Source organism: Poeciliopsis prolifica, unplaced genomic scaffold (genome assembly GCF_027474105.1).
Source record: "Poeciliopsis prolifica strain line A6 unplaced genomic scaffold, Auburn_PproV2 SCAFFOLD227, whole genome shotgun sequence".
Lineage (NCBI taxonomy): Eukaryota > Metazoa > Chordata > Actinopteri > Cyprinodontiformes > Poeciliidae > Poeciliopsis > Poeciliopsis prolifica.
This window is the reverse complement of record NW_026562602.1, coordinates 2,501-135,679: the sequence shown is the minus strand read 5'-3', so window position 1 is coordinate 135,679 and position 133,179 is coordinate 2,501. Positions and strand designations below refer to the sequence as shown.

The following is a 133,179-nucleotide window of genomic DNA, read 5'->3' as shown; positions in this document are numbered from 1 at the left end:
ATGGTCCTTTTCCAAATAAGGTATGAGACGGACAGTGGTCCGTTTCCGCCCTTCCTGTTTGCTGCAGTCGGGTGTTTCTCGTATTGTAAACAAAAAGTCCCAAAATGCATTTCTTGCCCAGTCTTGGAAAACAGTAGTCAATTTTCAGTGGTGCCGTCTGGTGAACAAAATATGCTATAACAGTGTGGCGTTGATGAAAGGTGGTGTTTCATTGGCAGCTTAAAATCTGACAAACGGCATCCTAACCCTAAATGAGCTGCATAGATATTGCCTTTCCATCCAAAAACTCCTAATATGGTGCCATATTCCCAGCATTCTCTGAATACGTGTTTAATAGTCGATTTTTCTCATGTCCTTGAATTTAACCAATCATGTACGACTTTCATTGGCCTTAGGTCCAATAGTATTTTATCAGTTTCCATCTGAAGTGCAGTGATTGCAGAGGTTCTAAGAGAACCACAACATATCCGGAGTGCTTTAGCTTAGATCCTGACTAACTCTTATAAAAATGAATTAGCAACTAATTGCATCCATAATCCAACCAGATCTATGAAACATTATATACTGCGTTTATCAATGTTCTTCTGTACATGTACTTAAATGAGAGTTTTACATCAAACCATACACCTAAGTACCTTATTGTATTGTTATGTGCAAAACAATTGAAAGAGATTTGTGATTGATGCCACAACATTTAATTGAAAGTCTGTCACACAAAATAACTATTAGAAGTGTTGTCACTGCACAGTGCTCATACAGAATCATCTTATTTATCCAAGAAAATTAACAGAGTCAACATAGCAGAGATTCCTGATATTTTACATATCGCTGTTGGATTCAGAAGGGAGCGGGTTTCTCCATCTAAACACAAACTCCTTTACTATTTTTACAACCAAAGTTATCAAATCTTTCTGATCTAACCCCAAGAGCATAACGAGTGAATACACAGAAATCTATATTAATTTACATCTACTATTACACCAACATGGCCTATGTGCCTCATAACCACCTGCTTCAGTTTTGTCCATTTAAACTAAGATCCACTGGAGCATATTCACTAGACATGAAGCAATGTTGTGTTTTTCAACAGACAAATGAGACTCCATTCATGTGTCCATCTATCAACTTTATTATTGCTAATTGCATTCTATTTTAAAGATGTTAATATTACCACCTCTCATCCATAATGACTCATCTGAATAGTGCTTTGTTGATGCTGAAATCTATATTATTAAAGATTTCATTAATTATTGTATTAAAAAGCATGGTCTATCTATATACACTTCCTTGTGGAGTTCCATTTTGAATAGTTCTCTCCTTTCTTCATCTGATTCAGTTACTTTTCTTATTTCATTGATTCATCGTTTGGCAAAATGTTTCCACTTCTTTTACAATAGTCACCATTCATGCTACAATTATCTAAATCATCTTATACTTTGCATTTTTCTATCTCACTTTATTGTTTGATTTATCTGTACTGAAATCTGGTCACAAGTTTGTCACTTATAACTTTAATAAATCATCTGTGTCCATCCCTGTGCCGATCATACTTCTTTTCTTCCCATCAACCTCTGTCCAACAATAAGACCAATTACATGGACGTATTTAAGTGTGCAACACATGCAGAAAGAATAAAAATGCAGCAGCAAAGAAAGTCACTCTGTGGCGTTGTTGCTGTAACATAAAAAGTAAAGGCTGAGTTTGCTATTTTTGAAAGTTTGCATTAAGCACATGCTAGAGAATATAGCAATGCTCATGGTTAACGTGTAAGTTGGAGTTGTATTCTCAGAAAATGAGCCTTCATAGAAGGTTTGTATAAATGCTAATGCAAGAGGACCTGCTCTGCAAGAGCACATTCAAAATCGTCCATGTGAGCAGTGATTTTTTCCACAGAGCACTGTAACTTGTAGATGAATAAGGTCAATTCAATTCCAATTCAAAGACTTCATTGATCCCAAAGGGAAATTAAATGTTGTTGTAACTCATTGATTCAAAGTTTTTCAAACAGTTATTTTAAATAGTGATGACTGCTGGCAGGAAAGATCACTATCTGTATAAAGAGGATGGACAGGATTGTCCATAATTTTCTTCTTGCATCGTTATTTCCAGACATTACTTTGCTTTCTTTACATTAAAGATGAAATGATTGTGTATTATGTCAATTTTACATACCACTGCTGGAGATGGAAATGGAGTGCATTCATCAAAACCTTCTAGCATATTTAACAAGAAAAGTAATATGTGAAACAAAATGTAGACAGACGATGAAGAGATCAACTTGGAACAGAGGTGAAGTGTTTTCCCCATCTTTGACAATTTTGCTATTTTTTGGAGAGATCACACATACCAAACAAAGAAAAATGTTGGTTTAACAAATTGATAACACATGACTGATGTGTTAGCATGTTTTGCTCTAGTTCTCTATAAATAATACAGATTTGTGTTTTCCAAATATTTGTGAAGCTTTGTCTTTCCATTTGGCAGATCAGTCAGTGGATAAATGTGCACAACAATAACCAGACAATGGGTCTGGAAGCCTGCACAAATCTATGCCAACTTAGTAGAGTTTGCTATTTTTCCCCCAAAATTAAAAAGCTTAGCAGTTCTAGTGTCAAACAGGCCCACACACTGCACACACGCTATGGCAGCTTTGTCTTTCAGAACATGTTGTTTTGAGTTTACTGCAACTGTCAGGATAACCAGCCGTCTTATCTGCACTTGCCACTAACACAGCAAATGCATGTCCACACACAACACACAGGAAGACAATGTCCAATTGATTTACTACAAGACATGCTGGGAGACTGACATCCAGCTAGATATTAATCAACTGGGGAAAGTCGGGACCATTAGTGTTCATGCTTTGTCTTTCAACAATTCTCAGTTTGTTTTTTTGCAATCAGGATTTTTATGAAATTGAAAAAAGATTCAACATTTACAGAACTAAGAAGAATTAGTAAATTATGATTGTAACAATATGGTCCATAAATGTATTTTTCCACTCACAGAAACAACAGTGAAAACCTTAGCAGAATATATTTGAAGCCATGAAGAATCACTTGCCTCGTCTTTGTTGTACATTTGTCTGACTTCTCAGTCCAAATCTGTGCAACTCTCAACTCATTCAGAAAACACTTGCCTTCTCACTGCAAATACACACTTGTGGCTGTACGCTGACTGACAGGCGTGGCAGGTGGGCTCCTCAGTAGCAGCGTCCACCTGTGATCCACACACATTGTGGCTGTACGCTTCAGGCGTGGCAGGTCCCTCAGTTCCACGCCCCCCCCCTCCCCCCCAGCTCCTCACAAACTGCTTTCCCGCCCCTCGACTTCTGACCCATGACCAACTTCCTATCCCCATGAGCAAGGTAAAGGCCCTCCTGTCTGTACCAGCAACCAGCATCCCAGCTTCATAAATAAAACCTGATCTGCCCCTGCCTGGTGAAGCCCACCGCTGCTGTTCACAGGAACTCCTGCCACTTGGGGTCCCCTCCATCCCTCCCTCCCACCTACTGACACTTCTGCTGAAGAACAAAACTGATAAGTTTACACAAACACCGTCTTAACTTCCTGTTAATATTAAACCTTAAAGTAGAGAATAACAGACTGATGATAGAAATGGCTGATGCTTAAATGTCAAACTTTGTTTTATTTTGTTTCACAAGAAAAGACAAACATAAGAAGAAAGAAGTGGACAAGGAGACTGAATATATTTACTGATAGGATTAAAACTTTCTCCTTGATAAGTGATGAACTGTACGCGCCGTAGAGCCTCTCATAACTGAATTTGTCAGCTTGGTTGGCTTAAAAAGTGTAAATACTGAGCTGTTTTTTCAGAACATTTTTATTTTGACAGAGCAATGGCATGGAGGCCACCAATTTTTTCCCAATTATTTTTCATGTGTGGTGTTATTGTGAGTGAGTGTGGCATTCATCTCCTCTTATCTTTTTTTATTTTTACCATGATATTACAACCTGCCAACCTTTCATATTCTCATTTTTTTTTCTTCTTCTGACTACAGTACAATGAGTGGAAAGGTTAGATTCCTGTCCTGGAATGTGAACGGCCTAAGCTGTCCAGTGAAAAGATTTCAGATTTTTAACCATTTAAAACATTTAGTCATGTCAATGTCATTTTTTTCCCCAAGAAACTCATCTGTGGATCTGAGACCAAAACAGACTAAAACCTCCATGCATATATCACATATTGGATTCAAAATTTGATTCTAGAGCCAAAGGCATGGCAATTTTAAATAAGAATATTGTACATCTTTTTTTAATAAGATAATCTCAGGCAAGAATGGGAGATACTTATTTGCTGTGGGAACCCGGATGAACAATCCAGTGAATGTTTATGCTCCAAATTTTGACAATCTTCTATGTGTAAAAAACCTTTTATCAAATAGAACATTTGTTGAACTATATCATTTTTTTATATCCAAACATTCGTGGGAGGATCTTTTTGAGTTTACTTTTATTGCTGCTTGGGGAAATCATTCAACAAAAAACATTTCTTCTAAATGGGAGCAGGAATTGGATTTTAAAATTAGCGAAGATTATTGGGACAAAATGACTGACCAGATTCATACATCATCTTGTGGTGGGCGTTCCCTTATTCAATTTAAGACAGTATACAACCTTCATTATCAAAATCAAGACCATCAGAAATATATCCCAGTGTGTGTGATGTGTGCAGCAGATGCAACGCCTCCCCTTGTGATTTAACTCGTATCTTTTTCAGTTGGTCAATCACTTTTTTTTTGTTATTTTGTGGTGCTCTCTATGGTTTGAATGTTACACTAAAACCCTGCCCAGTAGTGGTGATTTTTGGTTTTCCTGAGAATTCCAGAATCAACCTTGATCAAAAGGAAATGTTATCACCTTTACCGCATTATTGGCACAACACAGAATTTTATTGACTTGAAAAGCTGTTCATCCCCTGGTGGCAAGACTCTGAATGAAGGACGTCGTGTCTTTCTTAAAACTAGAAAACCTTTTTGTTTGTACCGTTTGTATATGTGATAAGTTCTAAATATTGATGATGGCATATAAAGACCATCATCAATATCTCTATTTATCAGGACATATATTTAGATACACATATGGAGATGTATGTGTATAGACATTAGATTTCCCTAGCTGTCTTCGTCATATTCCAGATTAAAATGTCAAACATATCTCCTAGGAGATTACAACAGCAACATTCTTTGGAACAGAGGCTACTCCTCACCCTGCTGACCCTTCACCCTGAGCCAGAGCCTGGAGAGCAGCGACGTCACAACAGGACTCAGCAGAAAACGAGCAAACATGGAACTCAACATAGCGATGAGGATCCAGGGCTTTTGTAGACTCCAAGACAGTCCAATAATTGCATGTGATATTATAGTGGCTTGTGTAACTTTACACTGATAGCCACTATTAGAGGTGAGAATTGTCCAGGCCCTGATGAAGTTGTTCTGGATGAGGACCTGTTCCACGCCAAGTTGTTAAAATGCAAAATGCCTCAACATTTTCAAATTTTACCCGTCACTCCCCAAATAACAGAATTTTATGTGATGTATTTTTTTAAGACCTGCAAGTGAAAGAAACGCAGTTGTGTTTCAACTCTTTAATGAGGATAGTTGTTCTTGACAAGTGGACAGACCCTCAATGGATCGTCCTTCATTGATCTTTTGGGGAGAAATGTCCAACTGTCATTCTGCTACACACTTAAAGGTTAGATCTACTTTCTTGGAGCAAACCTCGTTGTGCACCGGGCTCTGCTGCCCCTCTGGCAGCACACCTTCATCATCATCACTGTAAAACCATGTTTAAAGTATGAGCAATACTTACAAATATATCGATAACACAGTATGTATGTGTGTATATATATATATTGCAATAGTATTGAAAATGTATGCAGTTGTTTTGGATCAGATTTAATTCATGAGCCGTTTGAGGAAGCTGAAGTACTTGAAGAAAACCCATCAGAGCGCAGGCAGATTATGCAAATTCACGGATCCTAACCCAGGACCTTCTTGCTGTAATGCTATAGGGTTAAATAGCGCAGTTTGTTCTTAAGTATGTGAAAAGGACAGGGAAGAGCCAAATGAATCATCAAGCACAGAGGTGTTGGGTGTTCCATGAAACCCATCAGCCTCTTACCCTCGATGGAAAAAGACGTGTGAAATTGTAAGGAACATGAAAATAAACTGCCATACTTCTCGAGACTGTGGGGAGAGGAGTGTGTTAGCTGTTGGCATGCATGCCACTGTGTAAGCTGATACGTTCGACTGTGTGTGAGTGTGCTCTGTTGGTAGTCAGGCCAACTGTGAGCCCACTTTGAGTCGGTGGATTTTCAGCAGGCTGCGGGTTCAGAGAGTTGTGATCACGACAATAACAGGTGCTGGGAGATGGAAACACGATCAGTTGGACACATAGCAGATGTATGCGGTAATTGATTAGAATGAGTTTTATGACAGTCAGGCCTTAGACATCCAACAACAGCTCATGCCTCATGGTGGTTCTTTATACCAGGAGTTCTTTTCAGAAAGCTGTGAATCTTTTTTAAACTTATTATGAAATAAAAACAATGACAAATGTATTTTCTTTGTCGCATTGAGATCCAAACTTACATTTACAAGAGATGATTGTGAATCTTCCTGACTGAACTATCGTCATCTACTGGAATAACTGTACCCTGATATAAACTATCTCCTTGTTCTGTGCTTCAGAGTCTGGGCTCACAGTTGTTAAGGAACAGTTGCTTCCTGCAGGCGTGGACTCTGTTAAAGTTTAACAAACTGTATACAAGTGACAGTTTGATGCGAAGAAGCATCATGGAAATTTCCTGTGCTTTAAACATCCGTCCTCCACTGCAAACATAGAAGTGTGGAGTTGAGCTAGATGGCAAGTAATCTTAATTCAATATTTGGGAGGTTTAGAATTGAGTGGTATAGCACATGAAGGCAATGTCTGGGCAAGCCAAACTTAATTGTGTTTGAGAAATTACTATGGGTGCAATTTTAAAGTACATTTTTAAGATTAAATGTCATTGCTAGAAATAAAATCAGATTGAGAAACCCTTCAACTTGCAAGTATTTTTGAGGATTAATGAACACTTTTAGTACCTACGTATTTCACTGGAAATCCAGAAAACACTGGAAATCCAGATACTTTCAAAAATAAGGGTTTGCAAAAGATGAACAGACAGTGAAATTATGTAAGTGTGTTTTTTGTGCATCAGTATGCCTTAAAAGAGTCCCGTTTTTTAAAGCTATAGATTACCACCACAGTGTTGACATGAGAACTGCTGTATATTTTCTTACTGGTCTTAAATAGGAAGTTATTTTTGTATTTTGATAAAGTTGTACGGGCAAGATAGTCTGCAGCAAGGTTTTTAGCCAAATGGGAATCTCCTCCTTCTCTTAACCCTCTGAAGAATTGTTTTTCCTTTCAGCAAGCCAATTAGAGGAACTGATGAGAACAAACTGCGCATTGGGACTTTGCTGGATGTGTCAACAGGTCTGTTTTGATCAGGGGATGAGAGTGTCTTGGTTGCAAAGCTTAAAGGATTGGTGAAGAATGTAAATTCAGGCCTGCTGTTGTGAGGGGTCAACATGGATGGAAGGGGAGGAGCTGACCTCAGTTAGATTACTGAGAGGCAAAACACTCAATGTCAAGGGCAGAGTGTGATGGCACAGAACATAAGCAACCAATGTTTTGGACTGGAACAGGAGCTACAAACTGCAGTCAACATTCCTTTGTAACAATGTGCAAGAATGATGAAATCCTTGCTGCTAATCTGTGTAGAAACAGTTTCAGGAGTGACGTAAACTTCTTTGGTGAACTTTGAATTTAAGAGTGGTCCCTAGTAGCATAAAAACTAGCGCTGTATGACTAGTGACATTTTCTCTTAAAGGTGAGAGTTTTGTGACTGCTGTATGTTTTATTTAGTTAAAAAAAAAACATAACGAATGAATTGAGAATTATTTGGACTTGTACTGCAAGTATGAATTTTAATGACAAATATGAAGTAATTTAGTTTTAAACTGTGAATGAAGTGATTCTTGGCAAAAGTGAAATGTTCATCATCACTGTTGATGCTGAAGGTTCTTCTACAGTGATAGTTTACACCTGTCCTGTTTGACTTCACTGGGCTTTTGTTAAAGTAACTCACACTGTCTAGGGGAAGTGTGCTCTCATTCGGGCCAGTCGTGCATATCCACAGTTTTTTTCTTACTTTCCCGTAACACTCTTACTGTTAATCCTTATTTTCTTTCATTTCTGAAGACGCTACTGACTTTTAGACATAAGAAGCTGGACAGGAACAAAGGCAAAAATAGAAGAAATGCGGCAAATGGCCCACTGCCAGGAATCGAACCCGTTGTTTATGTTTGAGTAAAATGAGACATATTCTTTTATTCTCCAAACTTCGAAACAAAAATGTTTATTATTTTTGATTGTTTGCTAGTTTGAACTACACTGCTGTGTGGATCTGTTCCATCAATGCCGACTGATGTGTGTTCCAGCAGTGCTGATATCACACAGCAGAGTTGCCGGCCCCTCTCATTATCCTGTGCAGATGTTTTGTCGGAGGTGTCAGGTGGCAACAAATCTAATTCATATCAAGACTCTGTTGTGGGAAAACCTAAGTCCCTTTGTGATCTCTCAGGTTACAGCCCATTATAAGTCTGATCTGACTTTTGGTAGCCACTTCCAGCATGAAACTTGGCTGTCTTCACGTCAAAAGAGCTAGAAATGAGAAATTCCAACACCTACAAAAAGACATACGGCAACTTTGTTGAGTGAATTTTCAAAGCTTCCAGACCAGTTTGTGACATAATTTCAATGAATCAAGCTCATCAATCTTGCATGCGTGAGTAGAGGCTTTTCTCTGTCCCTGCAGAGAAAAGCTACGGCATTAATAAGCAAACAGTGAGTTTAAAATGGGAAAATGATCCATGGTAGGGTATTACAATGCAGCTGAGGGGAATTGGAAGCTTAAGGAAAGGATGTGAAGGTAATGACTTTAAACCAGCATAATCCTTCCCATCTGGGTCTATAAATTGTTTGATATTTATGGCTGAAGTTCAGCACTAATAGGTCTTTATTTTCTTATGAGCATATATAAATGAAAAAGAAAACTGGGAGAAGCCTGTGATTTGTTTAGTTTTCATTTTGTTTTCAGTTCAAACAACAGATCCCTTTCAGCGCTCTGGCTAATCTTCGTCTGTGTAGGTCGGATGGAATCAGAATCTCAGTGTTGTGCATACACAATCTGCATGTCTGAGGTCAGATTAGAGTGGATGACGGGGCCAGTTCTCCTCTACAGCTTGTTTCAGTGGAAAAGGATGAGATTTCTTAATATCACTCTTTAAAAAATTATATATATGCAGCTCTAGAAAACATTAAGAAACCCCTTTAAGTTATCAGATTGGGCCTGCCAGGTCTGACCGGCATCCTCCCCCACCATCAGAACCAACTCACCACCAGGCAGTGGTCAGTGTGGACAACTCCACACCTCTCTTCACCCGAGTGTCCAAGGCATGCGGCCACAGATCCAAAGAAACGATGAAAAAGTCGATCATCAAACTGCGGCCTCGGGTGTCCTGGTATTTCATTCAGAAATAACTTAAATGTAATAGAAATCAACCAATCAACCTAACAATCAGATATGAGTCGTGCTACCTTGTCTTGCATTAAACAGAGAAATTATTGGATGAAGGAGTTCTTGTACCAATTAAGTCTGAGCTGAAGGCCAGAAGGCAGAACCTGGCCTCAGCCTTTAGGCTGAGAGGCATCAGCGCTTTCAGTCCTCACTACGTGATGTCACTACGTATGTCACTATGTGATGTCACTACGTGATGTCACTACGTGATGTCACTATGTGATGTCACTACGTGATGTCACTACGTGATGTCACTATGTGATGTCACTATGTGATGTCACTACGTGATGTCACTACGTGATGTCACTACGTGATGTCACTACGTGATGCACAGATGCCTGATATTTTAGGGTTTTGATTTGTTGTAAAAGACAACCATGTATCACTACAAGACAAATACATAGAAAAATACAAACAGTTGTGACAATTTGACTTGAACTTTTATTGAGCTACTGATAATGACAGCAATGTTATTCTGTTCCCTGACTGTATGGCTACAACCATTGTGTAATCTCATTTTGCTCTTTGAAGCGAGCACAGGTCATTCTTTATTAAATGGCATACTAAGTACTAACCTATTTTAATTGTCGTGCATTTTGATAAACTGTTTTTATAGAGTTGGAAATAAAACATGAGAAAGAAAATCATTTAACCATTTTTTAGAAGTAATGAATCTGCAGAAACTGTAGTAAAGTATTACTTTGGGATACATATGCTCCATGCTAGCTGCTGGGACTGTAGTTTTCTACATAGAATCAGCCATCAACTGAAAACAGATTTGAATGAAACTGATGTGGAATAAAGAGTTTGCTGCCAATTACAGGATGACCTTAGCACATGCTGTGTTTGGTCTGAAAGCCACATAATGTTGCTTCATTCAGCCTGTGGTATGTGCATGTTCATGCTGCACATGTGTCAGTGTCTGTGTGGTTCATAACTATTTGAAGTATTGAGGTTCCGGAGTCCGGCTTGGTTCTTGCTTTCTTTGGTTCGAGACATTTGTTCCTGCAGCTGTACATTTTCTCACTTCTTCCACCAGTGAACAGCTGCATTGTGAATTGCACTAAACTGCAGTTTTTACAGGGATTAAGCTGTGCACTATTTCCATTGTGTGTGTTTCCCTAGAGATGTCAAAACTCTGCATACAGAGCTCTTTAAGTTCTGGTATCAAGGCTCGGCTTCAAACTAATACTATTTCTTTAGAGGACATCGTCAAGAGCTTTTTATACCTTTTCTTCCCTAAAAAGGCCCTAAATGACCAAAAGCAAGATTTTCTCCTCTCTAAATCAATTTTCATGTCACAATATGTCACAATTTTTTTTTTTACCTTTTCTTGCTCTTTAGTTGGATGGCTGCAAAAATTCAAGAAATTTGTTTTTGCATTTCCGTATCAGGAGTAAAACAACTGATTTTATCACAATTAACATCTGAATGTATGGCTTGAGTTTTTTTACATAGTACTATGGGAACAAAGAATTGTTCCCTGGACTCTGAGGTTTGAAATTTTACATAATTGATAACGTTGCCTGGCACATATGCAGTGTGCCAGTTTGACACTATGAAGTTTATTGGAAATTGCCTGAACTGTAAACAACCATCCTCCACTGCAAGTGAGAAGCATCAATTTGAACAAGGCGACTTTAAATGTTAGTTCAATATTTGGAAGCATGACCAACACGGACTGAACAGTTTTGTTCACTTCCTTTACTGTTATTGCTAAAGCCACAGACAGGCTACTATTGTAAAACAGTGCAGAAAATCAACATTGTCATTCACAACGTCTCCTTCTATTCACTGATTGGTCCAGTAGAAATCTCCTGGGGATGCAAGTAAATGAGAGAAAGCCCAGACTGTCTGTAAAGAGAGATTTTAACCACACAGGAAGGCAATGTCCAGCCTAACCTGACGAAAGTCTTCAGTTGTTTTTCCACATTATATGAGTTGACTGGTTTTGACGTTTCTGCTGCTTGTTGTAGCAGGCCTATTCTGAGTTGTTGGTGTTTTTTTTTTTTTTTCCATCCAACCTTGTCTTGTTTTCAGTCTTGATTGGAAATCTGTTAGCGCAGCTGGAGACTTGGTCAGAGGTTCATCTCCCAAAAGAACAAGCAGAAACTGAGTGGCAGGACATGAGAATAATTGGACATCTTGAAGCCAGCAGAGGTACGTCCTTACTTCAGCGATAACAACTTCCACCAAAAAGATTCCAGTGAAAAGAAATCACTCCAGGCCTGCTTATATGATCAGAGGAATTTGTGTCTGCAGGAATACGTTTCAATTTCCGGGTGAGTTTCAGATGTTTCACCGTTTTTAGAATACGATTACCGTACACACCAATACCTGCATGTAGAGCTGATCCTGCACTGCTGCAGTTGTATGGATGCACTACAACAATGACCACATTGGTGAGCTGTGGTGTAACCTGCGCTGACTTACTGCATCGCGTAACTATAACACCTAAAATAAAATGAATGTTTGTGTCTGACGTTCTTCATGATGAAAGCAAACATTATCTGACATGTTGTATTCATCCTCCAAAGTTCAACATTGACTCCATGACAAAGGCTCACAAAACAGAAACTGACAGCATTATTAGAAAACGGGAGAAGAGCTGAAAAAAATGTCTAATTACATAAACATAAACCAGGCAAAAGCTGACTTTTGTCAGTCATACCTGTTGACAGTCAAAGCTGAGGGATAAAATAGAGTTAATGCAAAATAATAATGGACAGCCTTTTTTGAAAAGTTGCTTAAAAAAGGTGTTTTTTGGATTTTTTTATACATATCTGTTAAAACTGTTGCTAAGATGTGACAGATAATCTGTGAAGAGATGGCTCCCCTCCATCTCCACCCGAGCTGCTATTACAGGCTGGAGAAATGCACCGCACCCGACCAAAAACAACCAGCTGGGTCTGAACGCTGTCAATCACCCTCATGTACTCACAGCTAAGTGTGCTAATGGTGGAGAAACGACTCACCATTACTGGAAAGCAGTTTATCCACTGTGATCAGAGCATTCACAACAGGCAGTGCCAGCTGCAGCAGCAGAGTGCTGGGGAGAGAGAAGGAGGGATGAGCAGCGCCACCACTCCAAAAAATGAACTTCAGAGGTTATTACATTCACAAAAGAATATCATGTACTTTTAATACAATAATTTTATGTTTCAAATGAAAATGTGATAAAATAACATTGGATAAACAAGAAATTCAATTTTATGTTTATGAAGTTTGATCATATATCAAATCTTTAGAAATCTTCAAATCCACACTTTCAGTGCGTAAATAACTCAAAATGTTATTCCTGGTTTTGTTGCTGCTTATCTGTGATCAGCTCCAGCTATGGAGGACAAAAAATATACTATACACATAAAGTTTTTATCCATGACTTTAGGCTCAAAACTTTAAGGTTTAAGGAAAAAACCTCAAATCCTCCTCAGCTTATTTCTTATTTTAAGCTGTTTTACAACATGGGTTTTGTTTCCTGTTCCGTAAAAAACACTACGGAGTCCCCCAGGGGGCATGGGGATTTTTTTCTTTTGCTTTCCTCGCAATACTGTGCTGATCAGTTTATGCAGCATAATTGAACACTGTAAGCCTTTCTTATGGTGGCTGCCGTACTTTCTGCTTTAATAAAAATGGATGTGAGGTTTTTTCATGAATGTTAATATCTTGTAAAATAGCTGAAGTTTTGTGTCTTATCATTTCCTGTAATGATAAGTCGTTTTTCCACCATTGGCACATTTAGCAGAGTGAATGAGTTGATTGACAACGCTAAGACCCTCCCACTGGTTCCCCATCAAACCTACCCCCATCAATCTCCTGCCCCATTTTACCCTTTGATTGTAAAGAAGACCCCATCCAATGGATCAATCCATGACATTTGATGCTTTTCTGTCTGAGGTCAAATGGTCTGTGGTCTGTTTTTCTGAGAGTGGAGGATGCCCCCAAAAATATGCATATTTCAAGCTCAGCTTTGTGTTAAGCATATAAACACCCCAACACTCAAAGCATGGCACGATTCACCATGAAGGGCAATAAAAGCAGAAGCCACTGGGTGATCTGAAGCTCAGAAGTCTAACAGGAGGAGCCTAAGCTCAGGAGACGCTGTCCACTGGTCTACTACCCGTTGCACCTCTCCAGATGCCCAGCGATGACAGAGACCCCCACTATTGGCCACAGCAGGATGCTTGGAACTGATGTGAGCTGTCTGTTCTCTCTAAGGCCGGAGTGTGCCAGGCAACAGCTGCAGGGCTCAAGGTCTGTCCCCTCCTCCACAAAATCTTCAACATAATTCCGAAACACTTACATAAAACTCTGACCATGCCAAGCCACGTGGGGGAAAAGGTCCATCAATACAGCCATTGTTGTGTTCCAAGCCAGCTAAGCCTGGGATAGAAGAGGGATGAACCCACCTTTTGACACCCCCCCACTCCACACACACAACCACACACACACACACACCACACACAACACACAACACACAACCACACACACACACACACACACAACCACACACACACACACAACCACACACACACACACACAACCACACACACACACACACACAACCACACACAACACACAAACACACACACACAACCACACACACACACACACACACAACCACACACACACAACCACACACACACACAACACACACACACACACAACACACACACACACACAACACACACACACACAGCAACAGTCATTAATGTGGCGATATGTTTTGAAGACTCTGCAGCTGTTTGCTGTATGAGACCAGAGAAAGTCCACTGCTCAACATATTCAACATTCTCTACAGACAAGAACAGAACAAGGAAGCATTTTATATTTTACAGATCAATCTTCAATATGTGTAAATAGTCCAATGCACTCTTTGCTTGGAAAGAATGCTAAATGTGACCTCGAATAGATATTTATCAAAGCTCTTCACACTACATTCAGTTAATCACCCATTCAACTATCTAATGGTGAGCTACTGGATAGTAGCCACAGTGGCTAGTCTGACATAGGCTGACATGCATTGGCACCACCAGTGGACATGTCTGACCACCACCAGAAGGCATGTTGGGTGAAGTGAATTACCAAAGGACACAACAGAGATAAATGAAGGAGAAAACACCCAACAACCCACCAATTGCGGGACAATCTCCTACCACCATTGTTGCACGAAAAGTTGCATTAAAAGTCCATTAAAATGGTCAACTTTGCATGAAAAGCGTCAATATTTACCAAATGATACTTCATGACAACAGTCAAACATTCATGAAGACTTCTTTATGTGCATAACAGTTATATCATGATGGTGTCATATCCATTTTATGCACAACCCTTCAAATAAAGTGTTACCCAAAAAACTCTGAGTCTCAAAAAAACTTGCTGTTCAACACTTTGAATAAATCAAAGTTGACTTCAACTTTTGTCTCCAGCGCTACAGGATGGAAGTGAACAAACAGCAGTGTGCCAGCGCATGACTGTAGGTGCATTTCACACATTTGGTCACCAGAGGGCAGTACTGACTCATCATTTGGAGAGAACATGAATGTCTGAAAAAGCCAAGAATACATACTTTGAAGAGTTGCTACAATGGAGAAAATCTTTTATGGGATACCGAAGAGAATTGTAGTCCTTTTGCATGTTGGCATTTCCCAATGTAACGTAAAACCCCTGTCAGCCTGTGAGGTTGTTAGCAGTAATTTAGGATTTTCTCTGTAGAACTTTTGAGAATGTCAGGACATCATAGATTGTATCTTGATATAAAACGGTCAGTCATAGCAGGCCTCTGCCTTCAAATCAGATCTTATCTGACACTTTGCTCTATTGATTAATTTGTGGTTATTCTAGTGGCTGTGATAAATTATTCATGGGAATCTTTGATTTTCTGCCATTAGATCTGTACATATCGCTCTGGGGCATTTCAACGTCTGAACATCAGACCCTTTTCTGTGAGAATATTTAGATATGAAATGTTGCTTAAGTGACAGTCTTCTGAAAATAAACTTGAATTTCTGAATTTGACAGATAAATTCTAATGGAAGAGAAATATATGTTCATATGAAATATATAGTACAGTCTTCATTTGGTTAACATTATGGACTGTGCTTTATGATTATCATATGATGTGACTGGTTCAGTTTGTAGATTTTACAAAATGCAGGTAAGTCAAACTGTTGCAAGCACAGTTCTTAAAGATTGTTTGAATAAATACAAGAGTAGTACTCATGCTTCTTGTAAAGACATTTTCTTTATGCTATTACTTTCTCACCTTTAATAGCTTTTTTTTGCAAAACATTTACAAAAGTGTAAATATCCTTTTCCAAAAACCTCCCCAAGAGGTTTTACATAATGTATCTTTATAATGAACAGCTGAAACCAAACATTGTGTGAAACAATGTTGTTTTCTCTTTTAATAAGTGGGAATAAGAAAGACAAAAAAAGAAAGATCAGCAAAACATTTCTCGGCTTTGAATTCAGAAGTGTAATGGGATCTCCTGTCTTTCTTCAGAGCTTAAGAAAGTCCTGATCCAAGGTTGTATCTGTTACTTTTAGGGTGTTGTTAAGAGGGTGTACAGTTATCGCTGATGTTCTTCATTTTGTGAAGCATCCATCTTTTGCACAATCACCTCCAGAAAATCAAGAGCAGTCCTCAGAACTTTTGCAGCTTGTTTCTCCAAAATGACTTACTTGTATCTGTACTCTAGTACCAAGTGAATAATCAATTAGTTTCGATTAACTGTAGCTGTAAGTGAAAATTAATGCAAAGTACTATTTCTATTTATCATATGCAAAGGTTTTGTTTGACGTGTTCTTGAAGAACCTGCTCCACATCCTGATCATCCTCTGAAGAAGCATGAGTGATGTGAAGAAGTTTTATTCGTATTAAATGATGTTCCTTTCTGTATCATATAAATGTAATGTTTTTTGAATCATAGTCAAGGTTTTTCTGTGCAGCTGGGAAAGGTGTACAAACTAATGAACCAAGATGTGTCTACTGCAGCAAGTTTCCAGGGTTGCTGAACTTCCCCAGACAGTTATTTGGGAACTCGCTGTTTGACCTTCCCTCTATGGAGATAGAGTGTTTAGTTTTCACATCCCATAGACATTACAGTGAATGAGCATACAAGGTTCCGTATGTTTTCCTTTGTCTCCTTTGTTTGGTCTTAGAAGATTGAGTCTCCGCCTCGGTAGTAAAGAGAGATGAATAAAGTAACTATGCAACTCTGGGTTCCTCAGAGCGGATCCTAATTTGTGCCTAATGCAGTGTATGTTTGCTCTCCGTCTGCAGATGTATTAAAGATTGTTTTGCTCCCTGACTTTTGTCTGGATCTCAGTCTCAGTCAGACATTTTGAGACCATGTCTGAGGTCTCCTTCCTCATGTCTCTCGTCCACTTGATTATTGACCTCAACAAATCATTCTCATCGTGCGGCATGTGTGTTGAGGCAGGTCGTCTGGCTTTGAAGGGGAATCCACATGGAATACTCCTCCTTACTACAGCTGTAGTGAGGAGCATATTGTCTTTAGTTTGGCATGCTTGTCTGTTTACTTGTCTCTTTTGGTTATGTTTTTCCTTTGGATCTTTAGCCCTTAGTTCAGTTTTTCTCAGTTCTGGTGCTCAGGGGCCACCGTCCCGCATGCTGCAGGTGGTTCCCTTCCGTCACAAGCTTGACTTAAATATATGGGGGATTCTTGGTGACATGCAAAGGAGATCATCTAATCATTTTGTCAACACCATCAGCAACATGACAGGATAGTGAGATATTCCTATGAATGATTATTTTACTCCATTCACCATCTAATAATGTCACAACATAAACTGGACTGTTTTCTTCTCTGCTTTCTTTCACAATATGTTTTGTGGTTTCCCAGGAAGCACATGTTTGTCTAGATGAGTTTTGGACAGTCTCCAGGTTGAAGTTCTGCACTCCAGGATTTTTGGTTCTAATATTTTTGTACTCTTACTTGTTTTTCTCATGTCTGCTTGTGGAATATTGTATAATCTTCGTCAGACTGCGACTGCTTTTGCTCTCTTGGACGATAGGCCAATAGGAAATAGTAAAAGACGATAGGAAAGTGTCTGCTCTGCTCCAAATAAAAGACATAAAAGTGAAAAGCCAGTCAATTAATGAACTGTCGGGTTCTACAGCCAAAATCTATACAGACAATATGCAGCAGAAGAAAGATGTCTGGAGAGATATTTCTAATGTACTTTGGAGGCCAGGAGATTGTTACAAATATAGCATCATTTAAAGATTTGAACTACATGCAAAGGTATTTTTCTTGCATTTTAATTCTTCATACATAGAATAGTAATAAAGTATTAAGAAAAAGCCAAAAACAAACACTAAATATGTGTTACATTTGGTTTGTGTTGAGAACTTTTTGATAACATTACAGGCTCACAGAGTTATGAAAGAAGGAGAATTCCTGCGATGTTGAGCTGTGTTTTTTTACTTCTCAACCAACAAAGATATTTCATACCTACATGTCAGACCAACAACAACTTAGTTAGGTCCAGGAAGTCTTAAGGTGTGTGTGATCATAATCGGATAATTGCATGGGTGTGTCAGTGTGTTAGGGCACTGTGCTGCTGCTCCTCTCTGGCAGCTGATTGGTTGCTGGAAAGATTGTCTCCAGCAATCGCTTTAATCCTCTTAGATAAAACAGAGCCTTCATCCAATCCCTTTCACCAATCCTTTTCCCTCCTCCTTCTTTTCTCTCTCTCTCTCCCTTTGTCTGGATTGTGCAGCGAATTTGGCAACCATGGAGAGGAGCTGAAACCATTGGAGGAAAAAGAAAATAAACAAACAAAAAAAAAAAAACAGAAGAAGCCAAAGACAGATAAAACTGATGTTTCTCCGCAGTGTGTGCTACATCCTGGCATTTCCTTTTCCATTCAGTTCATTGCAGATGGCTCTGAGATCTGCAAGAACTGCTTCTTTCCCTGACAAGGAGCAGAGCTAACAGAAGATGCCACTTAAAGAACACGTTTACCAAGATAGTACGGAAGCCATAAAAGGTCAAAAGTCAATCTGCAGAAACCTTGGCACCCTCTATTTGCAAGCATGAGGAAAACATTTTCTTCAAACTCCTGATTATTCCTTTGAACTTTATTTTGAATCTTAATTCAATGAGACATATGAACTGGGAATAACTTTGGGAGCACAGAATGGAAATAGGAACATTGGGAATAAGGAGCCTACTGAGGATTCTGGGATGTTTCTGCTTGTGGATTCTGGCTGATGCTCAAATGAAGATCCCACCAGAGACGTAAGTTCCCCCTTGTATTGTTTCTCATGGATGTTAATTCTCTCGTCTCAGTCACACAAAATGGAGCACCATAAAGTACAGCGTTTTTCATCAAATGAATTAACTTCTCTTGAACAAGTTTAAAAGTTTCTTAGCAAACAAGTTTCTTTTGTCTAGAGTAATATTGCTGACTCTAAATTTGTGGAAGGAGGTCCAGATTAAGGTGATGGTACAGAGGCATTTCAACCTCAAAGAGTCATCATTAAATTTGAAACAATGTGAAATGACTGATTTCTGTCCATTAAACAAATGATTTGCAGTTGTGCAGTAGTAGAAGTATTTGATAACTTTGACTAAAAAAGGCCAATAGTTTCCCAAGTACCAAATAAGTTGAGAAAACTACTCATAAGTCTATTCAATAACTTTTGTATCTTGCAATAGATGTCAGTTCATTTTTCAAACTAGTTTAAAAAGTTTTCTATTAAAGGAAATCCAGGAGGCTGCATTGAGTGTTGAGCACATAGCAACAGCAGACAATTGCTTGCATTGTGTTGTTGACTTTGCAACAATCCTTCATACTGAGCATGTACCGTAAGTATCGACAGCAGGAAGAAACCTCCAACAGGACCGGAACCGAGCCCAGTACAAGCGACCAGCTGCCATGACTGGCTGGAGGTTTGAGAAGACAGAGCAGGATGCACAAGAAGAAACAGAAGATCTGATGTGCGAGTACTTTTATGATAAGGAAAAGTATAAAGTTAATAGAAGGAGAGGGAAAATATAAAGTTGTTGGCAGCATTATATCGGTTGATGACCGCTTCCAGGAAGGTATCACAGCCAAAGAGAACACCAGCCCAGATGTAGACTCGACGAGAGAAAAGAAACTCAGAGAAAACATACAGACAGCTGTTGACTAACAGCAAATAATCCAAATACCAAGGAAGAAAGAAAGTATTAGAGTAACAAAGTGGTCAGTTTGTCTTCCATCAGCAGAAACCCATAACAGCATAACTACAGAAAAGGCTTTCTATTTAGTTTCAAAGTCATAGCGCAAAAGCCAATGTAAAAGGAAACTCCATGAAGTTGTTATTGGCTCCTGATAAAGCAGAATCACAAATAAGAGGGTCATAAATTACAGTGATGTAGTAGACATGGTCCAGATTCTGTTGCATAGCAATGCTATCCTTCTGTCTGCATGTCTACCTTCTGTCCAGGGTGCAGCAGTGGGCATCGGTGTTCTTTTCAGCTCCGAGACTTTTCAACCAAATTCTCTGGCTCTCTGCTACTTCAGAAGGTAAAATAGAATAGAATAGAATTCAACTTGATTGTCATTGCACTGTCACATGTACAAGCAACAAAATGTAGTTTGCATCTATCCAGAAGTGCTATATTGGATATAAATATTTATAAACAGTTGTACAGGATTTAAACAGAGAATAATGACGTGCTATAAATCTCACAGATGGATATGATTTGATGTTTCACTAAATTTGCTTCATTAGCTCACCCTTAGACAAACATAAAATCCCTTTTTGAATGATCCAATACAGGAGTTGAGAATCATCCATCCATTTTCTACACACCTTTGGGGGTGCATATCTCCAGCGAGCATTTTGGGCGAGAAGCGGGGTGCACCCTGGACAGGTTGCCAGTCTGTCACAGGGCAGAGTTAAGAATTATCTTGAGGGAATCAGCTGAACACCCAACAAGTGTAAATGAAACCCAGTGGCAGAAAAATAACAAAATGCATTATTAAATACATTTAAAAAGGTGGAAAAAAGTGGTTTAAATGACAGTAAGGTGTCACATTTTAGAAGGCCAGGTGTTACTAGATTTTTACACTCACAAACACACATGTAGATTGTGATGGAGGACCTGGTCTATTTTTAGACAAAACCTGTTTATCTTTCAAGTTTAAAATAGTCACCTCCAATCAGTTAGAATAGAATAGAACAATTGTTGCTCCATGGCTAAATTTGAGTGTGACAGCAAGAAGTTGAGGTAAGTGGAGACTAGTAATATAAGTAATGAAGGTAATGTCATGCTGTGTTTGTTAATCCAAAGCAATATGTCACTTTAAGCTTGTTAACAAGTTTAGGCAACTAGTTCTGTTGTTGCTCAGTGGTGGGTAGTTCTGGTTACATTTACTTGACGAACGTTTTGGAGCTATAGTGTACTTATAAGTGGTTTTACTGCACTGTACTTTTTAATTTTACTTGACTAATATTCTGTGCTTACTTGAGTAAATTGATTTTGCATTTGAAGAAGAAGACTTGTGCAACATATGAACTGATGTTTATGTGAATAAAAGCATGAATGTTCAGCATTTTCTTGTCACTGTTTACGCTGTTTTTTTTTTATTAGTAAACATGGATATTTATTTGGAATGTTACATAAACTTCAGTTTATCCATCCATCCATTTTCTGATCACCCTTCTCCCTAATGGGGTCGGGAGTTGCTGGTTCCTCTCCAGCTGTGTTCCAGGCGAGAGGCGGGGTCACCTGGACAGGTCACCAGGATGCAGGACAACACAGAGAGACAAACAAGACAAACAACCATGCACACACACACACACACACACACACCTAGGGAGAATTTAGAGAGACCAATTAACCTGACAGTCATGTTTTTGGACTGTGGGAGGAAGCCGGAGAACCCGGAGAGAACCCAGCATGCACAGGGAGAACATGCAAACTCCGTGCAGAAAGACCCCGGGCCGGGAATCGAACCCAGGACCTTCTTACTGCAAGGCAACAGCACTACCCACTGCACCACTGTGCAGCCTAACTTCAGTTTATGTATTTGATGAATTAAATGTTTACTTAATGTAAACAATGCAGTCTGTAGCGCTCTTCTAACTGTTCAGTGTGGACAAGATAAAAAAAATATGAATTAAAAGCAAGAGTTCCAAGATATCGTTCACAAAGTGGTGCAAAGCATTTATCATTTTAACTCTATATATCCTTACATAACTGATTTTCTGCTAGAAGTTAATTAGATTCAGTTATTTTAATGTGAGAAGGCAGTGAGACTGGACAAATCATTTATTTTCAATTACTTAAATCTGTGCAGCGTAGATGTGGTGTAGTGTAAAACCCACAAAATCAAATCACTGGTTTGGGTTTTAGAAGCTACAGAATTGAGAAAGACACAAAAATCACAAGCCTAAAATTTCAACAACAAAAAAAAATGAAGGCAGGAGTTTGCACTTCTAATTTATTTACCTTCTATGTGCTTCAAAGGCTAATTTGTGTGGACTTAGTCTAGAGTGAATGAAGAAACTGCATTTTTTTCTCAACATCTTAATCACCTTGAAGTTCTTTCATCAAACTATTTGTACTATTTTAATCGCTGAGCATATCTTCCTTATAGTTTGAACCAGAGTTCTTTGGGATTACTTGTTGGGTCTTCTACAAATAGTCCAGGTAGCAAGATTATGGTACAGGTGGATAATTTGACACCAAACATAACTTAACGTATTTTGAACTTATCTTCTGTTGTTTCTGCTCAAACTGAAACCAGATCTTTTCTTTTCAGAAACTTAAGGATGTAGAATCCATTATCAAGATTACGGAGCTGAATGGAGATGACTTACTGAGGGACTACTCTGAGGAAATCGAACGAATGTTGGGAAGTAAGATGAAGTCTGTAAAGGTAAAATGAAAACTGCTCCTTGGTTATAATAGAGTCTTTAAGCACAGTGTTTGAAAGACCTAGTTGTTCTTGTTAATGGCAGAACAAGTTAAATTTAGCTGAATGTTTGATCAAAGTCTCAAGTTTACTATCAAAACCCAGTTGCTGGGTTTCTGTAAGGCTGTTTCAAAGTTCTATATTTGCATTATGAGTATCAATTCTCAATGTAGGTTTTCATTCTTATGTTGGGTATTTTAAATTCAGAGGCATATGGGAAGCCTGCCAATTAAAATCACATACCATAAATCAAATAAATCAATTCTGAACTGTACATGTAGCAAATGCAGTAAATTAAAATTTGGTTTCATATGAGTTTACTTTATTGCCTGTGTCTGTCCAGCTCATTTTTGGAACAGGGGCAGCAGAGTTCCATTCTCTGTGGGAAGGCCAGTGCTGCATTAATCTATCAATTACAAATTAATTGGAGTTTCTGCATTTAATTAACAGAAGAAGTCAAACTCTTCAAAGGTTCATGCAGTCGCTGGGTTTCAGATGACGTAGCACTGAGGTCACTCAATGCAGATGGAAGGCAGGAAGTAAATGCAGCCCATTTATTTCTGTTGATTCAGCATCAAAATGTCTAAAGTCTGTATCCTGTATAGTTGTTCCAATCATTCTAATAGCGAGAAAGATAAACTTTATTTTTGTGTTTTGAAGGTAGTTGGTCACAAGAGAATTAATTTAAAAAGAAAAACTTCCCAAAGTAAGAGGAGAAAAGTGGATCAACAAACAAACAGAAGTCATTTTGGTCTGACAGACCAAGATAAACACAAGAGTTAATGCATCTATTTGCAGACGGGCTTTATGTTACAACTATATGTGGGTTGTGGTCTTTGTTATGAGCAGATTGTATCAGGCCACTTAAAAGGTTTAGAAAAGGTTAAGGGTCTCAGTCATCATGCTGTTTCACAATAACTTCAGCTGTATGAATAAATCAAAGTAACTGTTGGGAGTTAGAAACTGAAGGTGGTTTGTATCTGGGAAACAGTTCCAGACCACTGGAGAGTTAAAGTGAAACAGGGTTCTCCAGGTGAGACCAGCACAAACTACATAGAAACCAGCAGTGGTGCAAAACCAAATCTTTTGTTCTAGTCTCTGTCCACAAAAGTTCTAGAGCAGTGGTTCTTAACCTTTTCTGAGGTACCAAATCCACCAGTTTCAAGTCATGAACTCACAACAAATTACGCTATTAGTTTCTTCTGGCCCCAAAACAATATTTTGGCCTCATAAAAGAATTTCAGCCCACAAAAAAAAACTAAATAAATAAATAAATAAAAATAATAATAATAATAATAATTATATATATATATGTAAAAAATAATTATATATTCATTTTTTATTTTTTTAGCTATTTTACGAATTAAAAGTACATTTGGATTTTTTAAAAGAATTTAATATTTTTTAACAACAAAATTTTTTTCAATTTGAAATTGTATTTGTTTTTTGTTGTTTTGAATCCACAAAATACTTTTTTACTTTTCCCATCTCCATCAAGAAGTGTTCCCTTAGTTTTGCTGGTGCGAGACTAGAGTTGCTCAACTTGGCATTGCATATCATGCAGATGGGACGCCGACTCCCATCCTGTTCTGTTATATACAGAATGGGATCTATGTTGCATGTGAATCCACGTTGTACATATTCGTGCGATCACTTTCCTTTTTTGCTCGACATGTTAGTATGATAAAAGATCGAGAAAGAAACCACACGACATCCAACTACGACAGCCGTTGAATACTGAGTGGACTAAATTCCCCGCAGTTCTGATTGGCCAAGGAATGTCACGTGATCCTCTGCAGCAAGTGACGGCCAAGCGGGGCGTGTCATCACGACTTTACACAATGTGTCATTACCTCCACGGCAGAGGCTCCGCCGAACCCCTGAGACCGACTCATAGAACTCCTAGGGCTCCATGGAACCCAGGTTAAGAACCACTGGTCTAGACATTGTTCATCCAATGTCTAGTTTTAATTTAATATTATTTTGTCTGGTCTATTTCTTGCTAGAGGTTAGCAGAGTCTGCAGAAGATGCTGACCTGTACCATGAATACAACAGTTCACTGCAGGTCAGTATATCCTCCTTTTCGTTATCACACACATCTGTCTGTCTAAAAACCTTGTTTTTCAGGCAAGTTAGTTGCTGCTCTCCACACCATCTATTCTTTCATCCATTTTCACCTCGCTGGTCGAAGGGGGCAGCAGCTTCAGGAAGGATGCCCAGACTTCCTTCTCCCCAGCCACTTCTTCCAGCTCCTCCAGGGGAATCCTAAGGCATTCCCAAGCCAGCTGAGAAACATAGTCCCGCCAGCGTGTCCTAGGTCTTCCCGGCGCCCTCCTCCCAGTGGAACGTGCCCCAAAACACCTCACCAGGGAGGCGTCCTGACCAGATGCCCGAGCCTCAACTGGCTTCTCTGAACATGAAAGAGCAGCAGCTCTACTCTGAGATGTCAGAGCTTCTCACCCTATCTCTAAGGGAGTGCTGAGACTCTCTACACTGACAACCCATTTTGGCCGCTAGTATCCACCACCATTTGATTGGCCAAGGAATGTCACGTGATCCTCTGCAGCAAGTGACGGCCAAGCGGGGTGTGTCATCATGACTGTATAGTTGTTCCAACCATTCTAATAGCAGCTTCACTTGTGTGAAGACCTCTGCCGAACCCCTGAGATCGACTCATAGAACTCCTAGGGCTTGATATGGTGATGACCCAAAGCTCATCACCATAGATGAGGGTAGAAACGTAGCTCAACCAGTAAATCAAGAGCTTCGCTTTTTGACTCGGCTCTCTCTTCACCATGACAGACCAGAGTCTGTTCCACTGCAGACACTGTACCAATATGCCTGTCGAACGCCTTCTCCAAGCCCACAAAGCACATATAGATCGGTTGGGCAAACACCCATGCACCCTCCAGGACCCTGCTCTACAGCCTCCAGGGTGTAGAGCAGGTCCAGTGTTCCGCAACCAGGACGAAAACTACACTGCTCTTCCTGAATCTGAGGTTCGACTATCCGACGGACCCTTCTCTCCAGGACCCCTGAATAGGTCTTGCCAGGGAGGCTTAAGCATGCAACCCCCCTGTAATTGGAACATACCATCCTGTTCCCCTTTTTGAACCGGAGGACCACCACCCCACTCTGCCAATCCAGGGCAACTGTCAGGCAATACTGCAGAGTTGCATCAGCCAACACAACCCTACAACATCCAGAGCCTTAAGGAACTCAGGACAAGTCACATCCACCCCTGTGGAGCTTTTTAACCACCTCGGCAATCTCGCCCCCAGAGATTGGACAGCCCGACCCAGAATCCCCAGGCCCCGATTCCTCAATGGAAGGCATGTTTGTGGGATTGAGGAGGCCTTTAAAGTATTCTTCCCACTGGCCCACAATATCCCAAGTTGAGGTCAGAGCACACCTACCCCACCATAAACAGGGTTGATGCTGTACTGCTTCTCTCTCCTGAGACACCGAATGGTAGACCAGAATCGCCTTGGAGCCATGCGAAAATCTTTCTCCATGGCCTCTCCGACTCCCATGCCTGAGTTTTGCCTCAGCAACCACCCACGCCGCTTTGACCGCCGGTACCCATCAGCTGCTTCTGCAGTCCTACAGGCCAAAAAGAGCCAATAGGACTCCTTCTTCAGCCTGACAGTATCCCTCGCCTGAAGTGTTCACCAACAGGTTCAAGAGTTGCCATCACAACAGGCACCAACAACATTGTGGCCACAGCTCCGATAAGGTGCCTTGAAAATGGAGGCTTGGAATACAACCCACTCAGACTCAATGTCCCCCTCCTGGCCTGGAACATGTTCAAAGTTCTGCTGGAGATGGGAGTTAAAGCTCTATCTCACAGGAGACTCTGCCAGATGTTCCCAGCAGACCTTCACAACATCTTGGGGCCTGCCAGGTCTGACCAGCATCCTCCCCCACTACTGGAGCCAACTCAGCACAAAGTAGTGGTCAGTGGACAGTTCCGCACCTCACTTCTCCTGGATAAAATTCCAGCCTGAGGCACTCGCCATGGTGCTCCACCTCCAGGCCTGGCTCCAGAGTGGGTCCCTGGTGACCGGCCAAGGGAATTCTAGATCTATTGTTATTGTTCATCATCAGGGGTAATCGGGCTGCGCTTGGTCTGGTTCCTCACCTAGGACCTGTCTGCCTTGGGTGACCCTACCAGGAGCATGAAGTCCCAGTCAGCATAGCTTTTAGGATCATGGGACAATTAAACCCCTCGACCATGATAAGGTGGCAGGAGAGGAGAGGCTGTACTTGACAGAATCAACTTGGAAAATTTTTGATGTAAACAAAAACCTATTTACTACTCAACCCACAAAAGCATTTTCCTTTAAAATGTGGTGCCATTTAAATGGTAAAAGTGACCCGTGTGTGGGTGTGTGGATGAAAAGGGCATGTGTGAGTGTGTGTCTATCGAATTTGTTACTCAGAGGTATAATTAGCCTGCACTGTTAGATAATGAATAACACTGACTGTGAGTGAACTGGAGGTAACAACACGTTGGTTCAGAGCTGGGGCTGCGACACACAAGAGCTTTACAACTTCAGCTCACACCGGAAATTAGATTACATCAGCTGTAGCTCACTGCGAGGAAAATAGGTCAAAACCAATGCAAGAAGTCCAAACAAAAATCCTACGTGAATCCACTAACATAACCAATTTCTGCTGGTTGCAACAAAAATAGCAACAAATAGAATCTATAGAATCTTTTTCTGTATAGAAGAACTAGAGTCTCAATGCCCTTTGTGTTTTTGAGCTGGTATTCATCTTATCTAAAGTTTCCCATCTGACTTTTGTAATGTAATGTTATTCTAATTAGGCCCAACCTGAAGAAGTAATCGGCCCATAAACCTATAAGCTGGTTGTGCTACCTTTGCCTTTAACACATATCATGCAGTGATTGACATCAGGTTTTTCTATCTTTTTTTGGAGTAGCATAGGGCTTCTCTTCTAAATAAAATTGTTTTATATCTGGCATAGCAGAAGGTTTTAAAGAATGTTTGTAGAGTTGAAAGTCGTGTCACAGAATTAAGTTCAGAGGTTCACTAAACATCTCCAAAACCAAAATGTATTTTTTCCCCGTCAGTTCTTATGAAGACGTCCCAGTACATAGCACCATAGCTATCCTAGACCCATCTATGTTGCATGCCTTTGTGTTTTGTGTTTATGATGTAAAGCACTTTGAAATGCCTTATAGCTGAAATGTGCTATACAAATAAAATTTGATTGATTGATCAAACTAGCAACCCCTTGTTTGAGAGCATAATGCTATCTTTGTCTGTTTGATGACAAGTAATATTAAAGTGTGATAAAAAAGCAAAAAAACTCTGTAGGAGGAAAATGGCACTCTATCTACAACAGTGTCTTTGGTGATATGGCTATTCTTTTGTCATTTAACCAAAAGATGAACTACATCTTATTCTTCTGGGAAACCCTTCACATTTTTTTTTAATTTGTAGTAGTGATTGGTAAAGAAGAGTTGAATTTTCTTTTGCTGTGTCTCTCAGTTTGATTATTACAACTCCATGCTGATCAACACAATGGATGAAGACGGGAACTATGTGGACTTGGGTGGAGAGTTTCCGCTTGAAGAAAACGAACATTTTAACAACTTGCCTGTGAATACTCAACTGAGCAACATCCAGGTTCCCACCAATGTCTACAATAAAGGTCGTTAGGAGGATCACATCACACAACTGCTTGTGGAAGGAAAATTGTCCAAATCTTTCTCACAATTTTGTCATTTTCCCAAGCAGATCCCAAACTGCTTAATGCCATCTACAACTCAGAGGCTTTGAATGATGTCTACATTAACAACTTTCTGAGAGATCCCACACTTACTTGGCAGTACTTTGGCAGTTCCTATGGCTTCTTTAGAATCTACCCTGGTAAGTTTATCTTAACCTTTATGTTCCTGGTTCTAAGTATAATGAACTGCAAATTTATTTCAATAAGTTTCTTTTATGTTTGTTTGAGCCTGTTTCAGATGTGGGATTATCACATCAGGTTCAAAGAAGCTCTTTCTGAAACATATGTTTGTTTAAAGGTTTTCCAAATGTATCTTTTTAGCACTTTTTAAAACATCAGCATTTGACCACAGTGCTCCGCAACCACCATGACAACCGTAAAACAGTACATAGAATGAAACTAGAATAATGTGGGGAAAAAAACACAGAAGACTTCTAGGAACTATTAAGTATCTCATACTGAGAACATGTAGAGGAATGTTTAATTACTTGTATGTTTTAATTTTGATCTTGGGATATGAAGGAGAAGCAGGTGGTTTACCAAAGTCTTCCCTAAGGAAGATCCCAAAACATTGAGGGAGCTTTTCTAGATGACAATGTCCACAAAAGCATTGCTAGCGGTAATTTCATATGGGCAGGAAATAAACTAAATTTTGAAGGATGCCACATATGAGATGAATGAATGCTACAAGCAAACACCACAACAATCATGATTAACTTAAAAATGTCAGTAAAGCTCCTGTATCTGCAACAGAGAAGTACTAAATCTCCCTGGTGACATGTTAATGTTACTAGTGTAAGTACTAGTTTCATGGTCACAGCCAGCCCAGTCATATTTGAGTTCTCCAATTTCCAGATGCCAACTTTCAAATGCTTAACTTTTCATTCTAACTATACAATTCTCTGTTTTTATCATTCAAACCTCCACTCCGTTCTGGAACGAATTAACGCAGAAAATGTTCATGTGCTACTAAATTTGTGATGCTACAAAAGAAACTAGTGTGCCCCTCTCTATAATTCTTGAGTTTTAAACTTTAGTTGTAACGGCATTGGAGTGAACCTGGCAAATAGAGCAGAAAAATTAGGAAAATGTTTACCAAAATTTCTAGAATCACAGAAACTGTACAGGCCAGCAGCTGAATGCATCAACATATTTGCTCTTCTAAAACTATACTCTATTTGCACCCTTATATGCACCAGATGCATGTTTGTTTTGAAAAGTGGTTATGTCACAGAATAATTCATTGTTTCCCTCAGTAGTAATGTTTGTATTATTGAAAGGAAAATGGAAGTGCACATTAAAACAATTAGCAGCTAGCACTTATTTATACCGTTATGTTGTTTCCCATTTTACAAAAAAAAAGACACATTTAAGTAATTTATTTTCTTTAGAAAATATATTAATTAAGACAGAACTGTGCCTTACTGTTTTTGCCCTAATTAAGGAAGTTAAAATATTTTCACCCCATATTTTAACCTCATGTTGCAGAGGATTTCAGTGATATGAGTCTCAAGTGATTATTTTAGTATTGGTATCAAATTACTACTTTTTTATTGTCCCAACCTTCATCACTGTAAACTACCTTTGCCAGGTATTAAATGGACTCCTGATAACAACGGTGTGGTAGCCTTCGACAGCAGAAACAGAAACTGGTGAGTTCTATGAAGTTCTCAGAGCACACGGACGTCAATATTAGATGTGTATTTTCACATTTTTTGGATTTCTTATTATCTTTCGTGCCCTGGTGTCTCTGGAGGGCACCAGGGCACGAGAATGAATTTTGGCTTTTGAATGGTTCTTAGGCAATAGATTCTCTGGTTTAACAAGCAGGAATAACTGCTCTGTAGAGTTCTGGTCAGACCGAGACCTGGTTCCCCTGAATGTGAGAAGTCTGAACGGCGACCTGGACCTGTGATCCTCTCTAAAAGACGTTAAGCCGTTTCCTCAGCCAGGTCACCGCAGCCCTCATGGCACCATATGTGACTGTTCATGCGCTCCAAATAAGACCAGAGAACTGTATGTCCCTGAACATTTCGCTACAAAGCGACTTTTCACCTGAGACCCAGGACACTGCTAGATCTATGAAAATGTGTCATGAAAAAAAATGTGACAATACTTTTTTATTTAAATAATCAATTCTAGTTGATCTAAAAGTGTCTTTTGCTCCAATGTTTCACAGGTATATCCAGGCAGCTACATCTCCCAAGGATATTATCATCATGGTGGATATCAGCGGCAGCATGAAGGGACTAAAGATGACCATAGCCAAACACACCATTAACACTATCCTGGACACACTGGGAGAGAATGATTTTGTCAACGTCATTGCAGTGAGATGCACTTTTAACAAGTCTGCTTATTCACAAATACAAAGCTACTTTGCAAGTGATTGCTTAAATGTTCTTACTCAGTTGCACTCGTTTTCTTTATTTATGTCACACCCTGTTAGTTTAGGGTGTAACATAACTGTTAAATCTCCACAGTTCATAAATGGGGACTTGTCTGGGATCTTTTAGTTGAACATGATGAAGTTTAATTTTGAAAATTTTGTGGCAGACCCTACTATTGAACAAGTGATTGACTGTAGAAGGGGTGATCTGTTTGACATTACTCATTATGAAATACCTCTGTTGAAATCATTACTGAAGAAAGACCTTAAGTCTGTTATTTAAAATGGACAGCATGACAAAGGTTTGCCATTTCTAATGCAAAAAGCTAGAAATTTTAATCTTTTCTAGCGCCGACATCAAATTAAATTTGTGTCTCTAATCTAGATAGTATTAGTTAGAAGGGGTGGGAAAATTTGATCCTTCAATTTTGTGCTGATACACCATGATGTTGGACTTTGGAAAATCGGCCGACAATCCTTAAATGGTGCCGAGTGAACCAGACGCACAAGCTCTACTCCTCTCGGCTCTACTCTTCTCTGCCTCTCTCTGACTCGGTCACCATGGTAACATTATATATATATCCCTTCAAAATAAGATACAGATGCGCCACAACGAACATTTTACTTTGGTGAAAATTTTAACTCACGATAACGACTAATGGGAGCCCTGAGCTTGTTTCTCCCATCTGGGAGTGATGAGAGACAAAGACACCCGAAGTGTTGCTGATGCTCAGGGAGCTTCTTGGTCTCTACGTGGAGAAGCAGTTTGAAGCTTCATTGCTTCATTAACATCCATCCGGTCACCATATCATGCAGAGTGAGCTTGGAATGTGGGAATACCTACCGGGATGAATCCATTCTCCTGTCTTTTCTCTGGGCCAAAGAAACTTTCCAAAGAATCTGATCTGATTTCTGACTCATTTTGCTGCTTGTGGCTCAATGTTGGCGGCAAGACATAACCGAGAGAATCCAGTTAAAGGATTTTCAAAATAAAAGATCCTCCAGACTCACATAATACATATCATGGAAATATATTTCATTATTTCTTGCGCGGCCCGGTACCATTTGGTCCATGAACCGGTACCGGGCCGTGGCATGGGGTTTGGGGTCCATTGCTATAGAGCATTAAAATGAAATTTCCAGACAATCAACCCTTCCTTTATACTTCTGATATCATATGTGTGACGGTAGCGGCATGATTCAAAATAACTGTAATCAAGATAAAATTGTAATAATTCTTCTTAAAAAGTTACCTTTAAGGCACACAGGCCGCTACAGATGAGGCTTGAGACAATCTCACCAAATTCAATAATTTTATTACACCATTTAATTCTAATCAATAAAATATAGTATGTTAAAAACACTTGCATTTAAATAATAGTGATGGCTCAAGTCAAAGATGGCAGTGCAGTTCAGGGTCGTGACCTAAATAAAAAAGAAACAGAAAACAAAGCAGCAAAACTAAAGAAAATTGTGCAACAAATCAAAAAACAACCACCACCCGGAAAGTCCACCACCAACACAACTGGCCTTTCCTGTCAAGATAAAACAGATATTCAAATTACATGCCTCGTTTCATATTTATCGTTCAGTCCACAACCAATCAAGCAGTAATCGTTCAATTAAGGATCGGTCCTGCCGCAGCAGACACCACACAGAGTGGCACCAGCAGAATCCGTCCAAACTGGTCACCAGTCCGAACCAGCCACACTGGACAAGGGGCAGGAATCAGGTTCACGCTGACCAGGAATCAGGTTCACGCTGACCAGGAATCAGGTTCACGCTGACCAGGAATCAGGTTCACGCTGACCAGGAATCAGGTTCAAGCTGACCAGGAATCAGGTTCAAGCTGACCAGGACGGCAGGCAGAAAGCCAGCAACCAGAGCGACAGGTGGGCTGCCGACGACGGATAACCACAGTAACAGCGGACCACCAGCCAGGAACCACAGGGCAACAGGGCAACAGGGCAACAGCGCCCAAGGACAAACAGCAGCGTCTAGCAAACGTAAATGTCAAACATCGAATCTAAAAGCATGCAGATAAAAAGCTTTTCACTTACCAAGTGCTCTATGTGTTGTGCCTCTGGCTGGGAGGAGGATCAGGCAGTTTGCATGGGCCGCTTGGATCTACAGTTAAAGCTGAGCTAAGGCTAGGCTAGGCTAAGGCTAGGCTAACAAACAGTAAGTATGTGAGAAGCATCTTACCAGAAGAAGCATTGATCAGCGTGCATCAGTCAAGCGCACATCAGTGCGCGGCTGACGTTGCACAGCAACAGAGGTCTAAACCGGAAACACATGTTGGCAGGTGAGGGAGGGCCCTTTATATACAAAGAGCGCCACAACCAATTAAATGCCAGCACTTGTGTGGTGCGTTCAAAGCCCCCAGGGCATACTGCCACATGTGCATATTATATGCTGGTGGACTAAGAAAGTTGGTGGTGGACAGAAATGGACCAGAAAGTAGACTGGTCAAAGGATGGAGAGACCATAATGTGTACAGACCACCCAGAAATAAGAAACAGTTAATTCATTAGGAATATTTTTGACATGATTGCAACAGACGTATCTGGGATATTGATATGCAGGAGAGCCTAGAATATTCACGTAAATCCTTTTCTGGACTCATCCAGCAAAATTACAAAGGCTCAGACAAAAGCAATATGGGCTACATTAAAAGAATGCTTAAAGTTGGTAGATGTATGGAGGAACTTACACCCTCAAGATAAAAACAATACTCCTTTTTCTCTCATTCTTGTCAGATGCATTCAAGATTAGATTCATTTTTATTGAACCTCCAGCACAGGCCATCAGAGACACAAGAATATTATGGGTGTAACCATTAAAGGCACAGTGCATAAGATACGCCTCTAACGCTAACTTACTCAGAAGTCAGCCGACCTAATCTTCTTCCCTTACTCAAGACAAGGCACTTATTCAGGGTATAAATCAAATCTACAGAAAACACAAGTTCTCATTTAACTATCAACCATCATCATGAATTCAGAAAACATCCAGGTTTAACCAGCACAATAAATCTCTAAAATATCTGGGAGTTAAAATTCCTGCAGTTAGCCAACCTTTTTGAATGCAATTACATTCCACTGACAACAAAGATTAAGTTGGAGCGACAGCATTGGTCTTTGTTACCTATGAACTTACACAATCGAATAGATATAATAAAGATGAACCCTTTACCAAGGATTCTTTATCTTTTTCAGGCTCTGCCCATAAAGGTACCTGACAAACAATGACAACAATGGGACAGAATAATCTCAAACTTTATCTGAACTATACAAAAACCGAGAGTAAAATTCAATATTACAACTATCAAGAGAAAGTGGTGGATGGGTTTTACCACATCTAGAGGATTATTATAGAGCAGCACAGATGAAAGTATTAGTTGGTTGGTGTGACCCAACATGTGAAGCTAAATGGAAAGAGACAGACCTGTCCTACAGTGACATACCTCTACAATTCTGGCTCTGAGATCATTTCTTTATTAAAAAACATGTAGATTCTGACCTAATTCCATTATGGCTGAAAGTACCGTTGGACATATGGCATAAAATATTAAGGCAAGTAAAGATTGAAAGAAGTGCTCAAATTTTAAGATGGCCTGCTTATGACAGAGATTTTCTCTTTGCAAGAATGGATAAGAGATTTACACAGTGGTCACAAAAAGGCTTAACAAGTTACTGGGAAATTACAAGCAAAAGTGAATTAAAAAGTTTTAACTTGAAGTTAAGTTTAACAAACTTCAAGATAACTATAACCTGGAAAAATTAGACTTTTTTAAAATTATCTTCATCTAAGACATCAGTACAATAAAAGTGTAAAACTTTTGGAGGAGGGCGAGACGGGTATACTTAAATCCTATTAAATTCAAGCAACGGAAAACCACTCAAAGAAATAAAATCCAGACTATACACATGTCTACAAACGGAGAGGAAATGTAATACAACATATCTTAAGGTTAAATGGGAAAAAGAAGCCAAAATATTGATAACTGATAATGTTTAGTTAAATATATGCAATTCTGTAATTCACACATCCAGTTCCGTCCTGTGGAAGGAATTTTTCTGGAAATGTATGATGCGTTTTTTTTTTTTTGTTACCTAACATTAAAAACAAACATTGTAAGGATGCTGAAAAGGCAAAATGCTGGAGGAACTGAGGGAATGTGTCTGCAGGACATTTTTATGTTTTTTGGGAATGTATTAAGATCGCACCCTATTGGTTGGAAGTCATAAAATAAATCAATACTAAAATGGATTTAAATTTATTCTGTGTTTTTCCTGTGGTTTTCCTTGGTAATTTACCCCAAGAACTGAAGATGTCTGATAGATATCTTCTGTTAATACTATTATCAGCTGCAAAGAAAGCTATAACTCGCAGGTGGCTTGTTGTGGAACCACCATCATGTTCGGGATGGAAAGACATAATTGAGGAAATTCATGCAATGCAGAGACTGACCTTTTCATTAAGTCTTGCCACTTTAAATATAACAGGTACTGGAAGAAATACAGCAGTCACCGGAGCCTGACACCAACTGTATGATTTCATTTTAATTTAATTTAAAATGAAATCATACAAGGACAGTGCACATTAATGAACAATCAATACTTCTGTACAGACTGTAAATGAGCCAGATTACAGCATAATTGCTAATTTCCATCTGTAGTCCTAGACAAGGAGACCCAAACAACATAAAGACATTATAAACATACAATCAAGAATTAACAAACATTTAACAAACATTCACTAAAAACACAGTAAAAAGTTAGTTAAAATGAAGACATGTCTGGGAAGTTTTAATAAACATTTTCAGGTGTTTTTTAAAAATGCTATAGGTGGAAGACTCTCTGTTCCAGAAGTGACTCCCTCTGACTGACAGAACCATTTGGCCAAATGTTGTTTTTCTGTGAGGGATCTCCAGGTCTCCTCTGGAAGACGCCCTGGTGTGTGATTGATGTAACTGCCTTTTCTTTTCTTTTTTGTTTTCGTTGAGTATCACTCAACTACTTCTTGTCAAACTAGTTGCTCTGTAATTTTTGTTAGAGGGGGGTCTAACTGTTCAACATATGTATGTGTACTTGGAAAACTACTAAAATGATTTTAAAAAATAAAGTATATATAAAAAAGAAAGTAGTCTCTGAATGTAAGAGACTATTTTCTTACCTTCAGAAAGTAGTCTCACACATGCTTTCTGAATGTACTTTTTCTTGTGTCTGTCTCTCTGTAGTACTGACTATGTTCGATACGTGGAGCCATGTTTCAGAGGAACATTGGTGCAGGCTGACTTGGACAACAGGGAGGTAAGATCATTATCTTCTTTAGAGAGTTTAAAGAGCTGAGCATGGATGTCAGCTGACATTTAACAAACACACACAAGTGTGCGCACACACAACTTCTAAGATCAGTTTCATGGACTGTTTCTAATGCCAGGTCAAGCTCTAGGCTCTAGGTTAGAGTGTTATCTGACCTCCAGGGGATGGGGCATTCCCAGTGGTAATAGGTGGAAGGTAGGGTACACCTAGATAGCTCATCAGTCCATCTAATGGCAACTCAGAGACACACGGGACAAACATCCAGGCTTACAGAAACCATCAGTCATTTGGACACTTTGAGAGACAAATTGAGCTGATATGTCTATATATAGATTATAGGAGGAAACTGGAATAGCTGAAGAGAATCCACTCACTCCCTTTTCTGGAAGCCTGTTACTATGGTTAGTAGCCTCTTAGCCTCGTTCCCACAGAGCATTATGGTTCAGGTTAGTGCTATATGCTATTTTGTCTATTTCTATTGTAAAAGTGGTTCATATACAATTGACCCATACTCATATGATGTCACATTGGATGGTTTTTTTTAACCCGGTTTGATACCAACTGGTGGCGGAATTGATTTTGTGATTATAAAATAGCATCAGAATAGCAGTGACCCATGGAGCTGTTCAGTGCAATCAGAGTAATACTGTAATATTATAAAGATTATCATACAAAATGTCTTCATCTCTAAATGTCAGACTGAATGAAACAGAAGAGCACAAGTTAGAACAGTAGTGACAAATGTGTTTTACCATCACAACTGAAACTCAGTTTCTGCCATGTGGCCAGAATTCTGTAAGTATTGCATATGGTGTCATTTCTCTTTCAGCACTTTAAGCTGCTGGTGGAGGAGCTGCATGTTAAAGGAGAAGCAAAAATAAAGAATGCTATGAAGGAGTCCTTTAAGATCCTAAATGAGGTTTGTTTATTTTTGGAACAATGGGTTGGAAGTCAGTTTAGCTGTTTTTCAATAATCATTCAGAAAGGAATGCCTTGAATATGGGGAGGAGTTTTACTGATCATCTTTTTTTGCTATCTGTATGTTTGCCCACAGGCGAGGATGAATGGTCAGGGCAGCATGTGTAACCAGGCCATCATGCTAATCACAGATGGAGCCATGGAGGACTTTGAGTCTGTGTTTGAAGAATTTAACTGGCCAGAGCGCAGGGTAAGAAATAAGAAGGAATTCAATAATGTTCTTACCAATATGATTTTAGCATCAAGGTTTCCTTCTTTCCCTAGTGACTGATGTTCATGAGCCTGGTACAAACCAGCCTCTTGTTCTCCTCTTCACTGGACCTTAGGCTTTGGAGAAACTATTGAGGCCTGAATTCTGTTAAAGTTTTAAACGATTGAATCTGATTTTACCCAATCGCTAATGTTTGGCTATGACCTATGTATTGCGGCAACTCAAATCATGATGGAAGCTACACTATGAAACTTGATGAAAATTGAAATGATGTAAACAACCCCCCCCCAAGCTGAGCAACATCTTTGCATTGTCATCTAAAATTTCTTCAAGATTCTTGTTGCGCTGACTTTAATTGCCCATTATTTGGAACACAGATTGCATGACTTCATTCTTTTCCTCTGCTGCCTCTGCCAAACTAGGCTGACGACATTTTTAAAACAGAATTGTCTGCACATCTTCCCAGTTTTGAGGTCAGGACCATTCCATAAACTTGATGGTCAGGATTGGGGTTAGGGCTTTATCTATTCCAAGATCTGTTTTGGTATGTACTGCACATGGAATCAGTGTCACCACTGTCCAAGTTCATCCAGTAACCCACACTGAAACCTCCAGTAAAAGGGTCATGCATGGCAGGCTCTATATTTGCCCTTGTCTCCACTCTTGCTGAAAGTTGGTAATAGGGCAATGACCGTGACCCCCTAACCCTAACCCCCTCTGGATGCATGGCGTTTTCTTAATGCTGTGCCTAAAGCGCTGTTTCAGTATGATGTCTGAAATAACTAATGTTTTACCTTTTCAGAACATCAATGAATGGATTTTCAGATTTCTTTTTTAGACGTTAGATGATGTATTTTCTTTTCTACTTTACAATTATTCACAACTTCTGTTGATCTTTCACATAAATGCATCTAACTTCATGTTGATAATGTGCAAAATAGGAAAATGTTTATCATGTTTATGAAGTTCTACGTTTGTGACAATAAAAGGTACACTCATGGTTTCCAACTCATCCAGCAGAGCAAAAACATTGTTGGCATTTAGAAAAGCTCACTGACCTGGATTTTTATGGATGAAGTGTTTTCCCTAAACCTTCTCGTTTTATGTACTTTTATGTATATAAAAAGTATATAAAAACTGTACTTTTTATGTGAGCATGATTCTATATCAAAGTTGAAAACATCTTCAGCACAACATAATTTATGAACGTTGTATAAAACACACCTTTCCATAAACATTATCTTTGTTTAGGTCAGAGTGTTCACTTACCTGATTGGTAGAGAGATGACATTTGCTCAAAAAACCAAGTGGATTGCTTGCAACAACAAGGGTCAGTCCAGTGTGTGTGTGCATGTGTGTGTATGTGTGTATGGCTGTTAGATCTTAGCACTCTGTGAGTGTGTACAGTCACAGAGACTATGATCTTGTGATTTTGTCAGGTTACTACACACACATCTCAACTCTGGCTGACGTTCAGGAGAATGTCATGGAGTACTTGCATGTGCTCAGTCGACCAATGGTTATCAACCATGACCATGACATCATCTGGACAGAAGCCTATATGGACACGGTGGTAAGCTGAGCCGTCCACAGTGTCCTTTCCCCAAACATGTTGCACATTGCTCATCATCTTCATTTTCATCTTCCTCATGTCCATCTGTCTGCTTCCTTAACTGTAATTGGACTCATTCTCCCATGAACCTGCTGGCAGCTTCCCAACACAGAGGAGAAAAATTAATAAATAAAAAAAACGATAAAGGCTTTTTCCTGAGATGAATGTTGAGCATTTCTGTCATATTGATTTCTTCAAGTTGTTTTTCTCAGTTCTGGCCAAATATTTTATACTATTGCAAACTTTGTGCTCATAGTTAATTTCTTCCATTATGGTAGAAGCCAAATATTTATCAACATGCTTATTATGTTAAAAGTTACTGTCCGCTTGTAAAGTTCCCACAATCTGAATTCTAAGCATTCAGTCAAACCTCTGTTGAAAAGAACTTATTTACTTTCCACTTATCTGGGAATGCAGAAAATATTGACGCTCTGGATTGTCTTCTACCACAACTCACAGTTTAAGAAGAAACTGTGAATTAAACAGGACATTAAACTGTCAAATCATCAGTTTGACAGTATCTCAAGTATTTACAGCAAAACACTGATACATACTTATATTGAGTTTCTATGCCATATTGTCCACCTCTCTATATATACTGGACTATACCTTTTAGAATAATTAAAATTGTTTCAAATAGTTACGCCACCAACTGTGTATATTAAAATGCATTTTTTAGTTTGTTTCCCCTCTCAGGTTAAAATAACCAGAATAACAGACGTGACATAAGGACACTACTGGCTGGGATGGGCAGAGTTGTCATCATGTATTTAAAATGTCCTTTATTAAAAAGAAATCAGCTTCATGATGCTATCTGGTCAATCAGTTTTCTGCTCTCTGAAATAATATTTTTTTGTAAACGCCTTGTTGCGAAAATGCACATATATAAACTCAGTTGAATTAATCAGGAATCATGTTGTGTTGTCTTGTAGCTTTTCTACACCAAAGCTCAGAGTCTGCTGCTGATGACTTCGGTGGCCATGCCGGTTTTCAGCAAGAAGAAGGAAACGGTCAGTTCAACAACTCGCCCTATGACTTTCTCTGTAAAAATCAGATTCATATTTATTTGATCAGCGGTTCAATATTTAATCCATATTTCTGTGTAAACTATAATGGATCACCCTTCTGAACAATTGATAAATGAACTTTAACACCATTATTGCATGGCTGAAAAAAATAGCTTTTTTGTCATGTTTAACATAAAAAACATAAAAGACACAAAAACAATATGTGGACATTAGAAATCATGTAAAGTAGGTTTAAAACTGTCAGCGAATAAAATAAATAAGAAAGGTAATGTTACAAATTGTTAAAAGATGTTTAACTTATTGCTTTGCACACATTGAAATTTATAGCAACATCCGATCCAGAATAGAAACAAATAATCAGCTTTGATCTTGTTAATAGTTTTCTTAGTTGAAAATATTCATATATTGACAGAAGACATTTAAACACTGACATTACCAGAGAAAGAAATAACTGAATCACTGAAACATAATGTTTAAGTGTAAACTCTCCTGTCTTCAGCTGTCGCATGGCATCCTGCTGGGTGTGGTTGGCACTGATGTTCCCCTCATGGAGGTGATGAAACTGGCGCCGAGATACATAGTGAGGCTGAGTATTCTGCATTTCTCCAGCTTTTCAAGACTTTTATTCACACACTTGTGAATAAAGCTGAAAGCAGTGTTCTGTGTTATTAGCTGGGACCGCATGGCTATGCCTTCCTCCTCAACAACAATGGTTACATCCTTGCTCATCCTGACCTCCGACCTCTGGTGAGTTCAGCTTCATAACACTTTGTTTTCTGACACAGTGATGGATAAAGCAGTGCTGCCGAGCATCAAACTAAATCCAAACTTAGTGCCCAGAAATAGAAAGATGTAAGAAACTGTCACTCACTGCTTAGCAACAGAACAGACTTTAAGGCAACCTTAAAATGCTCTCCAGTTAGTGGCCAAAGACCACAACAGGTCAGACAAAGTCTTTATTTTATTTTTCTAAAAGCAGATCATTTATGCCTTCCTTTCTTACTTTATGCTGACAAAGCACATTCATGACAACAAACTCCAACACTCAATACAGTCAGAACATGAGGAGACGCATTTATCCAGAAGGATCCTAACCCTAACCCATCCTAGAAGGATGTAAAATGATTATATTAACTTATAGTCAATGGAAACAAAAGTATGCCTGTATATCATTCACTAGATCAATTTTATGATGGAAAATACCTATCATAAACATGATAGGTATTTATGAATCTAAATAAAAGAACAAACAGACAACATAAGTGAATTTTATGAAAGCTTTTGCAAAAGGAGAGAACCCAGCAAACTGAACGCTCTGAAGATCCCTTGTTACGCTTTCTCTTTTATTACAAAGTACCAAACAAATGTTCTGTACTGCTATTACTGAAGAGCAATATTGTGTACTGCTCTTCAATAACACAATATTTCAGAAGGAAAAAGTTCAAGAATTCACAAAGCATTTTTAAAAAGTAGAAGAAATTCTACAGAAGAAGGAAATGAAAAGGAATGTGTGAACTCATATGCCACACATTAACATAACCCAATAACATATACATACACATATGTAGTTATCACAAGAGTAGAGTAATTTATGTTTGGTCTGTCACTTTTATATATCAATTCTTCATAATAAATCTTTACACAATCAACAGGTGCCATAGACGAGGTTCCTCAGTCCATGTCAGGCAGTTTATTATGTAATTGACCCTGATTTTCTGTCCTGGGTGAATAAAGTCTGGCCAGCCCTTTGAATATTTTAGCAGGGACTCCAGCTCAGATACACAGTAACAGTGATCCTCTGTCCTACAGTATAAAGATGGCAAGAAGCTGAAGCCAAAGCCAAACTATAACAGTGTGGATCTGTCAGAGGTGGAGTGGGAGGACACAGAGGAGACGGTAAACACACACACGCACGCACACACGCATGCACACACACACGCACACACACACACCCAGGATTAAGACTAAAATGGCTGCAATTTAAATCTGAATGTATTCAACAAGAAAGACCTGACAGACTGTGTCTGTGGACCTGATTTAGTTATGTGAAGAATATTTTTGCACTATTATTGCAATTTTAAAGTGTTATATGTTTGTATAATATGTGAAGTGAAGAGATGTTGTTGAGTCACTGACTGACAGACAGATATTTGCTTAGTAATTGTTCATGTGGATGCAGATGTCGTGCTTTGGTAACGTTCACTTCTATTTAGTCTAATCTGTATTTCTATTTCTACAGCTGAGGACGCCGATGGTGAAAGGACAGACAGGCAGCATGACCCTGAACATCAGAGCCTCTGTGGATAAAGGGGTGAGAAAGTTCTGTACAACAAAAGCTTTTTAAACCATCCTGCTTAGAGATGACAGTAGTCAATTAAAATGTGTTCTATTGATAACTGTAGGTGATTCCTGCTCACCCACAATGACTGTTTTACCAGTTCTGTTGTTGTAACTCTGCTCACGTTGGAAAAACTGGAGCTAAAAACGAGAAGCAGTGACATTATTCTGACTGGGAAATCACCAGAAACTGGAAGATTAATAAACAGGTTTCTTTTACATTAGCAATTCTAATCATGTTGACTTAACCCACAATTCAGTTTATCGTAAAATTCAATATTAAATTGGATCAATAAGAAATGATTTTTAACACTGAAATGTATGTTCACTGTACATCTCTGGAATCAGTTCTTCATCAGGGCTGCTTCTGCTTCAATCGTTGCTTGTCAGTTTTTGTTTCGTTGCTTTTATGCCAGTTTCTTGTCCTCGCTTTTTTTTCTACCACGCAACCGTCACACTTTGGACGGTTATCTATAACATTACATATATATATATATATATAAAGATAAAAAATTTCCTTCTCACCCACCGCGGGTGGTTCTTATCCTCTGAACTCGGGTCCTCTACCAGAGGCCTGGGAGCTTGAGGGTCCTGCAGTATCTTGGCTGTGCCAAGGACTGCTGCACATTTCTGGACTGAGATGTCTGATGTTGTTCCTGGGATCTGTTGTAGCCACTGCTCCAGTTTGGGGGTTACTGCCCCGAGGGCCCCGATGACCACAGGCACCACTGTGGTCTTCACCTTCCAGGCCCTCTCCAGTTCTTCCCTGAGGCCCTGGTATTTCTCCAGTTTCTCGTGCTCCTTTTTCCTGATGTTGCAGTCACTTGGTATTGCTACATCTACCACAACGGCTTTCCTCTGTTGTTTATCCACTACGACAATGTCTGGTTGGTTCGCCATTACCATTCTGTCTGTCTGGATCTGGAAGTCCCACAGGATCTTAGCTCTGGCGTTCTCCACCACCTTTGGGGGTGTTTCCCACTTTGATCTCAGGGTTTCCAGTATATATATATATATATATATATATATAAAAAAATTCCCTTCTCACCCACCGCGGGTGGTTCTTATCCTCTGAGCTCGGGTCCTCTACCAGAGGCCTGGGAGCTTGAGGGTTCTGCGCAGTATCTTGGCTGTGCCAAGGACTGCACATTTCTGGACTGAGATGTCTGATGTTGTTCCTGGGATCTGTTGTAGCCACTGCTCCAGTTTGGGGGTTACTGCCCCGAGGGCACCGATGACCACAGGCACCACTGTGGTCTTCACCTTCCAGGCCCTCTCCAGTTCTTCCCTGAGGCCCTGGTATTTCTCTAGTTTCTCGTGCTCCTTTTTCCTGATGTTGCAATCACTTGGTATTGCTACATCTACCACAACGGCTTTCCTCTGATGTTTATCCACTACGACAATGTCTGGTTGGTTCGCCATTACCATTTTGTCTGTCTGGATCTGGAAGTCCCACAGGATCTTAGCTCTGGCGTTCTCCACCACCTTTGGGGGTGTTTCCCACTTTGATCTTGGGGTTTCCAGTCCATATTCTGCACAGATGTTTCTGTACACTATGCCTGCCACTTGGTTATGTCGCTCCATGTACGCTTTCCCTGCCAGTATCTTGCACCCTGCTGTGATGTGCTGGACTGTCTCAGGGGCCTCCTTGCACAACCTACACCTTGGGTCTTGTCTGGTGTGGTAGATCTGGGCCTCTATTGCTCTGGTGTTTAGGGCCTGTTCCTGGGCTGCCAGGATGAGGGCCTCTGTGCTGTCCTTGAGTCCAGCTTTTTCCAGCCATTGGTAGGATTTACTGATATCAGCCACTTGGGTTATTTGCTGGTGGTACATCCCATGTAGGGGTTTGTCCTCCCATGATGGTATCTCTGGCACCTCAACCTCCGTTCCCTGTTGTCTGAGACATTCACTGAGCACATTGTCTGTTGAGGCTTTGTCCCTGATGTATTTATGGATCTTAGTTGTTTCGTCCTGGACAGTGGTTCTCACACTCACTAGTCCTCTGCCTCCTTCCTTGCGGCTCGTGTACAGTCTCAGGGTGCTGGATTTGGGATGGAACCCTCCATGCATTGTTAGTAGCTTTCTGGTCTTAATATCTGTGGCTTTTATCTCCTCCTTTGGCCAGCTAATTATTCCAGCAGGGTATCTGATTACTGGCAAGGCATAGCTGTTTATCGCACAGATTTTGTTCTTGCCATTGAGCTGGCTTTTCAGGACTTGCCTTATTCGTTGGAGGTATTTAGCTGTGGCTCCTTTCCTTGTGACCTCATCGAGGTTGCCATTTGCTTGTGGTATACCTAGGTACTTGTAACTGTCCTCTATGTCTGCTATTGTTCCTTCTGGGAGTGAGACCCCTTCTGTGTGGATGACCTTCCCCCTCTTTGTGACCAGCCGACCACATTTCTCTAGTCCGAATGACATCCCAATGTCAGTGCTGTAGATCCTGGTGGTGTGGATCAGTGAGTCGATGTCTCGCTCACACTTGGCGTACAGCTTGATGTCATCCATGTAGAGTAGGTGACTGATATTGGCCCCATTTTTGAGTCTGTATCCGTAGCCAGTCTTGTTGATAACTTGGCTGAGGGGGTTCAGGCCTATGCAGAACAGTAGCGGGGACAGAGCATCTCCTTGGTATATGCCACATTTGATGGACACTTGTGCAAGTGGTTTGCAGTTGGCTTCAAGGGTGGTTTTCCACAGCCTCATCGAGTTTGCAATGAAGGCTCTCAGAGTCCTGTTGATGTTATACATCTCTAAGCATTCAATGATCCAAGTATGCGGCTTTCTTGTAATCAATCCAAGCCATGCACAGGTTGGTGTGTCGGGTTTTGCAGTCTCGGGCAACTGTGCGGTCTACGAGGAGTTGGTGTTTGGCTCCTCTGGTATTTACACCGATACCCTTCTGTGCCGTGCTCATGTGTTTATCCATGTGTTTGCTTATCTTGGCCGCTATGATGCCTGACATGAGCTTCCAGGTTGTGGAGAGGCAGGTTATTGGTCGGTAGTTGGGTGGGACTGGACCCTTTGATGGATCCTTCTGGATTAGGATTGTCCGCCCTTCAGTTAACCATTCAGGGTGAGTCCCACTTTGTAGCAGCTGGTTCATTTGGGCTGCCATTCGCTCATGGAGAGCAGTGAGTTTCTTTAGCCAGTAGGCATGGATCATGTCAGGCCCTGGTGCTGTCCAGTTTTTCATACCTGAGACTCTTTCTTGGACATCTGTCACAGTGATGGTTACCGGGGCTTGCTCAGGGAGGTTGCTGTGGTCCTCTCGTAGAGAGATCAGCCACTGTGCATTGCTGTTGTGGGATGCCTCCCTTTCCCATATGCCTTTCCAGTATTGTTCCGTCTCCAGCCTTGGTGGGTCTGCTCTGTTGTTATTGTTACCCTGCCATTGAGAGTACACCTTAGCTGGTTGAGTGGAGAAGAGCCGGTTAATCCTTCTGGATTCATTCTCCCTTGTGTATCTCTTTAGGCGGCTGGACAAGGCTTGGAGCCTCTGTTTGGCAGTCTCGAGTGCTTCAGGTATGGGCATCTGCCTGTACTTTCTGGGTACTGGTCTTTTCATTGCACCCTTGTGGAGCTCTGACAGTTGGCTCACTTCCCTCCTTGTTACCTTGATTTTAGCCTCTAACCGTCTTTTCCATGGTGGGTATTGGGTCTCATGGTTGCTCTTATAGCCAAGTATCTCAAGGATCACTGATGCTGAGTTGTAGATCAGCTCATTGGTTTCTGTTATGGTGTTGGTAGGGATCGTTCTCAATGCTGCATTCACATTCTCAATGAGACTTTCAGATGGTACTTCACTCAGCCGTTGTAATTGGCGCCGGGGAGGCCTGGTTGTCATTCGGGTCATGATTCTCTCTCTCAGGTCAGCAGCTGTCTCATTCAGCTCTGTTTCGCTCATTGGGGCCGTGTATCCCCTCACTGGGTGGGGACTTGTAGTTAAGTCCCCACAGTCCTGACATCCGGGTTCCTCCCTTTTGCCGTAGCATTTGTGTTGTATCTCGTCAATCTCAAGTTGTGATAGCAGTTGCCGTTTGCGGATGTTGGAACACTGAGCTACTAGTTGTTTAGCGCTTAGTGTTGACTGGGGATGTCGAAGTAACCATTCCTTCCCCAGTCTTTGCATGTAACCTCTCTCACTAGGGTTACTTGAGTAGTAGCATTCCAACAGATCCACATTTTCATCTCTCGCCCATTTCCGTCTTGTTCCAGTAGCCCATTTGTCATCAAGGTGCTCTGGTTCCCCAACACCTGACGCAGACCTTGTTTGGCCGGGCGACGTCTGAGCCGGCATGTTATGCAACTTAGTATCTCTCATGGTATGAGGTAGGCAGTAGCTTGAAGGGTCTTGCCTAAGGACCCAGACTGGATTCGAACCCTGCCCTCTCGGGTGATATACTGATGCCTTATGTATTGAGCTATCCAGTCAGCTTATATATATATATATATATATATATATATATATATATATATATATATATATATATATATATATAATATATATATATATATATATATATGAATTGATCTTAAAAAAGTTTAAGGCCATCTTCCCCATAAGATGACCTTAAAATAAAATATATAGATTTCAAACCTCAGATTTTTAGAGCTGCCAACCAGGAGAAAAGAAAAACAGAAATATATTAAGTTAAAGCGTGAAAACCTTTTATTTCTTCACTTATATGTTTTATTGTATTGTATTGATCTTATGCAATATTATAATATTCTGAGAAACTGAATTTTGGGGTTTCATATTTTTCAAAGCTAACAGAACTAACTACTTGACATACACACAATATCTGTGTGTGTAATGAATTTATACAAGTGCGAGTTTGAATTGAATTCCTGAAATAATGTTTTGATGTTATTCTGGTTTATTGACATGATTCATGTTCTAAACATGCTATGGGCAATTTAATTACAATTTCTGTTTTGAATATTGCATGATCAGATGTGTTTTATCCAACAGAAAAGACCAATGTACCTCATCAACAATTACTTCTACACAGACATTGCTGAAACGCCTTTCAGGTATAACACAGTTCATCTTTTCATTTTGTCATGCTGCAGAGAAGTTTTATATTTATGGTGGATTCAAATCCACCATAAATATGAGATGAATATCCTATTTGTGGCTTGTGTTCTTCAATAACTTGAGTGGAATCTAGTGGTTGTTTGTTTGATATAAAGTTTACTTTTGTCCGTTTTACCCATTAGTTTTGGCCTGGTGCTGACCAAGGGTCACGGCAGTCTGATGTTTACAGGAAATGTATCAGTGGAAGAAGGTAGGATTTTTGGTTATGTTCTGCACACCAGCAATATTGTAAATTGTCATTATAAGAAATGAAACAATATGTTGAACTCAGTTGAATTATCTGACACTTTTCTTGAATGCTGTCATAAATGCAGAGTGAATGAACATCAACACATAACAATATGATTTTCAACTGATATCATTTCCTGTGATTTATTTTTCTGACTTACATATTTTTACTTTCCGATACAGGTCTGCATGACATGACCTCCCCTGACCTCAACATCGCCTCTGAGTGGTAAGTCTGAAATGTGAACTGACATTTAGGAACTCGGCTGTTATATATAACATGACACATATATATATATATATATATATATATATATATATATATATATATATATATATATATATATATATTAATATATATATATATATATATATATATATATATATATATATATATATATATATGCTTTGGATATCTATATCCAATAGATATAGATATCTATATAGAAATAGATATCTATATCTATATATAGATATAGATATATATAAGATGACCTTAAAATAAAATATATAGATTTCAAACCTCAGATTTTTAGAGCTGCCAACCAGGAGAAAAGAAAAACAGAAATATATTAAAGCGTGAAAACCTTTTATTTCTTCACTTATATGTTTTATTGTATTGTATTGATCTTATGCAATATTATAATATTCTGAGAAACTGAATTTTGGGGTTTCATATTTTTCAAAGCTAACAGAACTAACTACTTGACATACACACAATATCTGTGTGTGTAATGAATTTATACAAGTGCGAGTTTGAATTGAATTTCTCTAGATTTAGAGCAAATCTCAAGAATTTATAGACCTTTTAACCCTTTTAGTGACAGACAAACAGCTATTAAAATTACTCCCAAAACAACTCCAAATTACATTTTACAGCAATGGCACAACATAGGTGTTTACATTTATATATTTGAAACAAAATTACTGAAAATATGGAATGAATGTTTTTCAGTCCCAGTTATCATGTCAGTGTTGAATGGTTTTCATGAATCTGACCACTTTAGGCTGCTTATATTCAATACATAATGTGCATGTTAAAGTTGGAAATGATTTTGCATTACAGTTGTTTAAGAACTTTTGGCATTAAGTGAGCTGCTACAATAGCAATTTAAACAAATTACTTTCCTAACATTAAAACGTAAACATAGTTTAAGAAATGATTATAATGTGCACTGAATTGTTCTCAGTGCCCATGCTCTTTTCTCTATATCGTCTTGTTTACTGCATGTTGACTGTCCGGCTGCTGTGCGTTCTGCAAATGTGTGTTAAAGCACCAGCGGCGCACACACTTACACTGTAACTGTCATGTCCTCAACCTCCAACGCCTTGCCGGAGTCGACACTCAGCTAAACTCCTCTCCAAAGGAATCACACAGACTGGAGCGCTTGCGTTGAGTCTTTAATGAAGCCAGATCGATGGAGTAGGTGTAAAACTATGAAATAAACATACAAACTTTGAATAATACACAGCAGTGGCCAATACAGCACTCACAAGTACACTCGGTCGCCACAACGAATATTAACATAACTCTTATACATACCGACAGTGCTTTCTTGGACCAGCTGTATAACAGTAGCCGTGTTACTGCGAAAACCATGCGTTGCCTTGTCCTGACCTGTCTGCTTTCTAATGACGTCATTAACGCTCGACTCTTAAAGTGATGTACATAAATTTCACCACTAGATGGCGACATTGAACGCTTAAATCTTATAACCTGTAGAATGTCAACTGATAACATCACAGTAACACTCTGTGGGGAGTGTTACAGAAAATTCCATTGTGAGAGCTGCTTTCAAAGAATGATCTCTGGTGACGTATTAACAAACAGCTGGATCTCAACAAAAAATGTTCCGATCTCACTGAAAATCCGTCCTGCATGAACAGAACCTGAGCTACATGAGCTCAGACCTGGGGTGCGGTATTGAGCATAGCCATCCAAAGTGAGTGTAGAAGCATTCTGCTTCTCATTCGCCAGTGGTAGCTGTAGGTATCAACAAATACGGCCTGCTTTGTTTATCCAATTGACAGTCGTTTTTCTACAGGACTTACTGTGAGACAGACATCGACCCAGATCACCGAAAATACACCCAGCATCAAGCAGTCATCAGGTACCTGCAGGGGAAGGAGCCTGACCTGGAGTGTAGGTTTGACCTTTTCACAAAAACATCTTAACATTATTTGAGGAAATGCTTTCCGTTTGCCGAATGGCGTTCTTGTATTTGATTCCGTCTGTGTTTTGGCTTTAGGTGATGAATTGTTGCTCCAGCAGATATTGTTTGATGCTGTAGTAACAGCCCCACTGGAGGCTTATTGGAACTCAGTGATGCTTAATGACAGGTGAGACCACTGGAACTGAACCATGTGTGAGTTCACAACTGGACTATAATCTCAGACCTGGGGTGAGATTATGATAATCTGCTGCTGTAACAGTAATTTAAGTTCTCTGATAGAAATATGTACGTGTCATTCCTGTCTAATGTATTGCAGGGTGGAGTCGGGGGTGGAGACAGCTTTTCTTGGGACTCGCTCGGGTCTGATGAGGTTAATGAGATATGCAGGAACAGAGACCAGAGTGGCAAAGTAAGGATGAGAACAGTCTGTCTCTGTAGCAGAAAGTAAATCTCACTTACATAACAGAACAAGTAGGTGATACATCATACTGGTGGCTCTCAAAAAATTAGAATATTATCAAAAAATGTGTTTACTTCAGTAGTTCAGCTCAATAAATAAAACACCATATACATTGAACTAATTTCAGTTAATTATAAGGATTTTCCTCTAAAAACTACTGAAACATGACATTTCATTTCTTAAAGTATGCTTAATGCCAAGTGAAAGGTTGTTTTTAATATGCACTTTCAATGTAGTAAAGATTAGAAATACATGGTTTTTATTCTGATGTACTTTTATCTGAGTTACAAATCTGATGTTCAGTGATGTTGAAAGTGATATTGAACAAAATCATTTTTTTCTATGTCGTTCAAAACAAAGTAAAATTTGATCTAAAGTTAAATTTATCACTTACAGAAAATTCCTGACTCCATCAGACAAAGACAATCTGTTCACCATCGATCATTTCCCCCTCTGGTACCGCCTGGCGGTGGAAAACACTCCTGGGAGATTTTTATACTACGCTGTTCATGACAAAGGTCTACACTCATATCCCCTAACCACACATATTTGGTTTCTATTCTTTGAAATGAACCAGTCAGTAAATCTGAGTTTATTGAAAATGATTGTTCTCCTGACAGGAGTGAAGTATGTTATTGCAACAACAGCTGTCACCGTGTCATCTGGAGAAAACGGCCATGGCTGGAGGTCAGTGCCACTGCTGTAGTCCTGATCACCTTTCTGGAGAATGTTGTGTCAAATACATTTTCTCTATTACATCTCCATCTTCCTGGTGTTGCCTGGTTTGTGTTGACCACTAACAATATGGACTGATCAGGCTAAAGGAAATAAAAAACATTTGATGTTAATATCTATTAATGCTTTTTAAAATTCAGAAACAATTAGCTGTTATCTGAAGTGGACCTGCTGGAAAAAAAAAACATTTGGCCACTGTCATAAAAAAAAGTCCTGACTCAATTTTTTTTTGCCAAAAGTATTCATTCATTTATTTATTATCGCCTAAAAAAAACACTTTTGACAAAAAATGTCTTATTTTAATAAAAATGTCAAATTGAACAGTTTCACTGTATAATTTTTTGATAACACTGTTTGAGGGGGTTGTGCATAAGACTGACATGACAATGTCATAAACGTGACATAACATCTGTTATGTACATAAAGGAGTCTTCATGAATGTTTGACTGTTGTCAGGAAGTGTCATTTGGTAAATAATAACACTTTTCATGCATTCAATTTTGCATTAAAAGTTCATTAAATGTGTCAATTTTGCATGAATTGAAATGACTGAATGACAAGTCATGACAACAGTCGTAAACATTGATGAAGGTGCCATCATCTTCTTGTCACATGTTTCTGACAGTGTCAAGTCAGTCTTTTGCACAAACTGCCAAATAAATTGTAGTCATTTTTCTAATTAATTAAAGTGAATGAATTCATGCTAATACTCATCAATTGAACATGTTCACCAAGTCACCAGCTTCAGTTTTGAACCACTGTGACCTTTGTGTGTGTTCCGCTTATAATGGTGGCGGTTTTCCATTTGAGATGCCATCCAAGTAGACATCACACAGTTGTCACAGGAAGGATTTACCACTGACTTTTATCCACAGATTTCAGGTGTGAATTTATTTTCTAACATAAGTTTACTTTTAAAAAACAGGATAACCTTAAGAAATATTGCATTTTGGTAATAAAAACTGAGTTTGAGGTGATGTTTCAAACAAATTCATTCCTCAAAATAGAAAAACTTCCAGAGAAATCCTTGATTATTAAGGATTCGTCATGTGGCATCCTCACATGTTTATGCAACAGTTAATACTTAAAGAGTTGCCATAAATGTACCTTGACAGAAGGGGTTTGTAATTCAGAAGTTCTCCTCTAGGTGACAGCAAAAGTCTTTTAATTATTTACACGCAGTTGATAAGTTAAAGCTTAAAGCTGTATTCACTCATATATCATTGTCTGTGCTGAGAAGGAATGATAGAAAAATTAACAGAATTTTACCAGTTGTCAAATACTAAACGGACACAACTGGTGGGAAACTAATTTAATTTGTATTGTTGTGCATTTCAATCTTGTCCTGAGATACTTTGAAAGAGAAAGGAAAACACACAAAAAAAGAAACTAGAATGCCAAGATGTGCCAATCAGTACATATGAAATGTTTCATATGAAAAACACCAATGCATTTGAAATGTGCTACAGTTTTTAAACTTCACCTAGTCTAACTTGTTAAAGTAGTTGCACAATCAATCCATGCCCAAAGAGTTTTAGCTCAGTGGCAGAATTTGCAGAGTTTCTCCGTGCAGACACTGTTTGAGAACTGAAGAGCAAAGATGCCATAACAATTGGATCTCAGCATGTCAGAAGCTGCTGATTCGATATCCATACGCAAAGTCACAGCCATCTTTGGGTGTGTCAGTAGATAAAGCTGGGCCGTCATCCAGGTCAGTCTCAGTTCCAGACTTGGCTATCAGAGGCTGCCCGCGGCTCTTCATCTTTCTCTGGTACCGAGCAATGAGTGAGGCATAGACACAGCCGTAAGTTGCTGCAACAACCATCATGATGCACACTGTGCAACACACCACTCCCGCCACTATTTGTGTGCCATGTGCTCTGCGTACGCTGACTGGCCTATGTCGCTGCCGAACACACTCCTCCGTGCTGCTGAGCCGCCCTGGCGGGCAGGGAGGCTTAGTGCCCTGATTAAATGCAACATCATTGGTTGGACTTGCACAGTAAGTGAACATCTCTGCTGGAATGCTACGGATGTCCCTGCCCTTCAGGTTCCTGGGGAGATTGCACTGCATCACGTCTACCTTCCCATCTGCAAAACAAAAGGGACAGGTACGTGACTGTTGTGGACAGGAGCAGCGCTGGATCACGTGGTGTTACTAGTGATTATAGATCACCTGTTGCTCACCTGGGTGACGTTAGTGAGTGGGTGATGGGGGAAGGTCTACTTTTTGCAGACAAATATTTTTGCTGACTGTCAAACAGTCGCCCAGCGGCTGAATAAGGGAATCCTTGTTGACGCGCCAGCTGATCAAAATGCAATCCAGGATGCAGTTAAGATGATTATTTTTTTGCCTTTAATCACTGTTTAATCTTACGGATCTGATTTTATGCTGCTTGGACACTGTTCTGCCTTGGATATTGACAAATAAATTATCTAAATGCATCCTGGATTGCGTTTTGATCAGCTGGCCCATCAACAAGGATTCCCCTATTCAGCCGCTTGGCGACTTTGTTTAACAGTCGCTAATAGTGACAATGACATGACAATGTTGTATCAAACTACTTTCATCACCTATTTTGGACATGCTGACCTGCTTACCTCTGTAAATTAACCACTCCATCCAATTCTTGAAATTCCCCAATTTGCAGTCCACATTCCCAATGGTTTCCAGCCCTGGAGCTGCCGGAGGTTAACTAGGGCTCAAATGTAACTCTCTGTCCAGGGTCTTAAGCCGATTGAGAGCCAGGGACAACCAGGTGAGTCGCTGAAGCCCATCCAAGAGGCCTTTTGGCAGCAATACAAGGCTATTAGAGGACAGATCAAGCCCCTGCAGCTGCCATAATCCCTGGAAGACCCCCTTGCTTAAACCAACCTTCCATTCAGTCCATGACCAGTCACTGTGCGGTTAGGGAGGTCAGAGGCTGTTACAATAACACCAAGGTAGTTAGAAGAGAGATTTAACCACTGAAGGCTCGTCAGGCTAATGAAAGCTCGAGGCTGCAAGCTGTGAAAATGATTGTGGGACAGATCCAGGAGCTCCACCTTGCTGAGGTTCAGCATGTCGCTGCTACCCAAGGAGGACAGGTTGTTCTGAGAAAGACGGAGCACCGGTGAATCCAAGCCTAACTGCATTTGGATGGGCATCAGAGAGACGAGTCCCACAGCAGAGCAGTCAGTTGTGTTGTGGTAGCAGGTGCAGATAATAGGACAGCCACTGACTGAGCCCAGAAGCCCCAACAGAACCAGCGCCACTCCAGTGGAAGCCTCGTAGACTAGAAGACATGAACAAATGAATAACATTCTTAGAAACGCTCCTGTGGACAGAGATATTACAATTCTTACAAACTTGTTCTTAGTTTGGAGTTGCACAACAACAGAAGGAGCAACTGCATTCCTACAGTGTGAAGTGGGTTTCTAGAAACTCACCCAAACTCCCATGGTGATTCTGTCCATTCCTCATGTCTTCAGCATTAACTCTGCTGTAAGCGCTGGTTTACATTTGGCTGGTCTTGCTTGGCGCCGGGTAACTCTGACATCCAGATTCAACTTGAAGAGGTAATTTAAGAAAATGTCAAAGTACAATAGGGCTATAAAATTGAAGTAGAAATGAGTTTTTGATGGGGAAAACATCAAACATGTTTGCAAAGTATCACATTCAGGTGAGTCAATCACTTTCCATAGACACAGGTTTATAAAATCTGGAATGCTGGATACTTTTCATAATATTTGTGGCAGAATGAGCCACTCTCAAAGGGTTTAAGAAATTGCTGTGTTGCACCATGGTATGATGTCACTAGTGGATTCACTACAGTAAAGAGTTTTCTCACTACTAAATAATTCATAGTCAAATGTTGATGCTATTACAAAAAAATTTGAAGTGACTAGAAACAACTCGCTTCTAAGGCAGAAAAAAATACAGAGCTGAATTAGTAACTGACAGCATAGTGCACTGAGGTCCCCAAATGTCACACACTCGTTGGATTCCAACTGTCAAACTTCGTACAACCTTCAGTTGCCTGGAAAGCTTCATTTAACTTGACTTGCTTGTCACCATGGCCGAGCAGATGGGTCTAAATGGTGCAATAAAAGGTGATGTAGAGAACTGGTTTGTTGAGCAGCAGACTTTCTCTCAATCATGCCTTGCTGTTCAACGATATGATGGACAAATATGAATTTGACTGTTCCCTGGAGAACAGTACTCGTTCGACTCGGTTGAGTTAATGTTAAGATTTGTTGAAGGGAGGATTATGGCGTAGGATTGATTCACAGGAGCTGGTCTCAGGCTCTCAGTTTAATTAAAAGGAACTCTTGCTAAGATACATTGGAACGTTTTATGCTCCCAATGATTTTGAGGTTTGGCCCCATTCCTTTCCCCACGTTAACTAGGGAAAAGGGAAAAACAAGTGAACAAAGCAAAATAATAAAGACAAAGAAAGAGTTTGGTGTGGAAGAACTTGACTTACATTGATCTTTTTCTGATACATTATTAGTGGAGTAGATGCTGTAAGCCAAGCCTCATCCTATGTCTGTGTCTATCCTTATAAATCTGTTTTCTGTAGTTATGAAACACACTCCTAAATCTTGTGAAAAGTCTTCCTTGATGAGCTGATGCAGGGGTGCACAACCATCATCGATTAAAGTTTGAAATGACATATTTGCATGAGGGTGAAGGCAGACAAGTAATACTTTTGGTGATTGTAGCAGCATGATCAGTATGACCAACTGATGTTGTAAAATGGGTAAACAAATCTGGATGAATACAAAGCATCAACCTCATGCCCAATAATCACCACCTCCACTGCAGTCATCCTCCATCAGTCCCCTGCATCCCACCACATAAAAGTAATACTGTCTGATTTGTACATGCACCATGTATGTTTTGTACATCACTCATCTTGCAACTCAGGAAACCAAGTGGCTACATTAGACTATTGATATCTGTGTGCAAAGTACTGACTCAAGTTCTCATTTTTGACAGTAAATTGTACCTTCTAGAAGAAAAAATATATACTGCTCAAAAAAATAAAGGGAACACTCAAACAACACTATATAAACTCCAAGTAATCAACTTGTGTGAAATCAAACTGTCCACTTAGAAAGCAACACTGATTGACAGACAATCAATATCACCTGCTGTTGTGCAAATGGAATAGAGGAAATTATTTTCATATTTATTTCATTCATTCAGATCTAGGATGTGTTATTTGAGTGTTCCCTTTATTTTTTGGAGCAGTGTATATTTGAATTCATTCTAAGGACTGTTTAAAACCAGAAGTAGCCTAACATGTCATGTCAGTTAAGCTTCTGGTTCACTTCAGTCAGACAGGAAAAAAGCTCAAGTTTCTTTCACAAAAAACATGCAAATGATCAGGTCTTTGTCTGGGTTATACTGTTGCATGGGAACATTAACTTCTGGAAGCAGACAAGACTGGCAAGAGATATAGAAATTATGAAGAAGGAGATGAAGGAGCTAATGGAAGGAGAACACCAAGGAGAAACGGGCAGAGCTTAGCGTGATTGGTTTGAGTGGCTGATGACCCAATGGAGCTGGAACTAATCTGATATAGGTGTAGCAAAGCAAGCATCGATCAGTTGACCAGCACTTTTCCAACCAGACCAGCCCTGCAAATGTTCCAGTAAAAGTTTGTGCTGTTGCTGAAGACTAGAGTGCCAGTGAAACAGCTGTGGCATCAGCAGCTAGTTTAGATAGCTAACACAACAGTTGATCACTGTTCAGGTGATCAAACACCTGGCCCGGTCCTTCAAATTCATTATTTACATCCAATCTAATAAATTTTATTCAACATAATTGTTTCCAATGCAGTCATATTACGTAAAATATTGGATGTTTTACTTTTCCATTTTTCACTGGAACAGATATGATATTTTCTACTATGAACTAAATGGCTAAATTAGTTCTAAATCATCTACTTACTCTAAATTCTTGAAATGCACAGTAGCTTTACTCCTATGAAAGCCGTTAGTCACTTGTGGCCCTTTGGATTTGTTTTCCCTTTTCCCAAAGTTTTATTTTATACCACAACACCTAATTTTGAAGATAGCTAAAAGAATAGAAATATCTCTCGCTGCTGCCACATCCATGTCATGCCACAATGTTGCAATGACCCAGATCTAGACGACGCAGTTGTCTTACTCAAGCTCACACAGTTGGAGTTTTGGCAGGAGGCACAAGTAGCATTTTGTTTCATGAAAACTGGCAGTTTGTCTTTATGATTGGAAGTTTTACTCTTCAGAGTTGGACCCTCTTCGTGGAATTCAATGCAGTGCAATTTCTCCACTTTCTTCCAGTGTTTAGATAACATTGCTATTTCACTAGCACCCTGCTCCCCTGAGCTCCAATGCAGCAACTTCCCTTTCAAACAGCTCAAGAGAACAGCAGGCAAAAGTTCTGCAGTACCAACACACTGCAGCATCCAGACTGAGGCGGAGATGAGCAGGAAAAAAGCGTGCTAATGCATTTACACACAGATGTACACACTCAATGCGATAAAATGGTGCACATTTTACTTTAAATCACATGAGTCAATGTCACCAACATTGTGAGATTACAGACTACGCTGCTATATCTGTGTGTTACATGTGCTTGCTGATCCTCAGGGTCATGCTGCTGCTCCTTTACAGAACATCAATAAAAAGAGAAGCTCAGCGCTGAAGGTCTTTCTCTCAGTCAGTAAAACCTTACTTTGTCAGGCAGTAGCTGCGGTGAAAGTAAAATCTCTGCAGAACCTCCTACGTCTTTCCCCACTCACATCAGCAAACCGACTTTTGCTGTTTTTATTTAGCAAACAGGATTACTAACATTTGTCACACGTCTGCAAAATGTCTGTACTGTACAGAAGTTTAGAAAACTAAGATATAGCTGTTGTTTTTTTCAACAGTTTTCAAACTTGATGAAGATAAAAGAAATAGATTGTAAGTTACTATGATTACCATATTATGTGTGGTTTATTGCAGCATTGGAATTTTACAACATCCAGAAGAACAACTCAACTTAGGTCATTGCAAATACATAATCTGCACAAAACTGTCAAGCCACTCACCGTCTGTTTGGTTTTTAGCCTCCAGAGAGAGGCAGCAAAGATAAATCATTCCTGTTCTTTTTCATCTGCATTTTTCACTGAGGTACCTGCTATAAGGAAAAAGGGTTTTGACTTGAAAAAATCTTGACTCTCAACGAGTCAAGATTTCTTTCCTGAACTTACTCTTCTTTGTAAAGTAGGAATCTATAGCTGGATTTGAAATTGAGTCCAGTTCCACCCATGATTATTGCCTCTCCTCTTCATCGCCATCACTGGCTCACTCAGCTTCTTAGGTCAGCCAGAGCTCTCCATCCAGCGTGCAACCTGCCAGAGGAAGAGAGGAAACAGAAACTAGACAAGCCACACAGCGCTGCTGCTGCTGTGTGTGTGTGTGTGTGTGTGTGTGTGCGCGCATGCGTATGTGTTCTTGCACACACACACAGAGTTCTCCACAGTATTTCTCAACAGATACTATGTTTTCCTTCTTATTGTTCCCAAAGCCTGGGCCTCATAAGAAGTGTTGCTTTTAGGTTTTATGCTATTGGGTTTAGGACTAAGTTTTGGAAAGCTTTCATGGTATTTTAACTCCATGTAGTTTCCAAAATAGTTTCTAATCTAATGTTTTCTATTCTGAAATATTTTGTTATACTACAGATGAGTTATCATCAGCATCATCATTTCTTTGAACATTTAATGACCTAATGTCCTTTATTGACCAAAAGGTCATTCTTTACGAATGGCCTAAAAGTTTTCACTTGGAGTTTCCAAAAGAAATAAATATGGTCATCTCTGTTGAATTTAAACCTTCTCTCTCTAATATGAGTTTATTAATGGGAACCAAACAGCAACACAAAAGATGACCAGTAGATTGGACTCTTACACAAAAACTAAATTACTTAAATTAGGACCAGGACAAAGCATGGTTACTTTTGATTAAAGAACTGCATAGATTTTAACACATTGACATTTTATTGAAAAAAATTGCCTTCTCACCCACCGCGGGTGGTTCTTATCCTCTGAGCTCGGTCCTCTACCAGAGGCCTGGGAGCTTGAGGGTCCTGCAGTATCTTGGCTGTGCCAAGGACTGCTGCACATTTCTGGACTGAGATGTCTGATGTTGTTCCTGGGATCTGTTGTAGCCACTGCTCCAGTTTGGGGGTGACTGCCCCGAGGGCCCCGATGACCACAGGCACCACTGTGGTCTTCACCTTCCAGGCCCTCTCCAGTTCCTCCCTGAGGCCCTGGTATTTCTCCAGTTTCTCCTTTTTCCTGATGTTGCAATCACTTGGTATTGCTACATCTACCACAACAGTTTTCCTCTGTTGTTTATCCACTACGACAATGTCTGGTTGGTTCGCCATTACCATTTTTGTCTGTCTGGATCTGGAAGTCCCACAGGATCTTAGCTCTGGCGTTCTCCACCACCTTTGGGGGTGTTTCCCACTTTGATCTCGGGGTTTCCAGTCCATATTCTGCACAGATGTTTCTGTACACTATGCCTGCCACTTGGTTATGTTGTTCCATGTATGCTTTCCCTGCCAGTATCTTGCACCCTGCTGTTATGTGCTGGACTGTCTCAGGGCCTCCTTGCACAACCTACACCTTGGGTCTTGTCTGGTGTGGTAGATCTGGGCCTCTATTGCTCTGGTGTTTAGGGCCTGTTCCTGGGCGGCCAGGATGAGGGCCTCTGTGCTGTCCTTGAGTCCAGCTTTTTCCAGCCATTGGTAGGATTTACTGATATCAGCCACTTGGGTTATTTGCTGGTGGTACATCCCATGTAGGGGCTTGTCCTCCCATGATGGTATCTCTGGCACCTCAACCTCCGTTCCCTGTTGTCTGAGACATTCACTGAGCACATTGTCTGTTGAGGCTTTGTCCCTGATGTATCTATGGATCTTAGTTGTTTCGTCCTGGACAGTGGTTCTCACACTCACTAGTCCTCTGCCTCCTTCCTTGCGACTCGTGTACAGTCTCAGGGTGCTGGATTTTTGGTGGAACCCTCCATGCATGGTTAGTAGCTTTCTAGTCTTAATATCTGTGGCTTTTATCTCCTCCTTTGGCCAGCTAATTATTCCTGCAGGGTATCTGATTACTGGCAAGGCATAGCTGTTTATCGCACAGATTTTGTTCTTGCCATTGAGCTGGCTTCTCAGGACCTGCCTTATTCGTTGGAGGTATTTAGCTGTGGCTCCTTTCCTTGTGACCTCATCGAGGTTGCCATTTGCTTGTGGTATACCTAGGTACTTGTAACTGTCCTCTATGTCTGCTATTGTTCCTTCTGGGAGTGAGACCCCCGTGCGGATGACCTTCGCCTCTTTGTGATCAGCCGACCACACTTCTCTAGTCCGAATGACATCCAATCCTTGCTGTAGATCCTGGTGGTGTGGATCAGTGAGTCGATGTCTCGCTCACTCTTGCCGTACAGCTTGATGTCATCATGTAGAGTGACTGATGTTGGCCCCATTCTTGAGTCTGTATCCGTATCCAGTCTTGATAATTTGGCTGAGGGGTTCAGGCCTATGCAGAACAGTAGCAGGGACAGAGCATCTCCTTGGTATATGCCACATTTGATGGACACTTGTGCAAGTAGTTTGCAGTTGGCTTCAAGGGTAGTTTTTCAAATCTAGTCTGTGTCCTTAGGCAAGACCCTTTGAGCTATTGCCTATCTCATACCATGAGAGATTCTAAGATGCATAACATGCAGACTCAGACAAACAAGGTCTGTGCCAGGTGTTGGGGAACCAGAGCACCTTGATGACAAATGGGCTACTGGAACAATATGGAAATGGCAAGAGGTGAAAACTTGGATCTGTTGGAATGCTACTACTCAAGTAACCCTAATCAGAGAGGTTACATGCAAAGACTGGGGAAGGAATGGTTACTTTGACATCCCCAGTCAACACTAAGCACTAAACAACTAGTAGCTCAGTGTTCCAACATCCGCAAACGGCAACTGCTATCACAACTTGAGATTGATGGGTGCAACACAAATGCTACGGCAAAAAGGGAACCTGGAACTGTGGCCACTTAACTACAAGTCCCCACCCAGACAGGGGATATGCGGCCCCGATGAATGAATCAGAACTGAACGAGACAGCTGCTGACCTGAGAGAGAGAATCATGAACCGAATGACAACCAGGCCTCCTCGGCGCCAATTACAACGGCTGAGTGAAGTACCATCAGAAAGTCTCATTGAGAATGTGAATGCAGCATTGAGAAACGATCCCTACCAACACCATAACCATTATATATATATATATATATATATATATATATATATATATTTTTTTTTTTTTTTTTTTTTTTTTTTTTTTTGACAACCTCTGTATTTGCGTGTTTCTGGTATGCCCATAAATCTGATGCACAATCAACGTTTAGAAACAACAGCGTTGGTGACGAAGTTGCTAATACTCTGTAACACTGTGTTTAAGTTTTGCTAAAAGCAGTTTAGCCTGGTATTTAAGCTTTTCAAGGCTAAAATAGAATCTCAATGCTAAACATGTAGCAGCAGCACAGATGTCCCCAATGCTAATGCTAACACTACAGTTCACATTCTAAAGCATTCCATGAATGATCAGGAGTTCCTCAAACACTTGTACGCTAATGGGTACAGCAACACTTTACACCATTCCATTTGCAAATAAAAGATTAAAAATATTAAATATCTTTGCTGTTGAGCTCATGTGTCTATTCAATAGTTTAGCAACAAAAGGGACTTTTAATTTGAAATGTTTGCTTATTTGGTAATAGTTTGATTAAAACATGATTAATTATGATTAATTATTTACAGATCCTGCAATTTTAATAGAGTCCCACCTCTACCTAAAGTGAAGATACAGGACTTTTGACTGACAGCTTCTGTATTTATCATGGAGGGAAACAGGACACATTAGTAAAGCTTTACAGGCATTTGAGCAAAGGTTGAAATCCTATTTCCATAAATCCAACCATCCATTTTCTATTCCTATGAGAAAAGAAGAGTCCACATTGGACAGGTCACAGGTCCAACACCGGGCAACCTAGAGACACAAAAAAAATAGACAAAAAAAACATGCACACCCTCACACTTAATGGCAACTCAAGAGGCCAGTAGGCATAATGCTTTTGGGCGGGGGAAGAAACCTGCTATACATGCATGTATCCTACCAATCCATGGTAGGATACATGCCATGAATCCGCATGTATATGCTCATTTCTAAGCAGAAAGACGGCACTGTAAGCAAAAGTGCTAACAGCTCCATCCTTTGTACAGAGGTAAGGCTTGAGCGATTTCGATTTCCTGCCCTTAGTCCTTTTTCAGCAAACACAACAAGTGTTACCTCTGCAGATTCCACCTTGTCCTGCAGCTGTTCTTACACTGTGTGTTTTGTGTCTCCTATTTTTAGCTATCGGGATACAGATGTCCTTGGAGTGGCTGGAAAAAAGGTTTTGGGCCATTGCCAAGCAGGTGAATGCAAGATGAAAGCACTCATGAGCACTTTGTGGGATGTTTGATAAACTGAATGATGCTGCCTGTTAGTCGTCTTTTTTCTTTTTTAAGTGCCGTCCGTTGCTGACGTTCATATTTATTAGGGGTGCATCGATAAATTGGCCAGCCGAGCCTTGATTTCCTTAATTCTGGGCGATTGGTGATTGGCTGATACTTATCTACCTGGTCTTATCTACCTCAACAAAGGTCTACAAATCAACTGTTCTCTTCTGCTCTGCTGTGAGAGAGGTTTGACTGACAGCGTGACCTACCAGGTCATGTCCAAACCACTGTTATCAACTCAGTAATTTTCTTGCTGTGTTTAGCGACATTTCTCTCAGCAGCTCAGGCATTTAAAAATTGGTAATTGGCCAGAAAACTGAAACTGTGCACTCCTAACAGAGACCTCACAGTACCATTGAACCCTCCTTATTTTATTGTGTTCCTTGGTGCATAATCCTCAATCTGTGAGAAAAAGTGATAAATTGAGATTATCATTCTGTAAACATAAACGTCTTCATATAGACTACTTGTTGCACTATGTAGAACTAAACATTTCTGTGCTTATTGACACAACAAAGACTCTTTTCCACAATGTTAACGTTTTGAAAAAATTCTTTTTAATTTCTGATACTTACACTCAATAATAAAAATAAAGCAAGCTAAAGATAGTTTTTTCCAGCAGTTTTTTTTTGTAGCTAAGGATATATTCTGTAGTAAGTATCTGTCCTCAATTAAACTGAAACTCAGTCTAAATGTCTGTTGAGCGACAGCAGATAGCTCACAGAGCCCCAAAAGACTCATACATGTTTGTTTGTTTTTTGTTGTTTTTTTGTGTGTGTGTGGTGGGGGGGGGGTTGGGGAGTTATCTGCTTAGTGTATTGCTGTTCACTGCTCTGAACTGTTTGGATCACAAAAATGGAAATGAAGATAATCGTGGAACAAGATGTTAACTTATATTTGAACTTGGTACGTTAAGATAATATGAAATAGAAGATACAATCAAAATATTTATCTTTTTATTGTTATTAATGAAGACATTCCTAAATTAACCATAACCAGACCTGTGCAAACATGAAGATAAGATAAAGGAAAAGTGAAAAGAAGGTAGTGAAATCAGTGATTTGCTCTGTTGATTAGGGGTGGGAGCGACTATTTACCGCAAAGCTGCTTCATCTCTAACTAAAATAAATCATCCTACACGGGACATGCATGATTCTTCTTCACATTTCCTGCATGGAGCAGATAACATGCAGATGATATGTATTTATGGTGACAAAGGATTTGATGAAAATAGATCCCTGTTAGATGTGTTTTACCTGTTGTTCAGCAGGTAAAGGTTCAGGATCAGGCTTCAGTGGAATGCCTATTTTGAGTAACAAGAAATGTTTGGAATCATCAGCTTTACTGGCTTCTGGCTTGCAGTGTTGTTTTTCATCAACTCTCCAAACTGAAACTTTTAATATATATATATATATTTGTTTGTATTTCAAATAGTTAAATTTCATTGTCACTCATGCCATAGATCCTGGCCAAGTGATTCTGTTTTTTCATGTTATATTCAACATCAAAATGCCCAGATTCTCAAAACATGAAGATATCAGAAAATACTTTTGTTTTCCCATTTCCTCAAATTATTCCCACCCTAGGAAGGATGTGTGGAGCGTGATAATGTTGAACGGATTTAAATCTGTAGCTTTTTGTCTTCATCACTTTTTTTTTGTGTGTGTTTCTTCTAGCCCAGTGACACAGATGTAAGTAAACAGGTTTTATTCTGATTATTTTTACTAATCTCATCAAGCTAAAGTGACCTTCTTTCGTTTGCTTTCAGTGCTCAAATGTTGAGGGGGTGTGTCCTCTGAGCTGTGAAAGTGATGTAAGTACATGACTTGCCTTTTTATATCATGCTCTTCACAAAAGCTATTCCCTTTAATTTTGACAACAAATAACTACAAGAATTAGTTTTCTCATATTTTATCAGGACCTGAGTTGCTACCTAGTCGACAACAATGGCTTCATCCTGCTGTCCAAAGAGAGAAATGAAGTAAGTTTCACTGGCAATTCTGCTCTTGCTGTAACTTTGATGTAGCTTTACACAAACACCACAGTTGTGTAATAAATGATAAGTTATATTTTATTTACAATTAAAACATGAAAGCAGCTAAAAAGGAAGTAACATCTTGTGCCTATCTGTGTGAAATCTTTAATTTTACAGCCATAAAATCAAAATTAGTCTTACATATACATTTGGTCATAATGGAGTTAAAACACTGTAATGTTCTTCTTTAATACAACTTTGATTATGGAGACTTTATTAGCCTTTTAGTTATTTAGTTCACGTTAGCTTTCGACATCTTGTCTTATGTAGTAATTTAAAGACAACAGCTTTGTGTTCATTAAAATAGTCTTCACTATATGAAGACTATTTCAAATACTCTGGATTCATTGTCAACCAGGCAATGAAATGTTTATTTTGATTCTTTGAGTAACAAATTCAATACAACACTCAAATAAAACAATATCTCATTTGTATCTAGATAGTAACTGCATTAAACTCAAATTTCATCAATTTCATTTTCAGCATCTAAACACTAATCACAGTTTTTTGATCATTTTCAAACAACTTTCTTTTTTTTTTTGTCCAGAGTTGGCAAAGTTCCAAAACACCAATCACTTTTGCTGGACACTTTTGGAAAGATGTAATTACACCAAACCAAATTGTAATCAGAAATTGGATTTATTAATCTCTTAATCTAAACCAAACTTCAGTCCTCAAAGGTCGGTGTCCTGCAACACCTGAATAGAATAATTAGGTGATTAGCAAGGCTCTGGAGAACTGATCTACACAAGGAGGAGGTAATTAAGCCATTTTATACCTGTGGCACATTGAAAAACTGCAGGACACCTTGAGGACTGGAGTTTGACACCCCTGATCTAAACCTTTGATTTCTTAATCTAAACCTTTGAAAGCAAAATATAAAATCACAATATTGACAAATATTGACAATATTGACAAATTACTGTGATCAATATGTTTTTTTTTTATTTATTTAGGGTTTTCCTCTGTTGGTATTTCAAAGTGTCTTAGTATCTTTCTTATTTGCAATGTCACTGACTACGCCAACACATAGAAGCCCACCTAAATATGACAAAACATTTAAAGTAACATGATGACTTTCTTGTGATTATTATTAATATTGTAATTTTCCTAGTAAGTGGGAATCACATCAATGTGGATCTGTTACATTTAAATAGTTACTCCCATTCAGCTGATCTTTCAATGCAATTATCAAAATAACAACTAGTTTTTTTAATTTTTTAACGGATGTTTATATTTCTTCCAGTAAAAAGAAACATGCTGATAAAAACATGACTTTTTACCAAACTCTCCCAATGACTTTAGTAGTTTGGGATTTAATCTAACATAAGAATAAAGTCATAAAATGCATCAGTTTCATCTGCAATGCTTTGTAGTCCTGCATTGTATTTCAAAGATCTGCATTAAGCAAAAGGTACATATTGATTAAATTCTTTTTAAAGATATTTTTCCTTATGGTGTTGAGCAAAGTCTTTATGAAATTAATTTAAGTTTTATTTATTTATAAACCCATAGGTCCAGGCTACTTGGAATCCCAAAGCTGCATCTTTTATAATTATTCAGATTTAGCTGTGAAACTGCTCTTCATCTCTCTGACTGTTATTTTGGATGAAAAAGGAATGTCAGGGTTTTGTGACTCTTTGGATCATTTTATGGTCTTATCAAAAACATCTGGATGGCTCATGGGATTTAAATGCAGATTAGGATTTAACCCACGTGTTTATGCTGCATTAAGGAGATTACAGCAGCTGTTGCACCTGCTTGCATCATGTGACCTTGGTGAAGTGTTATAGAGAGGTACCAATTTGAAAAAGGTCTGATGGCTGATATCCATGCAGGGAAAATTCATCAAGCCAGCTGATCAAAAAAACTGTATGATGATGTGTCCGTCAGACAAGACTGAAGAGCAGGCCAGGCCCAAGCCTCCATGGAGCCCTAAGCATCATGTGGTTTTGCTGCCCTCTAGTTCTGCTAACAATGTGGATGGCTGCAATCAGCAATGCGATCATTAGACCATTCACACACCTGCAATAAACGTATTGCATCTCTGGCGGTGCTATTTACATAATATACATGTATAATAGGATACATTTATTGGCCAACTGATTTATTGACCAGCTGATATCTTGGCGCCAATTCCCTTAATTTTGGGGATCATGATTGGCCGATACTTACATGTGAAGCTGATCTTATCCCCTAATCTTATCTTCGACAGCAAAGGTTCAAAAATCAGCCTCTGTCACTTTCTGCTATACAGAGAGAGGTGTGACTGACAGACTGGCCCACTAAATCAGGTCTGCACGATTACAGTTAACAATATTCACTCCACTGTTGCCAACTCAGCGACTTTCTTGCTACATTAAGCAACATTTCATACAAAAAAAAAATCAATGTCAACCAAAATCAAAATCAGCAGGCCGAGCTTTTTAAAGACCATTAACCAGAGATCGGCCAGAAAACTGCAATCGGTGCAGCTCAACTTAAGATGGACTACATCATACACACATATTCATATTATTTGATTAAATACATTTCTCTTACGCAAAACTGCAATCACTAAAATGTAATTTATACCAGGTGAGTTTTTCTCATTGAGAATGTGGACCGGTACAGGACTGTTTCTGAGCCTTCAAATGATTTTAACAGAAGTTTCACATAACTTTGAAGTTGATGTAAAAATAATGTTTGTTTTAGCCACATGAATGATTATGCTCAGCAGCAAACAACAAATCCCAACACCAGCATAGAGCAGCTCATCATGTTTATCATGTAGCAGCTCATCATGTTATCATGTAGCAGCTCATCATGTTATCATGTAGCAGCTCATCATGTTATCATGTAGCAGCTCATCATGTTATCATGTAGCAGCTCATCATGTTATCATGTAGCAGCTCATCATGTTATATAGCAGCTCATCATGTTATCATGTAGCAGCTCATCATGTTATCATGTAGCAGCTCATCATGTTATCATGTAGCAGCTCAACATATTATCATGCAGCAGCTCATCATGTTATATAGCAGCTCATCATGTTATCATGTAGCAGCTCATCATGTTATCATGTAGCAGCTCATCATGTTATCATGTAGCAGCTCATCATGTTATATAGCAGCTCAACATGTTATCATGTAGCAGCTCATCATGTTATCATGTAGCAGCTCAACATGTTATCATGCAGCAGCTCATCATGTTATCATGTAGCAGCTCATCATGTTATCATGTAGCAGCTCATCATGTTATCATGTAGCAGCTCATCATGTTATATAGCAGCTCATCATGTTATTATGTAGCAGCTCATCATGTTATCATGTAGCAGCTCAACATGTTATCATGCAGCAGCTCATCATGTTATAGCAGCTCATCATGTTATCATGTAGCAGCTCATCATGTTATCATGTAGCAGCTCATCATGTTATCATGTAGCAGCTCATCATGTTATCATGTAGCAGCTCATCATGTTATCATGTAGCAGCTCATCATGTTATCATGTAGCAGCTCAACATGTTATCATGCAGCAGCTCATCATGTTATATAGCAGCTCATCATGTTATCATGTAGCAGCTCATCATGTTATCATGTAGCAGCTCATCATGTTATCATGTAGCAGCTCATCATGTTATCATGCAGCAGCTCATCATGTTATCATGTAGCAGCTCATCATGTTATCATGTAGCAGCTCATCATGTTATCATGTAGCAGCTCATCATGTTATCATGCAGCAGCTCATCATGTTATCATGTAGCAGCTCATCATGTTATATAGCAGCTCATCATGTTATCATGTAGCAGCTCATCATGTTATCATGTAGCAGCTCATCATGTTATCATGTAGCAGCTCAACATGTTATCATGTAGCAGCTCATCATGTTATCATGTAGCAGCTCATCATGTTATCATGTAGCAGCTCATCATGTTATCATATAGCAGCTCATCATGTTATCATGTAGCAGCTCATCATGTTATCATATAGCAGCTCATCATGTTATCATGCAGCAGCTCATCATGTTATATAGCAGCTCATCATGTTATCATGTAGCAGCTCATCATGTTATCATGTAGCAGCTCATCATGTTATCATGTAGCAGCTCAACATGTTATCATGTAGCAGCTCATCATGTTATCATGCAGCAGCTCATCATGTTATATAGCAGCTCATCATGTTATCATGTAGCAGCTCATCATGTTATCATGTAGCAGCTCAACATGTTATCATGTAGCAGCTCATCATGTTATCATGCAGCAGCTCATCATGTTATCATGCAGCAGCTCATCATGTTATCATGTAGCAGCTCATTATGTTATCATGTAGCAGCTCATCATGTTATCATGTAGCAGCTCATCATGTTATCATGTAGCAGCTCAACATGTTATCATGTACCAGCTCATCATGTTCATGTAGCAGCTCATCATGTTATCATGTAGCAGCTCATCATGTTATCATATAGCAGCTCATCATGTTTATCATGTAGCAGCTCATCATGTTATCATGTAGCAGCTCATCATGTTATCATATAGCAGCTCATCATGTTATCATGTAGCAGCTCATCATGTTATCATGTAGCAGCTCATCATGTTATCATGTAGCAGCTCAACATGTTATCATGTAGCAGCTCATCATGTTATCATGCAGCAGCTCATCATGTTATATAGCAGCTCATCATGTTATCATGTAGCAGCTCATCATGTTATCATGTAGCAGCTCATCATGTTATCATGTAGCAGCTCATCATGTTATCATATAGCAGCTCATCATGTTATCATGTAGCAGCTCATCATGTTATCATGTAGCAGCTCATCATGTTATCATGTAGCAGCTCATCATGTTTCATGTAGCAGCTCATCATGTTATCATATAGCAGCTCATCATGTTATCATGTAGCAGCTCATCATGTTATCATGTAGCAGCTCATCATCATGCTCATCATGTTATCATGTAGCAGCTCATCATGTTATCATGTAGCAGCTCATCATGTTATCATGTAGCAGCTCATCATGTTATCATATAGCAGCTCATCATGTTATCATGTAGCAGCTCATCATGTTATCATATAGCAGCTCATCATGTTTATCATGCAGCAGCTCATCATGTTATATAGCAGCTCATCATGTTATCATGTAGCAGCTCATCATGTTATCATGTAGCAGCTCATCATGTTCATGTAGCAGCTCAACATGTTATCATGTAGCAGCTCATCATGTTATCATATAGCAGCTCATCATGTTATCATGTAGCAGCTCATCATGTTATCATGTAGCAGCTCATCATGTTATCATGTAGCAGCTCATCATGTTATCATATAGCAGCTCATCATGTTATCATGTAGCAGCTCATCATGTTATCATGTAGCAGCTCATCATGTTATCATATAGCAGCTCATCATGTTATCATGTAGCAGCTCATCATGTTATCATGTAGCAGCTCATCATGTTATCATATAGCAGCTCATCATGTTATCATATAGCAGCTCATCATGTTATCATATAGCAGCTCATCATGTTATCATGTAGCAGCTCATCATGTTATCATATAGCAGCTCATCATGTTATCATGTAGCAGCTCATCATGTAGCCTGAAGTAATGACATTTTGCTCGACATTGAGATGTTTTAATTATTGTTATCAAACGTTATGAAATACGCCGTTTTCAAGCCAAATACCTCAGAAATATACTAAGCCAACCATGAAAATCAACTCATTGAAAAGTTTAAACCCAGTTTCATACAAACACAAAGACCCCAGCGTAAATTTGTCTATTCCTGGTCGCTATCAAGCTAATTTCCATTAGCAGCTTTACTAATCTTTTACATTACATTACGTTACCAAGACACATTAAAACAAACCTTTATCTTGACTTTTTTCTATTTTTCCTCTTTCTTTTCTCTGTCCCTGAAGAATAAGTCCGTTTTTGAGACATAGTTTTGGTAACTTAACTTCTGACCGGAGCTTTCCACGTTGCAGCTCATGTTACCAGCGACGCGTGCGGTATCTACCGCGGCCACCAGGGGCCCCAAGAGCAATTTCTTTTCCTTCTTATCCATAAAATTATTTCTACATACGTTATCAAATACATATTATTATAAAAACAAATCACTTCATGGTGAAATTGTGTGTTTTTAATATTATAATGACATAGAAATTATTACATTTTACATTGCATTTCTTTCATGCATCAAACAGTTTTGATGCACCAAAGTTGCCTGTTTTTAGACTTATTAAATTATGTCAGTAGACTTTTTATGAGGCTGAGTGGGACAGGATTTGTAAAAATTTAAGTTCCAGAGGAGTTTGTGTGGAAGACAGAAACGGATTAGAAATCTGACGTCCACATGAGATCTGGATTAACTGCTAAGAGTCATAGCTGGAGGATTAATCCTAAACCCACCAAGTTGCTATTAATATACTTTCACCACATTCACACACATCCAACACGTCGGTTGTACTGTACAAAACAGATAAATGATTCTATTTGAACCTTTTATAAATAAAAAAGGTTTAATTGTTAAGGTTTAGATTCACCAGCGAAGTGGTGTTCTAATGTAGAAAATACAACTACCCAGAAATAGTCTGATCTAATGTGACCTACAGAAGAAGCTCATTTTTCATTTGCATGTTGACTGTATTCCCAGTGGCATTACTAAGCATATGACAAAGTGCTACTTTGACATGTTTGCTGAGCTCTGAGTTTTGCAGGCAGGTGTGGAAACACTAAGAATCTACCGAGCGCTACACCACCATTCTGTAAAGATTAGGCCTATAGAATATTGCTGGTACAACAAACATTATTACAGTAGAGAAATTACATAATTTCTAATAAGAATAAACAAGAGCCGAGAAAATTGAAAGGGAACATGGCGATCCAGCAAAAAGCAAAAAAGGCTTGAGCAGAGAATTTTAAGTTTGTGTCGCAAAAATGTTAACTATGGTCTCCAAATATCTGTGATTCATCCTCAAAATTAGAAACTAGAAAACTGAAGGAATTAAACATTTTTCTATAAATAGATCTGAAATTTATTTTCAGAGAACAAACACAGCCTATTAGCGACTGTCAAACAAAGTTGCCGAGCAGCTGAATAGGGGAATCCTTGTTGATGCGCCAGCTGATCAAAATGCAATCCAGGATGCATTTAGATGATTTATTTTGGACAATATCCAAGGAAGAGCAGTGTCCAAGCAGCATAAAAATGGATCCATAAGATTAAACAGTGATTAAAGACAAAGATATCCTAACTTAAGGCGGTCAGCAAAAAGTAGACCTTCCCCCATCACCCACTCACTAACGTCACCCAGGTGAGCAACAGGTGATCTATAATCACTGACAACACCACGTGATCCAGCGCTGCTCCTGTCCACAACATTCCGGCCCCTAATTATTACTTCATTACACAGTAATAATTACTCATACAACAACATAACCTAAGATATGCGCTGCATCAAAACTCACATTGAGACATTACATTCAAATAGTCCATGAAAGTCTTTTTTTTTTTCAAAATAATCCATCCATAGTCAGTCAGTCATACCCCAGAGGTTACCCTGTTAAAGTTGAGGCACATATTCTTTAATCCATCTCTTTCAGAAAAGATCAGACATATTGGAGAATAAGATAAGCAATGTGCAGATCTTTAGCTACAATGACAGGATGTTTAAAATCATGTCAGAATCATGTGTGACATGATTCTGAGACGTCCTCCAACAAAATCATCCACCAAAACAGGATTTAACTTGTATATGTGACTCCTTGGTTTGAAGAGGGTTAGGGTCTCCGTTTTGGAGATAGGAGGTTTATTCAGAATATCTTTCCTTCTGACAGAACTTATCTGCATCTCAGCATCCAATGAAAGAAATCCAGTATGTAGCTCAACCCTATGATGAGCACCTTCAAACTGGGTTGTTTCAGATGCTGACTGAAAATATGTCTTGTTTATTTTGTGATGCAAAAGCAATGTTTTAAATCTGAAAATCCAACCCATCACTCTGACGAGACGAGTCCAGGATGAAGCACGACGAATCAAAAGAGACAAAGGATGATCGTCATCTTGTCCAGGGGAAACATCAACAGAAGCAGACACTTTGACTTCAGGGGTCTTCATGAAGTCCTGCAAGTTCTCTGGGTTAACAGGCCAATCTGTCTGTGGCTGTGTAAGAAATGCACGACCAGAGAATCATGTAGTGACATCACACAAGGTCTTACTGGCCAACTCTAAAAACTTAGAGGCTTCCTTGACAGCCCCATCTGCCCATCATGGCTGCTCTCAGGAAAATCTATCTTGAATTGTTGTTTCTATAGGTTAATTTAACTCCTTCTAATTTATACTTGTGACTTAGGGTGACTTTTATAAGAGTTCTGCAACAGGAAATTATTTCACAGGCTGATGTTGTCAAACTTCTAATATACAAGAAAAATATGACCTCTCCTGCATCCCAATGGTATTCCATTGTTTTTCACAAGCATAATCACATTTTTTTACATATGTACTGTTATGGGTGACAACGCCAAACTGAATCTTCTGCGTTATTATGCTCTGATTTGTATTTTTTACATTCTGACAGAAACCAGTCAGAACAGCAGTTCAGTACATGTACAGGATACATGAAGCACTTGTTTTTGAGCCGCTAACATTAATTTAAATAGAACAGTTTCTATATGTTTATGTAATGGGAGTATAATAAAACACAATATTCTTTGCAGGTTGGTCGTTTCTTTGGAGAGGTGGATGGGTCCGTCATGGCTTCACTGATCAAAATGGGAATGTTTAAAAAGTAGGACTTTGTCAGACACCTTTCAGCTGAGCCGTTCTGTCTGCTGCCAACCTCAACCCAACCTGAATGTCTATTTGCAGAGTATCTCTGTTTGACTACCAGGCTATGTGCAAGAACAGCCACCATCATGCCAGCAGTGCTAGACCTTTGCTTAGTGTAAGTCTCTTAGAACACTTTGCAACTTGATATAAAATAAAGTTCTGACAGCATAGATCAGAATGAATCACAGGAAATCATTTTATTATTACTGTTCTTTTATTGTGTGTAGTTCAACATATATTTTTCTTTTGAAATTTTGAAAATTCCTTCCTCCTGTTTAGCCGTTCTACATGATTTTGGCTTTGATGAGATGGGTCTTCTCCAACGCTTTGATGTAAGTATCTGAATCTGTATCTGTAATGGGGGATCAGTGCTGTATACTCTGTGATTACTACAGATCTGATTTCCACCACTTAAACATTGGTACTAAAGAAAGTTTCAACTTTTGGGTCCCAACCCAGCATTTTAATGTTTACAATCAGTGACTCCTGGTAAATCAAACTACTGTTTTTTCCTTTAGGTTTGTGCTGGACTTCAACTTCTGTGGTCTCTGGCACTCTGACTACTTTGTTGATGGTAAGATGGCGTTAATAAGGTAATCAATCTCAGTTATTAAGCTCTCTTAATAAAAAATTCTATTCTATGTTCTTCTGTTTTAGCTTCTCTTCATTGTTTCCCTGTTAAATCCAGAATAAAATATAAGATTCTCTTTATAACCAACTGTTCCATCATACACCAAGACCTGATTGGTCCATATATTCCTAACAGAACACTTTGCTCTCAGACTGCAGGTTCACTGCTGGTTCCTATAATTATTAAAAGTAGAATATGAGTCAGATCCTTTAGTTCTCAGACTCCTCTGCTGTGGAACCAGCTCTCAGTTTTAGTCTGTGACACAGACAACCTGTCTTGTTTTAACACTAAGTGTAAAACTTTCCATTGTAGCTTAGGCTATAGTAGCTTATAGGATGGTTATAGTAGTTTAGGCTATCGTTTGTAGCTAGTTTGTCCTCCTGCAGATCTAGTCTACAGGACAAATTGACCACTTCTTCTGGATCTGCTATGTTCCGCTCGTCTCAAAATTAACTTTAGTTGCTGTTATTTCAACTTTAAGCTTCCTGTTCTCTCTGTCTGTTTACTCTTCATTGTAGCCACTTCTGATCTGGCAGTTTTAATGTTTTCTTTCATGAAAAATATGATAAAGCAGATCCTGTTTTTCAGTGTTTAGCTTGGTCTCCTGTAAAGGTGCTGGTCAAGCTTTTGCTGTAAATGCATAAGCATACTTTTCTTTTAAATCCATCTCATAACTCATCTCAGATGTGCTTCTCTTCTAGATGAAGCCTCTAAGAGAGCTACAACTGTCATTAATGTCTTATTTTTGACTTCTACACGGTACTCCTGAATTAGAGCTAATGTGGTTTTTTGTGTGTGTGTGCTGTGTATTCTCAAACCACCAGTCGGTGGATTGCTGCAAAGTTACTGACATAATGCAGGTCGTTATCTGATGTTGCTCCGTCCAGGAGTGAATGCAGAAAGTCAATGACTCGATGCAATCTGCTGGATTTCTTAAAACAGAAACATTTTTTAACTAATTTTTTCATAATTAGAACCTGAATGAACTGCATTCTATTAGGCTTGATTGGAATGATTTTATTATTTATTTTTATTTTGAATTTGAAACACAATGTCTGTGATTATCTCGAGCTGCTTTATGCTCTAAAACCAGCTGCTTTAGAGCAATAAGCTCCTCTAAAGTATTTAGATGAGTCTGCATCCAAACTCAGTGAAACCTGTCTTGTATTTGTATTTTGTCAACAAGATCAAAGATTAGATTAGTTTTCATTATTTCTGGTACTTTTGATGATTGTGTTGTACTTCCTTTGTTTGAATTGGATTTATTGACAACATTCATGAAGTTAAGTCATTTTAACCTTGTTTTGTAAACATGCAATGAATAAATCAGTTTTCAGTTTTTTTGCACCAAAGAGTTAAAAATATATCGTGTTCACTGAGTCTCTTTTATATGTATGTCGTACTTGAAATTTTGAATTGACATTTATGACTGTATACAAAATTCAAAACTTATTTAGCGTAACACAATAGGTCCTGCAAAATTTTCTTTTGCAAGGGAATGCATAAAAAAGTTTTTTTTTCCCCATGCTCGATGGGGGCGCGGTAAGATATGGAGGAGACTGAGTGAGCAGCTGTTTGTTGTCTTGCTACAGTACAGTTAGGCTCATCTGTTGCTTCTGGAATCATTTCAATAGAGTGTTCATAGTTAATGACAGGTGCTGCTTCATTCATTAGTTCTTTTTGTCCAGAAACCCAACTCATTCTGAAACTGTGAGTGATAATTATGATGTCTGGATGTGATATTTTTGCTCTACGTTTCGTCATTTGACAGCTTTATCTCTCATTTTCAAATGCAACACGCTGTTTCATTTTCATCATCATCATCATCATCATCATCATCATCATCATCATCATCATCATCATTTCCAACACCATCTTCTCACTCTGTGTGGTCACTACCATTCTCCATGCATTCAGCCAAAGCTGGCTATCACACATGTGAGTACAACATGACCGAGTGTGTGGTGGTATTAGGACAACTACGAAGAAAATCTTGTTTTAAATCCATCTCATCTGAACTGATCAGGAATGTAAACTTTTGCATGTTGTGCTTTTGTATTTTCAGCTCATAAGCAAAAGAAAGTGGATGCGCTGCAGCCCTGTGACACTGCATACCCCGGCTTCATGTATGACTCATCGGTCAGGGAGGCCAACAGTCTCATTAAGTGTGGACGCTGTCAGAAGTAAGGATGTTAAAACACACACACACACACACACACACACACACACACACACACACACACACACACACACACACACACACACACACACACACACACAGGGTTACTTGTACAATCAAGAACTATTGAAATAGATCCCATCTGAAGTAGGCTGATCTAGTGACATTTAAGAATAAATGAAAAACAAAATAACAGACTTTGAAAAGCCATTTCTAAATATTTGGAACTTCAGGGGACGACAGTTGTGAAGCCATTTTCTTGGAGCAAAATGGCTCCAAGAATCCAAGAACAAATCTACAATGAAGACAAATTATCATAAGAGTGTAACATAGAGTTATGGTATGAGAGCCTTCAGATATTACGTATGCTGCTGTTGATACAGCACAACACCTGCATTCATAGCAGGTGTTGTGGAATTGTGGTATTTTACAATTCAGGATTTATTTTTTTTGCAGCATATTGCCATCTTCACTTGATTTATTACTGGCCATAAAGGACTTGGAGGCAGTTCAACTTTGCTAGTTTATTGCAGAAATGCTTTTTCAAAGGAGCTAACGGTTTTATTGATAAATCTTGCTTATGCAGATGTTCAATGTATTGTCTGTCAACACAGTTTTGAAGGGAAATCCACTGAATTGTGAATTATTATTATGGCTGGGTTTTTCACTTAGTCCAGGCTTTAGTGAGGCTGCATTGTGGGATAATAATCAGCTTTAGTTTTTTTTTTTCTTCTACTCATCTCTGTTCAAACATTTCTAGGTGACATATTTTTTAATAATATTATTTCTTCTATGGTTTATTAAACTGTAAAACACATAATTAAAATCACTTTGTTAAAAAAAGATATGCTTAAAACTAAAACGCCTCGTTGTTTTGTTCCCTTATCAACATCACCGATTTTGAATTTCTGAAGTTTGCATTCAATTACTGTTCAAGCTTTTAAGAAATCTGATATAACTTCATTCAAATACAAAAAATTAAATTCCTTAAAAGCAATGAAATAGACCTTTATTCAATATATGATCCAGATATTCATTTCAGCCTCCTATTAATCTTAATCAACATAAAGGCGATTAAGGTTTGTGGCATATAGATGATACTAATAAAAGAAGCAGCTTTTAAGGAGTAGTACCTATTTTCCAGATACAGTGTGCTATTGTATAGCACAATCAAGTTACTATGGTGTTATCAGTTTTTATAAGAATAATATATGTATCAAATATGATTTAAAAGAAATGTGGCTTTGTAATTTAATGCCTTGACTGTGGTCTTTGTTGCTTTAAATTCACTTGGCATCATTGTTTATGTTTCAGGATGTTTGTGGTGCAGCAGGTCCCTGACAGTAACTTGGTTCTGGTTGTGACACAAGCCACCTGTGACTGCTCCCGTCAGTTTGGACCCATCCTGCTGCAGCCAAAGGAAATTAAATATATCCTTCTGCTGTTCAACAAAATGGCTCCCAACTAAATGCATATGTAGGTTCTGTTCTGGCCTTTGAAAAAGTAAAAAATAAATAAATAAGAGAGAAATCTCTGATATCGTCTTGTCAGTAGCTGCCTTTGCCTTGAGATCTAGTCAGCACTGGCCCTGTGTGTGCAAAGCTTTTCTTAATATCTATAAACATAATGCAACTGTGAAGTGCAACAGGATGAAATCTCAGAAGGTGCGAAGGCGTCCAGAGTCCTGTCACTCCTACCACCCAAAGGTCAGCGCTGAAAATGAACATGTTAATTTTGTTGTAGGATTATATTTTTAAGTGCTGAGCAACTATGTAGGTAAAATCTTGGTATGTTTTAGCAAATATTTTTAACAAAATGTGTGATTGGTGCACCAGGAGGATGCTAAGGACTGTGGAGGAGCATCTACCATCTTCGTGTCCCTTTGTCTTTTTGCTGCATCTCTGCTTTTCTCAGTGGTCCTCCAGTGGAAATAAACCAGGAAAAAACCCATCAAACCACCAGAAGACAAGAAAACACCAAGCATTTTTCTGCTGTAGTCAGTTTTAAATAAGCATTGTGTGTTTTGTTTTTTGCTACCGGTGTGTAGGATAATTACGTTTTTTTTCTTTATCCATAATATTTTTTGTTTAATTCAATTTAGAATATTTTGAAATAAGTAGTCAAAAATATTTAGAAGCAGAAACAGCAGCCAACTCTCCTGAGCTGACTTGATACCAGGGAAGTTGTTGCCTCCTGCTGGTCAGGTTTAAGAAGTGCAGCTTCAGCGTGCGAGTGTGTTGCCATTGTACTCAGATGTAGCATTCTTGTAGCCTTTTCATACAGTAATGTTGTATATGCCTTGAGATTTACATCGTAAGAAAAAATCTTTTGAAAATAAAGGTGCATGTTAAAGCCATAAATAGTACATATTTAAGTTATTTGTATGATTTTTTAAATCATATTTAGTTAAGAAGACTGATATTTGTTCAGGCCACTTTTATTGTTAAATTTAGTTTTATTTTGAAAGGCTTACTTCCTGTAGGGCCATATATCGACAGATTGCTTAGATAAGTTTTACCTAGAAAAGCCTGATACAGTTTTTAACTGTATAAGTTCTGGGGTTTTTTTGGAACAAAGGAAAAAGGACTTGTAAAACTGATTTATTGTCGTCTTTGTAATTGCATTTTTTATAGATCAAGAATTTTTGTGAATTTCACGGTTTGGACGCGTCCTTTACTCCCAGTGTCTAAGGAATGACCCAGATGTTGGATCTGTTGCCATGACAGTGCACTTTAAACATGTTTCAAAAACCTGGAATCAGAGCATCTACTAAAGTAATTGAACCACAGCTGAACTGGTAAGGTCAATTAGCTAAAAGGCTCAGGTGAAACACATGTGAGTGCTCAAGTAATCTGAGCAGACCAATCAAATGAGACATCATTGGGAAACGTTTTGAGACGCAAGAGGAAAACTAACCAAACCACTGTTGGTTAGCATTGTCAATCTGCATAAAGAACAGATTGACAATGCCGAGAGGAAAGGAGACATCTGAGGACATCAGGACGAAGGTAGTGACAGCTCATCAGTCTGGGGAAAGCTACGAAACCATCTCTAAAAGATTCCATCTTCGTCCATCCACTGTAAGACAAATCATTTACAAATGGCCAATAGGTATCTGTTTTTGACAGATAAAATACTTTTGTTGAATAAATAATGAAAATATGTATCTTTCTTGCAAGGTCTGCTTTACAATTTGAGATTTGGATGATAATTTCACATGATTTTTCTTTCGAAAAACAATGACCATGTTTGGGTGGTTCAAACTTTCAAGCATTACTGTACAAATAAATCTACAGAATTAAACTCCTCAAGATCAAGAGATTTTTTCCAGCTGCAGTAACTCAAAAGCACAAGTCTGATTCCCACCCTTGTTAAAGTCAGCCATAGTGTGAGAATGTGACTGTATCTGAGATGCTACAAAAACATGTCATCTCTGAATGTGTTGAATGTGTCGCAACAAGGTGAGGAAACTTTTGCATTTCCAACCGCATCCAGGCATCTTTAACACAATCGCATTTAAAAGTTGAAGATGACATTAAAGATGCTCAAGATAGAAAGACTAAACTTGACCACAACAAGATTAAGTTCTGGTTAACCTTATTAACCAAAACAAGTTAACAAAGTTCCTTTACACCTTGAAAACCACTGAAACTACAGACAACACAGAATAAAGCAAGTTTCATCTACTGAGCAGAATGTGATGTGACTGTTCTACCTGAATGTAAAATCTACAGGCACCTGTGATCGCACAGTTTATATCATTAAAATATCTTTATGATAAGTCCAAGCTCAGGTAAAATACAAATGAAAATTGCTGTGTTGTTGTGAAGCAGGACGTTGAGACGAGTTGTACCAGGTTGATGAAAAAACATCCGATTCGTTTCTAAAAACATATCAGCCTTGTTTGGCCACATAAATATTCCTCGAGTCGAGTATTTCTTCCTCATTATCAGGAGGAAGGACATTTTGTAAAAGAAATAAAGAAAGCATTATGTTCACTCTGTTCTGTCCCAATGTAGTTAAATGTTGCAGGCTCTAGAGCCGGGAAATCTTGTGGCTCTGTAAAGATCATTCCTCTGAAGAAAATAGTTGACTGTTAGCTGCAGCACAGCCCTCTGATAAAGCACCAAAACTCAGAGTCAGCAGCTTCATGTATTTCTGTCCAGCTGGATGAGTTTCTCCAGATTCCTCAGATCTTACACCGCCTGCTGCCTGTCCTGGGTTGGATCTGTCTCCTCCGACTCCCCTCCTCTCTGCTGGTTCCAGTCCCTGAGGCCATCTGGAAGGCTTGTGTCTTCCTCGAAGCTCCCTGTCCCCTCTACAAACTCCTCGTAGGTTGACTTCTCCTTGAATGGCCGAGGACCCAGCAGCTCCACCATGTCTGCTTTGTCTAGCACCTCCTTCTCGAGCAAACGCTTCCCTACCTGAGGATGACACCAAGGATAAACAAAAAAGCTCAAATAAATTACACCAACCCACCTGTGGGAATCCACAGGTGGGTTCAGCACGACGACAAAGACAACCTCTGTAAATCTCTGTATCAGTCCAACCCACAAACGTCTACACTGAGTAGCAGCATTGATACAATCAGGAAATGGGAACATTTAAACCCAGTGGTTCAGCCTCACTTAGAACTGTTCACTAACATATATTCAAAATCAAACCAGCTAAGAGCAAACCAACACTATCTTTCTGAGCATTAGAATCCCTTCAGTGTAAAAATTCTAAAGCTTTCCAACGTCTTTAAACAGCTGGTAGTTATTCCAGGGTGCCGAGTGTACTATAAGCCTTGCAACCCACCAGGCTTTACTGTCCCTCACAGAGCACCTGTCTAACCCTAACCCTAATCAACTCCTCCAGACTAGCAGCAGCAATTAACAAACACCTACTGTAATTTTGTTTGTCGAGCTCATCTTATGACTTACATGTCAGTCAAATACTCAGAACAGTTGTAAAGAGAATTATGAAGGAGCTTTATTGTGACAACATGATGAAGCTGCAATATCAGGAAGAATGTCAGCTTTTTAAAGAGACAAAGGCCCAATTTCAAGGTGTCAAATTTCTTCTAAGTTATGTTTGATACATACAGCATGTGCTTAACAACTGAAGTTAACACAGTAACTTGACAGCTACAATATGAAACTATGTCCCTACCTCTTTAAACGTAGGGAACAATACTGACCTCCCTCCTGTGCCACCTGATAAACATCTCACCTTGTCCACTAGGTCCTTCTTGTCGGTGATCAGCTGCAGGGTGCGGTCATACGCTCGGTCCACCAGTCCTCTGACCTCCTCATCAATGAGTTCAGCTGTCGCCTCACTGTAAGGCTTCTCCAGTACCATCTCACCTTGCCGGGGAAGGTCAAACGACACCTGCCCGACCTTGTCACTCATCCCAAACTGCACCACCTGAACATCAGCAAACAGAGAGAAGTGTCACAACTCAACAGAGTCCCCTTCCTCCATATTACTTGTACCCTGCAAGGGTGTGTGTGTGTGTGTGTGTGTGTGTGTGTGGGTGTGTGTGGTGTGGTGTGTGTGTGTGTGTGTGTGTGTGTGTGTGGGTGTGTGTGTGGGTGTGTGTGTGTGTGTGTGTGTGTGTGTGTACCTGCGCATAGGCCGACTGTGTGACCTTCTTCAAGTCATCCTGAGCTCCTGTGGTTATTCGTCCAAAGAAGACCTGCTCGGCCACACGCCCTCCCAGCATCATGCACATTCTGTCAAACAGCTGTTCTTTGGTGTAGAGGTACTGCTCTCTGGGCAGGTACTGAGCATAACCCAAACCCTTCCCCCGTGAATGATGGACACCTGAAAACAAGACAAGGCTCTTTAAATACATTGCAGTAGGAGCAACTGTGCAGTTACATGAGGCACTATCAATTGTTTTGTCTTGGAATATTGTGAAGATCCTCTATCTACACACAGACCTACAACACACACATGTGCTCAACACCAACGTTTGCAAAACTACACAAGGGATTCATGACAATCCTCTGTGCAAAGTAAAAGCTTTTCATGTGAAACTAGGCCTTTGAATTTGGATACATCTGCTCCACCATGGAAAAACTAACCCAGATATTTTTGCCCCTTGGGTGTAAGCACGGTAAAACCTCCAGCTCTACTTCATAGAGAGAACAAATTCCTCCTTCACTGGTTCTGTTCCTGAATTACATGTGTCCAACTGTTGCTGTCCAGAAGGCATATTTCATATCTGGAAATATAAAATATGATTTTATATTCCCAAATATAAAACTTGACATGACTACTAAAAACTATTAGCTGATGATCAGGTGCAGCCATTTCTAGCAGAATACCAAGATAATACCTTGGTTTCCAGACCTGGACTTGCAAAATAAAAAACTTGGTGAATCTCTTAAAAGAGCTCAACAAGGACCAATACCAGCTCCTGCTTTTTAGCATGAAATGAAGTTTTGGGGTGGTTTATGTTTACTCCTGTCTGTTTATTTGGACGCTAATAGTTTGAAGAGTTCTTCTGTGACCCATACAAATAAATCCCATTCTTTCTAAGACCCAGTGTTCTGTGTACGTGTGTTGAAACCAAAGCATACGGTCTTACATGCAGCAAGTAGTCCATCAGATGTTCTGCTAGTAACTTTATAGAAGTAGACCGAATGGTAAACAGGCTGAATTTGTGCGCTACTTTTCTAGCCATAGCATCCATTTTAAGTGCTTTCCAGCATGGCGACACAGAAAAACTGATTTTCTAATGACAAGAAGAACAGCATCACCCTTGCATTGCTGGATGATGATTCTGATGGTTTTATTTTCTTTCTAGTTAATTATTGAGCAAAGGCTCAGTTTGGTGTCTATAACAGTGTGCTTACTCTGAATAGAAACTCATGACAAACTCCTCAGCCTTCATTTAATATTGGTATACAATTTGAAGTTGATTTTGATGCCATGATGTGACTGTGCCGTGTTCAGACTCCATACTTTGAGCAGCGGGTCGGCATGCTGCAGAAACCAGCCCACGATGGCGTGGCCGGCTTCATGATATGCTACTGTCTTCTTCTCTGTCGGCTGCAGGACCTGAGTCTTCTTCTCCAGGCCTGAACACAGGCAGATAATGTGAAACATAAATATGAAATATACTGTCTAGTAAATGTTCTTTTCAGTCCATCTCTTAGCTCTTCCTATTTTACATGATAAAAGACATAAAAGACAAGGTTTTCACTGGCAATGTGAAAAAAAGCTAGCAACACAGATAAAGTTGGTGACTGACCTCCGATGACGCGATCGATTGCCTGCTCAAAGTGCTTTGGGTTGACAGCGGGGCTCAGGTGCCTGGCAGCTATCAATGCTGCTTCATTGCACACATTGGCAATGTCAGCACCTGATTCATTGACAAAAAAATACAAAGCATCATCTAAGATTGGATTGAATGTATCAATCTATTTGTCAATAATGTTGACGAATGCAATTTTTATACATTAGTCTTTGACCAACGTTTAGAAATTTACTTCACAGCTATTGCAAAGTAGTTCAATTTCATCTGTAATTCAAAAGCTTAAGAACAATAAATTAAAGCTTCACATAAATCAAGTAGATGTTACACACCAGTGAATCCTGGTGTGGCAGCTGCCATTTTCCTTGCTAGAGCATCCTTATCCAGACTGGGATCCAGTTTGATTGGTCTCAGGTGAACTTTGAAGATGGAAGCCCTGCCTTTGATGTCTGGAGGACCTGAGAGGAGGAGGGAAAAACCATCAGTGATCTGCATCAAGTATCTGTACATTGGTCTTTCAACACATGTCCTCTGAGGCAGACAATCTGAAGACCACCTTGAATATTTTCAGTGATCTGGTGGTACATGTCAGCTTTCCATAACAGCCTGATGTTTAACCAGAATCCCACACAAACTGTAAGCTGCAGTAAACAGAAAGACTGAGTGTACCGATGTAAATCTGTCTGTCAAAGCGTCCTGGTCTCATCAAAGCGGGTCCAGGATGTCCGGCCTATTGGTTCCAGCAAGGACCACTACATTAGTAGATGTGTTAAAACCTGAGAAACAAAAAAACAACATTTTAAAACAGAAAAAAAAAATGCAGCAGCCTCTAAAGTAGAATGTGGCTGTACCGTCCATCTCAACCAGCAGCTGGTTTAACGTGTTCTCCTGTTCACTCTGTCCCCCAAAGTTTCCTCCCTCTCTTTCCCACAGCATCAATCTCATCTATAAAGAGGATGCATGGTGCATTTTTCCTCGCCATGGCAACATGTCCCTCACCTTCACAGAAGCCATGTTAGTTCAACTCTCATTTTCTGAGAAGCACTGCACTGGACAGCAACGGGGCCTGTTCCACTCACCCTTGCTGGACCGACCCCGACAAACATCTCCAGGAACTCGGAGCCATTGACTGTGATGAAGGGGACGTTGGCCTCTCCTGCTGTGGCTTTGGCCAGCAGAGTCTTTCCTGTGCCAGGAGGTCCAGACAGAACGGCACCCTGCGAAAACACACTCATCAACCGACTGTTAGCCAACTAAAGAACGAGGACGGGGACTTCCCCTCTGACAGTCCTGGCTGCTCACACCTTGGGGATCTTGGCTCCCAGGTCCTGGTACTGCTGTGGGTTTTTCAGGAAGTTCACAAACTCCAAGATCTCCAGCTTAGCTTCCTCACAGCCAGCCACATCCTTGAACTTGACATCTATGTTGTCCTTCATCATCTTGGCTGTTGAGTCACTCATGCTAAAGGGGCTCCTTCCCCCACCAATCCCTCCTCCCATTGGTCCACGCCGGAGTGTGAACAACAGAAAGCCAATCAGCAACAGAGTAGGAATTATGCTCATCAAGAAGGAGCTGTAAGGATGTAAGAAAAACAAAATCTACTGAACTATATCGTAACATTTCAATGTAGCAATATGAAATCTAAAAATAATACTGTTCAAGTGACCAAAACATTCAGAGATGTTACAGAAATCTCATCAGACCTGTTTATTGCTCAGCTGACTCACCAATACACAGAATATAAAGCAACTTTGTTGTTCATATTACTTTGTCCTCTATCACACAAAAAGCCCAGAAAGAACAAGTTTTCTGTATATTTTTGCATGTGGATGGAATGGGACAAATCTTGAATTTACTTTCATAATAAGTTGTTCCAACCTTTATGACCATCAGCGCTGATGTTCATAGTAGGATGGGTGATAAATTGCTACAATTTATGTTTTGATATATGTATTTTATAAATTTACAATTGATCAAATTTAAGATTTAAATATGGAAAATCTGGAAGTTGAAATTTTTTTCAACGATGTACTTCCTGTGTCTCCATAGCGATGTTAACCCACCAAGAACAATCATTTTGTTTGACAAGCCTGTTTTACAACTTGTATTTATTTTGACCTGACATTCAGTTCAACTAATGGAAGGAATAACTGAAATAAAATCCATTTTTTAAAGACGTTTTCAGGTGGACATGCTGATGTGAAGCGTTACCTCTGCAGCCCAGTATTCTTCAAACTTAATGAATCATCTTTTTGTTTTTTAAATTGACCAAATAAATTGTAATTCTCATTTTTTCCTCCATAGTGAAGATCAAACTTTGTTCTTTGGGTACAGAAGGGTTAAGTTCACCCGTCACTCTCAGAGCTGTAGATGACCGCGGTCCGGTGTGACGGCTCCAGGGCTAGTTCCATGTGTGCAGCCTCAAGATTCCTCTCAAATGTATCAACGCTGCCGATGTTGAACCACACATAACTCTGAGGAACACAGAAAGGACTGAATGTAACGGTCTGAAACAGAAGCAGGTTAACTAGAGGATGGCTGTTCAATGTTAAATCAAAGGTATTGATGAGAAATATTTTTGATGTATTTTTTTGCTGTGTTGCAACAACCATTAATAGACTTTAACATCACCTCACCCCCTCAGCATCCGCTCCCGGTACCAGGATGACTCTGACAAACTGTTTGTTAACCACCTCCAACCGCTCCACCAGGCCTCTGCCCAGGTAGCGGTGCACAAAGTCCTTCCAGCTGATCTCTCGGCCCGTGTCTCGGAAGTAGAAGTAGAGCAGCACCGAGCTGACTCCAGCAACAGTGAGCATCATGTAGCGGAAATCCTTCTCATCCCAGGGGAAGTCGCCCTGAAAACACACAAATCCAGCACCAACTAAAGATGATCTGAGGCCGTTACTGGCACAGGGCAAAAATAAATAACCCCCAAGACACACATTGTTTGACATCTTACAGTTTTCTCACTAGATTCCAAAGCAAAATTTCTTTTTTTTAAGATGCAGAAGGGAAGACTTGTGCAGGTGCTACTTCATCTGTAGAATACAAGCCTCAAGCTACTCTTAACCAACAGGGAGGAACTCTGCAATGATCTATCCTTTGTAAGCTATTTGTAAACCTTACAAATATTATAATTTATTGTTGGATCTTCACTGCTATTTTTCCTCTGACAAACCTTTTGCATCCGATTCCACCAGTCTTTCCCTCCACCTCCTCTCTTTCCTCCACCTGGTCGTCCTCCCCCATCTCCTGCTGGTGTTCCTTCTTTTCCATCTGAAATGCAGACAAGAAGATTTATTGCACCACTAAGAGGCAATTCTTTCCATGATTGGCAATGCTAAAATATAAGAGCCGACAAATATTTCACAGCAAAACCTCATGTGTTATAAAATGGCATTGACTGATTTTGCAATAAAAATATATATTCTATTGAAATAATTTAAATGAGATGTAGCTTCAAAATGTGCAATATACAGGGATGTTTGAACAGGAAAACATGTAGAAGTCACATGCAGCAGTGACTTTTACTGCTACGTGCGAAAAGACCTCAACATCCTGTCACCTGATTAAAGGAGCAGTGGTAGATAGTGCCCTTTTGCAGCACAATCAAGTAACTATGTTAACTTTAGTTATTATAAGAATGTTCCATGTGTCAAATATGACTTAAGAGAAATTTGACTTTGTACTTTAACACCTTGAAATTGGGCCTCTGTCTCTTTAAGAAACTTCGACTTTTCTCTAACTTCACCTTCAGTACATCATCACAAATGGCTCCTCTATTAACCCTTTAATGACTTTTTTTTCTAGTGTTGCACTGAGAAGTAGCAAATGAGTTGTTCTACCAGGTGTTTGCTAAAGCTGCTGGCTAGTCTAAAGGAGCAAAATGGTTGCCATGGGAGATTAAAGGATCAAACATGCATGAAAGGATCAAGGCAACACTCCAGGTATGTTTTGATGAGGGAATAACATAACACAAAGCTCAAAAAAGTCAATTTTACATAATTCTCCCCCTTTAAAGAAAACTTATGAGCATTCTGCTCCCGGTTTGTTACAGTGATTTATTTGACAAGGACCACATATAGGAGTATTAGTAAAAAAATATATATATGAAAAGATGCGGTGTAACAGGTTTTAGGTCTGGAGCTAATTTCCATCTGCAGGCCCTTTCCACAACTTTACATTGAAAACATAAAACAATGCATTCCATACTATTTATAGAAAGTGTATCTATAAATATCAATAAAGGATTATTAAAACATAAAACATGTTACCCTATACCTATCCCACACATCTAATCTTTTTTTCTAATGGTTTATTACTGCATATAACAGCAATAAAATAGCTTCACAAAAAGTTTCAAAGAAAAATCAAAAGAAATAGCTTTTTATTTGAGCAGATGATCATATCCAGCAGCTCTCACCTTTTGGCTCAGTAGAATAGACGCGTCGCTTAGCTAACCAGGTTCTTTGACGAGAAGAGAAATTAGCTTGACTTTGACTGAAAAAACTATAGTCCTGAAAAAAAAAAAAGACAATGTCAGAACACAGTTATAAGACTCTACCAACAGGAACCACACAGACTCAGATAAAATCACCTTCAGATTCCACAGTATGAGGAAAGAATATATTTGTTTTGGTCGGGATAGTGCTTTGATGACACCACAAATCTGCTCTGTCATTGTTTTAATAACCTTTAGCAACCTTCATTCTAATGTAGAATTGTTTTCATGTTTTCATCCAGGCATTCATCCAAAATAAGTTAGAATAAGTTCTGGACTGCAGAAGCAAAGCTGACAATAAAATAAAACAATAAAATATTGTTTGCTGTTGTCCCAGAACTATTCTTTAATAGAGTCTAATGACACTTAATGCCACTGATCAGTGGAGAAGCAAAATGGACGTTACATATTCAGCAGGTTTTGCTCTTTAGAGTGATTAATTCACCTTTCTGGTATTAACCTGTTTTAATTGTTAACAAGACATAAACTATCTAAGCCATCTTTGTTTTCTTTTTTTTATGAAGACTAAACTTTTAACCTTTCTGTAACACAGCTTCTCCATGAAACAGCTTCTATCTGTAAAGCTATTTACATCAACTTCTTTATTTTGTTGATATAGTGACAAATGCAACTGTCAAACAAATGTAATCTCAATTCACGTTATAAAAGAAAGCATCTAATTTATAACAGTTTCAAAGTCAGCTATATTATCATTTGATTCTGGTAATTAAACAATGTGGTCAAGTTCAGTTTATTATTGAGTTGGTCCTTTTCTTATTAGTGGCCATCAGTTTCACAGCATGAGACTGCATCTCTGAATGAATGATGTAATGTTTCCACCATGATTCAATCCTAATCACAGCTAACTTGACGTCCTCAAAAAACTACATTTAGTTGATATTTTTAGCAGGAACCCATGAAAGGTGGTCTGATAGCTAAAAGGTTATAGAATTTACACATTTGTGTTTTCACAATACAATTAACGTTTTTCAAATAATGAGAAACTGTGTTTAATGTCGTTTATAGTTATTGTAATGCAACCCGCCTCGTGTTTGAACATTCTACGTGTGTTAGATTTGAAACTCCAACTAATCAAACGTTGCCTCGGTTTGGTAAATGGCCCTTTCGTCTCGTGCCGAATATGAAGCTGCTGATCAGATGTCAACTTCAGCATCGTTTTAAAACCTTTGATCAAAACAGCAATATCCCGAACAAAGCATCAGTTTCCGACATAATAATGGAATAGATATGAAAACAAAATCTTAACTGTTGCTTAAACACGTGAGGTGAAACTTGAGCTTAAAAAAAACAGCGGAGGTCGAATCGTAGAACAAAATAGAAAAGATTTTAGAAAATCTGCTAAATCTGGCCTCATGTTCAATTCAGGGATGTTTTTGTTACGCAAAATTATGTTTCGATTTAGCTGTATTACAGTAAAATGTGTCTATGCAACTCCTGAAGCGTCCCTGAAAGGGTCACAGTGATGTTGACAGCAGAGAATGAGAAACAGTCAGCAGTTACCTACCCGAACCGCGAAGCTAACTGAACCCAGTGTGCGACCTCGGGCTCCTCTGGCCCGGCAGAGAGGCAAAACAGCCGCCGAGAGAAGTCTTAGCAGCTGAGACATCCTCTCTGTGGCCCCAGAAAACTTTCTAGCTTTTAGAAATTACAGTATTCTGTTTTGCTTCGTTACCTCATCACTCTAGCGCCAACATGTTGTGCTTACAAGCGAAGTTTGGTAAGAAATGTCAACGGGAGGGTGATCGAAGCCCGATACAGACTTTCTCTTTCAATGCCTGTGAAAAAATGTTTACAATCGGTAACATAGTATGAAACAATATACATATCTTCACCTAAATTACATATCAACTAAATATTTTTACAAGAAAAATTTATAAAATCTACAGATTAATCTATTTTAAGCTGGTTATCGCTTTATTACATTCGGGCAGAAAGAAAAGGCAGCTATGGGTCCTCACACTTGCCCGTCTGTCTGATTGGCTAAGCAGAGCAAACTTCTCAACCAAACACCAAGTAAAACTAAATATTTACATCTCACACGCAATACATGCGTAAATGTAGTGTTTCATTTTGTACATGAGAGATACTAACATGCTTCATGCATATTTATTTTGACTATAATTTTCTTGTCTTCATGCTCTATTTTATGCTCCCCCTAGTAAATTATTATTATTGTATTTTTGTGTTATATCCACAGTACAATTGTATGGTTGCTTATTGTAATAAATAAAGTTTATAAAAGATAAAATAAGAAAAAGAGATATTAACATGAGATTTTTGGAAAATAAATCCTCCCTTGAAGAGCATGAGACAATATTTTGTCTTTTTTTATATAAACTATTTCAAGAAAAAAAAAAACTGAAATACGACAAGAGTCACGAGGAGACTAAATGGGCAACTGTTTTTCCCGTTTTTGTTTTTGATTTTATTTTCTTTATTTATCCAGGTAAACCCGGTTGAGATCTGGATCTCATTTTCAAGAGGGACCTGGGCAGAAGTCTGCAACACACAGCAACCTGGTTACAAAATAAAACCAATTGATACATATGCACAAGTGTAAAACAATAGAAAACTATTTAAAAGCAGTGACACTGTTTAATTGAATCTTGTTGCCTGGTTTTAAGAAGCGATGGAAATAAATCCAATGAAATCAATTCTGACATCTTGAGTTCTGACTGTAGCGTCCCGGTTGAATGGATGGTCTCTCAAACTGATGGTTCACAACGTTTATTTAATGCCTTTTTATGTGAACACACCGTAAGAGCTACAGAACATACAAATAAAATACATTAATAACTCAAACAGTGTTGTTTTCACATTTTACTTTAACATATAAATCATTTTTCTTACATTCTGTAATTAAACCTGTCATAAAGTGCAACAAATTAACTATTAACGGTTAATCAACGAATATTAGTGCCGTATAATAACACAACCGTCACACCCAAAGCAAATTACACATTTTACAGTAAAACTAAATATATATTTACATATTAAAAACTCTCACCTTGTTCCCCATCAACCAAGCGCCAACCAACTGACTGTCTACACCCTAATCTGAACCACACCTTTATTAGCTTTACTCCAACCTGAGCGCTCTCTCTTTCTGCCCGATGACCAGCAGTTAATTGTCAGTTAATTGTCTAACGTTGGCGTCACACTTCACCACTCTTCCGTTTAAAACCCTTTCAAAATAAAAGCATAAATTCTTATGTTAACAAATACTCGTTTTTAAATGAGGAAACACAAAATACTAATTAAGCTGCAAGCAGCCTCGAGCGGCCCTCGCAGCCAAGCGCCGCTCCGGCCTATTGCCACCGCAGGGTACTAGCAACCGCCGCCCGACGCCAGCCACCACAGATACTCTCAGCAGTTTTCAGCACCTCCGCCCGCACCGCGGAAACTGTTGCTCCGTTTCCATTAACGCTCCCCACGTTCTAACACAGAAGTCGTTGCGCGGTTTCCGCGCCCGTCCACCAGGCGGTACGCATCGATGCATTCGGCGGCACTTCCTGACGACGCACAAAAAATGTGGTGCAGATTCATTGATATAGCGAGGAGATATAGCTGGTGTATTAATGTAGTTGGCGCAGTGGAGTCAAAATACATTTCAATGTTGTTGGGGTGTTTAGAGGTCAACAAAGGTCATACATATCCAATTTGGCGCCAGTCGGATGATCAACGTATCATTTAGAGCCTATTATATGCACATGGTGAAGAACTGCAGTTCGCCATTTCTACACCCCAATGCGGTTTGGTCAGCAGCCAGCATTCACAGAGTTCATCATCTTGTCGTTTTAAGTCAGTATTCACATGATGAAACCCATATATATGATAGAATAACAGTAAAACTCACAGGAGAAAAAACTGGTGATTGCCTTTGAAAAGTGGGCGGGGCTAGGGTGATTTCATCAAGTGACCATGGAAATGTGTTCAGGATTGTTCTATAGAGAAACACGGGAAGTGTGATGCAGCTGTGATCTTGCATTTGGAAGTTTTTTAATGTTTATGTTTCATGGCAAATAGTGAAAGTTTTACACTAAGCCACACCCACATGCTTTGATGTTAACTGCAACTGAGATCTAAATGCAGTGCAACTTTAACATTTTCCTAAAATGAGTCAGGAAAATGGTAAAGGTTAAGATGTATCAGTTTAATAAACCCTTCTGATCAGTAATAAACCAAGGGCAATGCACATTCAGAGAGCACAGTTAACTTTCAGTACATTAGAACAAAAGCACAGGTTTAATCTCTCTCAATAATTAGGTATTAATCACAGCAAGTGGTCCAAGTAAATATTACAACCCCAATGTATCAGTCTTAAGAACTCAGAACGTTGTAAGATTGTCGCTCTCAACAATCGTAACCGATCATCCTGTAGTGTGTGGTGTGTTACGACTGATCGGGTCCAGTCGGTGGAACGTCGGGACCGCTTTGATCTAAAATCGGGATATTGACTGTCTTTAATCATCTTTGCTCATTCATCCAATCTCTGTGGTGTTCCTCCGACTTTTTTTTTTATCTTTTAATGAAAGATAATTATAAAATTATTGCACAGAGTACATCTGGTTGAGAAGCACATTCCAATCTTTGGTTGAAATGGCGCATTTGATTTTATTCTGCAGTCATAATACAATTTTAAACAATATAATAAGTTTCAATTAAAGGAGCTGGAATAAGCTTTCGCGGTCAGTTGGGGAGAAAGGATAACTCCCATTTGATTTTCTAAAAACATTGAAAACAGTATTTTTTATAAAAAAAAAACTCACCTCCATGTTGCGATGCAACAAATATAATCCTTGCTTACGATATCTCCAGTTCTTAATCCAAAGCTTTGATTTTTGGTTACGTCTTTTTTGGGTTAAAATAAGTCCGCAAACTAAAGTTACCACTTCAACGTCGTTGTCCATGTTTGTTTGTTTACTCCAAATTCAGCTGTGGTAGTGCAGAATTTTAATTTGAAGGTATTTCGTAGCTGGTATTAGAATGTGTTCGAGTGAAACCTCACACTCTTAGAACGAACCCGTTACACCTACGATTTTAAATAGGCTAGTGTGTGTTCTCTCACGTTTTCAGAATTGGCCGACTTTTCTAAAATCGTGTAGTGTGAACTGAGCTTCACTCACCGCATCTCCAGTTACCACTTTTAAGACGAACGGCAATAAAACTCCTCTCCAACAGACAGTTCCGGCTCATGAGCGTCGGGTCTGCAGCTCCAAAACCGAAGCAAACGTTAGCGTGGTCCGGTTCTGTGGCTCCATAAACCAGGCATAATGTTCAGGAAAACTTAGCTGCTCCAACAGTTTAGCAAAAAAAATGTACAGTCCACAGCGTAATGCGCCGAACCTCAACCATGTACGATCTCCTGCGGACTGCCAGTACGTACAGTAAGTATTAGCACAGCTACAGTACGTGCAGTCCTTCTCAACCAATCAAATTGCTTAAATTTGTTTTTGCCCTTGACTGGCCATTAAGGCAGAGACGAGGGAAATGATGCATTTACTGGCGGTAGGAAATAACAGTCATTAACAAAACGCTACATTTACTCCGTGTTTTAAGCCAACAAAAATTATCTTAGGGCTTACATATAACATTTCAGGTTAAATGTAATCGCTGTCCTTTTGGAAATCTCACGGCAGACGCGCTGGAAACGTTTTCACGGCCGTCCGAAAAAAACCGAACTTGATTTGTTTTCTCATTGATGGAGTACCAGTGACTCCTGCTGGCGCAATAATGGTATTGCGCCAGCAGTACCAGTATTGCGCCACCAGGGGCCAGTCGTACTCCATCAACACTGACCAGAATGTGTTACTCAGCGGAGCTGAGTAACACAATAAAGGTTTTGCTGAATGACGATGTTTGTATTATTTCTAGCCAAAATTAATGAATGTTTGTACTCTAACCCACAAAACAAAATTATTAAAAAAAAAAAAAACTTTAAAAATAAAATTGAGAGCCAAACGTATGGCAATGGCGTTACAGGTCACTTCGCCACGCCGCCACGCCACCTGCTCCATCGAAGCTGGTCGGGGTTGGAATCCTCAATACACAAACATGTCTTCTGTGACTGGGCACAGTTTCATGTTGATGAGTCAAGGGGTCAGATAGCGACCATTGACAGTAAAACATGACACTTCCTGTTCTCAGGGGGCGTGCCTAAGTGATGTCATCATTTGACCATAGGGTATTGTAGTAGACCCGATGATGATCAACAACAGTAATTTTGGTACCTGTGTGAGTTTTCTGTGTAGGAGATATAACAGTTTATTTTTTTACGGCGAGTAGGGTGAACTTGACCCTGTAACCCCCTTCAGCTTACTGAAAAACTCACCGTTTAGATAACTTTAGATGAGACATGCCTTATGAACAGACTGACCGAGTTTGAAGCCGATCAATCGAAATCCCTAGGAGGAGATAGATCAAATACAAAGGCTGCAAACGGCAAAAATGGGGTCAAAAACCGAACTTGAATCCAAAATGCCGACTTCCTTTGGGGTTAGACCATGGCTCCAAGAGACTTTTTTGTACGTCCTGACAAGGTACACATGTGTACAAAGTTTCGTAATTGTAGGTTAAAGCATGGCTTGGGGCTGATCATTTAAAGTTTTCTAGGGGGCGCTATAGAGAAATTAGGCTACGCCCACCAAAGATTGTGATGGATTCTAGTCGGGGAGTGATAAATATTCATCCTTGTGAGTTTGCAGCAGCTGGTCCGAAATGTGGAATTGAGAGCCAAACGTATGGCGATGGCGTTACAGGTCACTTCGCCACGCCACCACGCCCACCTGCTCCATCGTAGCTGGTCGGGGTTGGAATCCTCAAGACACCACATGTCTTCTGTGTCTGGGCACAGTTTCATGTTGATGAGGTCAAAGGGGTCAGATAGCGACAGTTCACAGTAAACATTACACTTCCTGTTCTCAGGGGCGTGGCCTAAGTGAGGTCATCATTCGACCATAGGGTATTGTAGAAGACCCGATGATGATCAATCACAGAAACTTTGGTGCCTCTGTGAGTTTCTGTGTAGGAGATATAGCAGTTTATTTTTACGGCGAGTAGGTGAACTTGACCCCTGCTAACCCCCCTTCAGCATACTCAAAAACTCACCGTTTAGATAACTTTAGATGAGACATGCCTTATGAACAGACTGACCGAGTTGAAGCCGATCAATCGAAATCCCCAGGAGGAGATAGATCAAATATGAAGGCTGTAAACGGCAAAAATGGGGTCAAAACCGAACTTGAATCCAAAATGGCTGACTTCCTGTGGGTTTAGACCATGGCTCCAGAGACTTTTTTGTACGTCCTGACAAGGTACACATGTGTACAAAGTTTTGTATTTGTAGGTTAAAGCATGGCTTGGGGCTGATCATTTAAAGTTTTCTAGGGGGCGCTATAGAGAAATTAGGCTACGCCCCCAAATATTGTGATGGATTCCTGTTGGGGAGTGGATGAGGGTCCATCCTTATGAGTTTGCAGCAGCTGGGCCCGAAAATGTGGAATTGAGAGCCAAACGTATGGCGATGGCGTTACAGGTGACTTCGCCACGCCACCACCCCGCCTGCTCCATCGAAGCTGGTCGGGTTGGAATCCTCAATACACCAACATGTTCTCTGTGTCTGGGCACAGTTTCATGTTGATGAGGTCAAAGGGGTCAGATAGCGACAGTTCACAGTAAAACATTACACTTCCTGTTCTCAGGGGGCGTGGCCTAAGTGATGTCATCATTCGACCATAGGGTATTGTAGAAGACCCGATGATGATCAATCACAGAAACTTTGATGCTTCTGTGAGTTTCTGTGTAAGAGATATAGCAGTTTATTTTTTTTATGACGAGTAGGTGAACTTTGACCCCTGCTAACCCCCCTTCAGCATACTCAAAAACTCACCGTTTAGATAACTTTAGATAAGACATGCCTTATGAACAGACTGACCGAGTTTGAAGTCGATCAATCAAAATCCCTAGGAGGAGATAGATCAAATACAAAGGCTGTAAACGGCAAAAATCGGCAAAAATGGGGTCAAAATGGGAACTTCAATCAAAAATGGCTGACTTCCTGTGATACTTGCACTATGACATTAATTGTAAATTTTGAGCGTCTTGGGGAGTTCTACAAGTGTACAAATTTCATGTGGCTACGATAAAGTAAGTGAATAGCAGAGGTAAAAAAAGGGTGTTTTTCCAATTTCTAGGTGGCGCCGTAGAGACATTTCTGTTGCAATTTTGCTACGACTTTAAAATACGTAAATTTTAAACAGGCTTAAGGCTCCGCCAAGTTTGGTGAGTTTTTGAATATGATAAAGCCCCAAAAAGCCAATTCATTTGGGTGGAAGAATAATAATAATTAAAGCTGCAAGCAGCCTCGAACGGCCCTCGCAGACAAGCGCCGCTCCGGCCTATTGCCACCGCGGGGTACGAGCAACCGCCGCCTCACGCCAGCCACCACAGAAGCTCTCACGCAGTTTTCAGCGCCTCCGCCCGCACCGCGGAAGCAGTTGCTCAGTTTCCATCAACGCTGCGCACGTGCTAAGACAGAAGTTGTTGCGCAGTTTCCGCGCCCGTCCTCCAGGCGGTACGCATCTATGCGTTCGGCGGCTATCCTTCAAGATGCAAAAAAATGTGGTATAGATTCATTGGTTTAGCGAGAAATACAGCTGGCGGATTAATGTAGGGGCGCAGTGGAGTAAAAATACATTTCAATGCTGTTTTGCTCTTTAGAGTCAACAAAGGTCATACGTTTTCAATTTGGCGCCAGTCGGATGATCCATGTGTCATTTAGAGCCGATCATATGCACGTGGCGAAGTAATGCAGTTCGTCATTTCTACACCCCAATGCGGTCGGTCAGCAGCCAGCATTCATAGAGTTCATCATGTATCATTTTTAGTCAGTATTCACATGATGAAACCCATATAAATTATAGAATAACAGTAAAACATACAGCAGAAAAAACATGTGACTGCTCTTAAAAGTGGGCGGGGCTACAGTGAGGTCATCAAGTGACCATGGAAATGTGTTCAGGGCTGTTCTCTAGAAAGACAGAGGAAGTGTGATGATGCAGCTGTGATCTTGCATTTGGAAGTCATTTAATGTTGATGTTTCATGGTAAATAGTGAAAGTTTTACACTAAGCCACACCCACATGCTTGATGTTAACTACAACTGAGATGTAAATGCAGTCCAACTTTAACGTTATCGTGAAATGAGTCAGGAAAATGGTGAAGGTTAAGATGTATCAGTTTAATAAACCGCACTGTTCAGTAATAAACCAAGGGCAATGCACAATAACAGAGCACAGTTAACTTTCAGCACTTTAGAACAATAGCACAGACTGAATCCCATCCATTAATTAGGTATTAATCACAGGAAGTGCTGCAACTAAATATACAACACCAATGGATCTGTAAAAAGATACTTAGCATTTTCTCAGAGCTCTTTCAAACGACATTTTAAAAATCTTCTATACATAATAACAAACAACTCTGAATTTATGAAACTGGATGTATCACACACACTATTCAGTTTATTGAATTAGTAAAGCGCTTCGTTAGCATTAAAAACGTTGCAGCCTCAGGCATTGGTTAGCATCCTCCTCAGAATAATGTTCCAAACATGACGGCTTCCAGAACCAGCAGGAAGGAATAAATTACTCACCGCACCCCGAGTTACGACTGTTTAAACGAAAAGCAATGGGCTCTTTGCACCTGCCGCGCTGACGTCACAACTGTATACCCGAATGCGGCTCTTTTTTTCCACTTTCAGAAACTATGACTGCTATAAAAGACAAGTCGTACTTAAGACACAAATAAAACAATACTATGTACTTTGTTTAAGTTTTCATGGATTCCAAGCCATCCTCAATTAAGACAGCTTGTAAATATTCGTTGCTACAAGTTAAAGCTACCACTTGAAGCTAACGCTGTACACACCGCTCTAAACACTGTCTTAATGAGCCATTCACAACAAGCATGCAAAAGTAATAAAACGAAATAACACAGAAACCTTAAGCAACACGGCCATATTTTTCTAAAAGTAATAACTCTGAATCTGAACACTCAGCTGAACTAGAACTCCGATACCAGAGTAAGCTCTGTGCTCGTTTTCGTCTATACTTCAAGCAAAACTCTGAACTGTAATCTGCCCCCCCACCCCTCCCCGCTGCTTTATTGTCGTTAATAAACACACGTAATATGCTTGAAAATAAGGCACAAACAGTGTCCCGGTAGAATGGCTGAGAAATCTTTAGATAATTAAATAGCAGATTTTTACTAGAAGCTAGCAGGCTTGTGCTAGCAGTTTAAAGAAATAAAACTCACCTTCATATCTGTGAATGTATAACGAGGCGAACATCTTAAAACCTTTCTTTGCCTTACTTGTTGGGGTTTCGGATCGATATACATTATTATTTGTTACCTTGGAAAAACATTTCAGCCGTGTTTCCCGAACGTGTAAGCTGAGGTGCAAAGAGCCCATTAAACTTCTCCAACTCCGGTCCAACAGAGCCTTCTTGCTCCAAAGCGTGGTTCGTATTTGCAACTCCAAATCCAAGAAAATGTTGAGCGTAGTCCAGTTCTGTGGCTCCAAAAAGCAAGCGAAATGTTCAGGAAAACTTCGCAGCTCCAGCTGTCGCCGGCTGACTGTTATTACGTAGCGTCGATCTGTTTTGTCATTGATGGAGTACCACTACCTCCTGCTGTCGCAATACTGGTATTGCACTAGCAGTACCAGTATATCGCCACAAGGTGCCAGTGGTACTCCATCAACACTGACCCCAGTGTGTTCTTACTTCGCTGTGTCATAAGTTTGCTGAATGACTTTGTTTGTATTATTTCTAGCAAAAATGAATGAATGTTTTGTACTTTAACCCACAAAATAAACTTATATATATAAAAGTTATAATAATGTATATTTAAATAATTAATAACAACATAACCTATGGGCTGCTGTTTTCTAGGGGCGCTATAGAGAAATTAGGCCACGCCCTACAAATATTGTGATGGATTCCAGTCGGGGAGTTGATGGGAATCCATCCTTGTGAGTTTGCAGCAGCTGAGCCCGAAAATGTGGTATTGAGAGCCAAACGTATGGCGATGGCGTTACAGGTCACTTCGCCACGCCGCCATGCCCACCTGCTCCATCGAAGCTGGTCGGGGTTGGAATCCTCAATACACCAACATGTCTTCTGTGTCTTGGCACAGTTTCATGTTGATGAGGTCAAAGGGGTCAGATAGCGACCATTGACAGTAAAACATGACACTTCCTGTTCTCAGGGGGCGTGGCCTAAGTGATGTCATCATTCGACCATAGGGTAATGTAGGAGACCCGATGATGATCAATCACAGAAACTTTGGTGCCTCTGTGAGTTTCTGTGTAGGAGATATAGCAGATTATGTTTTTTATGGCGAGTAGGTGAACTTTGACCCTGCTAACCCCCTTCAGCATACTCAAAAACTCACCGTTTAGATAACTTTAGATGAGACATGCCTTATGAACACTGACCGAGTTTGAAGCCGATCAATCAAACTCCCTAGGAGGATAGATCAAATATGAAGGCTGTAAACGGCAAAAATGGGTCAAAAACCGAACTTGAATCCAAAATGGCCGACTTCCTGTGGGGTTTAGACCATGGCTCCAAGAGACTTTTTTGTACGTCCTGACAAGGTACACATGTGTACAAAGTTTCGTATTTGTAGGTTAAAGCATGGCTTGGGGCTGATCATTTAAAGATTTCTAGGGGGCGCTATAGAGAAATTAGGCTACGCCCACCAAATTTGTGATGGATTCCTGTCGGGGAGTGGATGAGGGTCCATCCTTATGAGTTTGCAGCAGCTGGGCCCGAAAATGTGGAATTGAGAGCCAAACGTATGGCGATGGCGTTACAGGTGACTTCGCCACGCCACCACTTCCACCTGCTCCATTGAAGCTGGTCGGGGTTAGAATCCTCAATACACCAACATGTTTTCTGTGTCTGGTCACAGTCTCAGGAAAAAGGGGTCAGATAGCGACAGTTCACAGTAAAACATTACACTTCCTGTTCTCAGGGGGCGGGCCTAAGTGATGTCATCATTCGACCATAGGGTATTGTAGAAGACCCGATGATGATCAATCACAGAAACTTTGCTGCTGAGTTCAGTGTAAGAGATATAGCAGTTTTTTTTTTATGGCGAGTAGGTGAACTTTGACCCCTGCTAACCCCCCTTCAGCATACTCAAAAACTCACCGTTTAGATAACTTTAGATGGACATGCCTTATGAACAGACTGACCGAGTTTGAAGTCGATCAATCAAAATCCCTAGGAGGAGATAGATCAAATACAAAGGCTGTAAACGGCAAAAATCGGCAAAAATGGGGTCAAAATGGGAACTTCAATCAAAAATGGCTGACTTCCTGTGATACTTGCACTATGACATTAATTGTAAATTTTGAGCGTCTTGGGGAGTTCTACAAGTGTACCAAATTTCATGTGTCTACGATAAAGTAAGTGAATAGCAGAGGGTAAAAAAGGGTTTTTTTCCAATTTCTAGGTGGCGCCGTAGAGACATTTCTGTTGCAATTTTTGCTACGACTTTAAAATACGTAAATTTTAAACAGGCTTAAGGCCTCCGCCAAGTTTGGTGAGTTTTTGAATATGATAAAGCCCCCAAAAAGCCAATTCATTTGGGTGGAAGAATAATATAAAAATTAAAGCTGCAAGCAGCCTCGAGCGGCCCTCGCAGCCAAGCGCCGCTCCGGCCTATTGCCACCGCAGGGTACTAGCAACTGCCGCCCGACGCCAGCCACCACAGATACTCTCAGCAGTTTTCAGCACCTCCGCCCGCACCGCGGAAACTTTGCTTCGTTTCCATCAACGCTCCCCACGTTCTAACACAGAAGTCGTTTGCGCGGTTTCCGCGCCCGTCCACCAGGCGGTACGCATCGATGCGTTCGGCGGCACTTCCTGACGACGCACAAAAAATGTGGTGCAGATTCGTTGATATAGCGAGGAGATATAGCTGGCGTATTAATGTAGTTGGCGCAGTGAGTCAAATACACTTCAATGTTGTTGGGGTGTTTAGAGGTCAACAAAGGTCATACATATCCAATTTGGCGCCAGTCGGATGATCAACGTATCATTTAGAGCCTATCATATGCACATGGTGAAGAACTGCAGTTCGCCATTTCTACACCCCAATGCGGTTTGGTCAGCAGCCAGCATTCACAGAGTTCATCATCTTGTCGTTTTAAGTCAGTGTTCACATGATGAAACCCATATATATGATAGAATAACAGTAAAACTCACAGGAGAAAAAACTGGTGATTGCCTTTGAAAAGTGGGCGGGGCTAGGGTGATTTCATCAAGTGACCATGGAAATGTGTTCAGGACTGTTCTATAGAGAAACACAGAAGTGTGATGCAGCTGTGATCTTGCATTTGGAAGTTTTTTAATGTTTATGTTTCATGGCAAATAGTGAAAGTTTTACACTAAGCCACACCCACATGCTTTGATGTTAACTGCAACTGAGATCTAAATGCAGTGCAACTTTAACATTTTCCTAAAATGAGTCAGGAAAATGGTAAAGGTTAAGATGTATCATTTTAATAAACTTCTGGTCAGTAACAACCAAGGGCAATGCACATTCAGAGAGCACAGTTAACTTTCAGTACATTAGAACAAAAGCACAGGTTTAATCTCTCTCAATAATTAGGTATTAATCACAGTGGTCCAAGTAAATATTACAACCCCAATGTATCAGTCTTAAGAACTCAGAACGTTGTAAGATTGTCGCTCCAACAATCGTAACCGATCATCCTGTAGTGTGTGGTGTGTTACGACTGACCGGGTCCAGTCGGTGGAACGTCGGGACCGCTTTGATCTAAAATCGGGGATATTGACTGTCTTTAATCATCTTTGCTCATTCATCCAATCTCTGTGGTGTTCCTCCGACTTTTTTTATCTTTTAATGAAAGATAATTATAAAATTGCACAGAGTACATCTGGTTGAGAAGCACATTCCAATCTTTGGTTGAAATGGCGAATTTGATTTTATTCTGCAGTCATAATACAATTTTAAACAATATAATAAGTTTCAATGAAAGGAGCTGGAATAGGCTACGTTAAGCTTTCGCGGTCAGTTGGGGAGAAAGGATAACTCCCATTTGATTTTCTAAAACATTGAAAACAGTATTTTTTATGAAAAAAAAAAAACTCACCTCCATGTTGCGATGCAACAAATATAATCCTTGCTTACGATATCTCCAGTTCTTAATCCAAGGCTTTGATTTTTGGTTACGTCTTTTTTGGGTTAAAATAAGTCCGCAAACTAAAGTTACCAATTCAACGTCGTTGTCCATGTTTGTTTGTTTACTCCAAATTCAGCTGTGGTAGTGCAGAATTTTAATTTGAAGGTATTTCGTAGCTGGTATTAGAATGTGTTCGAGTGAAACCTCACACTCTTAGAACGAACCCGTTACACCTACGATTTTAAATAGGCTAGTGTGTTTCTCTCACGTTTTCAGAATTGGCCGACTTTTCTAAAATCGTGTAGTGTGAACTGAGCTTCACTCACCGCATCTCCAGTTACCACTTTTAAGACGAACGGCAATAAAACTCCTCTCCAACAGACCGTTCCGGCTCATGAGCGTCATTCGGGTCTGCAGCTCCAAAACCGAAGCAAACGTTAGCGTGGTCCGGTTCTGTGGCTCCATAAACCAGGCATAATGTTCAGGAAAACTTAGCTGCTCCAACAGTTTAGCAAAAAAAATGTACAGTCCACAGCGTAATGCGCCGAACCTCAACCATGTATGCCAGTACTTACAGTAAGTATTAGCACAGCTACAGTACGTGCAGTCCTTCTCAACCAATCAAATTGCTTAAATTTGTTTTTGCCCTTGACTGGCCATTAAGGCAGAGACGAGGGAAATGATGCATTTACTTGCGGTAGGAAATAACAGTCATTAACAAAACGCTACATTTACTCCGTGTTTTAAGCCAACAAAAATTATCTTAGGGCTTACATATAACATTTCAGGTTAAATGTAATCGCTGTCCTTTTGGAAATCTCACGGCAGACGCGCTGGAAACGTTTTCACGGCCGTCCGAAAAAAACCGAACTTGATTTGTTTTCTTATTGATGGAGTACCAGTGACTCCTGCTGGCGCAATAATGGTATTGCGCCAGCAGTACCAGTATTGCGCCACCAGGGGCCAGTCGTACTCCATCAACATTGACCAGAATGTGTTACTCAGCGGAGCTGAGTAACACAATAAAGGTTTTGCTGAATGACGATGTTTGTATTATTTCTAGCCAAAATTAATGAATGTTTGTACTCTAACCCACAAAACAAAATTATTAAAAAAAATAAACTTTAAAAATAAAATTGAGAGCCAAACGTATGGCAATGGCGTTACAGGTCACTTCGCCACGCCGCCACGCCCACCTGCTCCATCGAAGCTGGTCGGGGTTGGAATCCTCAATACACCAACATGTCTTCTGTGACTGGGCACAGTTTCATGTTGATGAGGTCAAAGGGGTCAGATAGCGACCATTGACAGTAAAACATGACACTTCCTGTTCTCAGGGGCGTGGCCTAAGTGATGTCATCATTTGACCATAGGGTATTGTAGTAGACCCGATGATGATCAACAACAGTAATTTTGGTACCTGTGTGAGTTTCTGTGTAGGAGATATAACAGTTATTTTTTTACGGCGAGTAGGTGAACTTTGACCCCTGCTAACCCCCCTTCAGCATACTCAAAACTCACCGTTTAGATAACTTTAGATGAGACATGCCTTATGAACAGACTGACCGAGTTTGAAGCCGATCAATCAAAATCCCTAGGAGGAGATAGATCAAATATGAAGGCTGTAAACGGCAAAAATGGGGTCAAAAACCGAACTTGAATCCAAAATGGCCGACTTCCTGTGGGTTTAGACCATGGCTCCAAGAGACTTTTTTGTACGTCCTGACAAGGTACACATGTGTACAAAGTTTCGTATTTGTAGGTTAAAGCATGGCTTGGGGCTGATCATTTAAAGTTTTCTAGGGGGCGCTATAGAGAAATTAGGCTACGCCCACCAAATATTGTGATGGATTCCTGTTGGGGAGTGGATGAGGGTCCATCTTTATGAGTTTGCAGCAGCTGGGCCCGAAAATGTGGAATTGAGAGCCAAACGTATGGCGATGGCGTTACAGGTCACTTCGCCACACCACCATGCCCACCTGCTCTATCGTAGCTGGTCGGGGTTGGAATCCTCAATACACCAACATGTTTTCTGTGTCTGGGCACAGTTTCATGTTGATGAGGTCAAAGGGGTCAGATAGCGACAGTTCACAGTAAAACATTACACTTCCTGTTCTCAGGGGGCGTGGCCTAAGTGATGTCATCATTCGACCATAGGTATTGTAGGAGACCCCATAATGATCAATCACAGAAACTTTGATGCTTCTGTGAGTTTCTGTGTAGGAGATATAGCAGTTTTATTTATTTATGGCGAGTAGGTGAACTTTGACCCCTGCTAACCCCCCTTCAGCATACTCAAAAAACTCACCGTTTAGATAACTTTAGATGGGACATGCCTTATGAACAGACTGACCAAGTTTGACGTCGATCAATCAAAATCCGTAGGAGGAGATAGATCAAATACAAAGGCTGTAAAGGCAAAAATCGGCAAAAATGGGTCAAAATGGGAACTTCAATCAAAAATGGCTGACTTCCTGTGATACTTGCACTATGACATTAATTATAAATTTTGAGCGTCTTGGGGAGCTCTACAAGTGTACCAAATTTCATGTCTCTACGATAAAGTAAGTGAATAGCAGAGGGTAAAAAAGGGTGTTTTTTCCAATTTCTAGGTGGCGCCGTAGAGACATTTCTGTTGCAATTTTTGCGACGACTTTAAATACGTAAATTTTAAACAGGCTTAAGGCCTCCGCCAAGTTTGGTGAGTTTTTGAATATGATAAAGCCCCCAAAAAGCCAATTCATTTGGGTGGAAGAATAATAATAATAATAATAATAAACAGTAGGAAAACAATAGGCCTTCGCAGCGCTTAGCTGCTCGGGCCTAATAAACAATAGGAAAACAATAGGCCTTCGCAGCGCTTAGCTGCTCGGGCCTAATAAGGTCATTTACACTGACTGGAGCTGGTTCCACGCTGCAGGCCAAACACTGAATACTTGCTTCCCCTGTTCAGTTCGACGTAGAACATGCAAAAGAAAAATGTTATTAGATCGCAAAGAAAAGGAAACAACAGATTTACGTAAGAGAATATGCTGGAGTAAAGCCGAATAGAGATTAATAAATCAGGATCATCAGGTGATTGTGTAGTGATTATTTGTCCCACAACTCAACTTCAAAAGCAAACGGTGAATTCAGCTCAAATAGTCACCATGATGCACCGTGGATTCTTGCTTACGCAGTCCAAAAAGAGCAAAAAAGCCAAAAATGCAGTTCTTTGTTTTATTCTACAGCTCAGGCAAAACTGAGCAAGTTATAAGCTGATAGACTGTCTGACTGACTGAATAGACTGGCAAAAAGCCTTATGACCACCCACCTGCAAAATGACCTTCCTAAAATCCACCTATTTATAAACTGTCCCAAACTGAAATTAATTAACCAACTAAGTGAATTACTAACCAAAACCTATCTTCAAATAAATTAAACAAAATTTTAATTATGAATAAACTAGAAAATGAGCCTAAACAAATTGAACTAAATATTAAAATTCTAAGATTTAATTGAAAATGGAGAAATAGCTCCTATAAATTGTTTGTCCGTATGCTTAAAGGAGGCCATTCAGCTTTTGAATACAACTCACAATGACGTGTAAGACGTTTGCTACCAGTTACAAACCTTAAAGCACAGTGATACACAGTATTCAGTAACTGAATACTGTGTATCACTGTGTCACTGTTGACTTTATCCTCATAACAAAGCTGAAGTTGGCTTCCAATTCTAGCTTTCGATTTGGGAAATCGCTAAAGGGAGATTCCAACAATTTTTTCACTTCCTTCCGCATCTTTAATCGATGCGGAGGGATTAAAGATGCTTCTGCATCGAAGTGTGCTATTCTGTAGATGGAAACGGTTGTGTGTCTAGGGGTATGGTTGTTGAATTAAAACGTAGGCTTACTTTGTGAAACATTGGTGTTTGTGAAGCATTTAGGGCTTTAGGTGTAGTTATCCTAATCCACAAACGATGTGCCTTTTTAACGTTGATTTGCACCACAACCCAAGATCCTTAGACAGAGTTGGGCACATTATTGGTTCAGTATTTGTACAACAGTCTACAAAACTACAACACATAGACTCATGAAACCAGAACTAAATTGTTCTGCTCTGTAGCAAAATATTTAAAACCATGTTTGTGATTTGTGAAACTTCAGTAAAGGGTTATTTTGCCACTTTTTTGCATCAGGATCACTCGAGAACTGTTTTTTCATATTATGACGTCTAACAGAAACATCAGGAATACATCACTTGCTAACACATTTTCAATGCATCCATCATACATTAGACATCAGAGTTACTAGCAATGATGAAGCAACAAGTTGATGTTGATACATAACACTTCCAACAGTTTTAGCTATCATAGATTTTAAACATGGGATTATACAGGCAGTAAAACACAAAACAAGAAAAGAATAACAAAAAGAGGCATTATTAATTTCAGCAGTAGATGCCACCATGGCCCAGATGAGAGCCAAGCTAAAAACCTTATTGTGAGGGAACAGCATCTTGTGACATGGCCTGTTGCAGATTATTTTAAGGCAGACATCGCTTCATCAACATGATTTTCATTGGCATCAGAAATATAGGTTCAACATGACGTTCCTATCATTACACACACACCTCCTTGTCTAGCTGTCAGTATGTCTAACACCATTCTGTTTTGAAGAACCATCAGATGCATTTCGCCAAGTTGTTGGTTTTGTCCTTCCTCCAGGTCCATGGTAAGATTTACCAGTCTTCATTCTGTAGTCCAGTGTCTCAATCATTAACATGGATTTTCCTACTCCAACCCAGGGAAAAAGGGACAGTCCCACCTTTCCCGCAGTACTCCAATGCTTGTGTTCACTAGGAACATTAGAGCCCCATATAGGATCATGGGATTCGAAATAATCCTTGTACTTCTCCACCGTAGGTGTTGAGATTGCACTGCTGCAGTAGAGACAATGATGGTGTGGTCAGACACAAACACAGGTGCACAGGTACCTGACCAGTTCACAGGTAGAGAGGGATAGATATTGTGTCCTCCACACAGGAACCAGCCGCCCTCAGTGGGATAATTCCCTTGAGGTCTCCAAGTGGAACATGGAATAGAAATCTCAGCACGGGATGGACAAACAGAGTTAGGAAATAAATCAGTAATGTTTTGCTGGCATCCAAATACATGGCCTACCTGAACAGTCCAGTTTCCTGGAGGAGAATGAATACAAACTGGATGCTTCATCCCTGGTTTCAAAACAGCCTTCATTCTCGATGGATATCCAGTAACATTACTGGAGGTGAAGAGAGGTGTCACACCTGAGCACACCCTGTTCATCACGATGGTTCCATCTGAAGTGTTGTCTGGAGTCACAGGCATAAAATGCAGAGAACAGGAGGCGAAGCAGGGTGGCCTGGGACTTATTCATGGGACTGACATACAGTGTAGGTTTCTTGGTTGACTTTGGGATCACCGAACAGACGTAGCAGTCAGTCATGTTCTTCTCTTTAGCCAACATCTCCACATAACTCTGCCATATGTTATCATGGTGATCGTCTGGAAGATGACTTAGCCAGGTCTTCACAGCTATGAAGTGGACACACCTTTTCCCCAGATGAATCAGCGGGGTTGAACTGAAAAAACAGAACACACACACACACACAGCAGCCACAACACAAAAGTGGCCCCATTTCCATGGAGAACCCATTTTTTCTAGGTTACAGAGATGCCAGAATTTACCTAGGACTCTATAGAACAGGGGTTAGATGATTTCTTCACCATCTTTGAGACGAATGGCCCTAGAAAGCCAAACCCCTTTGTAGATGGACTTTCCCACTGCTCCTACCTAGGCTTCCAACACTCTCTGCAACTTACAGTGGCTGAGGTGAATCCAAGATGGTCTCTCAGTGACTTTGACTGCAGTGGGAGTGGTCAGCAGAACTTGAAATGGTCCCTCCCATCGTGGGCTGGCTCAGCTCTGTCTCTTAATGGCCTTGATGAAAGCCCAATCGCCTGGTTCCACCCCCTGGGGATCCTGTGGAGACAGAGGGTCTTCTGGCAGCGAATTTGCATTTAACAAGCAGCACATTTGAGAAGGGCCAATATAGATGGCAAAAGTATAGCTTGGAGCAGAGATAACAAAAGTGTAGCATGTGTAACAGGTTTTCCTGTACTAGTGGCCATTGTTTAGCAAAAAGAAAAACTGTAGAAAATGCATATTGACTATCAGTATAAATAAATGAGGTTGAGAGAGCAAAAGTGTTGTGTAAGACAGTTGCTGAGCAGGTGACAGGAATGTCATTTTAGCCTGTATCTCTCCATTGTGTGTCATCAGCTTTAAACCAACATACATGTGTGACCCATGGAAGGCAGTAAAGGATAGCTGTTGTGTGGGCAGAAACACAGATGCTACTGCAAATGAGTTTCCATCAGTGTACAAATACTGAGTAGCCATGATCACTGGTTCCTGCCTTTTTGCATACTCTTCATCTGATGATAAACACACATTGATGGTGACATGTAGTTCAGCTGATGGCATCTCCTCAAAAGGGACAGACAAAGACTCTCTTGCTTTGGTCAGGAGTTCAATTTTTTCATTTATTTGTTTAAGAAATGGCAGCTGGAGAGCGTAACACACAGGTTTTCCAACCAATGTGGCCATAACGCTTTCAACTCCTCCCTTTGTAGAGAGTGTTGGAAGCCTTTTCCCTGTCTGAGGACTGGCACATTGAAAAACTGCAGGACAGTTGCCCTCGAGGACTGGAGTTTGACACTCTGGTCAAGAGCAAAATATCAAGTGTCTGGGGTGCTGTGGTGGGACAGGGGTTACATAAGTAGGCTGTCGCAGGTTTGATTCCCAGCTTGGTGACCTTTGCTGCATGTCTTCCCCCTTCTTTCATTACCCACTTTTTTGTCAATTTACAATCAAATAAAGCCTACTAGAGCCATAAAATATATTTTTTTTAAAGTCAAGCACTCTGCATTCAAAGTGCACATGCTTAGGATAAATTTTTTGATGTGCATAATGCGTTTTGTGTGAATTCACTATAACCCTAGCTGATAACCCCAAACACCAACTGCTACATCCCACAAGAAGCATCTGGTCCACACAAGATAGTATGCGTTTTTAAAATAGTCCTGACAAGGTGTCAAATGCAAAGACACACTCCCACTTTTCTTTTCTCTCTCACATCTTTATCAGTTTTTTAAGCAATTCTTTTTTCTACCTGCATGTCCAGTTACACATTAAATAGCAGACGTTCTGTATTTGTTTTAGACATTTTTGTCACTGAATAGTGAGTTTGAGAAAACAGCTTTTCAGGAAATGATTGTGCAGTTTTCCCAACCAAGCAGAAGCACATTTAGTCTCTTAGTAAAGAAAAGTCTGACATGTGATCATGTGAGGTGCTGGTACACTATCACCGTCAGGCTGCCTGACAGTAGTGAGTTAGACATAAATATGAATAATTTCCAAGCAAAAAAAAGGAGTTATCTTCATCATCTCTTATGCTGTAAAAGACAATGTGGGTAATATGATCAATAACCAGCAGCTGTTTCTCAAGTTCCTTTTTCATGAACATGCAGCATTAAGCAATTCTTGAGCAGGCATTTCCTTAAAGTATTATTTTTTTCATTCCATTTCTCAGTTTACACTGCTTTCATCTAATTATCGGATCCCCCTGATTGTAAACCAATATTTTAGTTGAGCAAAGTTCATGTTCAAAAGCCATAACTTTTCTCTTTCCTCTTCTCCAAGGTCTCAAGCAATGTTCCCTCTAATCTCTAATTGTTCATGTGTCTGGGCGTACACACAAGCTTCCTGGGCACACTGAGGACCACTGTGAGCATCATCAGTGTACACGGCGTGGCCACGCACAATTATCATAAATCTGGGATCATAGAAAGTTGCATGGCTTATTAAAAAATCAAATTACATCAGCAATTTTCATTCGTTTGCTTTTAATTTAAGTGATTTGCTCAATTAAAATAAAAAAAAGAAAACATTGCTGTTCATGAGATGCATGCTATAAGTAAGAGTCCTGCTTCAGCCAGGGTGAGAAATGAGACATTACACCTTTCAGACATAAATGTTTGTTCATATTAAAACATTCACATTTTGCACAATGAAATGTTTTCTGTAGCTTGTGATGCAGTATAAGCTTTTAAAGCCCGATTATAGAGACTTGCTAATGGTTTAAGTATAGTTTGACTTATAGACCAGACAGAAGCTCCATACAAAAAAATGTGAGAGGATTATTGAGTTCAGAAACATCTCTGTATAGTGAAGTGTTAAACAATTTAAAATAATTTTATAACAGTTTATATTTGATCTAATAGTTTTGCTGATTTTATCAACATGGCTCCTAAAATTTAACTGGGCATCCAGAATTATTCCTAAATATTTTTCTTGTGATACTTGCTCAATAGGATTCCCATTAATCAGCATATTCAATGGCTGTAATGATGCTTCCTTGATAGAAAAGCAAATACACTTTGTTTTCTTTGTATTGAGAGTTAAGCAAGGATCATTTAGCCATGATGATAATCTCTGCAGGCTGTTCTGAAGTTTTTCACTGACTACAATACTACTCTTGTCCGATGTGTAAATAATGGTATCATCAGCATACATTTGCAGGTTAACTTCAGGACAAATTTCAGGAAGACTGTTAACATATAGACTAAAACCGGACCTAGGATAGTTCCGTGTAGGAATCCCTGCTGCTATTTTGCAGAAGACATATTTACTTTTATTAATGACAACATATTGTTCACGATCTTTCAATATGATTGAAACCAAGACAATGATCGTTCTGAGAAATGATAAAATGAAAGCCTTGAGATCAGTAAATTGATTCACTGTATCAAAAGCCTTTTTCAAGTCAAGGAAAATTGCACCGGTGATTTGCCCCCTATCAAGTGATTGTTTTACCTTTTCAAGCAGCAGGCTTGTAGCAGTCAGGGTTAGGGTTGACTGACAGCCCCGGGTGTATCCACGGATTTGCAGCAAGCACTTTTAACAAGGTAAGAAGGGTAATGTTTATACACTTTGTAAGTAAGTAATAAAAGACAGATATCAAATATTGCATTATGGTATTGAAAAAAACTGGTTAGCATCTAATCTTCTGTACGTTTTTAATGTTGCTGCAGTTTAAGGGGAGACGCTGTGACATAGTGACATAAATCATGTGGTGTGAATTTATGCAAAGTAATTTTATCAACACGTGAGGAGGGAAGAAGTACGGGTCAATTTCTGAGCTAGCTGTTTAAAGATTCTGTAAATACCGCCATCTATTATGCTCAAAGACTTATTAGCTTGACTCGAACAAGAAGAAATCATGAATAAACTAACAAAAACCACCTGGGAAAACCACTTCAGTCACTCCAGATCCTCATTTCCGAGGTCCATCACGGCACTTCGAATGATAAAATAACATAGTCAATTGATACATAAAAATGTTACTTGGGGAAAACATCTTGTAGTCGATGCTCGTCTCGTTTATTAGGAATCAAGCTTAGCTAAAGTTAACTGTCATCTCAAAGTGTTATAAAACTAAACAATGTATACAATTATTTACAGAAATATCTATAACTTAGACCAGAAGTGAGGATGCGGACATATGTCCTATGAAAGAGATTGAAAATATATCTGATCAGAACTTAGATAAAAGTGAAGTGTTGAAAAAAGCTAAATGGCCAAGGTGAATGCTATATTACTATAATCAGTATTTTGAGGTCAAATTTGTATTATGACGGCATTAGAAGTACACTTTATAAATGTTCTCTTTTTTATCTGAAGATAAACAGATGGATGAATTGCTCAAGATCTTTATGCGCCATCACTCTTTCAATATTGGAAATGTTCTTGAGGTGATAGAAAACCAACTTTTTTATTATGACACATGTAAATCCATGTCTATATATTTTTAACTAATCCAGATATAAAATGCAGAATCACTTTCACAGTACTTGTTCCATACATAAACAACAATAATCCTGTTTGCATTTTTATTTTCTTTGTTTTATGTTTACAAATAGAACTACATCAAAGGCCTCAAGGCTTTCACTCTGTTCTTTTAGTAAGGGTTCTTGAAGGTGTGATCCATAATGACCTTCAGAGCGAGCCACGTCTCATTGGCAGTGGGAACAATTTGATTGGCAGGAAGGATGAAGCCATAGTGGCCGGTGTCCCTCAGTTCAAAGGTGTAGGAGTACTTGATTCCCTGGTTGTAGGTCCAGTCGATGGAGCCTCCACTAGATTGATCTGCAGTGAAAACAAAGGTACTTTACACAATTGTTGTCTGATTTCCTCTGAATACCCAAATTAAGTTATGTTGCTGAAAACTAGCTTAACAAGAAGAGGTTATATTAGTTATATTGATACACCAAAACACTACAGGTACTTTTATGCTGTAAGTGAGTCTGAATTGTTGTGTACATCTGTTTGTAAAATTACAGTGAAAATTTTTTTACTGCACTGTTTTGGTTTTGTTAGCCAGTCATAGAGGAACAAATGTGGGTGTTTGTTTTTCAAAGTCAACATGTTATCCAGATATTTGTAAAAACTAGAATCTCAAATTAAATACTTAATTCACAAGCTGAATCTTTTGATTAAGTATTTCAAATTCTATTTTGTCTTCAAATATTTAGTTAGGAGGCTAAGTATTTAGTTTGTAAAATAAGTATTTAATTTCCAATTGAATGTTTAAGTCTGAGCTAAATATTTATTTTGTAAACTAAATATTTAATTTCCAAGCCAAACTTTTTTTTACAAACTAAATACTTAGCTTTGTAACTAAGTATTTAGATCGCTAGCCAAATATTTACGCAGACTTAAAAATTTAGTCTAGAATTAGACATCTACAGCTAATTAAGTATTTAGCTGTAAACTAAATTTAATTTAAAAGCTAAATTTTCGTACTAACAATTTAGCTTCTGAGTTTAAATATTTAGTGAAAATATGACTTTGAAAAATAACTCCTGCTTTGTTTCCCCAAACTTAGAAAGTGCTGTTAATTTTTAAGATGTAACTTTACAAACAGCACACCATGCTGAAGAGGAAATAATCTCTTGCAAATGCACAATGAAGTTTACTGAGCCTAAATGCTTTGGGGACTCACAGATAGTGGTGATGATGCTGCCATATCTGTAGCTGGTGCCATACAAGGACGCCAGAGCAGTGACGGCCTTTTGAGCAACTTGGTCCTGCAGAATGAAACTGACCATAGTTACCAAACAAAAGAGCTTCAAAGGTATATAAATTTTACCTTCTAAATTTTCTTGTTTCTTGTTTGATTAAGAATAACAGAGTTCTGTGCAAAGGACTGGAGCAGAATATTTCTACCAGCTCAGCTTGGTCTTTGGCAGGTTTCCTGGTGTATCCGTAGGGGAACAAAAGCATCTGTGAGTAGGAATGGATGGAGATGAAGGCCTTGATATTGCCGTGTGACCTCACAAAGTTTACAATGGACTTGACTTCAGCCTCAGAATGAGCCCTGGTTCCACGATAGATCTCTGAGCATGGATTGTTGCTAGAACCGTGTCCTAAATGTTTTAAGCATCAGAGTACAAAAAAAGGAAAGACAAAGAGTTTGAGATAATTATTTTACGTGGATTAAATTGGATTAAGTAAATGAATGCATCCTGGAATTTACAAGGTCGAAAGGAATGTCACACCAATTTATTGATAAGACACTACACAACATTAAAGTTGATCAAAGTGTTGCACAGATTTAGAGTTAGAAGAATAACTCATAAAATAAATAAGAATTAAAATGAAAGTTCATTTGATTTACTGACCACCATTTTTCCATGTCTTATGCTGAATTTTATAGTTTAGGTTTGAAACCTAAACTATAACCATAGTTATATTGTTATGGAGCAACTAACTTTTTAGTTTTGCTCATCGTCGATTGTTTAAATTTTCCTTATGGACAGAAAGTTCTACCTCCAAACCCAGCATTCCAGTTCCGGTTTAGGTCCACACCGACACACCTGGAGCCCCGATTCTGCTTCCTGCTTCTTCACTTCGGTTCTGGAAACAAATCGAATGTTTTTTCTTTTTTCTTTTTAGTTGTTCTCGTATGTGCACCTGATCTCACATGTTAGTGAAATGATAAAGTTCCTAAAAAGAAGCATATTTTCAGTTGTTTTAAGAATAACAGTGTCCTATGGTTTATGTTTAACTGTGCCCATCTCACGTTGGTGTGGGTGAAGTGGTATCCATCAGGGTTGACCACCATCTCTAAGAAAATATCCATTCTGTTAAGGATTTCAGTGAGAGCAGAGTCTGTTCCATATTCTGTCACAATCTGCAAACAAAAAGCAACAAATAAATATTACAGCATTTACAGGTGTAAAATGTAAAGTATCAAACTACCTTTTTGGCGAACACAATTCCACTGGCCTGAGTGACCCATTCTCTGGCATGGATTCCAGTGTCGATCCAGATAGCAGGACGGTTGCTTCCACCAGTGCTGAACTGTAGAGACAAGAAAGAGAAAGAACTTAGGCACAACAAAGTGCAAATGATAAATGGGTTGGTTGTGTGATTTCCTTTTCCATTTGAAGTCATGGTTTGGTTTAGAAAGAGACTAGATTTTCAGAAACGTCTTCTACCTTGAGAACATTAAGCAGACGACCCTCATAGCTCTGACCGATCACTGTCTTGCTGACCAACTTTGGATTCTCAGCCACTAGCATGTCCTGGAAACTGTAGATCTGAAAGGAAGTCAAAAAGATTCATCCTGACTGTGAAGTTGAATTTTGGAATCTTTGGTGCCATTTTTATTATGCGACATAAAACTAGGGATGTATAATTATATCGATTCTACAATATTTATATATTTATAAAAACACATTTCCCCCTCGGAAAGTAGCGATTTTTCATTCGTGGTATCAATGCATTAAATCATGGGGGTCCAGAGGCATCATATCTTTTAACATGTCTGATTTGTGATGCTGCAGCAGCAAGACTCCGCCTCCCCCAGTCTCACTTTCAACTTTTGCTTGAAGTGCACATTATAAACTACACATTAGGTTTTAATTGTGTTAATAGGGCAAGTAAAACTGGAGCTATGCCAAAAAGTAAACCATATTTTTTCAAATGTAAGAGAAATGTTAAAACTGGCTTTTCTGGGAATGTGAAAGGTAATGAGCTTCCGAATGTAAAAAATTAAACTCATTATGGTAACACTTTATTTGACGGGTTGTGAAGAAGACTGGCATAACACCATCATAAACATGTCATAACACTTGTAATAAACACGAACAAGTCTTCATGAATATTAATGACTGTTGTTATAAAGTATCATTCGGTAAATCATGACACTTTTAATACAAAGTTGACATTATTCAAAATGTATTTGTAATTTGGCATTAACCAAAAAATTATGATCTGATATAAATTTGTTATAAAAATATTACTAATTCTACTTTAGCTTTAATAACATAAAGCTACATATTTTTTAAAGTTTAATCAGTAATACTTTTATAACAAACTTATGTCAGATCATGACGTCTTGGTTAATGTCAAGTTGTCATATAACGAAGACATTTTTGTCTAGGTGTTTTAACACTTAAACTAACCTCACTGAGGGTGTGGTAGTTGGCGTAGTCAAAGTTGTCAGTGTTTCCAGCCAGAGCAGCGGACTTCATTTGGCTCTGCTCCTCATCCAGCAAAGCCTGCAACATTGTCTGATTAAGTGATGCCTCAGAAACAAAGAGTGTGATGGAACACCAATGCGGTTTCACAAACCTCACCCTATAGAAGGCTACACTATATATTGTTGAGTTTTGTAACACACCTGTAGGTCTTTAATCATGGTGAAGTACTTGATGCTGTGATTCTCCAGGTAACTCTTGACAACCTGCAGGCTGTGAGAGGGAACTCTGATGTCCACAGGGGTCACCCGTCTCCAGAAGTCCAGCTGTAAAAACACACGGATGTTTCACATGCTGCATAAGTCTGTGTTGTTTTAACTTCCACTGTCAAATGAATAGTTTAAATTGCAAAATAACCTCCAAATCCAATATGTCTTCCAAAACTCTGACAAGGGCCAATTGGACATCATCTTTCGGCACAATCCGGAAAACCTGATGCCTACAAAAGAAACACAATGATATTATTCCAGTAAGTTACTTATCGAGGTGGTAGCACATGAAAAAGTAAGTTTGTGTGGCTCTGCTTTTGCAGATGTTAGATACTGAAAAAAACATTTATCTGTGCCAAGCTGCTCTGACATTGGGCTTTTATGGCCTTTTATGGCAATAAAAGCCCAATATGAAGGTAGTGAAATAACATAACCCTACTACCTGAAAAACTGTGTGCCACTCTTAGAGAGTAATATTACTTATGAAATGAACATTTTAATCTTTGTTTCTTTGTGAATTGCAAGCACCCAAGATCACAACTGAAAATTTTGCTTTGGGAAAACATTTTTACTTTTCCTCCATAAATTATGGTGCAGGCTTTATTAAAGCTACCTTTGAAAACTGAGATACAATTTTCTCAATGATTAACTGATGTTTTTTTTTTTAATATGAAGGACAAATGCATGATGAACTGCCTGGAGTTATCCAAATGACTGAGCAAGGATGCAAGAAATACAGAAGCTGTGTTTCCATCAACCATATTATATTAATTACTCAATTTGACATTTTGAAATTAAGTTTGCTTCATTAAAACACCAATTTTTAAAAGGTTTTGCAGGTAGGATGAGGTAATCGCTTGACTTAAAAGTATTCATGCATGATTATAATTGTGTTTTGTTGGGAATCAGGGTTTTGGGTTTTCTTTGGCTTTTCTGCTTCTTCACCACTTATTCACCAGATGGCATCATAGGGTGCTTTTCCCTGGAGGAATGTGCCATGGTTTAGTGCACCAGTGTTTAATCATCTCATCAGTCCTGGAGCTTAAGAGGAGCCGACTACCAGTACTTTGTCATCTGAGTGTTAGTCTACATGGTACTCTTGAGCCCCCAAAGCGAGCTTCCTCTGTGTATTCACTGAGAGATTCTCTAAGTAATTATTCTTGTTGTTTTCCCCTCTTCATGTATTTTTTGTGACGCCGAGTTTCCTCCTCGAGAAGACCCCATTCTGTATTTCCTTTCCTTGTGACACCATGGATCAAACCCACTGCTTGCCCGAGTCCCATCCTCATCTTTTCCGGATTATTCACCTGACTGTCAGACCGCTCCTCATTTCGTCTTCTATGTCTGAGCTTACCTGTCCACCCTCCACCACAGCCTCCACAAACAAACCCCGCTTCTGGAACCTGGATCTTCATCAGACTCACATAGTGAACCTATACCCCGAACCCACAGTCTCCCCTCCCAGACCGAGATCATAATTTTCTCAAGTAGTTTCAGTTCATTTAGTCTTACATCTCCCATTTCCGATTACCCCTGATCTTGCCATCTCTTCTGCTACTCCTTAGTGTGCCGACCTCACCGTGAGCCCTCCCCTGGAATCCTTTGTTCTCTACTCACTTAATCTGTGTTTTTTCAATAAAAATCTTTTACTGATATCTCCTGTGGGCATGTGGGCAAGAAACTTAGAAACATAGCAATCGCAAAAAAGTTTGTTTTCTTCACATTAGCGGAATATTGACAAAGTACAGTACACAAATAGAATGGAAATGCAGCTCGAGGGTAAGAGGTGAAAAAATAGCACCACCGTTTTGTCATTCTGCCTTTTTTGTCTTGGACCACAGACTGGGTTATTTCCAGCTATAATATGGATACATGATGTACACCTGCAAGTAATTATTCTCTTGCAAATCAGTTGGTTACTATTTACACTTTTAAATGGTAACCAACTGATGTGGTTACTGTCAGGGGTAAATATGTCCACCAAACATGTCCTCCGTTTCTGTATGAAAATCATTCTGTTTTAGACTCATCTATCCCACGGACATTATTCCAGACCCAGTCTTTTTCTACAGCTTCTGTGATTATTTTCTGGCTTCATGTTTTTCCTACAAAGCAAGTTGTCTGTCTCTGACTGTGCAAACATGGACTTTAATATAACCAGCAGTAAGAGTTGGCTGTAGGCCCCCATGATGAGTTTTTGGAGTAGCCTACATTTCTTCAGGAGCAGACCAAGCTAATTATCAAACCTCCTTCAGAATGCTGAGTCATGAGGTTCTAATAATGTGCTTCCAACTAGATATGTCTATGCATATTTTTTGGCAATTTTAAGTGGAAATAACAGTGGTAGCCCAATCAACCCAGAACACACTGATTTAAAAATGTCTCAATTATATTTCACTTAAAAATTTAAAATGCATTTTCTTTTGAATTACTTGAAATTATTAGTTAAACTTCTGTTTTTGGTGCAAACAGAATTAAAATAACACCACTGATGTTTTGCTTAATAATGTATATTTCTGATCTTGAAGCAATATTACTTATTACTTGAATGTTTTCAACATTGTGCACATTCATAATTATTACAAAGCAGACTTTGCTCTGTGTGCCTTCTTTCTTGCACACTGGTAAAAAATTAAGCAAAAATAAAAGTATTTTGCCTAACTCAGTGTAGTCAATGGTCAGAAGAAGGTTTTCTGGCTCACTTACCCATGGAAGTCTCCCTTGCTGAGAACAGCAACAAGCAGAGCAGCAAACACAACGAGTTTCTTCATCTTGATGAAATAAGTCAAACACACTCTTGGACCAAACAGCTTTGTAAAGGCAGCGGTGGGGCAGGACTAGGGTAGCAGGTGTTGCACCATGCTGTTTAAAATTTAGGCTTTTAGACAAACATATGTTGCGTCCAGTTTACCAAGAAAGAGGAAGCTAGTTCAAAGTTTGTTTTGTCACACAGCAGTATAACATACTTCCTCATTGGTGCATCTGTACCTTCTATAAGAAATGTGGTTTGAATGTTGTGTTTCATTTTATATGTTGTAAAATATGCAAGCTTGGGAGTTTTATGAAGGTGCTGAATTGTAAAGAAAGAAATAATAGCTATTAATTGTGTGAAAAGTGTTCAATTTATGAGTTATTGTCTTACTTGTTTTGTTGGGTCTCTTAATAGAGGTTTGTGTGCTTAGAATCCTGCCATATATCTGATATGAAATCCACCCATATGTCAAAAAAACTATGTAGACACCCTTCTGTCAAAATTTAATCGGAGGAGTGATTGATGAGTGATTAATGACCCCAATGACTTCCCCCGCCCCCCTTCCAGTGTCCAGTTACCCCCCCCCCCCAAATAAACATTCCTTAGAAATCTGCTAATCTGCTCACTGCAGCCTATTGTTTTTGGTGAAGCCAATATGTTAGATAATCAAGAGTATTACATACTATATATATATATATATATATATATATATATATATATATATATATATATATATATATATATATATATATAGTATGTACTATACCCTGAGGAGTTTCAATAGATTCGAATGTTGTAGTTACCTCTGGTTTTGCTCACAAAGCCATTCGTGCTTGTGCGTGACAATGTATGCCTCTGGACAATTCATTCCCAGACTGAACAAAGATCCGGTAGGTACAATTTAAATGGGGGCATAGGATTCATCCTCGTGACCTCTGGTAATCATACTCATCGAATATCAGCTATCAGCTCTCAGGATCTGCTGTAAAACAGACTTTTTTATGAGGATGTGAATTCCCTTAATTTAAATATATCCATTAGAAGGTGGGTTCTCCCCTTGTATGGCTGTTTAATGTTAATTTTATTACCCTGCTTGAGACCTGTTAAAATCCAAATATATGGAGAGAACAAAGGTCATTCTCCACTAGAGTCGTCCCGTTCCAGTCTCCTCCTTTTTACATTCCAGACCAGAATTTATGACCTGTCTCAGTGATTCAACAAGAAACTGATTTCTATTTTAAACAAACTGGCACAAAAATCCAATACCAAATAATAACTATGAGTTTTGCTCTAAAAACTTCAGGGTTGTCTACTTTTAAAAAAGCTCTTTTAGAATACCTGAAATATTTTAGAAGTAAAATAGTTTTCCTAATTCTATTGTATTTCAGTAATATAAAATGCATGCAAATAGTATGATTAGAGACTAACTAGTTCAGAACATGCTGTTAATGCTTAAAGGAACTATCTTAATACATTTCATTATACTTGTAGAAGACTTTTCTTAAAGTTTTAGTGTTTTACTGAAGTCTTGAACAAACACTAAAGAATTGGACTCCTGAAAAGAGACAAGACACTCTGTGTCTGGATACTCCCCCGTCTGAAGGGGAGTATCCAGACACAGTAATTTATGTAATTTATCCAGACTTAGTAATATATGTGAGTTCAGAGAGTCAACTGTTTTTTTAGTTTGGATCTTTATCTAAATTTACCTAACTTAGAATCTACTCTAAATGTTCATGCTACATTTAATATTTCATATGCGCAAAGGTTGACTATCTCTAAAGTTATGCTAACCAAACTTATATTCTCCACAATGGTAGGATCGGAGCTGGGAGCCGGTTCTCCATGGGTTAGGGGGTTAGAATTGGGGTTTGGGTTCAAGGTCAAGGGTCAGGGATACAAGAGTTTGAACCCCTTTCTCTTTTCTTCTCCCCCTCACCCTCTGCCCTCCCCCAGGTGTACGGGCATGTCCTGCAGGGAGTCCCCACATGGAGCCCCACATGGAGCTACTTCTCATTTAGATCCCTGGGGATCCGTGTGTCCAGCTTGTGGATCCACAGCCTTTCAGCCCTTCTCCTCTGGGCTGAGGACCAGGCTGGGTTGCATTCCAGCACCAGAGCCACAACTGCATCCCACCCATGGCGTATGAAGTGCTGCACTAGGGGTACATGTGTGTTTTTTAAATTTTTTTATATATCTATGTTCAGTGAAACGGGTAAGGAGGCTGTTTCCCACCTCACCCACATAATAGATCTTACAGATTTGGCAGTTGTTAAATTTGTTTTGTACCCAGTGCAGCTGCTTGAAGAATCCACCCTTACCTTTGACCTTTGGTGTATTTAAAGGTCTTACTTCAGCATGGATGAGAAATCCCTCAGGTTTATATTTATTTTGTAAGCCGCAATTATTCTATAATTTTGAAGCAGATGTATCAGATCAGAATTTATTAAAATTCTATTTGATGTTATACACAAAATTTTCTACTGAGGAGGAGAATGTAGTGATCATAGGTGATGAATCGGTGAATAGGTGATGAATAGGTGATGAAACCCTAACCCCACCCACCTAACCCTTACAAAAAGCAGAAAACAGAATCCTAGTTGCCTCCTCATAGTCTGTTTTCTGTGCTAATTCTGTGGAATCTGAGGAGATTGTTAAGAATTAAAAAGAGGAATAACTTGATTTAGCTCGTTTAATAAATTCTTTGTCCCGAATTCCTGTGTCTGTGTAAGTGTGCAGAGAGAAAAGAGCAATCATACGTCAGATTTCAGATATCCATAACTTTATCCAAAAGTGAATACAAATACATACAGAATAACAGAACACCATTTACACCCAGATATATCAAGAAGCCAACACCCAATGACAAACAGAATATTACCTGATTCAAAAATGCATTTTTGGGAACCACTCACTCAGCACCAAGCGATTCGAACTTCTGCTGTAAAACAAATCATTTAGAATGCGTATTCTCCTCATTTAAATATATGCATTAGGAGGTGTGTTCTTTTCCTTTGTGTGGGCTGTCTTAATGTTAATTTCACCACCTCCTGCTAAAGAGCCCCAAAAGCAGATATACGGCCTACCCTTCTCGTACCAGCCGCTGTCCAGTTTGATATATGATTGCAGCTGCAGCGCTATCTCTGCCTCAAACTGTTTCCACAAGAAAGTAGTTTGTATTTTAAACAAGCTTGCACAAAATGTAATGCTAAATAATGACTATAAGTTTGGATCTAATAAGTAACTATTTAAAAACATACTTAAAGAATATAGTTAATTCTAATATAGATAAAATTATTTATAAAAAGTTTTAAGATCCTAGTGAACTTTTGAACCATGCTCAGGAATTTGTTAATTGCCTGGCAGACAGATTCCCTGTCTAAAGAGATCCAAGGAGTCTAGGCCTGTGTTTTCTGTTTTTTTCTGTCTGATCCTCCTTTTAAGAATTTATCTGCGTTTCAGAGATTGAGCCGTTGTTTTTAGTTTCATCTAAATTTATATGAACCTGGAGTGTACTTTAACTTTCTATGTTATATTTCATATGTGTCAAAACTATCCTGTGCAGTATTGTGCTAACTTAAATTCTATTCAACAAGATGTAATTTGATAAGACCAGCATAAGTGTGTCTCGGATGGTAGCTGGTTTTATTTGTGTCTCTGTAGATGTGATAAAAACTTGAATATCCAATTTTTGTGTTGTGTCAAACTTTTCTCCTTTATGGTGTCCAGAAAATTGACCGCTTTAAGGCTGGTCGTGGACTTTACTGTGATGGATGGGTTATGTGCATTTAGGTGCTGGAGGAATTCCTGAAGTTTTGCTTCCGGATGAGTCCAGACCCCCCCAGACGTCATCCAGGTACCTGTAGTAGTGCATAGGAGCCTTTCTGCACGTACTAAGGGCTCCAGCCTTCCACTTGGCCCTGAAAATTTGCATAGGCCGGTGCAAATTTCTTGCCCATTTCTGTGCCCTTAATTTGTAAGAAAAATTGGCCATCAAATATAAAGACATTTCTTTTTTAATTAATCTCTAATAACTGTATGAGTTCTTGATCTGGCCACCTACAGGTGATAGTATTTATTTTTTCTTCCATACTGCTGCTTCAGCCTAACTTGATCCTACATTACAGACTGATCAAAATTATTCATGAACATTTATGTATTTAAGCTATTTAAACTTAGTCTTATTTTATGAACTCAATATCATCACATTAACCACATGATAACTGACATATGAACACGTCAGTAATAACATTTTTATGTTATTCAACTGCTGCTTATGCATAGCTTCATTTAAATACAAAACAGTGAGATAAACTAATAAATCAACTAAATACACTCATATTTCAACTGAAACAGAATTGTGTGAACAACATTAAACTCACAATCTTATGAACGCGCACAGTCAGTCATTCATCTACTTTCTTTAGCTGCTTTTTTTCTCTCTGCTAAGGTTAGTCCTCCTCTGAATTCTAACCCTATACCCTAAATGTCATCCAAATACTTGAAATAATGCAAAGGCTTATTGCAGGCACTCATTGCACATGTTTCCCAGTAGGCCATAAATAATGTTTTAGCTTCTTTTTTCACATTAGCCACAGCTCAGCTATATGTCATGTCTGAGAATTTGTTGGATGAAGGCGTTTTATCCCAATGCTGCCCTGAAGGCTGGAATTTGGTTTTTAAAAATTTGCTCTTTTAAATCTCTTTTATTTCATTTTATTTTTCTTCAAACTCCATTTTTAAGACAGAAATCACAGCTCAACTTCAAATCTAATGACTGAATTTCTGCTAGGTGCCAGAAATGTGGTAATCTATTCTGAACTTTAGAAATGACTTTACAAATTTCTGTCAGCATTACCCAGAATACATTGCATGGTGGGCCTTCAGATTTTAGCTTCTAGATCAGTTTTTTTTTGTGCTGCAACCCCTAACCCTAAACCATATACACTTGTGATCAGGATGAGCTTTTCTTTCAAACTTGGTAAATTAGGATGACTTTTGAAATATTTTTAAAAAATCAGCACCATGAGTCAGAAATGGCTGTGAATTGTTGAAGTGCTCTTTCCAAAAATCACCTGTTTGTTGCATTGGGTAAGTCTCCTCTCTTTGTTGAAGTTATTATGTAACCCTTTTCAACAACATATACTGAGCATTCTAGAGGTCTTGCGGTGTATGATGGCACTAGAATTGCTCTTTCCTCTCATTTCAGGGGTGGTGGTTTGAATCCCAGCAGGTGTCTGCAGCTGGTCCAGGTTCTTCCCTGGAAAGATGACTGGGTAGCAACACCTTGCTATCTACTGGTGTGCCGTTCACTCTGCACTGGGAAGCTAAGGTGAGTCAGTAAACTTGCAGGTTGCAAGGCTTCAATGCAAACCAGTAGAGAATCAACGGAGAACTCTTCTGCTTCCTGGGCATGCTGGTTCCACCTTGCGGTGTTAACGGACAGTGTGTTTTTGAAACCAGGGGCGCGGTACGTATCAGCCTTCCCAGGTTCCGCCTATAGGAACAGCACGTGGGAAAGGTGACTCCAGGACTCGGAGTCTTAAATGCAGTCCAGTCTTCTAGAGGAATAGCCACACACACACAGCAACATGCACCCCAGCTAGTATTCTCTATTCAGTCCTACAGCTTAGAAATGCAGAAGAATTTTAATTACTGAAAATTTTCAGCTTAAAGTCAATAGCTTTAACTTCCTATGACCTGAGCTCTAGCATGGCATGGATTATTATTGCAGGGTTAAGTCCCAATCAGCCCAAATAAAATTCTTTAGACATGAGAAAAATTAACATATCAGGACATTCATTTTAAATGTAAAAGATAGCAGTTACACAATTGATTAATGAAATCCAAAACTCTTCAGTGTCTGTTCAGATTAGGATTATTCTGAGCTCCAAAACGATACACAGTATAGCTGTAACTCTTTCAGCAATGTGGCCTATTCAAAGTACTGCTAACAGGTAGGCTAATGTCTATCTCCCTAAAGGGTAACATTTCTCTAAGCCAATTTCATTGCTGCTGTCCTAAACAGTTAATTTTAATCTCTGAATATATTATGACATTTAATTTTATTCACTCCAAACCTACTTAAAATGTTTTGGATGGTTTGGTTTCCCATAACTTTCCACTTATGGGATCATGCTTATAGTTATGTGTAAACAGCCTTGTAACAATTGTAATCTTCCTGTTAGAAGAGCATCTTGCAAATAAAAATGCACCCTAATTTTTGTGATGCCCTTTAACTGTGCATTGGATTGTTGAAGTTTTCCACCTTTTACATATGGGCATCTGGCCTTCAATGGACACTTTTTCTGTTGGAGTAAAATGGCAGGGTCCAATTTTTACTCTGAAAAGTCAATTATCAACCTCAGCCAACACATTTTTAGCTGCTTCCATGTAAAAAGAGCATGATGCTCTTCATGTGCCACAGAGATCTTTGCAGTGCATTTTGGTAATCTTAAATCTCTAACTGGCATGTTCAATGTTAATTTTTTGGTCACTATTTAACCCCAGTAGCTCCATCTCTTTAAAGAGTAGTGCTCTGGAAAAACCTAGTAAAAATATTTGTAGATTTTTAAATAAAATGTTCCATTTACTATATAGTAGAGTCCCAATATTTAATTTAATTAAATTTAAAGTTCAGTTTTAAATTGAGAGGTCAATTTAAAGTTCAGTGACAGAAAGTAACCATTTACAAAGGCAGCAATTTATAATATCGTAACAGTTTTTGCAAAAAGAATTCCCAGTGCTAACTGTAAATCTTAAAGTCCTTATTTCTGCAAATTGGCAAATTATTTTAAGGAGCATTGTAAATGAATGGTTAAATTTTAAAACTAAGTAAGGTATGCACCAATCTGGAAAAAAATGACTTAATGAATGTCTTTTTTTCCCCACCAGAAAGTATTCAGGATCAAGTGCTTCTCTTACCTTAGCCAAATTGCCTCTAGCAAATTTAGCTGTAATGTGGCAGGACAATAAAATTACATGAAGAATTTTTCATTGTGGAGTACATGCCAAATGTGGATCCCTGTTCATAAGAAGTTAAGTTCAATTTCTATGCACTTCTAAATGAAATGGCTAAAAACTTAGCTAAAGGTTTTAAACACAATTGGGTAGAGATTTATAATAACATTAATCTCTACAGAAATGTAAATTATGGCTTGTATATTATATGTGGAATGTATAAATTGATTTAGAAATTTTTTTCTAAATCAATTTATACATTCAACTTAATCAATTTTAAGGAATAGGTGGGCCTGGGAAAACCTTTCTTTAGGGTTTGGACTTTAGGGTTTGGACTTTAGGGTTTGGACTTTAGGGTTTGGACTTTAGGGTTTGGACTTTAGGGTTTGGACTTAGGGTTTGGACTTTAGGGTTTGGACTTTAGGGTTGGACTTTAGGGTTTGGACTTTAGGGTTTGGACTTTAGGGTTTGGACTTTAGGGTTTGGACTTTAGGGTTTGGACTTTAGGGTTTGGACTTTAGGGTTTGGACTTTAGGGTTTGGACTTTAGGGTTTGGACTTTAGGGTTTGGACTTTAGGGTTTGGACTTTAGGGTTTGGACTTTAGGGTTTGGACTTTAGGGTTTGGTTTGGACTTTAGGGTTTGGACTTTAGGGTTTGGACTTTAGGGTTTGGACTTTAGGGTTTGGACTTTAGGGTTTGGACTTTAGGGTTTGGACTTTAGGGTTTGGACTTTAGGGTTTGGACTTTAGGGTTTGGACTTTAGGGTTTGGACTTTAGGGTTTGGACTTTAGGGTTTGGACTTTAGGGTTTGGACTTTAGGGTTTGGACTTTAGGGTTTGGACTTTAGGGTTTGGACTTTAGGGTTTGGACTTTAGGGTTTGGACTTTAGGGTTTGGACTTTAGGGTTTGGACTTTAGGGTTTGGACTTTAGGGTTTGGACTTTAGGGTTGGACTTTAGGGTTTGGACTTTAGGGTTTGGACTTTAGGGTTTGGACTTTAGGGTTTGGACTTTAGGGTTTGGACTTTAGGGTTTGGACTTTAGGGTTTGGACTTTAGGGTTTGGACTTTAGGGTTTGGACTTTAGGGTTTGGACTTTAGGGTTTGGACTTTAGGGTTTGGACTTTAGGGTTTGGACTTTAGGGTTTGGACTTTAGGGTTTGGACTTTAGGGTTTGGACTTTAGGGTTTGGACTTTAGGGTTTGGACTTTAGGGTTTGGACTTTAGGGTTTGGACTTTAGGGTTTGGACTTTAGGGTTTGGACTTTAGGGTTTGGACTTTAGGGTTTGGACTTTAGGGTTTGGACTTTAGGGTTTGGACTTTAGGGTTTGGACTTTAGGGTTTGGACTTTAGGGTTTGGACTTTAGGGTTTGGACTTTAGGGTTTGGACTTTAGGGTTTGGACTTTAGGGTTTGGACTTTAGGGTTTGGACTTTAGGGTTTGGACTTTAGGGTTTGGACTTTAGGGTTTGGACTTTAGGGTTTGGACTTTAGGGTTTGGACTTTAGGGTTTGGACTTTAGGGTTTGGACTTTAGGGTTTGGACTTTAGGGTTTGGACTTTTGGACTTAGGGTTTGGACTTTAGGGTTTGGGACTTTAGGGTTTGGACTTTAGGGTTTGGACTTTAGGGTTTGGACTTTAGGGTTTGGACTTTAGGGTTTGGACTTTGGACTTTAGGGTTTGGACTTTAGGGTTTGGACTTTAGGGTTTGGACTTTAGGGTTTGGACTTTAGGGTTTGGACTTTAGGGTTTGGACTTTAGGGTTTGGACTTTAGGGTTTGGACTTTAGGGTTTGGACTTTAGGTTTGGACTTTAGGTTTGGACTTTAGGGTTTGGACTTTAGGGTTTGGACTTTAGGGTTTGGACTTTAGGGTTTGGACTTTAGGGTTTGGACTTTAGGGTTTGGACTTTAGGGTTTGGACTTTAGGGTTTGGACTTTAGGGTTTGGACTTTAGGGTTTGGACTTTAGGGTTTGGACTTTAGGGTTTGGACTTTAGGGTTTGGACTTTAGGGTTTGGACTTTAGGGTTTGGACTTTAGGGTTTGGACTTTAGGGTTTGGACTTTAGGGTTTGACTTTAGGGTTTGGACTTTAGTTTGGACTTTAGGGTTTGGACTTTAGGGTAAGGGTTAGGGTTAGGGTTAGGGTAAGGGTAGGGTTAGGGTTAGGATATAGGGATGAAAACCAAAAATCGAAGTGGTTCATTCAAAATAACTCAAAAAGTAAAGGTCCCAGGGACCAAACTTGGCACAGAGGATCCCCAGGAGGTCCCCCACGGACCCTGTGAGTTTGGCTGAGGTGGCTGGTTCCTAAGACATAGCTGCCATAGACACCCATTCATTTCAAAAAACGGTTCATTCAAAATAACTCCCGAACGGAAGGGGTTCATTGGCTGAAACTCGGTGTGTAGACTCCCCATGGGCCCCCCCAGGTTCCCTGTGAGTTTGGTGGCCCTAGCCCCTCCCCTTCCTATAGCTGCCATAGACCCCCATTCATTTTTCATCTCCGGCTAGGAAGGTCGGATCGAGCCGGGAGCGGGTTCCCCGTGCTCAGGGCGAAGCCCTGAGTGCGGGGGAGAGGTCATGTACTTGGGTGGGAGCAAGTTGAAAAATGGGTGAAATTGCTCTAAGTGTTTACGTTGGGGGTTGTTGGGGGAACCTCACTAGAGTGCGTTTCGGGGCTCGCTGAGGTGTCTGGAGGTGGTCCTGGGTGGAGTGTTTTGGAGATATGGTGTGTTGTTGGGAGGGTGGTAGAGAGGCGTGAGAGGGGTTCCCGTGCTCAGGGCGAAGCCCTGAGCGCGGGGATGTGTCATATGCGTGGCTGGGGTGATGTGTGAAAATCGGTCAAAATTTGACCCCGAGACCATGGTAGGTAGGCCGAGCGTGGATTTTCAAAGTGTCATATCTCGGGCTAGGAAGGTCGTAGCGACCCGGGACCACGTCCCCCGTGCTCAGGGCGAAGCCCTGAGTGCGGGGAGAGGTCATGTACTTGGGTGGGAGCAAGTTGAAAAATGGGTGAAATTGCTCTAAGTGTTTACGTTGGGGGTTGTTGGGGGAACCTCACTAGAGTGCGTTTCGGGCTCGCTGAGGCGTCTGGAGGTGGTCCTGGGTGGAGTGTTTTGGAGATATGGTGTGTTGTTGGGAGGGTGGTAGAGAGGCGTGAGAGGGCTTCCCGTGCTCAGGGCGAAGCCCTGAGTGCGGCATGTGTCATATGCGTGGATGGGGTGATGTGTGAAAATCGGTCAAATTTGACCCCGAGACCATGGTTGGTAGGCCGAGCGTGGATTTTCAAAGTGTGATATCTCGGGCTAGGAAGGTCGTAGCGACCCGAGACCACGTCCCCCGTGCTCAGGGCGAAGGGTTAGGGTTAGGGTTAGGATATAGGGATGGGTTAGGGTTAGGATATAGGGATGAAAACCAAAAATCGAAGTGGTTCATTCAAAATAACTCAAAAAGTAAAGGTCCCAGGTGGACCAAACTTGGCACAGAGGATCCCCAGGAGGTCCCCCACGGACCCTGTGAGTTTGGCTGAGGTGGCTGGTTCCTAAGACATAGCTGCCATAGACACCCATTCATTTCAAAAAACGGTTCATTCAAAATAACTCCCGAACGGAAGGGGTTCATTGGCTGAAACTCGGTGTGTAGACTCCCCATGGGCCCCCCCAGGTTCCCTGTGAGTTTGGTGGCCCTAGCCCCTCCCCTTCCTATAGCTGCCATAGACCCCCATTCATTTTTCATCTCCGGCTAGGAAGGTCGGATCGAGCCGGGAGCGGGTTCCCCGTGCTCAGGGCGAAGCCCTGAGTGCGGGGAGAGGTCATGTACTTGGGTGGGAGCAAGTTGAAAAATGGGTGAAATTGCTCTAAGTGTTTACGTTGGGGGTTGTTGGGGGAACCTCACTAGAGTGCGTTTCGGGGCTCGCTGAGGTGTCTGGAGGTGGTCCTGGGTGGAGTGTTTTGGAGATATGGTGTGTTGTTGGGAGGGTGGTAGAGAGGCGTGAGAGGGGTTCCCGTGCTCAGGGCGAAGCCCTGAGCGCGGGGATGTGTCATATGCGTGGCTGGGGTGATGTGTGAAAATCGGTCAAAATTTGACCCCGAGACCATGGTAGGTAGGCCGAGCGTGGATTTTCAAAGTGTCATATCTCGGGCTAGGAAGGTCGTAGCGACCCGGGACCACGTCCCCCGTGCTCAGGGCGAAGCCCTGAGTGCGGGGAGAGGTCATGTACTTGGGTGGGAGCAAGTTGAAAAATGGGTGAAATTGCTCTAAGTGTTTACGTTGGGGGTTGTTGGGGGAACCTCACTAGAGTGCGTTTCGGGGCTCGCTGAGGCGTCTGGAGGTGGTCCTGGGTGGAGTGTTTTGGAGATATGGTGTGTTGTTGGGAGGGTGGTAGAGAGGCGTGAGAGGGCTTCCCGTGCTCAGGGCGAAGCCCTGAGTGCGGGCATGTGTCATATGCGTGGATGGGGTGATGTGTGAAAATCGGTCAAAATTTGACCCCGAGACCATGGTTGGTAGGCCGAGCGTGGATTTTCAAAGTGTGATATCTCGGGCTAGGAAGGTCGTAGCGACCCGAGACCACGTCCCCCGTGCTCAGGGCGAAGGGTTAGGGTTAGGGTTAGGATATAGGGATGGGTTAGGGTTAGGGTTAGGGTTAGGGTTAGGGTTAGGGTTAGGGTTAGGGTTAGGGTTAGGGTAGGGTTAGGGTTAGGGTTAGGGTTAGGGTTAGGGTTAGGGTTAGGGTAGGGTTAGGGTTAGGGATATAGGATGATAGCCAAAAATCTCAAGTGCTCACGCTCAATAACTCAAAAAGTAAAAGTCCCAGGTGGACCAAACTTGGCACAGAGGATCCCCAGGAGGTCCCCCAGGTACCCTGTGAATTTGGTGGAAGTGGCTGGTTCCTAAGACATAGCTGCCATAGACACCCATTCATTTCAAAAAAGTGCTCACGCTCAATAACTCAAAAACCATAAGTGCTCAGGGGACCAAACTCGGTGTGTAGACTCCCCATGGGCCCCCCCAGGTTCCCTGTGAGTTTGGTGGCCCTAGCCCCTCCCTTCCTATAGCTGCCATAGACCCCCATTCATTTTTCATCTCCGGCTAGGAAGGTCGGATCGAGCCGGGAGCGGGTTCCCCGTGCTCAGGGCGAAGCCCTGAGTGCGGGGAGAGGTCATGTACTTGGGTGGGAGCAAGTTGAAAAATGGGTGAAATTGCTCTAAGTGTTTACGTTGGGGGTTGTTGGGGGAACCTCACTAGAGTGCGTTTCGGGGCTCGCTGAGGCGTCTGGAGGTGGTCCTGGGTGGAGTGTTTTGGAGATATGGTGTGTGGTTGGGAGGGTGGTAGAGAGGCCTGAGAGGGCTTAGGGTTAGGGTTAGGTTAGGATATAGGGATGAAAACCAAAAAATCGAAGTGATCAAGCTCAATAACTCAAAAAGTAAAGGTGTCAGGTGGACCAAACTTGGCACAGAGGATCCCCAGGAGGTCCCCTACGTACCCTGTGAATTTGGTGGAGGTGGCTGGTTCCTAAGACATAGCTGCCATAGACACCCATTGAAAAAAAAAAGTGATCAAGCTCCATAACTCAAAAAGTATAAGGTGTCAAGTCACCAAACTCGGTGTGTAGACTCCCCATGGGCCCCCCCAGGTTCCCTGTGAGTTTGGTGGCCCTAGCCCCTCCCCTTCCTATAGCTGCCATAGACCCCCATTCATTTTTCATCTCCGGCTAGGAAGGTCGGATCGAGCCGGGAGCGGGTTCCCCGTGCTCAGGGCGAAGCCCTGAGTGCGGGGAGAGGTCATGTACTTGGGTGGGAGCAAGTTGAAAAATGGGTGAAATTGCTCTAAGTGTTTACGTTGGGGGTTGTTGGGGGAACCTCACTAGAGTGCGTTTCGGGGCTCGCTGAGGCGTCTGGAGTGGTCCTGGGTGGAGTGTTTTGGAGATATGGTGTGTTGTTGGGAGGGTGGTAGAGAGGCGTGAGAGGGGTTCCCGTGCTCAGGGCGAAGCCCTGAGCGCGGGGATGTGTCATATGCGTGGCTGGGGTGATGTGTGAAAATCGGTCAAAATTTGACCCCGAGACCATGGTAGGTAGGCCGAGCGTGGATTTTCAAAGTGTGATATCTCGGGCTAGGAAGGTCGTAGCGACCCGGGACCACGTCCCCCGTGCTCAGGGCGAAGCCCTGAGTGCGGGGAGAGGTCATGTACTTGGGTGGGAGCAAGTTGAAAAATGGGTGAAATTGCTCTAAGTGTTTACGTTGGGGGTTGTTGGGGGAACCTCACTAGAGTGCGTTTCGGGGCTCGCTGAGGCGTCTGGAGGTGGTCCTGGGTGGAGTGTTTTGGAGATATGGTGTGTTGTTGGGAGGGTGGTAGAGAGGCGTGAGAGGGGTTCCCGTGCTCAGGGCGAAGCCCTGAGCGCGGGGATGTGTCATATGCGTGGCTGGGGTGATGTGTGAAAATCGGTCAAAATTTGACCCCGAGACCATGGTAGGTAGGCCGAGCGTGGATTTTCAAAGTGTGATATCTCGGGCTAGGAAGGTCGTAGCGACCCGGGACCACGTCCCCCGTGCTCAGGCGAAGCCCTGAGTGCGGGGAGAGGGTTAGGGTTAGGGTTAGGGTTAGGGTAAGGGTTAGGGTTAGGGTTAGGGTTAGGGTTAGGGTTAGGGTTAGGGTTAGGGTAAGGGTTAGGGTTAGGGTTAGGATATAGGATGATAGCCAAAAATCTCAAGTGCTCACGCTCAATAACTCAAAAAGTAAAAGTCCCAGGTGGACCAAACTTGGCACAGAGGATCCCCAGGAGGTCCCCCAGGTACCCTGTGAATTTGGTGGAAGTGGCTGGTTCCTAAGACATAGCTGCCATAGACACCCATTCATTTCAAAAAAGTGCTCACGCTCAATAACTCAAAAACCATAAGTGCTCAGGGGACCAAACTCGGTGTGTAGACTCCCCATGGGCCCCCCCAGGTTCCCTGTGAGTTTGGTGGCCCTAGCCCCTCCCCTTCCTATAGCTGCCATAGACCCCCATTCATTTTCATCTCCGGCTAGGAAGGTCGGATCGAGCCGGGAGCGGGTTCCCCGTGCTCAGGGCGAAGCCCTGAGTGCGGGAGAGGTCATGTACTTGGGTGGGAGCAAGTTGAAAAATGGGTGAAATTGCTCTAAGTGTTTACGTTGGGGGTTGTTGGGGGAACCTCACTAGAGTGCGTTTCGGGGCTCGCTGAGGCGTCTGGAGGTGGTCCTGGGTGGAGTGTTTTGGAGATATGGTGTGTTGTTGGGAGGGTGGTAGAGAGGCGTGAGAGGGTTCCCGTGCTCAGGGCGAAGCCCTGAGCGCGGGGATGTGTCATATGCGTGGCTGGGGTGATGTGTGAAAATCGGTCAAAATTTGACCCCGAGACCATGGTAGGTAGGCCGAGCGTGGATTTTCAAAGTGTCATATCTCGGGCTAGGAAGGTCGTAGCGACCCGGGACCACGTCCCCCGTGCTCAGGGCGAAGCCCTGAGCGGGGAGAGGTCATGTACTTGG

At 40.0% G+C, this 133,179-nt stretch overlaps 2 protein-coding genes and 2 pseudogenes across 2 annotated transcripts; 1 reads left to right on the top strand and 3 right to left on the bottom strand.

The window, feature by feature from the left end:
- Positions 1 to 18,361: 18,361 nt before the first annotated feature.
- Positions 18,362 to 79,451, top strand: LOC129357066 (voltage-dependent calcium channel subunit alpha-2/delta-4-like; annotated as a pseudogene).
- Positions 50,895 to 58,199, bottom strand: LOC129357065 (leucine-rich repeat and transmembrane domain-containing protein 2-like; annotated as a pseudogene).
- Positions 79,452 to 80,237: 786 nt separating the features above from the next.
- LOC129357067 (AFG3-like protein 1) lies at positions 80,238 to 91,046 on the bottom strand. The gene is given in 18 exon segments (XM_055026587.1): positions 80,238 to 80,572; positions 81,363 to 81,557; positions 81,757 to 81,956; positions 83,096 to 83,218; positions 83,392 to 83,502; positions 83,727 to 83,852; positions 84,064 to 84,105; positions 84,108 to 84,170; positions 84,246 to 84,313; positions 84,315 to 84,393; positions 84,470 to 84,611; positions 84,699 to 84,966; positions 85,744 to 85,868; positions 86,031 to 86,252; positions 86,576 to 86,673; positions 87,821 to 87,914; positions 89,424 to 89,694; positions 90,927 to 91,046. Coding segments are annotated over 17 exon segments (2,286 nt in total). The 5' UTR covers positions 89,526 to 89,694; positions 90,927 to 91,046; the 3' UTR covers positions 80,238 to 80,344.
- Positions 91,047 to 112,112: 21,066 nt separating this feature from the next.
- LOC129357069 (carboxypeptidase A1-like) lies at positions 112,113 to 118,775 on the bottom strand. The gene is made up of 11 exons (XM_055026588.1): positions 118,678 to 118,775; positions 116,120 to 116,201; positions 115,906 to 116,028; positions 115,688 to 115,783; positions 114,719 to 114,820; positions 114,480 to 114,581; positions 114,287 to 114,411; positions 114,048 to 114,121; positions 113,445 to 113,644; positions 113,221 to 113,305; positions 112,113 to 112,364 (listed from the first exon to the last, which is right to left on the bottom strand). Exons 1-11 carry the CDS (start codon positions 118,740 to 118,742, stop codon positions 112,177 to 112,179), a joined length of 1,242 nt encoding a protein of 413 aa, XP_054882563.1. The 5' UTR covers positions 118,743 to 118,775; the 3' UTR covers positions 112,113 to 112,176.
- Positions 118,776 to 133,179: the final 14,404 nt, after the last annotated feature.

Bases quoted from the DNA above. Each gene is read 5' to 3' on its own strand.
- LOC129357069 (XM_055026588.1), bottom strand. From the start codon at position 118,742: ATGAAGAAACTCGTTGTGTTTGCTGCTCTGCTTGTTGCTGTTCTCAGC. The intron at 114,412-114,479 runs GTAGTTTGATAC...TTTTGTTTGCAG, and splicing joins GAATTGTGTTCGCCAAAAAG to ATTGTGACAGAATATGGAAC. The intron at 114,122-114,286 runs GTTAAACATAAA...ACCGAAGTGAAG, and splicing joins ACCAACGTGAGATGGGCACA to AAGCAGGAAGCAGAATCGGG.